At 42.6% G+C, this 121,259-nt stretch overlaps 2 protein-coding genes and 1 long non-coding RNA gene across 4 annotated transcripts; 2 read left to right on the plus strand and 1 right to left on the minus strand.

Moving 5' to 3' along the window:
• Window positions 1–49,746: 49,746 nt before the first annotated feature.
• LOC119251876 (uncharacterized) lies at window positions 49,747–100,322 on the minus strand. Of its 2 annotated transcripts, XR_008552846.1 has the most exons (7): window positions 100,252–100,322; window positions 96,820–96,900; window positions 88,901–88,987; window positions 67,495–67,554; window positions 59,549–59,982; window positions 51,687–52,011; window positions 49,747–51,296 (listed from the first exon to the last, which is right to left on the minus strand). It is a non-coding gene; the product is annotated as an uncharacterized LOC119251876 (long non-coding RNA). The 2 variants fall into 2 exon arrangements; XR_008552845.1 differs by lacking the exon at window positions 49,747–51,296 and having other exon boundaries at window positions 51,554–52,011.
• LOC119251856 (ATP synthase subunit ATP5MPL, mitochondrial) lies at window positions 62,682–62,898 on the plus strand. Its single transcript, XM_037519149.2, has one exon. It carries the CDS (start codon window positions 62,715–62,717, stop codon window positions 62,895–62,897), a length of 183 nt encoding a protein of 60 aa, XP_037375046.1. The 5' UTR covers window positions 62,682–62,714; the 3' UTR covers window position 62,898.
• Window positions 100,323–109,712: 9,390 nt separating the features above from the next.
• LOC119251820 (enoyl-CoA delta isomerase 2-like) lies at window positions 109,713–120,248 on the plus strand. The gene is made up of 6 exons (XM_037519112.1): window positions 109,713–109,778; window positions 111,906–112,068; window positions 114,883–114,981; window positions 115,215–115,400; window positions 116,739–116,808; window positions 120,142–120,248. The coding sequence occupies exons 1-6, from the start codon at window positions 109,723–109,725 to the stop codon at window positions 120,246–120,248; spliced, it is 681 nt and encodes a 226-aa protein (XP_037375009.1). The 5' UTR covers window positions 109,713–109,722.
• The last annotated feature ends 1,011 nt before the right edge of the window (window positions 120,249–121,259 follow it).

Consider the following 121,259-nt stretch of genomic DNA (forward strand, 5'->3'; position numbering starts at 1 on the left):
TCTTTGTAATAGGTGCTAGTAGTATGCTGGGTACATGTAATTTTTTTTTTTAAAGATTTATGTATTGGGCCTCCCCTGGTGGCGCAGGCAGTTGAGCGCAGTGCTGTGAAGCTGTCCGCAGTCTCTGCAGCGCCGGTTCGATCCCAGCCAGCCGGTGAGGGTCCCACATGGCACGATAGACCTCTCCTATCTTGCCTGCTGCTCCCTTCAGCAGTGTATTTCATCAGTCTGCCTGTTCTGTTCCCTCTCTGTCTCTGGTGAATCCTCTCACCCTTCTGCGCATCTGGCCTGTACCCCGGTTCTTGTATAAAATAAATAAATCTTTAAAAAAAACAAAGATTATGCATAGAAGACCTGGGGTGCAGGCCAGAGATGTGGAGGGTGAGAAGATCCACCAGAGACAGAGTGGGGAACAGAATAGGCAGACTGACTGAAACACACTGCCGAGGGGAGCAGCAGGCAAGAAAAGGGAGGTCTCCTTCACCATATGGTTTCTCCCAGCTGGCCGGGGATTGAACTCTTATTACAGAAGCTGCAGATTGCTTCATAGTGCGGTGTACAACTCCTTGCACCACCAGGGAGGCCTGGGTACATGTACTTTATATACAATAATTGCTCATTAGCAGTTAGGTTGTTTCCAGATCTTGGCTGTTGTAAATATGGGGTTGAACATCTCTCTTTGAATTTGTATTTATGTGTTCATTGGGTAAATAATCCATAACTGGAATAGCTGAATTATATGGAATTGTTTTAATTTTTTTTCATTTTAATGTATTTTTATCGAATTACCATTATTTTACATCTGCAATGGTTTTTTCCCACAATACATGATTTCTCCCCTTAGGTGTGGTCGCCATAACTGTCCCACCACCAAATTACCCATGATCCTCTACTGCTGTGCTCTCCCCTTTTCCCCTCCCCTACTGGATGCTTCAGATCTATGGTCATCTTTTAAGGGTTGTTTTTGAAGTTTGTCTGATCCTTTGGTTTCTATATATTCCACATATAAGGGAAACCATCTGGTATTGGTTTCTCCTTCTGGCTTATTTCACTGAGCATAATCCCTTCCAGTTCCATCCATGTTGCTATAAATGACATGAGTTTATCTTTTTTTTAAAGATTTATTTATTTATACAAGAACTGGGGTAGGTGCGGCAGACCTCTTCTGTCTCGCCCGCTGCTCCCCTCAGCAGTATATTTTGTTAGTCTGCCTATTCTGTTCTCCGCTCTGTCTCTGGTGAATCCTCTCACCCTCCTGCACATCTGGCCGGTACCCCAGTTCTATTTATTTATTTATTTATTCATACATACAAGAACTGCAGCGGGCGAGACAGGAGAAGTCTGCCGCGCCATGTGGGACCCTCGCCATCCGTCTGGGATCAAACTGGCACTGCAGAGACTGCAGACAGCTTCACACCACTGTGCTCAACCGCCTGGGCCACGAGGGCAGGCCCTATCTTTTTTTTTTTTTTTAAGATTTATTTATGCATACAAGAACTGGAGTATAAGCCAGAGGTGCGGGGGTAAGAGGATTCACGAGAGACAGAGTAGGGAGCAGAACAGGCAGATGTACTGAAATACTCTCCTGAGGGGAGCAGCAGGCAAAGCAGGAGAGGTCTGCTTCGCCATATGGGTTGCTCCCTGGCCGGCCGGCAATCAAACTTGTGCTGTAGTGGCTGTGGATAGCTTGATAGTGCTGTGTTTAACCCCTGCACCACCAGGGAGGCCCGAGTTTATCTTTTTAATCACTGAGTAGAATTCCACTGTGTATGTATGCCACATCTTCTTGATCCACTCATCTGTTCTGGGGCATTTAGGTTTTTTCCCATGTCTTGGCCATAATAATTAGTGCTAAACAAAGTGTGCATATTTCCTTTCAAATTACTGTTTTTGTGTTTTCTGTGTAGATAACTTATGAGTGGGGTAGCTACGTCATATGGCAGATCCATTTCTAGTCTTGTGAAAAACCTCTGCACTGCTTTCCATAGGGGATTCACCAGTCTTATTCCCACCAATAGTGTCAGAGCATTCCTTGTTCTCCATATCCTCACCAGCATTTGTTGTTTCTATTTGTTTTAAGATTTTATTTATTTATACAAGCACTGGGTACAGTCAGAAGTGCAGGAGGTTGAGAGAATTCAAAGAGCCAGAGCAGGGAGCAGAACAGGCAGAATGACGAAGTACACTGCTGAGGGGAGCAGCGGGTGGTAGGAGAGGTCTGAGCGCCATGTGGGACCCTCTCCTGGTGGCTGAGAATCGAACCAGCGCTGCAGAGACTGAGGGCAGTTTCGCAACCCAGCGCTCAACCACTGCACCACTGGGGAGGCCTGTTGTTTCTATTTTTTGAAAAAAATATTTATACAAGAACTGGGGTACAGGTCGGAGGCGCGGGAGGGTGAGAGGATTCACAAGAGACAGAGCACGTAGCAGAACAGGCAGATGACTGAAATACACCATTGAGGGGAGCAGCAGGCGTGACAGGAGAGGCCTGTCATGCCAAGTGGGTTTCTCCCTGGCTGGCCAGAAATTGAACCCACGTTGCATAGGCTGCGGATAGCTTCACAGCATGGCACTCAACCCACTGCACCACTGGGGAGGCCCTCTATGTGTGTGTGTGTGTGTGTGTGTGTGTGTGTGTGTGTGTGTGTGTGTGTGTGTGTTATGGACTATTCTTCCAGGTATGAGGTGGTATCTCACTGTGGTTTTGATTTGAATTTTCCTGATCAGTGATGGTGAACATTGTTTCCTGTGCCTGTTGGCCATCCTCATGTTGTCTTTGGAGAAGTGCCTATTTAGCTCTCTGCCCATTTTTTCCCTCTATTTGGTAGAGTTGTCTGAGCTCTTTGTTGATCTTCAATATGAGTCCATCATCATATGCATGATGTGTAAATATTTTCTCCCATTAGGGTGTCCCTTTGTTTTGGTTACTGTTTATTTTGCTGTACAGACTCTTTTTATTTTGATATAGTCCCATTTGCTTATATTTTACTTTGATTCTTTGCTGCTGGGGATGAATCTGCAAAGATGTTTCTGAAGTTTATGTCACGAGTGTTTTGCCTATGGTTTTTTTCTGTGTACTTTATGGTTTCAGGTCTTTAACACCCAATCTTTTATCCATTTTTGAGTTGATTTTCATGTATGGTGTGAGATAGTGATCTAATTTCATTCTTTTGCATGTTGCTGTCCAGTTTTCCCAACACCATTTATCGAAGAGTCTTTCCTTGCTCCAGTGTATATGCTTCATTCTGTTGTCATAGATTAATTGTCCATGTATGTATAGGTTTATTTCTGGGCTTTCACTTCTATTCCATTGGTCTGTGCGTCTTTGTTCTCATACCATGTTTAAATTTTTATGGCTTATAGTGTAGTATGGAGCCTGGACATGGGATACCACTGTTTTTTCCATTTTTAGTCAAGACAGCTTTGGCTATTTAGGTTTTTTTGTAGCTCCATATAAATTACACAAATATTTCTTTCAAGACTGCTGTTGGGATTGCTTGAATCTGTACATTGTCTTGGGTCGGATGGCCATATTGAAATTGTTGATTCTTTCTATCCAGGAGCAAGGAGTATCTTTCCATTTATTTGTATCTTGTCTATTTCTTTTAACAATGTTTTATAGTTTTTGATGCACAGGTCCTTCACCTCTTTTGTTAAATTTATTCCTAGGTATTTCATTCTTTTTGGCATATTGTAAATGGAATTATAGTCCTTATTTCTTCTGATACATTGCTTAAATATGGAAATGTCACTGGGTTTTGTGTATTCATTTTATATACTGCAATTTTATTCATTATTAAAGTTTTTTTATAGAATCTCTTGGTTTTTCTAAGTTGATGAACATGTGATCTGTGGATAGTGACAGTTTCACTTTTTCTTTTCCAGTTTGGATTCCTTTTATGTCTTTTTTCTTTACTAATAGCTTCACCTAGGAGTTCCAAAACTAAAATGTATTAACAGTGGTGATCATGGACTTCCCTGTCTTGTTCCTGATCTTAGTGGGGATGCTTTCAGCTCATCTCCATTCAGTGTGATGTTGGCTGTGGGTTTGTCATTTATGCCATTTATAATATTTAGATGGGTTCAACTTATTCCCTTTCATAGAGAGTTACCATAATTGGATGTTGTTTGTTTTCAAATGCTTTTTTTCATCTCTTAAGATCATGTCATTTTTGTCTTCCTTTTGTTATTTGGTAGATGGAATTGTTTGATTTGCTTATGTTGAGTCAGGCTTGTATCCCTGGGGGATGCAGTTTCTATACATCACCTGATATTTTTTGTTTGTTAATGGACATTTTGATGGGAAATAGTTGGTACTTTATTGGTTTGACTTATATTTCATCAATTGTTAGTGATTTTGAGCATCTTTCAAAAAAGATTTTTTTTATTTATGCATACCAGAACTGGGGTGTAGGTCAGAGGTGCATGGATTCACTAGGGACAGAGTAGGGAGCAGAACAGGCAGATCTACTGAAAAACACTGCTAAGGGGAGCAGTGGGTGAGACAGAGGTCTGTTGCACCATGTGGGTCAGCTCCCTGGCCAGGGATGGAATTCATGCTGCAGTGGCTGGTGATAGCTTGAGAGAGCTGATACTTTTAACCCCTGTGCCACCAGGGAGGCACCCAGATTTTGAGCATCTTTTTATGTTTATTGTCATTTTGTATACCTTCTTTGATTGTCTATTATTTTTTTTTTTTTGCTACGTACTTCATTTATTTCTTGAAGATCAAGCCTTATACATTGTATATCAGTTAAGCTATCTTCCCCATAGTGTTGCATATACCTCCTTATCTTTCACCGTTCATTTCCCCACCTTTCACTAACAAACTGGTCACCTTGGATTTGCTTCTGTTTGCAAAATTGTACCCTAAGCCTCTACTCTTCCCAATCAATTATGTGGAAATTTCTTTTTTTTAATTTTAATTTTTTTATTTTTATATTCCCCAAATAATTGCAACCCCTTTATTTTGACCCCAATCCCTCCCCCCCCCCCCCCTCCCTCCCCTCATAAAGTGTCTCTGGTTCATAGTTGTTTGTTGATTATGATTTTCACTTTCTTATAGATATTCATTCTCTTGGTCCCTTATTTAAGTTTTCTAGATTCCTGCTATGAGTGAGACCATCCAGTATTTTTCTTTTTCTTTCTGGCTTATTTCGCTGAGCATGATCCCTTCCAGCGCCATCTATGTTGCTGCAAATTGGATGTGTTTATCTTTTTTGAATGCTGAGTAATATTCCATGGTGTATATGTACCACATCTTCTTGATCCAGTCATCTATTTTTGGGCATTTGGGTTGATTCCAAAGCTTAGCTATTGTAAACAGTGCTGCTATAAACATAGGGGTGCAGGTGCTCTTTGGAATTGATGTTTCTGTGTCCTTTGGGTAAATACCTAGGAGTGGAATTGCTGGATCATATGGAAGCTCTATGTTTGGTAGGTCCAGAAATCTCCACACAGCTCTCCATAGTGGTTGGACCAGTTTGCACTCCCACCAACCGTGCGGGAGAGTTCCTTTTTCTCCACAACCTCGCCAACATTTGTTGTTGCTAGTTTTTTTAATATGTGCCATTCTCACTGGTGTGAGATGGTATCTCATGGTAGTTTTGATTTGCATTTCCCTGATTACAATTGATAGTGAACATTTTTTCATATGCCTGTTGGCCATTTGCATTTTCTCTTCAGAGAAGTTTCTTTTTAGCTCGTCTGCCCATTTTTTCACTGGATTATTTTCTTTGTTGTTGTTGAGTCTCATCAGCTCTTTGCAGATTTTTGTGATCAGTCCTTTATCATTAGTGTTGTGTGCAAAAATGTTCTCCCAGTTGGTGGGGTTTCTTTTAGTTTTTGTTATTGTCTCTTTTGCTGTGCAGAAGCTTTTCAATTTGATGTAGTCCCAGCTATTGATCTTTGCCTTCACTATCACTTGGGTGATGTGTCTGTAAAGATGTCTTTGATGTGCATATCCCATAGTGTTTCGCCTATATTTCCTTCTATGTATTTTATGGTTTCAGGTTTTATGTCTAGTTCTTTAATCCATTTTGAGTTGGTTTTTGTGTATGGTGTGAGGTACTAGTCAAGCTTCATTCTTTTGCATGTAGCAACCCAGTTTTCCCAGCACCATTTATTGAACAAACTTTCTTTGCTCCTATGCATATTCTTTGCTCCTCTGTCAAATATTAGTTGACCATAAATCTGTGGGTTTATTTCTGGATTTTCTATTTGATTCCATTGGTCTGTGTGTCTGTTCTTGTTCCAATACCATGCAGTTTTGATGATAATGGCTTTGTAGTATAGTTTGCAGTCTGGGCGTGTGATGCCTCCATTCCCTTCTTTTTTTTTTCAGGAGAGCTTTTGGCTATTTGGGTTTTTTTGTGGTTCCATATGAATTTCATCAGTAATTGTTCTATTTCTTTGAAGAATGACATTGAAATTTTGATTGGAGTAGCATTGAATCGGTATATTGCTTTTGGTAGGATGGCCATTTTAATAATGTTTATTCTTCCAATCCATGAGCAGGGGATGTCTTTCCATTTCTTTGTGTCTTCTTCTATTTCTTTTAACAGTGTTTTATAGTTTTCTTTGTATAGGTCCTTTACCTCTTTTGTTAGATTTATTCCCAAGTATTTGATTTTTTTGTTTCGATAGTAAAAGTGATTTTTTTTAATTTCTTTTTCTTCAAACTTGGTGTATAGGAAGGCTACTGATTTTTGCGTGTTGATTTTGTATCCTGCCACTTTGCTGAACTGATTGATGAGTTGAATTAGTTTTTCTATGGAGTTTTTGGGGTTCCCTATGTAGATTATCATATCATCTGCAAATAGTGATAGTTTGACTTCTTCTTTTCCTATTTGGATTCCTTGTATGTCTTTCTCTTGTCTTATTGCTCTGGCTAGACTTCCAGTATTATATTGAAAAGCAGTGGTGAGAGTGGACATCCTTGTCTTGTTCCAGATCTTAATGGAAATGCTTTCAGCTTTTCACCATTGAGAATGATAATGGCTGTTGGCTTGTCATATATGGCCTTTATGATGTTGAGGTATGTTCCTTGTATCTCAAGAATTTCAAGTGCTTTTATCATGAATGGGTGTTGCACTTTGTCGAAAGCTTTCTCAGCATCTATTTATATTATCATATGGTTTTTATATTTCTTTTTGTTGATGTGTTGGATAACGTTGATTGATTTTCAGATGTTAAACCATCCTTGTGTCCCTGGAATGAATCCTACTTGGTCGTGGTGAATTATCTTATGGATACACTGTTGGATTCTGATAGCTAAAATTTTATTGAGGATTTTTGCATCAGTGTTCATTAGGGAGATTGGCCTATAGTTTTCTTTTTTTTGTTGTCCTTGTTCGGTTTTGTTATTAGTGTAATGTTGGCTTCATAGAACGTGTTAGGTATTATACCTTCCTCAATTTTTTGGAAGAGTTTGTGAAGGATAGGCACCAATTCGTCTCTGAATGTTTGGTAGGATTCATTTGTAAATTCATCAGGTCCTGGGCTTTTGTTTTTGGGGAGGTTTTTGATTACCATTTCAATTTCGCTAGTTGTAATTGGTCTGTTTAGGTGTTCTATTTCTTCTTTATCTAGCTTTGGGTGATTGTCGAGTTGTAGGAATTTGTCCATCTCCTCTAGATTGTTGAACTTGTTTCCATATAACTGTTCATAGTAGTTATTAATTATTCTTTTGATTTCTGCTGTGTCCATTGTGATTTCTCCTCTTTCATTTATTATCCTGTTTATTTGTGCTTTCTCACTTTTTTCCCTTGTGAGCCTGGCTAGTGGTTTATCTATTTTATTTATTTTTTCAAAGAACCAGCTCTTGGTTTCATTGATCTTTTGGATTGTTTTTTTAGTTTCAATTTCATTTATTTCTGCTTTGGTTTTTATTATTTCTTTTCTTCTACTGGTTTTGGGTTTTTTTTGTTCTATTTCTAGATGTTTGAGCTTCAAGATTAGGTTGTTTCTTTGAGTTCTTAATCTTTCTTGTTTCTTGATATGAGCATCTATTGCTATATTTTCCTCTTATTACTGCTTTTGCTGCATCCCATACATTTAGGAAATTGGTGTCCTTCTTGTCATTCAATTCAAAGAATTTTTTAATTTCTTCTTTGATCTCCTCGTTAGTCCAGTGGTCTTCCAGAAGTGTGGTTTTCAATCTCCATGAGGTAGGAGAGTACCTTGCCTTCTTTTTATGGTTTATTTCTACTTTGATGCCTTCATGGTCAGAAAAGATGGTTGATATGATTTCAATCTTGGTGTATCTGTTGATGTTTGTCTTGTGCCCCAGTATGTGATCGATCCTGGAGAATGATCCTTGTGCGCTTGAGAAAAATGTGTACTCCGTTTTTTTGGGGTTTAGTGTTCTATAGATGTCTGTTAAGCCCAATTGCTCTAGGTCCTTATTTAGAGCTTTGGTTTCTTTACTTATTTTTTGTCTTGTTGATCTATCCATTGTTGATAGTGGTGTGTTGAAGTCTCCCACTACGTATGTGTTTTCTCTGATGTCTGTTTTCAGAGAGGACAACAGTTGTCTGATATATTTTGGTGCTCCTTCGTTTGGTGAGTATATGTTAATGAGTGTTATTTCTTCTTGAAGTATTGTCCCCTTGATCATAATGTAGTGACCATTGGGGTCTCTTTTTATCTTTTTGAGTTTGAAATCTGTTTTATCTGATATAAGTATAGCTGTTCCTGCTTTCTTTTTTGGTCCATTTGCTTGTAGGATTGTTTTCCATCCTTTAACTTTGAGCCTATTTTTATCTTTTGTAGCTAAATGTGTTTCCTGGAGACAGCAAAAGTTTGGGTTTTGTTTCTTAATCCAGGCTGCAACTCTGTGTCTTTTTATTGAAGAGTTTAGTCCATTTACATTTAGAGTTAATATTGATATGTTAGCATCTGTATTTGCCATTGTGTTTGTCTTTCCTTTGATTTTATTTATTTATTCTTTTAATAACTTTTTTTGGCCTTCTTTCATTGTTATTCGTCCCTCTGAGGTTCTGGCTTTAGGACTCCTTTAGTATTTTTTGGAGTGGGGGTTTAGTCGTAATGAAATTCCGGAGTTTCTGTTTGTCTGGGAAGGTCCATATTCTTTCTTCAAAGAGGAAGGAGAGCTTTGCGGGATAGAGAATTCTTGGTTGGCATCTGTTTTCTTGGAGTCTGTTGACTATGTCCCTCCACTCTCTCCTTGCCCGTAGTGTTTCTTCGGAGAAGTCTGATGTCAGCCTGATTGGCTTTCCTTTGAATGTTATCTGTTTCTTCCCTCTTGCCAGCTTCATTATTTTTTCCTTGTCCTGGATTCTTGGGAGCTTTACTATTATGTGTCTTGCTGTATTTTTCCTTTCGTCGTGGAAGTTTGGTGTTCTTCTTGCTTCTTGTATATCAATTTTCAGCTCCTTCTTCACATTTGGGAAGTTCTCTTCAATTATCTCTTTGAATATTTTCTCTGTTCCTACATCTCTCTCCTCTCCTTCTGGTATTCCTATAACTCTTATATTTCCTTTCCTCATGGAGTCAGATAGTTCCCGAAGTCTTTCTTCGTTCTTTTTCCTTCGTACTTCTCTTTCCTTTTCTGTTTTGGTTCTTTTTATTTCTGTGTCTTCAAGAGTACTTATTCGTTCTTCCATTTCATCTATTCTGCTTTCATTGCTTTTCCCAGAATTCTTTAGTTCTTCCATTAATCTTTGATCTCCTGCATTTCTTTTACTTCCCTCTTTAGGGACTCAATTTCATTCTTCTGACCATTGTTTTCCCTCTTTAGGGACTCAGTTGCATTCTTCTGATCGTTGATTATTTTTCCCTTATCATTGTTTTCCTTTATGACTTGTCAGTTTTTTAATCACGGCAATTTTAAATTCTCTTTCTGGAAGGCTCAGAAGTTCTTCCAAGTTACTGTCGTTGCAATCTGGGGGCTGGTTTTCTTTTTGTGGTGTGCTTTTTCCCTGGGGAGTTGCTAGGTTGCATGTGGTTCTTCTCCTCCCTACTGTCTGTTTTCTAATTTGCCGTATGCGTTGGGACACTGTGTAGTTGGGACTGGCCGGCATCTTGGGTGAGCTTCTCTGCTCTCCTCTGGTTCCTCCAGGAGTCATCTGTCAGTTTCAAGCAGTCTTTACTGGAGAAAGGTCCCTGTTCTAAAATGCCGATATGGGGACACACTCCCCTGTGCGCCTGGTCTGCCCCGGCGGTGGGTTCCTGCTCCCCCTCTGGGCTTGGACTGCAGGCCAGAGGCGGTTTGGCATGGGCGAACTTCCCCCGCTCACCTCTGGCTCCTGAGGAAGCCTTCTGCAGGTAGTCTTTACTGAAGAAATGTCCCTGTTCTAAGATGGTGATGTGGGACACACTCCCTGCGCGTCCGGTCTCAGGCACACTCTTCTGAGCGCCTGGTCTGCCCCGGCTGTGGGTGCTCGCTCCCCCTGTGGGCTCAGACTACTGGTCGGAAGGGTCCCGGCGTGGGCTAACTCCCCAGCTGGCCACTGGCTCCTCTAGGCGCCTCTGCTGGCTTCAAGTCGCTAGGTGGTGCCAGAGATCTCTCCTGGAGCCCTTGGGGAGCTGATTTTCCACCCCGTGGGACAGGGAGCAGAGCGGGGATGGTAGGGTACACCTCAACGACTTTGGGGTGCTGTGTCTGCCTTGTGCCCCACCGTCGTGGGGAACCCACGCCCCTAATTTCGTGCCCCGGGTGTCAGTTCCAAAGCCCTCAGTTCCAGGACTCAGGCTGTAGCCCAGTTCAGTGGTGCGGGAATGGCGCCTTTTGAATCCCGCTCCCGTGCCTGGGCGCCTGGTTCTTGCTCACTCAGTGAGGGCCTCCGCGCGTCTCCCCGCAAGCCTAGGTCGCAGGCGCAGGGACCTGGGCAGCTGCGATCTGGATCCGCATTTGCTTTTCAACTGCACTGCTTTTCCGCGCGCGATCCCGATTCCGATCCGCACTTGGTTTTCCAGCGCGCCGCTTTTCCGCGCAATCCTGATCCCGATCTGCGCCTGCTTTTCCAGCGCGCCGCTTTTCCGCGCAAGCTTACCGGGCGGCCTGGGGCTGTGTGCTGGTGCTGGCCTCCTCCTGGGGGGCGGGGTCTCTTTTTAATGGCTCACCTCCGCGGCGGATCCTGCAGGGTTCTCCACAGCTCCCGTTCAAGGGGTGTGGTGGCTGAAATAGTTCCTTTCCACTCACAGTCCCGCTTGCTGCGTCGTTTGTTCTTGTTGGTAGTTTTAGTTTGTTGTTTCCCTCCTCTCTGCAGGTCGGAGAGTGCCGGCTCTGTGGGCGGGGGAGGGGAGCAGGGTTCTGCGCTTTCCTCCCTTCTGGTCCTCTTTTATGGCCACTTTCTTCTTCGGGCAGTTTGCTGGCGTCACCCGTTTATCTTCCGTGTCCCAGTTCTCACTGGGACCTGCCGCTTTTCCTCCCTATTAACTTTTTTTAATGGGAGATCTTACTCGCAGCGTCTCCTCGCCGCCATGTTGCTCCGCCCCCAGCAGTATAAGTTCTGGTTGGTATGATTTTAATCTTGGTTTATCTGTTGATGTTTGTCTTGTGCCCCAGTATGTGATCGATCCTGGAGAATGATCCTTGTGCGCTTGAGAAAAATGTATACTCAGATTTTTTGGGGGTTAGTGTTCTATAGATGTCTGTTAAGCCCAAGCACTCTAGATCCTTATTTAGAGCTTTAGTGTCTTTACTTTTTTTTGTCTTGTTGATCTGTCCATTGTTGATAGTGGTGTGTTGAAGTCTCCCACTAGGTATGTGTTTTCTCTGATGTCTGCTTTCAGAAATGCCAATAGTTGTCTGATATATTTTGGTGCTCCTTCGTTTGGTGAATATATGTTAATGAGTGTTATTTCTTCTTGAAGTATTGTCCCCTTGATCATAATGTAATGACCACTGGGGTCTATTTTTATCTTTTTGAGTTTGAAATCTGTTTTATCTGATATGAGTATAGCTGTTCCTGCCTTCTTTTTTGGTCCACTTGCTTGTAGAATTGTTTTCCATCCTTTAACTTTGAGTCTATTTTTATCTTTTGCAGCTAAATGTGTTTCCTGGAGACAGCAAAAGTTTGGGTTTTGTTTCTTAATCCATAGAGGCATGTTTTTTTTTTTTTTTTCCAGCCTGCGACTCTGTGTCTTTTTATGGAAGAGTTTAGCCCATTTACATTTAGAGTTAGTATTGATATGTTAGCATCTGTATTTGCCATTGTGTTTGTCTTTCCTTTGATTTTATTTATTTATTCTTTTCATAACTTTTTTTTTGGCCTTCTTTTTTTGTTATTTGTCCCTCTGAGGTTCTGGCTTTAGGACTCCTTTAGTATTTTTTGGAGTGGGGGTTTAGTCGTAATGAAATTCCAGAGTTTCTGTTTGTCTGGGAAGGTCCTTATTCTTTTTTCATAGAGGAAGGAGAGCTTTGCGGGATAGAGTATTCTTGGTTGGCATCTGTTTCCTTGGAGTCTGTTGACTATGTCCCTCCACTCTCTCCTTGCCCGTAGTGTTTCTTCAGAGAAGTCTGATGTCAGTCTGATTGGTTTCCCTTTGAATGTTATCTGTTTCTTCCCTCTTGTCAGTTTCATTATTTTTCCTTGTCTTGGATTCTTGGGAGCTTTACTATTATGTGTCTTGTTGTATTTTCCTTTCGTCATGGAAGTTGGTGTTCTTCTTGCTTCTTGTATATCAATTTTCAGCTCCTTCTTCGCGTTTGGGAAGTTCTCTTCAATTATATCCTTGAATATTTTCTCTGTTCCTACATCTCTCTCCTCTCCTTCTGGTATTCCTATAACTCTTATATTTCCTTTCCTCATGGAGTCAGATAGTTCCCAAAGTCTTTCTTAGGTCTTTTTCCTTCTTACTTCTCCTTTCTTTTCTGTTTTAGTTCTTTTTATTTCTGTGTCTTCAAGAGTACTTATTCGTTCTTCCATTTCATCTATTCTGCTTTCATTGCTTTTCCCAGAGTTCTTTAGTGCCTCCATTAATTCTTTGATCTCCTGCATTTCTTTTACTTCCCTCTTTAGGGACTCAATTTCATTCTTCTGGTCATTAATTATTTTTCCCTTATCATTGTTTTCCTTTATGACTTCTGTCAGTTTTTTAATCACAGCAATTTTAAATTCTCTATCTGGAAGGCTCAGAAGTTCTTCCAAGTTACTGTCGTTGCAATCTGGTAGATGGTTTTCTTTTTGCGGTGTGCTTTTTTGCTGAGGAGTTGCTGGGTTGCAAGTGGTTTTTCTACTCCCTACTGCCTGTTTTCTAATTTGCCATCTTCCTTGTGACACTGTGTTGCTGGTACTGGCCGGCATCTTGGGCGACCTTCCCAGCTCACCTCTGGCTCCTCTGGGGGACTTCTGCTGGTTTCACACAGTCTCCACCAAAGAAAGGTCCCTGCTGCAAAATGCCGGTGCTGCGCTCCCCTGCACGCCCAGTCTGCCCCAGCGGTGGGTGCCGCTCCCCTCTGGGCTGGGACTGAAGGCTAGAAGGTGCCTGGCATGGGCAAGCCTCCCAGCTTACCTCTGGCTCCTCGGGGAGCCTTCTGCTTGTTTCACACAGTCTCCACCAAAGAAAGGTCCCTGCTGCAAAATGGCGATGCGGGAATGCGCTCCCCTGCACGCCCGGTCTGCCCCAGCGGTGGGTGCTGCTCCCCTGTGGGCTGGGACTGCAGGCTAGAAGGTGCCTGGCATGGGCAAGCCTCCCAGCTTACCTCTGGCTCCTCGGGGAGCCTTCTGTTTGTTTCATACAGTCTCCACCAAAGAAAGGTCCCTGCTGCAAAATGCAGGTGCCGGGGACGCGCTCCCTTGCACTCCTGGTCCAATGTCTATTATTTTTTAAAGATTTATTTTATTTATACATGCAAGAGCTGGGGTGTAGTCCAGAGGTGCAGGGGTTGAGAGGATTCACCAGAGACAGAATGGGGAGCAGAACAGGTGGATCTGCTGAAATACACTGTTAAGGGGAGCAGTGAGTGAGACAGGAGAGGTCTGCTGTGCCACGTGGGTCTGCTACCTGGCCTGGGATGGAACTTGTGCTGCAGTGGCTGCTGATGGCTTTGTAGTGCTGATACTTAATCCTTCTTGCCACCTGGGAGGGGCTGATTAATGTGTATTAAATCCTTTTCCCATAAATAGGTTGTGTTGCTTATTATTTAATGTTGTACTGTAGGAATTCTTCATATTAGTCTGGAAATTAAGTGCTTATGTATATATGCTTTGCAAAATTTTTCTCTTACACTATAAATTGTGCTTTCACTCTGTTAGATTATTTCTTTAAATGTGCACAAGTTTATTGTCTGATGTAGTCCCAGCAGTCTGTTTTTAGTACTATTGTATGCATTTTGGTATCATATCCTGTCCAGACCTGCCGGGAAAATCAGTGCGGCACCTGGGGGAGGAAGCAGGAGCTAGGTAGGACAGGGGAACGCAAGGAGTGGAGACAAAGCCAGGATCATTGCTAGTCTCATTTACTAAGGATAAGTACAGTGTTATATAGGTCCAGACGAGGGAGTCTCTCGTTATCTCGAAGAAGGAGAGACAGCCAATACAAACGAGCCACAACAAGCAAGCAGGGGGCAGGGTTCAATTGTCATAATGGGAAGCTTGATACTTAACTCGGGCTAGCATTCAGTATCTGCTTCAGGCAAGAACCTGGATGTTCAGGTCGGGGTCCCTACAATATCCAAAAATCATTGTCAAATAATGTATCATGAAGCTTGTTTAATATGGTTTCTTCTGGTAAATTTATTACACATTTTATGGTTAAGTCCTCAATCCATTTTGAGCTCACACTTATATATCATATTAGGTAAGGGTCCAAATTCATTTTTTTGAAAGATTTATTTATTTATGCATAAAAGAACAGGGGTATAGGCCAGAGGTGTGGAGGATTCGCCGGAGACAGTGGGGAACAGAACAGGCAGATCAACTGAAATACACTGCTGAGGGGAGCAGTGGCGACACAGGAGAGGTCTGCCGTGCCATGCGAGTAGCTCCCTGGCTGTGCTGGGGAACTTGTGCTGCAGTGGCTGCGGATTGCTTCATCGGCTGTGTTTTAGCCCGTTGCGCCACCAGGGAGGACCCGAAAGTATTTTTAAAAAAGATTTATTTATTTTTGCATACAAGAACTGGGGTGCAGGCCAGAGATCCCAGGGGTGAGAGGATTCACCAGAGACAGAGTGGGGAACAGAACAGGCAGACTAACTGAAACACATAGTTGAGGGGAGCAGCGGGCAAGACAGGAGAGGTCTGCTGCGCCATGTGGGTTGCTCCCGGGCTGGCTGGGGATCGAACTCGTGCTTCAGAGGCTGTGGATTGCTTCATAGTGCGGTGCTTAACCCCTTGTGCCACCATGGAGGACCCTGAAAGTGTTTTTTTTGTTTCTCCCATTTCGTCATTTACTCAATGAATCTTCAGTAGTTGTTATTCAGTCTCCATGTATTGGGGGATCTCCTTGCTTTTTTGAGGTTAATTTGTAGTTTGATACCTTTCTGGTCAGAGAAGGTTCTTGGTATGATTTCAGTCTTTATGTAGTTGTTAATATTTGTCTTGTGACCCAGTATGTGGTCTGTCCTGAGAAATGATCCCTGTGCACTTGAGAAGAATGTGTGTTCACTGTTTTGTGGGCACAGGGCCATATAAATATCTGGTAGACTCATGTGGTCTTGATTTTTGTATAAGGCAGTTGTATCCTTTATTTTCTGTCTCTTTGATCTGTTCATTGGTGAGAGTGGGTGTTAAAATCTACCAGTTATGTGTTTTTTCCAGTGTCTGCAGATCTGATAGTGATTGATGCATTTTGGTGGTCCTTCATTAGGTGAGTGTATGTTGTTAAGTGTATGTCTTCCTGGTGTACTGTCCCCTGATCACTATTGGCGTTCATCCCTGTCACTTGTCACCTTTTTTAGCTGTAAATCTATTTTATCTTATATACTGTAAGTATGGCACTTTTGGGGACCATTTGCTTGTAGAGATGTTTTGCAGTCCTTTACTTTCAGTCTGTTTATCTTGGTACTTAGGTGTGTTTCTTGGAGGCAGCAAATGGTTGGGTTTGTTTCCTAATCCGGCATGATACTGTCTCTTTTTTTTTTCTTTTTGTGTTTACCCCTTTGGTGTTTAGAGTGATCATTGATATGTGGAAGGCTGCTACTGCTATTTTGTTCATAGTTTGTAGTTCTGTTCTGTACCTTGTTCAGTTCTTTGTGTTTATTCCTCTCTTTGATTGGAATCCTAAAGCTCCTTTTATTATTTCTTGGGACGTTTTTTAAAAAAAAGATTTATTTATTTATACAAGAGCCAGGGTACAGGCCAGATTCACAGGAGGGTGAGAGGACTCACCAGAGACAGAGTGGGGAACAGAACAGGCAGACTGACGAAATACACTGCTGAGGGGAGCAGCAGGCGCGACAGGAGAGGTCTGCTCGCCATGTGGGTTGCTTCGAGGTCGGCCAGGATCAAACCAGTGCTGCAGAGGCCATGGACAGCTTCACAGCACAGTGCTCAACTGCCTGTGCCACCAGGGGAGGTCCTATTTCTTGGGAGGTTTAGTGGCTCCAAATTCCTGAGGATTTTGTTTGCCTGAGAAGGTCCTTATTTCTCCCTCGTGTAGGAAGGAGGGCTTTGCAGGATAAGGTATTCTTGACTAGCATTCTTTATTTTGGAGTATTTTTTTAAGATTTTTTATTTATTTATGCAAGCACAGAGTACAGACCAGAGGTGCAGGAGGGCAAGAGAATCCACCAGAGACAGATCAGGGAGCAGAAAAGGCAGAAAGACTGAAATACACTGCTGAGGGAACAGCAAGCAAGACAGGAGAGGGCTGCTGTGTCTTGTGGGAATTTCCCTGGCCGGCCAGGGATGGAACCGGTGCCACAAAGGCTGCGGACATCGTCACAGCACTGCGCCCAACCTGTTAGGCCACTGGGGAGGCCCTATTTTGGAGTATTTTGAATATGTCACTTCATTCTCTTCTTGTCTGTAATTTCTTCAGAGAAGTCCAGTGTTAGCCTAATTTGGTGTTCCTTTACGGGTTGTTTCTTCGGGCTCATAAGCTTCATTGTTTCTTTGTGTTGGACTCTTGGAAGGTTTTTTTTTTGTTCAAGGATTTTTAAGTATACAAGAACTAGGGTACAGGCCAGAGGTATGAGGGGTGAGAGGATTCACTAGAGACAGAGTGGGGAACACAACAGGCAGAAAGACTGAAATACACTGCTGAGGGGAGCAGCGGGTGAGATAGCAGCGGTCCACTGCACCATGTGGGTAGCTCCCTGGCTGGGGATTGAACTCGTGCTGCAGTGGCTGCACATAGCTTCATAGTGGTGCGTCTTAACCTCTTGTGCCACCAGGGAGGCCCTTGGAAGTTTTATTACTGTGTCATGCTGTAGATTTATTTTTTTTTTATGTTGTTTAGAATTCTTTTAGATTCCTATATTTCTACATTCATTTCTTCACTTTGAGAAGTTTTATTCAATTATTTCCTCAATTTTTCAGCTCCCTTTCACTCTTCTGGGATTCCTGTGATTTGTTTTCTTTCCTTATCCTATCAGAAAATTCTTTAATTCTTTCTTCATTCTCTTATCTTTATATCGCCCTTTCTTTTTCTATCTTGGTTTTCATATCTGCATTGTTGATTAATAATTTGTTCTTCCATTTTGTCTATTCTGTTTCCACAACTTTTTTTTTGTAATTTTTTTAAAGATTTATTTATGCATCCAAGACCTGGGGTACAGGCCAGAGGTGCGGGGGGGGTGAGAGGATTCACCAGAGACAGAGTGGGGAACAGAACAGGCAGATCTGCTGAAATACACTGTTGAGGGGAGCAGAGGGGAGACAGGAGAGGTCTGCTGTGCCAAGTAGCTGCCCATAGCTTCATAGTGCTGAGAGTTAACCCCTTGTGCCACCAGGGAGGCGGTTCTTCAGAAATTTTTTACCTCGTTCAGTGATCATTTGACATCCTGCAGTTCGCAATTTTCTTTTTCTTTTTTTTTTTTTAAATATCTGTTTATGTATACAAGAGCTGGGGTACAGGCCACAGATGTGGAGTGGTGGTGAGAGGACTCACCAGAGACAGAGTGGGGAACAGAACAGGCAGACTGACTGAAATACACTGCTGAAGGAAACAGCGGGTGAGACAGGAGAGGTCTGCTGCGCCATGTAGGTTGCTCCCTGGCTGGCTGGGGATTGAACTCGTGCTGCAGAGGCTGCGGATTTGCTTCATAGTGCATTGCTTAACCCCTTGACCCACCAGGGAGGCCCACAATTATTTTCTTAGTGAAAGTTTCAATCTTGATGTTTTGTTTGTTAAATTTGTTTCTGGTCGCTTCCTTTACCTTTTATGAGTTTGCTTATATCTCCCATCTGTTTTTCTGAGTTTCCTTTTTATCGTTCTAATTCTTTGATTTTCTTGATTATGGAAATTTTGATTTTATTTCTGATAGGAAGAAAAACTCTTCCATGGCCATGTTGTTGGGTTGTGGAAATTAGGTTTTTTTGTATAATGTTTCCCTGAGGACTTGGTCGACCATTTTTGTTTTTCTTTCTCCCTTTTACTTGCTTTAGGGTTTGCTCTGCTGTAGATGGGGCTTTTGTTGGGGGTGGGCCTTCCTCTGCCACTATTCTGGCTGTTTATCAGGGGATGAGGACAGTACTGGCCCTTGCCCAGAGCAGCTCCTGGTGTGTGGTGCGGTAGCTGGGCTGTAGGTGGCCCTCTGGCAGATTTCCCCCCGTGTGGGGCTGGGTGGTCCTGGACTTTCCTACAGGGTTTTCATTATTTTTCATTTTATTCCTTCGAGTGTCTTATCATGGGATGGCATTGAATAGTGCTGTGTCATTGTCAATACATGTGTATTCTGATATACACAATCATGTGTCTTCCAACATTCATGCTGATAATGTTGAGGTGCGCCATTATTGATTTCCATCTGTTGAAGCACCCTTGAAATTCAGTAATAATTTCCACTTGGTTATGCTCATTTCATTTTTAAAGTACATTTGAATTCAGTTTCCTATATTTCATCACAGACGTCAGTATTCATCATGGGTAGTAGTTTGTTTTCTTTGTAGTGTATTTGTTTGGCTTTGATATCCAGGTAATACTGGCATTAAAGTGTCTTTTTTCATTTTTAAAGATTTATTTATTTATACAAGCACTGGGTACAGTCAGAAGTGCGGGAGGGTGAGAGAATTCACCAGAGACAGAGCGGGGAACAGAACAGGCAGACCAACGAAATACACTGCTGAGGGGAGCTGCGGGCGTGGCAGGAGAGGTCTGTGGCGCCAAGTGGGACCCTTACCGGCGGCCAGGGATTGAACCAGTGCTGCAGAGGCTGTGGGCAGCTTAGCAGCCCAGCACTCAATTGCTGTGCCAACCAGGAGACCCTCAAAGTGTCTTTAAAATGTTTCTCTTCTTCATGCTTGAAAAGTATGTAAGGAAAATTGGTGAAAGTTTTGTTTAAATTATCCACTTCACATATGTGATCCAGGACCTTTTTGTTGGGAATTTTAATACTGTTTTGATCTACTTGTGAGGTGCAGATCTCTTGGGATTTTATTTTTAATCATTGAGTCTTGGGTTTATTACTATAGAATTTGTCCCTGGTTTGGGGGCCTCGCTGGTTGTGCAAGGGGTTAAGCGCAGCACTGCGAAGCTGTCCGCAACCTTTGCAGCACAAGTTCAATCCCGTACCAGCCAGGAGCTACCCATGTGGCGCAGCAGACCTCTCCTGACTCACCCGCTGCTCCCCTCAGCAGTGTACTTTAGTCTGTCTGCCTATTCTGTTCCCCACTCTGTATCTGGTGAATCCTCTCACCTCCAACACCTCTGGCCTGTACCGCCATTCTTGTATGCATAAATAAATCTTTAAAAAATAAAAAAAGAAATTTGTCCCTGGTTTTTGCCAGAGCGGGAAGCAGAACAGGTAGGAGGACTGAAGTACACTGCTGAGGGGAGCAGCGGGCGGCAGGAGAGGTCTGCGTGCCATGTGGGACCCTCTCGCCAGTGGCTGGGGATTGAACCAGTGCTGCAGAGGCTGCGGGCAGCTTCGCAACCCAGCACTCAACTGCTGCGCCACCTGGGAGGCCCTTGCAATGTTCTTAAGATATTTTCTGGAAAACATTTTGTTTTGTAATTTTGACCCTTGTGGTTCAAAAGCTTGTTTTTCAAATTCCATTTATGGTGAAATTTCCAGTTATCTATCTGCTCTTTGGTATTTAGTGTCATTTAGTTGTGATCTGGGAAGATATCTATTATTTTAGTCTTATCTAACTTGTTAAAGCTTATTTTATGGACTAATGAATTAGTAGGAGAATGTATTTGTTCAGTTAAGAATATTGTGCACTCTAGTGATGTTTGATGGGGGTCTGTATATGTTATAACTAAGTGATCCAAAATGTGTTCAGGTACTTATTGAATGTCTGTCTTTCTGATGCAGTTGAAATTGGGGTATTTATCGCTTTTACTGTTGTGTTTCTTGCTATTTCTTGCTCCAGTTCTGTTATTTATATATTTGGTATTCCTGAATTTAGTCCAGATATATTGAAATCATCATTGCTTTTTGGTGAATTCACTCATTTATTATGTAATATCCTCTTTGCTGTGATACTCATTGACTCTTACTGTAATTTTTTGTCAGTGTGGCTAACTCTATTCTTTTTTTTTTTAACTTAAATTGTATTTTTATATTCCCCATGCAATTACAACCCCCTTATTTTTACCCCAAGCCCTCCTTTCCCCGCCCCCCACCCCCAATAGTGTCTCTGGTTCATAGTTATTTGTTGATTTTGATATTTTTTTTCTTATAGTTATTCTTTTTCCTGGTCCCTTATTTTTCCTGGTCCCTTATTTTCTAGATTCCTGCTATGAGTGAGACTTTCCAGTATTTTTCTTTTTCTTTCTGGCTTATTTTTTTTTATTTTTTTATTTTTGGCAGTTTCCCTGGGTTTTATTTCTACATAACAGGTCTATGGTTTCCAAGAATGATGAGATAAGAAAATTATGTTGAACAGGAACCATTTTCTGCTCATCATAGTACAGTGATATGGGTACAAACTATTAGAACTATTGGTTTGACATAGAATGTACTTGTTCAAACATAAATCAATGGCAATGCAGTCATAATTACAACACATTTCTAATAATATAGTTTTAATGGTAGAACAAGCATGTAATCCAATGTTTCATACTATTGAGGTTCTTAAGCTTACAGAGACATTTTAAGTCCATAAACTCTAGAAATTTTCACTGATAATGCTTTAGTAATTATGCCTAATTTGACACCCTGTTCTCCACATTTTATAAAATTGTCCTCAGAGATCTTAGCATGGCAAAGTGACAAAATAGCAGCCATTAATCGAGATTGAGTCAGAATAAGTTACCTCTTTATTTTCTAAACTCAATAAACACCATATTTGATGCATCAGGATGGTGTGAAGATCCTAAGTAAAGATAGACTTGAAAGACAAGTAATATAATATTCTCAGAGTCATGTTGCATTCTCTTTCTTATTCTAAAAGTTTGTTGAAAAGGCACAAAAAGATAAAGTATGTAAAATGCTATAGAATTGCTAGGCTATAATAATATGTATAATTTTCTTCCTTTACCCCAGTAACTCCCATCACTTGAATATAACAAGAGCAAGTAAATGAGCAAATTACTTGGTAAAGGGCAAAGACAGTCATGAATAAGAATTTTTTTTTAAATCAGTGAATGATAGGAAGGGACTCTAAATCTTTCCTGGCAATATATTTATATTATTATTCTTTTTATTTAGAGATAACGCTCTGTCATCTTAGCTTATGTGGGTGAAGCACTAAATACCATATCCACTATAGTATATGATGTTTATATTTCATTCTTGGTTAAAAAAAAAGCAAAAACAAAAACAAATTTGGGGCAGAAAAGGGAGTCCATTTAAGAAACAAAAATTTCCGTGTAGTAAGTTAGATAGTAATGACTATTGAGAATGACAGTGTGTTGGGAACTTCTGGTTACAATTTTTTCTCTCTGATTTAAGCAGTTTTCTCTCTCTTCTTTTTCCTTCAGAGAATTAGAGCATGCTATGTTTTTTTTTTTGTTTTTGTTTTTTTTTAAGATTTATTTATTTATTTATACAAGCACTGGGTACAGTCAGAAGCGCGGGAGGGTGAGAGAATTCACCAGAGCCAGAGCAGGGAGCAGAGCAAGTAGAAGGACCGAAGTACATTGCTGAGGGGAGCAGCGGGCGGCAGGAGAGGTCTGCGCGCCATGTGGGACCCTCCTCTGGTGGCCGGGGAGCAGCCGGGGATCGAACCGGCGCTGCAGAGGCTGCAGGCAGCTTTGCAACCCAGCGCTCAACCGCTGCGCCACTGGGGAAGCCCTTGTTTTGTTTTTGTTTTTAAATAATACATTTTATTTTTATATCCCCCATACAGTTGCAACCCCCTTATTTTGACCCCAATCCCTCCCCTCCCGCCCTCTAATCCCCATAGAGTGTCTCTGGTTCATAGTTTTTTGTTGATTTTGATTTTCACTTTCTTATAGTTATTCATTTTCCTGGTTCCTTATTTAAGTTTTCTAGATTCCTGCTATGAGTGAGACCATCCGGTATTTTTCTTTTTCTTTCTGGCTTATTTCGCTGAGCATGATCCCTTCCAGCGCCATCCATGTTGCTGCAAATTGCATGTGTTTATCTTTTTTGAATGCTGAGTAATATTCCATGGTGTATATGTACCACATCTTCTTGATCCAGTCATCTATTTTTGGGCATTTGGGTTGTTTCCAAAGCTTAGCTATTGTAAATAGTGCTGCTATAAATATAGGGATGCAGGTGCTCTTTGGAATTGATGTTTCTGTGTCCTTTGGGTAAATACCTAGGAGTGGAATTGCTGGATCATATGGAAGCTCTATGTTTGGTAGGTCCAGAAATCTCCACACAGCTCTCCATAGTGGTTGGACCAGTTTGCACTCCCACCAACAGTGCAGGAGAGTTCCTTTTTCTCCATATCCTCGCCAACATTTGTTGTTGCTAGTTTTTTTAATATGTGCCATTCTCACTGGTGTGAGATGGTATCTCATGGTAGTTTTGATTTGCATTTCCCTGATTATAAGTGATGTTGAACATTTTTTCATATACCTGTTGGCCATTTGCATTTCTTCTTCAGAGAAGTTTCTTTTTAGCTCTTCTGCGCATTTTTGGGCTGGATTATTTTCTTTGTTGTTGTTGAGTCTCATCAGCTCTTTGTAGATTTTTGTGCTCAGTCCTTTATCATTAGTGTTGTGTGCAAAAATGTTCTCCCAGTTGGTGGGATTTCTCTTTGTTTTTGTTATTGTCTCTTTTGCTGTGCAGAAGCTCTTTAATTTGATGTAGTCCCAGCTGTTTATCTTTGCCTTCACTATCACTGCTTTGGGTGATGTGTCTGTAAAGATGTCTTTGATGTGCATATCATGTAGTGTTTCGTCTATATTTCCTTCTATGTATTTTATGGTTTCAGGTCTTATGTCTAGTTCTTTAATCCATTTTGAGTTGGTTTTTGTGCATGGTGTTAGGTAGTAAAGCTTCATTCCTTTGCATGTAGCGACCCAGTTTTCCCAGCACCATTTATTGAACAATCTTTCTTTGCTCCAATGCATAGTCTTTGCTCCTTTGTCAAAGATTAGTTGACCATAAATCTGTGGGTTTATTTCTGGATTTTCTATTCGATTCCATTGGTCTGTATGTCTGTTCTTGTTCCAATACCATGCAGTTTTGATGATTGTGGCTTTGTAGTATAGTTTGCAGTCTGGGAGTGTGATGCCTCCATTCCCTTCTCTTTTTTTCAGGAGAGCTTTGACTATTCGGGGTTTTTTGTGGTTCCATATGAATTTCATCAGTAATTGTTCTATTTCTTTGAAGAATGACATTGAAATTTTGATTGGAGTAGCATTGAATCGGTATATTGCTTTTGGTAGGATGGCCATTTTAATAATGTTTATTCTTCCAATCCATGAGCAGGGGATGTCTTTCCATTTCTTTGTGTCTTCTTCTATTTCTTTTAACAGTGTTTTATAGTTTTCTTTGTATAGGTCCTTTACCTCTTTTGTTAGATTTATTCCCAAGTATTTGATTTTTTTGTTTCGATAGTAAAAGTGATTTTTTTAATTTCTTTTTCTTCAAACTTGGTGTATAGGAAGGCTACTGATTTTTGCGTGTTGATTTTGTATCCTGCCACTTTACTGAACAGATTGATGAGTTGAATTAGTTTTTCTGAGGAGTTTTTGGGGTTTTCTATGTATATTATCATATCATCTGCAAATAGTGATAGTTTGACTTCTTCTTTTCCTATTTGGATTCCTTGTATGTCTTTCTCTTGTCTTACTGCTCTGGCTAGGACTTCCAGTATTATATGAAAAGCAGTGGTGAGAGTGGACATCCTTGTCTTGTCCCAGATCTTAAGGGAATGCTTTCAGCTTTTTGCCATTGAGAATGATACTGGCTGTTGGCTTGTCATAGATGGCCTTTATGATGTTGAGGTATGTTCCTTGTATCCCAAGAATTTCAAGGGCTTTTATCATGAATGGATGTTGCACTTTGTCGAAAGCTTTCTCAGCATCTATTGATATTATCATGTGGTTTTTATATTTCTTTTTGTTGATGTGTTGGATAACGTTGATTGATTTTCGGATGTTGAACCATCCTTGTGTCCCTGGAATGAATCCTACTTGGTCGTGGTGAATTATCTTATGGATACATTGTTGGATTCTGATAGCTAAAATTTTATTGAGGATTTTTGCATCAGTGTTCATTAGGGAGATTGGCCTGTAGTTTTCCTTTCTTGTGTGTCCTTGTTCAGTTTTGGTATTAGTGTAATGTTGGCTTCATAGAACGTGTTTGGTATTATCCCTTCCTTCTCAATTTTTTGGAAGAGTTTGTGAAGGATAGGCACTAATTCGTTTCTGAATGTTTGGTGGAATTCATTTGTAAATCCATCAGGTCCTGGGCTTTTGTTTTTGGGGAGGTTTTTGATTACCATTTCAATTTCGCTAGTTGTAATTGGTCTGTTTAGGTGTTCTATTTCTTCTTTATCTAGCTTTGGGTGGTTGTACAGTTGTAGGAATTTGTCATCTCCTCTAGATTGTTGAACTTGGTTTCCATATAACTGTTCATAGTAGTTACTGATTATTCTTTTGATTTCTCCTGTGGCCGTTGAGATTTCTCCTATTTCATTTATGATCCTGTTTATTTGTCCCTTTTTTTCCTTTGTGAGCCTGGCTAGGGGCTTGTCTATTTTATTTATTTTTTCGAAGAACCAGCTCTTGGTTTCATTGATCTTTTGGATTGTTTTTTTAGTTTTGATTTCATCTTTTTCTGCTTTGGTTTTTATTATTTTCTCCTACTGGTTTTGGGGATTTTTTGTTGTTCTTTTTCTAGATCTTTGAGCTTTGTGATTAGGTTGTTTCTTTGAGTTCTTTCTTGTTTCTTAATGTGAATCTCTATTGCTATATATTTTCCTTTTATTACTGCTTTTGCTGCATCCCATACATTTAGGAAATTGGTGTCCTCCTTGTCATTCAATTCAAAGAATTTAATTTCTTCTTTGATCTCCTCGTTAGTCCAGTGGTCTTCCAGAAGTGTGATTTTCAATATCCTTGAGGTAGGAGAGTTCCTTACCTTCTTTTTATGATTTATTTCTAGTTTGATGCCTTCATGGTCAGAAAAGATGGTTGGTATGATTTCAATCTTGGTGAATCTGTTAATGCTTGTCTTGGGTCCCAGTATGTGATCGATCCTGGAGAATGATCCATGTTCGCTTGAGAAAAATGTGTACTCAGATTTTTTGGGGTTTAGTGTTCTATAGATGTCTGTTAAGCCCAAGTGCTCTAGGTCCTTATTTAGCGCTTTAGTGTCTTATTTTTTGTCTCGTTGATCTATCCATTGTTGATAGTGGTGTGTTGAAGTCTCCCACTCGTATGTGTTTTCTCTGATGTCTGTTTTCAAAGATGATAATAGTTGTCTGATATATTTTGGTGCTCCTTCGTTTGGTGAATATATGTTAATGAGTGTTATTTCTCCTTGAAGTATTGTCCCCTTGATCATTATGTAGTGACCATTGGGGTCTATTTTTACCCTTTTGAGTTTGAAATCTGTTTTATGTGATATAAGTATAGCTGTTCCTGCTTGCTTTTTTGGTCCATTTGCTTGTAGGATTGTTTTCCATCCTTTAACTTTGAGTCTATTTTTATCTTTTGTAGCTAAATGTATTTCCTGGAGACAGCAAAGGGTTGGGTTTTGTTTCTTGATCCAGCCTGTGACTCTGTGTCTTTTTATTGAAGAGTTTAGTCCATTTACATTTAGAGTTAATATTGATATGTTAGCATCTGTATTTGCCATTGTGTTTGTCTTTCCTTTGATTTTATTTATTCTAATAACCTTTTTTTTTTTTTTTGGCCTTCTTTCATTGTTATTCGTCCCTCTGAGGTTCTGGCTTTAGGATTCCTTGTAGTATTTTTTGGAGTGGGGGTTTAGTCGTAATGAAATTCCAGAGTTTGTTTGTCTGGGAAGGTCCTTATTCTTTCTTCACAGAGGAAGAAGAGCTTTGCGGGATAGAGTATTCTTGGTTGGCATCTGTTTTCTTGGAGTCTGTTGACTATGTCCCTCCACTCTCTCCTTGCCTGTAGTGTTTCTTCGTAGAAGTCTGATGTCAGCCTGATTGGTTTTCCTTTGAATGTTATCTGTTTCTTCCCTTTTGTCAGCTTCATTATTTTTTCCTTGTCCTTGATTCTTGGGAGCTTTACTATTATGTGTCTTGCTATTTTTACTTTCATCATGGAAGTTTGGTGTTCTTGCTTCTTTTTTTTTTTTTTAGATTTATTTACTATTTATACAAGCACTGGGTACAGTCAGAAGTGCGGGAGGGTGAGAGAATTCACCAGAGCCAGAGCAGGGAACAGAACAGGCAGACTGATGAAAAGCACTGCTGAGGGGAGCAGTGGGTGGCAGGAGAGGTCTGCGCACCATGTGGGACCCTCGCCGGCGGCCAGGAATCAAACCGACGCTGCAGAGGCCGCAGGCAGCTTTGCAAGCCAGCGCTCAACCGCTGTGCCACTGGGGAGGCCCGTCTTCTTGCTTCTTGTATATCAATTTTCAGCTCCTTCTTCACATTTGGGAAGTTGTCTTCAATTATCTCCTTGAATATTTTCTCTGTTCCTACATCTCTCTCCTCTGCTTCTGGGCTTCCTATACTCTTATATATCCTTTCCTCATGGAGTCAGATACTTCCCGAAGTCTTTCTTTGGTCTTTTTCCTTCGTACTTCTTTCTTTTTCTGTTTTGGTTCTTTTTATTTCTGTGTCTTCCAGCATACTTATTCGTTCTTCCATTTCATCTATTCTGCTTTCATTGCTTTTCCCAGAGTTCTTTAGCGTCTCCATTAATTCTTTGATCTCCTGCATTTCTTTTATTTCCCTCTTCAGGGACTCAATTTCATTCTTCTGAGCATTGTTTTCCTTAATGACTTCTATCAGTTTTTCCATCATGGCAATTTTAAATTCTTTTTCTGGAAGGCTCAGAAGTTCTTCCAAGTCACTATAGTTGCAAGCTGGTGGGTGGTTTTTTTTTTTTTTTTTTTTTTTTTTTTGTGTGTCTTTTTTCTGAGGTGTTGCTACTTTGCTTGCAGTTTTTCTTTTCCCTGCTGGCTATCTTCTAATTTGCTCTATGCGTTGGGACACTGTGCCGATGGTACTGCCTGGCATCTTTTTGGTGTGTTCTTTAGGGAGTTTCAGAAACGGCTGGCCTGGGGCTGTGTGTAGGTCTCCGGGAGTCTTTGTTTTTCTCTAAATGGTGCCTGGAGCTGTTCGCTCACCTCCACGGCAAATCCTGCAGGGTTCTCCCCAGCTCCAGTTCATGGGGTGCGGTGGCCGAAATAGTTCCTTTCCACTCTCAGTCCCGCTTGATGCGTAGTTTGTTCTTGTTGGTTGTTTTAGGTTGTTTTATTTTTTTTGTGTTTTCGTCTTTTCTGTTGGTCGGAGAGTGCCGACTCTGTGGGTGGGGGAGGGTAGTAGGGTTCTGAGCTTTCCTCCCTTCTAGTCCTCTTTTATGGCAACTTTCTTCTTTGGGTAGTTTGCTGGAGTCGTCTGTTAATCTTCCGTGTCCCAGTTCTCACTGGGACTTGCCGCTTTTCCTCCCTATTAACTTTTTTTTTAATGGGAGATCTTACTCGCAGCGTTTCCTCGCCACCATGTTGATCCTCCTCCTTGCTCAGATACACATCCCAGCTGAGCCAGACACCATCAAACCTGCAGACAGATGCTGCTTCTCTTTCCACACCCGGTGCTGACTTAAGCCCTTAAAAGGCTGAGGACAGGTGGGCCTCACTCTCTTGCTTTTCCAGCTTTGTCTTGCACTTGAATCTCAGCTCAGACAGGGCTGCTGGTAGGAAGACCCTACCTCTATTCTTTATAATTCAGCTGGAAAAGCTTTTTCCATGATTTAACATACATTTCATGTGTACTGACTACAAATGTGAGTCTCTAGTAGATATGATTTTCTTGAAACTTGTCTTTTCTTTCATTTAATTTTGTCATTTGAAGTCCAATGTTTAATCTTGAATCATTTACTGTACTTGAAGCTATTTTATACCACAATTATTCCCTAGGATGGCTCACTGATTTTGTAGTGGCTCACTGATTTTGTAGTGACGTATTCTTTCATTTCCTTTTTTGGTATAGTTCATATATTTTTAATATTCAAAGCATTATGATGTATATATTATAACAGATAATGATATTTCAGATACCCATTTGTTTTTATCCATTTATTTTTTACTTTTTCATAGAAAATTAGGTAACAGATCTTAAAGTTATATGTTAATGATAATTATCTGATAGCAACCCAACTGAAATTTTACACAAAATTCTATTAAATCAGAATTGCCACCCGTGAAACCTGCTTTGTTATTAACACCACGAAGTATATATTTTAACAGTTTCCTATAATACAGATTATGATTTTTATACTTTTTGCTCAACTTGGTTGTCTATAAACACATTTATAAAGGCTAAATCATTAATTGTAATGCCAAAAAGGGAGCTCACTTTCTCTGGCCACACATTTTTAATTACTGTCATCTGCAGCACTTTATGTTTTTGCTTCACAGTATCTTCTAGATCCATTAGCCATAGCTGCAATAGCCTTAATTTTGTTCAACCTTACATTCCTGTTTCATATCACCCTTTGTTTCTTTAATTCAGCAAATACTGTTTTCACTTTGCCCTTAAAACCCCTCTTTAGGCATATTTCGCAGTTCTGCTGGATTGTGATATATCTGGAGGGGTTTTTGCTTCCAACATGTGTGATACGCTCTTCTTTTAGTTACTTATGGCTTGTAATAGGGAGTTCCATTTCTCGTCTTAGTAAATTGGCTTTTAACACCCCCCTACACGAAGTTAAGTATGACTCAGTGGTTTTGTACCAAGGATCCTTGTGTGTCTGTCATTTCCCAGACTACCATCTTTCCAACTTCAGATGGCAGGGAGCCAGGTGTATAAGGGGAGGCAGAAAGTGGGCAGTACAGCAGCAAAAGTTCCCCTCTGGTGAGCACGGCTCTGCTGTGGGTAACCCGAGTTGTGTGGTGGGGTGCAGCCCTCCCTTACGTCCACCCCTGGGCCCAAGTGCTTCCTCTTGACTCATGCAGCCTCAGCCTCTAGGCTGTGTTTAGCAGTGCATGTAGTGCTGGGTCTGGACCACAGTTAACTGCAGGCCACAAGCTGGAAATTATTCTCTTTGCTTTTCTGAAGGTGGAGCTTTGCCCTGGGCACTCCTTCCTGTTGGCCAGGTCCAGGTGCGTGAGCTCTGGTTAGTGGTTGTCTTGGTTTGCGCCTTGGGTGGAGGAAAGACAGTGTTTTGAATATCACAGCCTCAGGCTTCAAATTGTAGCCACCTCTATGAGAGATGCAGGGGATCCAGCCTGGCTCCCCCCAAGTTCAGGCTCTGTTCTCTTTGAGCAGCTTCAGGCCCAAGGCCATCATCATCACTCTGCACCTGTACTCCAGTAGTTCTCAGGTAGCACATACACCCTTCGTCCTGCAAACCTCCTCCACGCAGTCTTCCCAGTGCAGTATAGGGTCTCAAAGTCTCCCATGGTGCCCCTCAGTCAGGAATAGCAGAGGGGTTCCATACGGCAGCCACGCCACCACTGTGGTTACACTGGAGGGCCGGTTGCAAACTCAGTTCAGTTACACTTCTTCCCACCCCCTCTCACCACACCACCTCACCATTGCTTTGGGTGTATATGGAGGTGGTCCTTATCCTTCAAGGGCTGTTGACTGTGCTCTGCTGCACTTGAGTTATGAGTATGTGGAGGAGGAGACCCAGGACTCTTCTCACTGCTGCCACCTCGTGGGGCTCTGTCGTCTTGATTTTTCCACGTCTCATTTTAGAAACCTGACTCTGGTTATGTCCCTTGTACATTCCTATTAAGATCCAGGAAATTCTAGTCTTTAAGAATTATGGGCTATTCTATTGGAGCAGTGTGCTTCAGACTGTGGCTCATTACCCATAATGGGTCATTGAAACAACTTAATGTGTCTCAAAAAGCAGGTTTTTTTTTAAGCTTTATTTGTTTTTATATAAGAACTGGGGTACAGGCCAGAGGTGGGGGAGGGTGAGAGGATTCACCAGAGTGGGGAACAGAACAGCCAGACAGAAAGAAATATGCTGCTGAGGGGAGCAACGGGTGAGACAGCAGCGGACAGCAGCGGGAGAGGGTGTCCCATCAAAAAGCAGTTTCTTGGGCCTTCCGTGGTGGAGCAGCGGTTGAACGCTGGGCTGTGAGGCTGCCCGCAGCCTCTGCAGTGCTGGTTCGGTCCCCAGCCGCCGGCGATGGTCCCACAAAAAAAAAAAAAAAAAAAGAAAAAAGCAGTTTCTTTAGGCCCTCCCTGGTGGCTCAGGTGGTTGCATGCAGCACTGTGAAGCTGTCTGCAGCCTCTGCAGTGTGGGTTCCATCCCCGCCGGCCTCGGAGCAACCCACATGGCACAACAGATCTCTCCTGTCTTGCCCACTGTTCCCCTCAGCAGTGTATTTTCTCAATCTGCCTTTTCTGTTCCCGCTCTGTCTCTGGTGAATCCTTTCACCCTTCTGAGCATCTGGCCTGTACCCTGGTTCTTGAATAAATAAAATCTTAAAAAAAAAAAAGCAGGTTTTTTAAAACCAGCATTCTTGCCACCCCATCCCTTAGAACCCTTTAGCCCTTTCTCATCCCCCTTAACCTCAGAAACCTTTATTAATTTCCCCTTTTTTTTTTTTAAAGATTTACTTATTTTTATGCAAGAGCTGGGGTACAGGCCAGATGCGTGGGAGGGTGAGAGGAATCACCAGAGACAGAGCGTGGAGTAGAACCGGTAGACTGATGAAATACACTGCTGAGGGGAGCAGCGGGCGAGACAGGAGAGGTCTGCTGCACCATGTGGGATCCTCGCCAGCCAGCAGGATCGATTCGGTGCTGCAGAGGCTGCAGACAGCTTCACAGTGAGGCACTCAACCCGTTGTGCCACCAGAGAGGCCCCCATCCCCCACTTATTTTTAAAGGGTTTTGCTTTGTCGTGCTATCCACTATATTTTCCCTTGCTATTCTGACTTGCTTACTACATGTAATTCCCTCCATTCCTTTTATTTTACTGTGAATGGTGACATTTCCTCTTTCCTAGCAGCTGAATAGTATTCCTTATATTTCATCATCTTAACCCAGTCTCCTATCAGTGGGCACTTAGGTTGTTTCCAGCTGCTAACTTTTGTGGGTAGTGCTGCAATAAACATTGCCGTCCATGTAATTTTTGAGTTGATGGTTTCATGTTCTTTGAATAAATGCCCAAAGATGGGATTGCGGCATCATTTACCATTTTTGATCATTTTGTTTTTAAAGATAAATCCATACTGCTTTCCAAAATGGCAGCACTCGTTTACATGCCCACCAAAAGTGTGTTAGTCCTTTCCCCTGGTCCTCTCCAGCACTTGCATTAGGGGAGCTTTTCAGTAAGCGCCATTTTTAGGGGTGTATTTTTGACCTACTTTGACCTTTATCAAAGCTATGGTGAACCTTTTTCCAAACACCTATGGTTGTCCAGATATACTTTTGGGTGTGCTGTCTTCATGCATGTCCATTCATCAACTGAGGTTTTTTGGTTTTTGTTGCTCTATTGAGTGTGGTTTATATCTTGGATATTAATGCAATGTGACATGCAATGTGGGAGTAACATGCATATTTACTCCCATTCAGTAGGATGTCATTTTATCTACTTAAGCTTTTATTTTGCGGTTTAAAAACTTTAAATTGAGTTCACCGCATTACCTGTCTTTCTTTTTATTTCCCTTGCCATAGAGGTCAAGTCTCCCAAAATGCCCTTGTTGTGGATGCCGTTGAATGTATCACCAATATTCTCATTGATGTTTTATTGTTGCAGGCCTTATGTCTTAGTCTTTACTCCATTTTGACTTCTTTTTTGTGCATGGATATAAAGAGTGATTCAGTTTCATTCTTTTTACATATGCGCATATAGTTTTCCCATCACAAATTGTTAGAGATTTTCTCCTTTCTGTCTGGGAGATTCGTTGTTCCTGTATGAATCACTAGGTATTGATGTATGCACAAATACTTGTTATTGATGTCTGTGTGTATTTTTATTCCAATATGTTCAAATTACTGTTGCTTTATAATATAAGGTCAGGATTGCTTTAACTATTTTAGGCCTTTTATGATTTCATGTAAATTTTAATAGTTCTTTCTATTTCTGTAAAGTATTTTCTTGGTATTATAATAGGGATAATATTCAATCTGTATCTCACTTTTGGTAGAATTTTTTTTAAGATTTGTTTATCATAGAAGAACTGGGTGTAGGCGGGCGGTGTGGGAAGGGTGTGAGAGGATTCACCAGAGACAGAGTGGGGAGCAGAACAGGGAGATATACTGAATACACTACTGAAGGGAGCAGCAGTTGAGACAGGAGAGGTCTGCTGTGCCATGTGTGGGTCAGCTCCCTGGCCGGGCATGGAACTCAGGCCAAAGCGGTGATAGTGCTGAGACTTAACCCCTAGGCCACCAGGGAAGCCCCAGAATATTTACTTTGATCTTCCCGCCCGTGATCATGGAATATCTCTGTTTGTCTTGGTCTGTGTTCTTTATAGCATCTTGTAGATTGTATTATATAAATACCTCCTCACGTTAATTCCTAGGTATGATTGTTTTTGAGGCAAAGAAAATGAAATTATTTTATTTCTTTTCATTATTTGTACATAAAAATGAACAGATTTTTGCATGGGTTGATTTTATAATCTGCGCTTTGCTCAAGGTACTGCTTTATTTTAACTAGTTTTTTAGTGTAGCCTTGAGAGTTTTCTCTAAATAGTGTCATATTGTCTGCAAATAATCAGTTTTACTTTTCCAGCCTGGACTCCTTATATTTCCTGTTGTCTAACTGATCTAGTAAAACCTTCAATACTAAATAAAACAGAAGTGGTCAGATCCTTTTCTTATTTGTGAACTTAAAGGAAAATTTTTCAGTTTTTTATCCATTAAGGTTTTTTGGCTATAGTCTATAATATACTATATAATATTGAAATAGGTTCCTTCTAGTTCCATCTTGTTATTCAGCATCCATTTATGATAAAAACTCTTTGTTTGTTTGTTTGTTTGTTTGTTTTTATGGGACCCTCGCTAGTGCCCGGGGAACGAACCAGTGCTGCAGAGGCTGTGGGCAGCCTTGCAGCCCAGCGCTTAACCGCTGCGTCACCAGGGGAGGCCCATGATAAAAACTCTTATCAAATGCTTTTTCTGCATCTATTGATATATCATGTTTTTAATTTTTTTTTATGGTATGATGTATTGCATTGACTTATGCCATCCATTCATCCCTGGAATGAATCTCACTTGATCATGATGTATAATCCTTGTATTGTTGGGCTTAATTTTCTGGTATTTTTCTTGAAAATTTTTACATCAAAATTCATTGCAGATATTAGTCTATAGGTTGTTTTTCCTTGCGCCATATATATCAGGAATAAGTATTGTAGTAATCATGGCATAGTAAAAATCTATTAGGGAACATGCTGTTTTCTTGGATTTTAGAAATTAAATTGAATAAGTAGATGTAAGTTCTTTAAAGACGTAGTAATATTTGTATTGCCATTTAGCCTTGTTTTTGGAGAAATTTTTTATTACTGTTTGAGTTTTCATGATTGTGATCAGTTTAGTTTTCTGTTTCTTCCTAGTATTGGTAAATTGCATTTTCTAAAAATTCATTTCTTCACCATTATATTCAAGGATATTTGTGTATAGTTGTTCAAAATGTGATCTATGATCCTTTGCATTTCTATAGAATCTGGTGATTTATCCTTTCATATCTAATTATGTTAGTATTTTCTCTTAATTAACCTAGCGAGAGGTTTATCTTCTCAAAGATACCAGTTCATAGCTTCCTTGATCTTTGTTTTTTTCTTTATAATTTGTATTTTATCTATTCCTGCTGTTTTTATTATTTCCCTTCTGACTTTAGGTCTCATTTGTATTCTCTTTATGTTACTTGGGTATAATATTCAGTTGTTTACTTGAAATTTTTGTTAATTCTTAATGTGGGCTGGTGCTGCTACAATTATCTTCCCTCCTAAGATGATATTTGCTGCCTCCCATAGATTCTAGTGGCTTGTGTAGTTGTTTTCATTAGTCTTAAGTTGTTTTTTAACTTCTGCTTTAATTTTCTTTTGTATAATAGCTATTAAATATATTACTTAATATCCATACTTTCAAAGTTTTTTCCAATTTTTTATACTTATTTCCTGATTTATGGCATTGTTCAGAAAGAGAACTTGTTATTTCTGTCTTCATAATTTTATTGGTAATTGCATTCTGTCCCAACTGTGGTCTTTTCTTGAAAATGTTCCATGTGCACTTGAAAAATTGTGAATGCTGGAGATTTGCGGTGAAGTATTCTGAAGATATCTATGAAGACTATTTGGCCTAACACCCTGGTTATGGTCAGGTTTCCTTATTTTCTGTCTTGTTGATCTATACAGAGTTGAAAGTGGAATATCCTCTTTTTGTTGTGTTTTGGTTATTGTCTATAGAGCTTTCTGGTTCTAGAAATAATTGTCTTAGGCATCTTAGTGTCCCATTATTTGGCGGATATATATTTATAAGTATTATTTCTTTTTGTTGTTTTTGGTCCTTAATCATAATGTAATATCCATATTTTTCCCTTGTATGACGTGCTTTAGCTGACAGCATAGAGGTTGCTGGCTTTTTCTCATTGTCCTTGCTGCTGGTATTGTTTTCCTGCCTTTGACTCTAAAGTCCATACTTTGGTGATACGGTGAGTTACTTGCAAACAACAAAAGGTTGGACTTTCTTTTTTTTTTTTTTTTTTAAAGATTTTTATTTATTTATACAAGAACCGGGGCACAGGCCAGATGCGCAGGAGGGTGAGAGGATTCACCAGAGACAGAGCGGGGAACAGAACAGGCAGAGTGATGAAATACACTGCTGAGGGGAGCAGCCGGTGCAACGGAGAGGTCTGCCGCACCATGTGGGGCACTCACCGGCCAGCCGGATGGAACTGGTGCTGCAGAGGCTGTGGACAGCTTCACAGAGTAGTGCTCAGCTTCACAGCACAGCGCCATCAGGGGAGGCCCTGGAATTTCTTTTGAAATCCATTCAAATCTCAACATTTTAATTGGTGAATTTAAGCTGTTTACTCTTTTTTTTTTTTTAAAGAGGATATTTTATTTATTTTTAAAATAAATTTTATTTTTATATTCCCCATACAATTGCAACCCCCTTATTTTGACCCCAATCCCTCCCTTCCCTGCCCCCCACCCCCCATAGAGTGTCTCGTTCATAGTTTTTTGTTGATTTTGATTTTCACTTTCTTATAGTTATTCATTTTCCTGGCCCCTTTTTTAAGTTTTCTAGATTCCTGCTATGAGTGAGACCATCCGGTGTTTTTCTTTTTCTTTCTGGCTTATTTCGCTGAGCATGATCCCTTCCAGCGCTATCCGTGTTGCTGCAAATTGAATGTGTTTATCTTTTTTGAATGCTGAGTAATATTCCATGGTGTATATGTACCACATCTTCTTGATCCAGTCATCTATTTTTGGGCATTTGGGTTGTTTCCAAAGCTTAGCTATTGTAAATAGTGCTGCTATAAACATAGGGGTGCAGGTGTTCTTTGGAATAGATGTTTCTGTGTCCTTTGGGTAAATACCTAGGAGTGGAATTGCTGGAGCATATGGAAGTTCTATGTTTAGTAGGTCCAGAAATCCCCACACAGCTCTCCATAGTGGTTGGACCAGTTTGCACTCCCACCAACAGTGCAGGAGAGTTCCTTTTTCTCCACACCCTCGCCAACATTTGTTGTTGCTAGTTTTTTTAATATGTGCCATTCTCACTGGTGTAAGATGGTATCTCATGGTAGTTTTGATTTGCATTTCCCTGATTACAAGTGATGTTGAACATCTGCAAAGAGCTGATGAGACTCAACAACAACAAAGAAAATAATCCCGTCAAAAAATGGGCAGAAGAGCTAAAAAGAAACTTCTCTGAAGAGGAAATGCAAATGGGCAACTATTTTCATTTCTTAATTCCCTTTTGTCTTTGATATTCTATTTGTATTTCCTCCACCACTGTGCATTCATGCTCGCAGATTCTCTCCTTTCTTGTATTTTTCTTCTATTAAAATAACAAATTTTTATTTGCTGATGGTATTTTTAGATAAATCAGTTCCATGTGTAGCACTATCATATTTACTTGATGTTTATTTCTTTTTTAAAATTATCCATTGCTTTTCTAATTTGGCACAAACATTCTTATAATTATTACCTTAAATTCCTCTTCAGGCATGTTCTGCATTTCTCCCTAATGGAGACTTCTTTCAGGATTTTTGTTTTGGCTCCAGCTCTGCCTTCATTTCTTGTTTCTATGGCTTGTCATGTGTTGTGTCAGCAACACCAAACAGATGAAGAAAAGAAACGGGAGTCGTGGAGCAGGCTGTGTGATGCAGGATACTGCTCAGGAGCAAGATCCCAGGCTTTTTATTGGCAATGGGTGGGTCAAACTGACTAGTGGATTTAGGGCTTTAGGGAGGGTGAGTCCACTGATAAACTCACAACCCCCATGGCTCCTGTCTTAATAACAAGGTGTTCCACTGATCAGTCCCTGGGATTCAAAGTACATCAGTCAGGGCCTCCCTGGTGGCGCAGCGGTTGAGCGCTGGGTTGCGAAGCTGCCTGCAGCCTCTGCAGCGCCGGTTCGATCCCCGGCTGCTCCCCGGCCACCGGAGGAGGGTCCCGCATGGCGCGCAGACCTCTCCTGCCGCCTGCTGCTCCCCTCAGCAGTGTACTTCGGTCCTTCTGCCTGCTCTGCTCCCCGCTCTGGCTCTGGTGAATTCTCTCACCCTCCCGCGCTTCTGACTGTACCCAGTGCATGTATAAACAAAACAAACAAACAAACAAATAAATAAATAAAACATGCCTCTATAAAAAAAAAAAAAACAAAGTACATCAGTCAATGCCTGCCCCCGCCCTTCCTGGTCTTACCTGGTAATGTACACCTGTTACCCCAGGGCCTGCTCTTGTGTCATGCTCTTGTCTAACGTGAAAGAAGCCTTGTACACCCACAGTCATGGGGAGTTTCCTTTTGTTCTTTGCTACATTTGCTACCTTGACTGTATGCCCATGCTACCAGAACCTGGTATAACCCTAGTATTTTTCAACCCAGATCTTTAGGTGTCTGTTATTTCATACACCTACTGCGACTTTATGCTGCCCAGGCGAGTGAGGCAGTGGCTCTGGTCGTGGGTAGTGGTGGGAGCCAGGCTGGAAGAGACGTCGAGTGCCTCCGCGAGCGCAGTGGCTCAGGCTGCTGCGGTGCTGTGAGCCGGGGATCCCGTCCCCGGGCCCGCCTCTCAGCCGAAACAGCTTGGGCAGCCCAGTGCCAGCCTCGCGCTCTGGGAGCTCAGCGGGCCAGAGAAGCAGCCTTGGGCAGGGACTGTGGTTGGGACGGGATCACAAACGGGAAGTAGGTTCTGTATCAAAATCAGGACATTCTCGGGGGCACTGCCCCTGTTCAGATCCAAGGGCTTTAAATTCTAGTTCCTGACCGCGTTTCCTTCCTGTCTGGGTTTTCGTCCAGGGTGGGGTGAGACAGGCCTTTCATGGATCACAGTCTTGGGCTAGAAATAAGAGCCTTATGTGAGGCGCCTCGGTGGTCCCGTCTGCTCTCCCCCAGTCTTCGGCCGTCCTCTGCTGGCCTCGGGATCAAGCTTATCAGCCCCGCTCTGCACCCTTCTCTCCTAGTTCCCCAGTAGTGCACCCTACGCCCTGCATGCCAGCTCTGTGCACCCCTTTCTCCAGAAGTAGCCCCCATTTGATAGTCTCCCTGATGTGGCCGTGTGGGCTTGAGTTTATAGCAGCGGAGATGGGCACTTAACTCCTCCGCCCGCACGGGCTGTCCCACCCTGCTGTTGCTCTCAATACATTCAGTGGTGGTTTTTTCTCCCCTGCCCACCAGGACTTGGCTCTTAATATGTGAGTTATTCATCCTTTCATCTTCATGGTCGTCTTCTCCAGGTGCACTTGGGTTATGAGTATGTGGAGAGGGAGAGCCTGATCTCTTTGCTGCCTTGTTGATGGACTTCCATTGTGTGTGTGTGTGTATATATGTGTGTGTATGTATGTATGTATGTATGTTTAAGATTTACTTATGCATACAACTGGGGTACAGGCCAGAGGTGTAGGGGGGTGAGAGGACTCACCAGAAACAGAGTGGGGAACAGAAGAGACTGAAATACACTGCTGAGGGGAGCAGCAGGCAAGTCAGGAGAGGTCTGCTCTGCCATGTGGGTCACCTCCCTGGCCTGGGATCGAACACGTGCTGCAGTGGCTGGTGACAGCTTGACAGCACTGTCTTCAACCCCTGTGCCACCAGGGAGGCCCCTGGACTTCCATATTTTTAAAATTCTGTAGCTGACATGATTTATACCACAACCTTATGTACCAGAATTCCATATTATTTTTTATTTAGCTTTACTTGAGTTGTTATATTTACATATGTTTTGTGTTACTCCCTAGAGTCCTTTTGTCTAAACCAAAGGGAGTCCCTTTGTATTTCTTGAGAAAGCCCAGTGGTGATGTGCTCTAGGGCCTGTTTCTGTTCAAGTTTTCATACCGCCTTCATTTTTAGTGATCACCTTTGCTAGATACAGTATTTTTGTTTTATTGTTTTTACTTGCACTTTTAATATACTGGTTGCTCCTTTGTTCCCTCCAGCATTGTTCTTTTCCCACAGGATAATTTTTTTTAATATTTATTTTTATACAAGAACCAGATGTACATTAGGGTGAGAGGATTCACCAGAGACAGAGTGGGGAACAGAACAGGCAGATCGACTGAAATACACTGCTGAGGGGAGGAGTGGGCTAGTCAGGAGAGGTCTGCTGCGCCATGTGGGTAGCTTCCTGGCGGGCCGGGGATCAAACTCGTCCTGCAGAGGCTGCAGACAGCTTCATAGGTTGCGTCTTAACCCTTGTGCCACCAGGGAGCCCCCCCCCGGGTTATCTTTTTTTTGCACCTTTGTTTACCTCGTGATCTTTGGTTGTGATTGGAGAATTTTTTAAAAAGCTGGTCTGTTTTTCCAGTCTCTGTGGATTTGTTTTTTACAGAAAATCCCCAGAAATCCTGTCTACTGTGTGCTAACGATGTATGTGGTGTGTGTTTGTGTGTGTGTGTACACTGACCAGTTGGAAGGTTTTCACCTACTTCTTGATTTGAGATCATGATGGCTTCCTCCCCCCGATGTCCTCATGTAACACTGGTGCCAACCAAGCACTCACATTTTTGCTGCAGTCCCCAGAAATGCATCCATGATTCCCTGGCATTCATTTTACCACATTTTGTCACACAAGCCAGATACAAGTCCCTCAGGCAGCTGGACAGAAAGGCCAGAACTTGGGACACACCACCCAGTCTTATCTTTCTTTCCTTAGGAAAGAGTGTGGAGTTGGGGGTTTTCTCACAGTTGTGTGGTGAGATGCCAGGGAGGGTAAGGACCTGTGAGCAAAGGAAATCAAATTTCCTTCTGTCATCCACATGGATCTTCATTTTCTGCTTTCCTGAAGGGGCTGTGTTCCCCTACCCAGCGTCAGGCAATCTCTGAGGGAATTTCTCAGTAATGGCTACATTTTGTTTGCATGGGTGTGCAGTGCACTGCTGCTTCCTACTCTGCCAGCATGCGAGATCCTCTTTGATATTAATTTTGTATATTAGAGTCTTTTATTTATTTATTTAAAATACTTTATTTATACAAGAACCAGGGTAAAGGCCAGATGCACATGAGGATGACAGGATTCCCCAGAGACAGAGTGAGGAACAGAACAGGCAGACTGACTGAAAAACACTGCTGAGGGGAGCAGTGGGCAAGAAAGGAGAGGTCTGCCACACCATGTGGGATTCTCATCGGTCGAGATCAAATCCGCTCTGGAGAGGCTGCAGACAGCTTCACAGTGCGGTGCTCAACCACCTGCGCCACCAGGGAGGCCCTAGTCTTTTTTTTTTTTTTTAAGATTTATTTATACAGGAATTGTGATACAGGCCAGAGGTGTGGGGAGTGGGAGAGAAATCACCAGAGACAGAATGGGGAACAGAACAGGCAGATAGACTGAAACACACTGCTGAGGAGATGAGCGGGCTAGACAGGAGAGGTCTGCTGCGCCATGTGGATTTCTCCCTGGCCAGCTGGGAATCGAACTGGTCCTGCAGAGGGTGCGGAGAGCTTTAGCGTTGGGCTCAACCCACTACGCCACCGGGGAGGCCCTAGAGTCTTTTTTGGTAATATTTATTATGCATACAAGAACTGGGGTATAGGCCAGAGGTGTAGGAGGTGAGAGGATTCATGCAGACAGTGGGGAACAGAACAAGCATACTGAAAGAGACTGCCAAGGGGAGCAGCGGGTGAGACTGGAGAGGTCTGCTGCGCCATGTGGGTAGTTTCCTGGCCTGCTGGAGATGGAACTCATGCTGCAGAGGCTGGGGATAGCTCCATAGTGCTGTGCTTAACCCCTTGCGCCACTAGGGAGGCCCTGTATTAGATTATTAAAGTCTATTCATCTCAGTGGTAAATGGGGTAATTTGTTGCTTAATCACTTTCAACATCATCTTCCCAATATAGTCAGGTTGCATGGCGAGAGTTGGGTTATTGAAGATTCATTACTGAAAGTGCTCATGGGAAGAGAGCCAGCTGTCATTTAGCTACTTACACCTTATGAAAGACTGGAGATGGGGTGGGTTGTGTGGAAGGCAGAACAAATGCTACATTGGACATAAATAAACTGAGATAATTATCTATAGTAAAAGTTTCCTGTCATTGCAAGATTAAGGCTATAAATGACTTGCAAAACCCCACTTTAAGTCAGTTTTGTGCAACAGTGTTTCTGTAAGCAAGGACCTGTGATGTTTTTCATAAACATACTCATTGTATGAAAGGAATTTTAGGACACCTGGAAAGTAACCCGGCCCATGATGCAAATAACAGTTCAGACCAGCTCAAATACAGGTTTGCATTAAATTCTCAGTCAAGTGTTTCTGAAAATGAGTTGTTTTTTTCCTTTAAAATTGATTTAGTCATTCATACAAGAACTGGGGTACAGGCCAGATGCGTGGGAGGGTGAGAGGATTCACCAGAGACAGAGCAGGGAACAGAACAGGCAGACTGATGAAATACACTGCTGAGGGGAGCAGCAGGCGAAACAGGAAAGGTCTGCTTTGCCATGTGGGATTCTTACTGGCCGGCCAGGATCGAACCGGCACTGCAGAGGCTGTGGACAGCTTCACAGCGCTGCAATCAACTGCCTGTGCCACCAAGGAGGCCCTCTACTTAACTTTTAACTTTGCCGTTTTAATTATAATACATCATTGCTTGGATCACAATTTTGGGTTTTTCTTATTTGCAACTCTCTGGCTTTTTTTTTTTTTTTAAGATTTATTTATTTATTTATACAAGCACTGGGTACAGTAAGAAGCGCAGGAGGGTGAGAGAATTCACCAGAGTGGGGAACAGAACAGGCAGACTGACGAAATACACTGCTGAGTGGAGCAGTGGGCCAGACAAGAGAGGTCTGTTGAGCCATGTGGGACTCTCGCCGGTGGCTGGGGATCGAACCGGCGCTGCAGAGGCTGCAGGCAGCTTTGCAGCCCAGTGCTCAACTGCTGCGCCACCAGGGGAGGCCCTCTCTGGCTTTCTGTACCTGGTAGTCTGTTGCCTTCTCCAGAATAGGAACGTTTTTGGTCATTGTTTCCTCATGTATTTTCCTGACCCTCCTCTAGCTGCTGCTTCTGGAACCCTTCTCATGTAAGTATCTTCCTCTTGATGCCCCAGAGGTCCCTCAAGATGTTATTTCTTAATTTTTTAAAGATTTGTTTATTTATGCATACAAGAGCATAAATAAATAGTGAGGAACAGAACAGGCAGACTGACTGAAATACACTGCTGAGGGGAGCAGTGGGTGAGTCAGGAGAGGTCTGCTGCGCCATGTGGGTAGCTCCCTGGCTGGGGATCAAATTCATGCTGCAGGGGCTGTGGACAGCTTCATAGGTTGTCTCTTAACCCCTTGTGCCACCAGGGAGGCCCTGTTTCTTAGATTTTTTTCATTTTTCTATCCCAATAAAGTGATTTCAGTGTTCTATCTTTAAGTTCATTTACCCAGTCATCTGCTTCATGCAGCATCTGGACCCTTCTGTTTTACTTTTTTAATTCTATCATTGTTTTCTTCACCTCTGTTAAATTTTCTCTTCATCCATTGCTCCCCTGATTTTGTTGAGCATCATCATAACCATCACTGTGAGCTTCCTCAGGTAGTTGACTTATCTTCACTTCCTTTTCCTAGGTTTGTATGGTTCTCTCCTGGGACTTGTTATTCTGTCTCCCCATTTTGCCTTTTTCTCTTGTGTGTTAGTCACCTCTGGTGCCTTTCCCGGTCCTGTAGCATCCTCGCAGGTGCTGTCCTAGGGGCTCTAAGAACGCAGTTGCCATGGCAGCTTCCTAGGCAGTCCAGTGGTGTCTTCTGTGTTGGGCTGACCAGGCGAGTGGGCTGTCATCCAGCATTGCTGCCCATCAGGGGGCATGTGATGGCCTGTGGTCAGTGTGCTGGGAGAATGGACTGTGGGCCAGTGCTAGCCTTACTATGCTGCTGCTCTTTGGCAGGTGGCGATGCCACTGGCTGCCTGTGCTGCACACTCATGGCCATGGGGTGGTGGTAGCCCACGCTGGTGCAGGTGTGACAGTGAAGCTCCAGGTGCCACAGGATGTGTGGTGGTTGCAGGCCCCAGATGAGGTGTCAGGTGGTCATGTGGGGTGGTTCTAGGCACTGGGTAGTAGTGTGTGACCCCATTATAGGGGTGGGCTGTTCTTAGCCCCTCTCACAATCCTTAGTAGGATGGGGGTGTTTCTAAGATGGTGCTCAGGGGATCCTGAATTAGCAAGGATCATGAGGTTGGCACAGTGGTACCTGCCATTTTTCTGACTTATCCCAAATGCTTCCTGCCTCTCATTCAGATGGTAGAAGTGTGTGAAATGATGTCCTTCCCTTTTGATTTGGGTGCCATTCAGACTGGGGTTAGTGCACTGGGCAAGTAGGTCTGTTTGCAGACCCTGATTTTATTTTCTTTATGCATACAATACCTGGGGTATAGATCAAAGGTACAGGGGGTGAGAGGATCCACCAGAGACAGAGTGGGGAGCAGAACAGGAGGATCCACTGAAGGGAGCAGCAGGCAACACAGGAGTGGTTTATGTGGCCAGATGTGGGTTAGGCCCTTGGCTGGGGCTAGAACTCAGGCCTCAGTGGCTGGTGATAACTTGATAGCCCTGAGACTTTAACCCCTGCGCCACCAGGGAGGCCCTGTTTGCAGACCCTTTAAGAGTAAGTTCCATTCCCTGTAGTTTTTATCTTCTCTTGTGGGCTTTTCCCACCAGCGCAATCCTGGTCTAGGAGCCCACCTGTGCTGTGCAGAAGTGAGGAATTGTTTCCCCACCCAGGGTAACCCTCCCCTGCCCTCAGGGGAAAGTTCTGCACCTCCTAATTTTAACTAATCTCCACACTTTGAGTGAGTCATGTGCCTCAGCAAGACCTTATTTCTCTTCTCCTTTCCCCACAGGACTTTGATACTATTTTATCCTTTGTTGTGGGATATCTTTGTGTCTGGTTTTCAGGTCTCCTTCCCTGTGAATTACTCCATTTGTAACTGTACATTTGTTGTGTCCATGGGAGGAGGTAAGTTCAGGTTGAGTCTACACTGGTAACTTGAACCCAGTCCCCCAAACCTGTCTTGAAGACACATGACATGCTTCATGAATATCCAATATCTCACTAGATTTGGTGAGTTCTTAGTCATTACTTCTTTAAACATTCTTCCCCCTTTTCTCTCTTCTCTAAGGCTCCAATAAATTATAAATTGTTTGTTTTAATGGCATTTATGAATCAAAGCATTTCTCCACTCTTTAATTTTTATAACTTTGCTTTTACCTGCCTGGTTATTCTCGAGTCCCTGTCTTAAAAAAAAAAAAAAAAAGATTTATGCATACAAGAACTGGGGTACAGGCCAGGGGTGTGAGAACATTCACCAGAGACAGAATGGGGAACACAAAAGGTGGATTGACAAATATACTGCTGAGGGGAGCAGCAGGGGTTGGACAGGAGAGGTCTGCTGTGCCATGTGTAGCTCCCTGGCTGGGGATGGAACTTGTGCTCCAGAGGCTGCGGATTGCTTCATATTGCTGGGCTTAACTCCTTGCGCCACCAGGGAGGTCCTGAGCATTATATTTCAAACCAGGAAGGAAGGAACAATATGCTATTACTTCTTAGAAATAGTGCCTTGAAATATTTTATATCAGTTTTTTAGGTTTCTTACATAGTTTATTTTTGTACAGTAGTTGATTTCTCCTCTCATGTAGTCCCCATAAATGTCCCACCACCACATCTGTGAACCGTCACCATAGTCCTTTGTGCTATTTACCCATCTCCATCCCCGCCCCACTGTATGCCTCAGATCTATAGTTTACCTGCAAGTTTTGTCTTTTTTTTTTTTTTGACCCTTTCTTCAGATTCCCTGTTTTCCCCCTCTAAATGAAACCATGAGCTATTTTTCTTTATCTTCTGACTTACTTCACTGCGTATAATCCTTTCTGGCTCCATCCAGTTGTTGCAAATGGCATGAGTTTATCTTTTGATTGGTGAGTAGTATTCCATTGTGTATTTACAGCACATCTTGATCCACTCATCTGTTTTTGTACATTTAGGTTGATTCATTATCTTAGCTATTGTAAATAGTGCTGCACTAAACAAGCGTGCCGGTTTGCTTTCAAATTGATGTTTTTGTGTCCTCTGGGTAGATTCCTAGGATGGAATCACTGGGTCATATGGTAGCTCTGTTTTTAATAATTTGAGCAACCGCCACACAGTTTTCTGGGTTGCTAACTCAGATTTTTACTTCTGCTTGATCCGTTCTGATTTTCATGCTCTGTGTTGTTTTCCTTGAAATACTGACAATAACTTAATGTCATTGTGAATATCTTTGTTAATTTGTACATCATAATACATTCATATAATACTATTTCCATTATAGTACTAATTAGCACTTCTGTTGTATCAGTTTTTGGTTGTGTTTGGAAAAATTAAATTTTAGTGTCAGCAAGTTTGGTTATTATAATACAGTACTGTCATGTATATTACTATACTGTGCCTTTGATGTGTTATACTTTTTAAGTAGTAGGTTCAGGTTTTGTTTTTTTTTCTCTTTAATATAATATTTTAGATCATTGTTCATTTTTGTACAATGTTTGCTTTCTTCTCTCAGGTGTAGTCCCCTTAGAATTCCCACCACCAGGTCACATGTGACCATCACCATAGTCCCTTGTGCTCTTCCTGCCCTTGTTGGATCCCTCCCCTCCACCTCCCCTGCAGAATGTCTCTGATTTATAGTTGCCTTATAATTTTGTTTTTTCATTTTTTTCTAAAGATTTATTTACTTATACAAGCACTGGGTACAGTCAGAAGCGCTGGAGGGTGAGAGAATTCACCAGCACCAGAGTGGGGAACAGAATAGGCAGTCTAGCAAAATACACTGCTGAGGGAAGCAGCGGGCACAGCAGGAGAGGTCTGTTGCGCCATGTGGTCCCTCACCAGCTGCCAGGGTTCGAACCAGCGCTGCAGAGGCTGTGGGCAGCTTCACAGCCCAGCATTCAACCACTGTATCACCAGGGGAGGCCCTGTTTTTTCATTGTTAATACTTTCTTTTCCGTGATCCCTTATTTGGTTCCCCTATATTTCTCCTATATGTGAAACCATCCAATATTTTACTTTTTCCTTCTCACTTATTTCACTGAGCATCATCCCTTCCAGCTTTACCCATGTTGCTATAAATGGCACAATTTATCTTTTTTGATTGCTGAATAGTGTTCCATTCTGTATATATCCCACGTCTTCTTGATCCAGTCATCTATTTTTGGGCATTTGGGTTGTTTATAAATCTTACCTATTATAAATAGTGCTACAATAAACATAGGGGTGCAGGTATCCATTTGAATCAGTTTTTGCATGCTTTGGGTAGATCCCTAGGAGTGGAATTGCTGGGAAATATGGTAGCTCCATTTTTAGTAGACTGAGGAACCTCCATACAACTTTCCATAGTGGTTGTACCAGTTTGCACTGCCACCAGCAGTGTAGAAGAGTTTCTTTTATTCCACATCCTTGCCAATATTTGTTCTTAGTTTTCTAATATGTGGCTTTCTCACTGGTGTAAGGTAGCATATCATTGTAGTTTTGATTTGCATTTCCCTGATAATAAAAGATGTTGAGCATTTTTCATATGCCTGACTTACCTCACATAACCTCAAGTTTCTCCAATTTGTAGCAAATGTCACAATTTCCTTTCTCACAGCTGAATAATTTTCCATTGTATATATATAGTTCTCTACGTCTAGATCTTTTTTATTTATATATATATATATACACACACACACCTCTATCTGTATCTATATCTATAATCTATTTCATAATTTTCTTTTTCAAGATTGATTTATTTATACAAGCACTGGGTACAGTCAGAAGCATGGGAGGGTGAGAATTCACCAGAGCAGAGAGCAGAACAGGCAGATAGACAAAGTACACTGCTGAGGGGAGCAGCGGGCAGCAGGAGAGATCTGTGCGCCATGTGGGACACTCACCTGGCGTCTGGGGATTGAACCGGCACTGTCGAGGCTGTGGGCAGTTTCGCAACCCAGCGCTCAACCGCTGCGCCACCGGGGAGGCCCTATCTCATATTTTCTTCACCCATTCATCCATTTATGGGCATTTAAGTTGATTCCATATCTTGGTCATTATGTTTTTTTGGGGTAAAGATTTAAAATTTATTTTTGCATAGAGCCAGAGGTGTGGGGGCGAGGACTGTATTCTAGAGATGTGGGGATGTGAGAGGATTCACCAGAGACACAGTGGGGAACAGAACAGGCAGACTAAAATCCACTGCTGACGGGAGCAGTGGGGAGACAGGGAGAGATCTGCTGTGCCATGTGGGTAGCTCCCTGGCCGGGGATCAAACTCATGCTACAGTGGCTATGGATAGCTTCATAGTGCTGAGATTTAACCCCTTGCACCACCAGGGAGGCCCCCTCAAATCGGGTATTTTAATAACTACAACTTTATTCTTTCTCAGAATTGCTTTGACATCCAAGTCTTTTATGATTCCACAAAGAATTTGAGGATTTTTTATGCATAGAATGCTATTTAATGTTTAAAATGGCTTGTGTTGAATCAATAGATAGTATAAAAATGTTCTTGCAATGTAAAATTCTTACTATGTGTGAATATAGCATGTTTTCCCATTTATGTCTTCAATTTCTTTCATTAGTGTTTTAGGGTATTCAATGTAGAGATTTCCCCCCTCCTCGATTTAAATTAATCCTGACAATTTTACTATTGTTGTGATACTACTGAAAATAGGTTCATTTTCTTTATTTTTATTCCAGGTGTTTCTTACTAGTGTGTAGAAATGGAATTCATTTCTGTATGTTGGTTTTTGTGTGCTGCAACAGCTTTTCACTTGCATCTTTGGGATAATTACTGTACAAAAGCTTATCTGATACACTGACCGTGTTATGACCACTTTCTGATTTAGCAGGCTTTGTTTTGTCTTGCCTAGTTGATGTGGTGAGGACTCCTAGTGCAGTACTGATTAAGAGTAGTGAAGTTGGCATACTTTGTCTCGTTCCTAACCTTAGAGGATACGCTTTCACCTTTTCCCTTTCCTCTCAGAACTGCCTTTGTAGCGTCCCCTGACAGCGGGGTGTGCTGTTACCTGCGGGCTTGTTTATCTCCCTCATGGTGGAGAGGCATTCTTCCTTAATAGTAAATCTTTTGAGTGTTTTTTTAGAAAATATATATTTATGCATACAAGAACTGGGTTCAGGCCAGAGTTGCAGGGGGTGAAAGGATTCACCAGGGACAGAGTGGGGAACAGAACAGACAGATCGACTGAAATACACTGCTGAGGGGAGCAGCGAGCGAGACAGGAGAGGTCTGCTGTGCCATGTGGGTTGTTTCCTGGCTGGCTGGGGATCAAACTTGTGCTGCAGAGGCTGTGGACAGCTTCATTGGTGTGTCTTAACCCCTTGTGCCACCAGAGAGGCCCCTCATTTTGAGTGTTTTAATGAATGGTTATTTCATTTTGTCAGATGCTTTTTCTGCATCTATTGAGATGATCACGTGTTCTTGCAGGTGTTTGATTACTGATTGAGTATCTTTGATTGTTACTGGTCTGTTCAGTTTTTCTATTTTTTCCTGATTCAGACTTTGTAGGATGTGTGTAAGTTATCTAATTTGTTGCTATGTAATTATTCATAGTAGTCTTTTATAATAATGTTTTTCTATAGAATCACTTACAATGCCTGGTCTTGCATTTCTGATTTTACGTCTGTTTTCTCTATTTTCTCAGTCTAGTTAAGCTGTTAGTTTTGTTTATCACTGGAAAACATACAGATCCTAATTTTGTGAATCCTACTTTTGTCTCTCCTTGATATAATCCCAACTTTGATCTTTATTATTTTCTTCCTTCTGCCAACTTTGGAGGAATGCTGTCTAGATTCAAATATAGATTATCAATACCTAAAGGAATTAGTTTCTTTGCATTTGTACTTCTCATATATATGCACTGTTGTGAACTTTTATCTCAGAATTACTTTTATAGCATTCCTTAAGTGCTGGTATTTCTGCATTGTCATTTGACTTTTTAAAATTCCCATTCACCTGCTCGTTTATTTATTTTTTTAAGATTTATTTTTATTTATTTATACAAGCACCGGGTACAGTCAGAAGCGCGGGAGGGTGAGAGAATTCACCAGAGCCAGAGCGGGGAGCAGAGCAGGCAGAAGGACCGAAGTGCACTGCTGAGGGGAGCAGCGGGCGGCAGGAGAGGTCTGCGCGCCATGTGGGACCCTCCTCCGGTGGCCGGAGAGCAGCCGGGGATCAAACTGGCGCTGCAGAGGCTGCTGGCAGCTTCGCAACCCAGCGCTCAACCGCTGCGCCACCGGGGAGGCACTCATTTTTTTTTTTTTTTGATTATTTATACAAGAACCAGGGTACAGGCCAGATGCGCGGGAGGATGAGAGGATTCACAAGAGACAGAGCGGGGAACAGAACAGGCAGACTTATGAAATACACTGCTGAGGGGAGCAGCGGGTGAGACAGGAGAGGTCTGCCGTGCCACGTGGGATTCTCGCTGGCCGGGATAGAACCTGCGCTGCAGAGGCTGCAGACCACTTCACAATACGGGGCTCAACTGCCTGCACCACCAGGGAGGCCCTTATTTACTTTCCATTTATTTGTAGATTGTCCAACTTTCACCTTGCAGATTTCTAGTTTTATATCATGTTCAGAAAGATAGTTGGTATGATTTGAATCATCTTAAATTTGCTCACATTTGTTTTATATTTTATCTCATGATCTTTCTTGGATAATGCTTTTTGTGCATCTGAAGAACATATATTTTGCTGCTCTTTGGGCTGTTCTATATATGTCTAAGTCCATTTTTTATAGATGACCTACCCATTAAAGAAAGCATGATACTATTGTTAAATTGAATATATCTACTATTGTTAAATCATTGTCTGTTTCTTCCTTCAGATCTAAATTGCTTCATTTATATATGCTCTGATGTTAGATTCAATTAAGTATATGATTGCTGCATCTCATTAAGTGTTGATACCTTGTTCTATAATAATCTTCATCTCTTATTACAGTTTTTGGCTTGAAGCATATTTATTGTGCTAGGAGTATAGCTAACCCCTCATTCTTGGATTTCTTTTGTGTGAAATATAGTCTTCCTTCCTTGGCTATATAGTACGGTCTTTGGTTAAATCCACTCACTCTCTGTCTTCCATTGGTGAATTTATTCATTTAGAGAGATTATGTCAAGAATCAAATACTTCTATTTTGTGTGTTACCTTTCTCTTTTTTTGCCTTTGTTTGTGTTTACTTGGTGGTACAGGCTGTAGCAGGATGTTTTGGTGCCTTTAATGCCTTTGTTATATTTTACCTTTGTTGATGTGTTTTTCTGACACTGGAATTGTCATTCTGCATTTTCTTGTAGCTCTTAACTTCCTTACAACATGGAAATACCTGTTTTGATTGTTCTTGAATGTCTTGCCGACTGCAAGTCTTGTGAATCGTTACCGGGACTCATGACCGTGCTGTGGTGCTGTGTTGCTTTGATTTTTTACTTCTTGGAAGTTTTGTGCTGGACTCATCTCTCTTGAAATGACTCATTTCAATCTTTAAGTTGTTTTGGAAAAGAAATACCTGACAGCCTTCCTAGGAGTAGGAAGTTTGAGATTTTTTTTTTTTCAATAGACAAACAGGTTTCAACCTTAGTCACTATCTTGGCAGAATTCTTCCCCGGGACGCCTGCTCTTGATCTGGTAACCACCACCAGCCCAGTGCTGCAAGCCCCACTTTGTTGTACCTAGGGTGGTGCTGATGCCAGCATCTGTGTGTGACCTGCGGATGGGGGCAACTTTGTGTGGCTCACAAGCCAATCTCATGCTGCTGCCTTGGAGAGGCACAGGCACTGACACAGGGCGCCCACTGGTCAGCTGAAGGGGTCCGTAAATGAGGGGTCCCCGTCAGCTCAGGAGCAGGCATTATAGTCTGTGACGGAGCACGTAGAGTCTTGAAGAATTCCATCTGGCAGCCTCCTGTCTGCCCCTCCTGTCGTTCTGGACGGGGAGCGACAAATGAGATGCTTCTGCCACGTTGGGCAGAGCACGTCAGCCAGGATGCGGCCTCTCAGCTCTCACGCCTCCCTGTAGGAGAAATCATGATGTAGCGAGTCCATTGGCCCTGAGCTGTGAAACTTTGGGGGAGGAGTAATGTGGGTAAAAAACTATTCCTCTTCCCCCGCTCAGTGCATCCAGATGTGCCTGCACCAAGCTCTGCAGGCGCTTCTCTGCCTGGATTCCCACAACGGCTCCCTGTTCATGACTGAGTGGTAGTGGAGAGAAGTATCGGGGTGAGCCTGGAGGCGCAGGGATGAAAGAATTCACCAGAGACAGTGTGGAGAACAGAAAAAGGGGATTTATTGAAATATACTACTGAGGGGAGCAGCCGGCAAGATGGGAGGGGTCTGCGCACGAAGGAGGATTTGAGACTTTTATACTATTTTCAGAGAATTTCTAACTTGGGGTGCCAGTTACCTGCTTGGATGTCTGGTCTTGGGCACTGGCCTCTACATTTCTGGTCACGGTGGTCTGTCTGATGGCCTCGTCCCCAAGGCAACCAGTCCCTGCTGGGCAAGGAGCGGGGCTTGGTTTTAACTTTATTAATCAGACCCCACAAGTGTATACAGGTGCCCTCCAGGAGCTCCTGAACTGGAGCCAGGGATGGATGTCTCCAAACCCATCACCCTGCACAGGTGAGTTTGACATGTTTTGGGGCACATGGGTTCCGATGAGGCATTTCTCCATGTGGGTGGAAACATGAGATGAGGCCCACGTTGCTCAGCCGAGACACTCACAACCACTGTCAGTAAAGAGCACCAAGGTGAGTGGAGGAGTCAGCCAGAGCTGTCTTACGTTCTAGTTCTTTCATCTTAACCTCAACCGACAGACCATCTACTGTTGCCTATGCCAAGGAAAGGGGTGTGCGAAGTGAGAGGCGGATGGGGAGCAGAGACTGTGGCAGAGACAGACACCGAGAGAGCTGGGCCTACTGAGACGAGGGAGCCATGCACATGTGAAGGTACCGAGGGGCCCGGACACACTAAGAGACAGAGAGAGACTTGGAGAGAAAGAGAGACAGACAAACACAGGAAGAGGGAAAAGCAGTACGAGACAGAAGGATACAGAGAGACCGTGACCACACAGAAGAGAGCCTGAGAGATGTAACAGGGAGCAGCAGACAGAGATACTCACATCACAGCCCAGACAAGACATAGGGAGATGGAGACAGATACAGAGAAACCATAAGTCAGAAACAGCTGGACACAGGGACAGAGAGAGACAGATGCACAGCAAGAGGAGAAAGAGAGCGAAACCAACACAGGGCTACGAAGAGAAACAGACTGCAGGGGACAGATCCAGAAGGATCCATGGGGTAGGCAGAGGGAGAGAGCATGCATGTAGAGGACTGAGAGACACGGTGTGTGCATGTGCAGACCAAGGGTAGTGCAGCGAGATAGATATGCAGTCAAAGGGAAACATAGAAACAATACAAGACAGATGAGGCACCACAGAGACAGACAAATACACAGCGAGAGAGGGAAAGAGATACAGAGACATACACAGCAAGATAAGGAAGACAACGAGAGAGAAGAAACCAAGACAGATAAACCGAGACAATGATGAGACAGGTAGAGAGACACAGATAGTGAGAGACCACGACGGAGACAGCGGCAGAAAGAGGATAGGGCAGGGACACACAGGCACAGTGACGACACACACGGCAGACAAGGAAAGGGACAGAGATGAAGGGGGAAACAGAGGCTGAGACACAGTGACGTGGACAGATACTGAGTCAGACACGGAGAGGAAGACAGAACACCGAGACAGAGACAAATGGTACAGAGAGACTCTGCAAGAGAGGACTCAGAGGGACGGAGAACAGACAGAAGAAGGAAACAGTAGGGGCAGACAAAAGGATACAGCAAGGGGTGGGGGGGATGCAGAGACACAAACAGAGACAGGCAGAGACAGAACAAGTTGGAGAGACAGAAAGATTAATACACCCCAAGAGCAGCATGAGGAGACAGATACATAGACAAAGAACTAGAGATGTACAAAGAGAAAGACAGGAAAACAATATTCAGAGACAAGGAAAGAGACAGATTTACAGAGAGGAGGGGAGAGATGGGAAACTGAGACCCAAACGAGATGGACGAGACACAGACAGAGTCCAGTGGAGAGACACAGAAAGATAGAGACAAAGATAGGCAGATACAGAGAAACAGACAGACAGAGACAAACACTGAGAGACATACACAAGACGACAGAGGAACTCAGACAGGCAAAGATCAGAAACACAGTAAGAGAGGAGGCAGAGACAGAGGTAGAGATACAGAGAGAGACACCCAAAGACCAAAGGGGGGAGAAAAAAACAGAGATAAATAGGATGAGAGGCAGAGAGAAGGACACAGAAGACACAGCAAGGGAAACCAGGACTGACATATGCCGAGAGACAGACAGGGACACAGTGATGAGGGGCAGGATGGAGACACATAGGGAGACAGAGAAAAATAAATACACGGCAAGAGAGCGCCATAGAGACATGACAGAGAGCAGTACAGAAAGAGGAGAGATGTGTACAGACAGACAGAAAACAATATTCAGAGAGAGACACAATGCGAGTGGACAGAGATGAGAGATGGAAGACAACGACAAAGTGAGAGACAAACTCAAATAGAGACAGATGAGATAGACGCACACAGACAAATATACAGACAGGAGGAACAGATAGTCAAGGCAAAGAGACAGACAGATGAAAGATACATCACACAGACGGACAGAGAGGAACAGTACAGAGACACAGCAAGGGAGCATTAGAAGGACAGACAGATACAGTGAGACAGAGGAACTGGAAAAGACAGAAACACAGAAAAGGCAGACAGACATGGAGCCATGACAGAGACACAAATAGAAAAAGGAGTGTTAACACAGAGGCAGGCAGATACAGAGGAGACAGCGCCATAAAGAGATACACAGCAAGAGACAGCGACACGCACACACAGAGAAAGAAACCAAGACATATCACCAGAGACAGAGCAAGAGAGACAGGGACAGAGTGAGACAGAAACAGACCAATTGAGACAGATACTGAAAGAGACAGACGCATAGTACAGAATTCCTGCCACTAGAGAGACAGGTACAGAATAGACAGAGAGACACGGAGAAAGAAGTGGGAAGCAGAAAGCTACACCGCAAAAGACCCCCCCCCCCCCCGAGACAGATGGAAGACACAGAATAGAGATACAGAGGGACAGGTACAGAGACAGACAGTGAGAGACCAAGGGGGCTGCAGAAAGACACGCAGAGAAACACGAAGATAGAAGGACACAGAGAAAGTCAAAGAAATAAACAGTATTTAGAGACAGACCCAAGGAAACAGATTTAGAGATGAGGGAGACAGATGTATACAGAGATCTAGCGGCAGGAACAGTGAGACAAAAACAGATCAATTGACAGGGAGATACAAAAGACTGACAGGGACAGAAAGACAGAGACAGACTGATGCCTGGGGAATGAGGACGAGAGTGAGAAGAGACAGCAAGGCAGAGATACAGACGGACATAGACAGTGAGGCAGAGACGGGACAAAGATGAGCATCACAGATGGATGCGATGGCGATATGGGGACACAGAGGAGAGACAGACTATGACACACTGAGATGGAACTGGCAGAGAGATACAGAGAAGTATCACTACACAGCCAGAGAGATCCATAGGGACAGGCAGAAGACACACAGGGCCATCCCGAGGGAGACAAAGGAGGCACAGAAAGACACACACACTATGGCAAAACAGAGGCAGAGAGAAGACAGAGGATACTGAGACAGTCAATACCGTGCAAGATAGAAATACACAGAAGACACAGCAGACAGAGACAAGGAGAGAGATAGTAATAAAGAGATACAGGGAGATGAGGGAAGCAGACACATACACAGAGCAACAAGGAGAGACACAGAAACTGGCAGAGACTCGGGTACACAGAGGAAGGCAGAGATACAGACATGCAGAGACAGAGAAACCAACACCGGGACAGAGACAAATAGACACACAGCGAGAACAGGCAGATAGAGTTAAACACTGAGAGTCGGACAGTCCCAGAGATACACTGTAGAGAGAGAACAGGGAGGGAACAGGCAGAGGCAGAAAGACTGAAACAGAAAGATAAATACATGGCAAGAGAGAGCCATAGGACAGCCGGAGAGAGAGAACGCAGTACAGAAAGGCAGAGAGAGAAACAGCATTCAGGAGAGACCCAGACAGGCAGAGATGTGCAGAGGGAGCCAGAGCGAGAGAAGCAGAACCAGACAAACTGAGACGGAAGTACAAAGGAGAGACTCAGCTCACACAGACAGGGATGGGACAGAGACACAGCAAGGGAGGGTTAGAGGGACAGACAGTGAGACAGTGGTAGCAACACAGGGACGGAGATAGACACACAAACAGACAGACCGACGGGAACCTGTGGAGCCGGGACGCAGATGCGCAAAGACAGACAGTAGGGCCAGGCGGAGACAGAGTCATAATGAGACACAGCAAGAGAGGGAGAGGCAGACACACGCAGAAAAAGAAACCGAGAGAGGGATATAGAGCGGCAGACACGCAGAGTGACAGACACACAGAAAGAGACAGAGACATACAGAGAAAAAGGAGGCAGGTAAAGACAGGACGATAGTGAGAGACAGAGGCAGACAAAGGAGGCTAGTGGGAGAAAAACTTTGCAGAGAGACAGTGAGAGAGATAGACAAGGAAAGGGACAGAGATGGACATAACAGACAGAGACAGATCTCAGAGAAACAGATAAATAAATGGGTGCTCGGCAGTGACAGAGAGTGGAGGAAAGGAGACAGACATACACCGGAAGGGAAACCAAGAAACTTGGTGAGAGAAAGAGAAATACTGAGAGATGAAGAAGCAGCTCAGAGAGACAGGCCAGGGTGGCAGTTCTCCAGCTCTGTCTAGAGACTCTGACGGTGAGTGAAACTGACAGATGAACATACACAAGAAACAGGGACACAGAGTCAGAGATAGTGACAGAGCGGGAGACAAACACGGAGCTACAAAGAGTGACAGCCCAAGACACACACACAGATAGACCAAGAGCGAGACAGAGCAAGGTAAACAGGATGGGGTGCAGAGAGGGACAGAGACAGAGAAACCAAGACAGACAAATGGAGAGAGCGCCATATCATCACGAGATAGTGTAAAGAGCCTTGACAGATAGAACAGAGGGACGCAACACACAGACACAGAGATCAAGCTACACAGTCAGTGGGAGAAACACACAGATGAGACGGAGAATTACAAGACGAGACAGGCGCAGAGTAGAGACAGATTCAGACAGGAGGACAGATGCAGACAAAGACGGGAGACATAGCGACAGGGCGAGGCAGGGACAGAGAAACACACAGCGAGAGAGATCCGTAGGGACAGACAGCAGTCACACAAAAAGAGAAACAGAGTGGGGGTACCAGAGTCAGAGAGAAGATAGAGGATACAGAGACAGATTCAGCGAGTAGAGACGAGGGAAACAGACTGATAGAGATGTGGACAGAGACATGCGGAAAGAGTGAGAGACAGACGGAGGCAAATGGAGACACACAATGAGACAGGGAGAGAAGCGACTGCCAGAGACAAATGGTACAGAGACAGATGCACAGCGAGAGAGGACTCAGAGGGACAGAGAGACATAGGTAGACAGACAGACACAAAGGAAACAAGACAGAAATAGACAGGAGACAGAGCAGAGACAGACCCACAGAGAGAGAGAGCAGACACAGACATATACACAGCAAGAAAGGGAGAGACAGAGACCAAGAGAGACAGAAACTGATAGATCAACAGGGTGAGAGGAATAATAGAGACATTGTACAGTATGAGACTTGACAGAGAGAGAGAGAACGCAGTGCGAGTGAGACAGACATAGAGATGAGGGAGACACAGGCAGGCAGAGATGTGCACAGATATGGAGACAGGGACAGAGTGAGTGAGAGACAGAAACACAGACACAGAAAATACAGGACAGAGGTGGTCTGTATATTAGAAACACAGACGAGACAGATACATCACACAAACTGACAGAGACAAATGGTACATAGAGTCACACACAGCAAGGGAGATTTAGAGGGACAGACACAGAGATAGCCAGAGATACAGTAAGAGAGAGAGAGGTAGAAACAGAAAAACTGGAAAACACACAAACAGGCAGATACAGGGGAGAGAGACAGAGCCATAAAGAGATCCACATCGAGAGAGACAGAAACAGATAAACAGGGTGAGAGGCAGACAGTGAGAGAAACAGGGAGACAGAGACCGGCAGATAGACACATACACCCAGAGACAGTGAGAACAAGACAACTGGAGAGACACACAGCAAGAGAGGGACACAGGACGGCAGACATGCAACAGAGACGTGTATAGAGACTTGACAGCTACAGATAGAAGGGCATAGAGAAAGAGGCAGAAAGAGAGAGAAAGAAATACAACACATCAAGAGGGATACAGGAACAGGCACAGGAGAGAGAGAGTTACAGAGAGGTACAGAAAGGCAGAGACAAAGATAGTGTAGAGAGACTTGACAGGACAGACACACACAGACGACACAGAAGAACAATATTCAGAGACAGTGAAGGAGAGACACATACAGTGTGTATGAGACAAGGAAAGACAGATGTATAGAATGATGGAGACAGGTGGGGACAGAGAGAGACCGATCTACCGACAGACGAGACATGGACAGAGGCCGACAGCGACAGAGATAGAGAGGATCCTGAGATACACAGGAGACGAAGGCAGGCAGAGAAAGGGAGAGTTAACACAGAGACAGGTGGAGAGGCCCAGAGAATGAGAGACAACGGGAGAGACACTCAGGGGCAGAGGCAGCCAGACAGACCAAGTGACAAAGTCAGCCAAATCTAGAACAGACGTCAAGATAGAGACAAACACTGAGAGACACTGATGGAGAAACAGCACACAACAAGAGATGCACAGAGACAGGAGACACACAGAAAGGGACACATCAACAGAGAAAGATAGATACTTAGACAGGAGAGATGAGGGAGATAGATGAGAAAGAAACAAACACAGCAAGAGCAGAGGGAGAGGGAGCGGTACAGACACAGGACAGACAGATCCGCAGATGGAGAAAGACCGAAACAGACAAAGGGACACAGAGACACAAAACAAAAGGAGAGACAGAGACAGACAGGGACGCCTATGGAGAGACAGAAACAGAGATAGACCAAGAGGGATCCTGACACAGAAGCAGAGATTGAGACACAGAAAAATATAAAGACAGACACTGAAAGAGAAACAAACAGGATGAGAGGCAGAGATACAGAGATAAAAGAAACAGACAGAGACACGCAGCAAGAGGGAGACAGAGACAAAGGATATTTCTGTGTTTCTCATCTTTGTAGAACACAGCAATACAGAGACAGACAAGTTACAAAGATGAGAGACAGAGTAGAGACAGTGAGTTACAATGAGACAGAAAGAAATACAAGGCAGGAGAGATCCCTGGAGACAGACAGAAAAGTGGACAGAGAGAAGCAGGTAACTGAGACAAAACACAGGTAGAACGAAGACAGGAGGATACAGAGAATATTGTGCAAGAGAAAAGGGACAGTAAGAGATGCAGAGATGAGGAAAACAGACTGAGACAGACACAGAAGCTTAGAGATCGAGTGAGACAGAGACAGTTACTAATAGAGGGAGATGGTGAGAGACAAACACACAGATCGCTGCCCAGAGGATGAGAGAGACACAGACAAAGTGACAGACAGCCAGAGACTAAGAGACAGAAACTGACAGCTCAACAGGGCAAGAGGCTGACAGAGACAGGCAGAGATACAACCAGACAAAAGATAGTGTGATAGTCAGAAGGAGAGACAGAAGACAGAGACAGATCCTGAAGGTGACACACATACAAAGAGGAGAGAAAGAGACTGAGATACACAGTGAGATACAGAGGGACAGAGAGGTAGACGGAGAAGCCGGGACAGGGAGACCAAGATAGAGACACACACAGTGACAGAGACAGACAAAGCAGGTCGGGAGCTCTTACCTGTGGTCATTTAAATTTCTCAAACCCGAAAGAGTAAATTAGTGGTTTTTGCATGTTTAAAATGATCAGATTTTTCAAATTTGCCATCTACCTGAGTGTCTGTGTACTCTCCGTGCTTATCAGTGAGAGTATACTACATATGGTCACCTGAAACGTTCAGGAGATTGAGCACCCCTCAAGTATTCTGAACCAGAGTGGAGCTGTGTGGCCCACACCGCGAGCAAGGAATTCCTAGTAACACTCAAGTCAGTATTTGACAATTTTTTAAAACTTACCTGAGGTGATCAGAGGTGAGAACTCGCACTGGAACAGGAGTCTTGGGGGGAGGGAAGGGCTTGGCCGCAACAGCGCTGGCCCTTCCCAGCACCAGTCACTGGCACACACAATTCACCTGAGTTTACAGCTTCCTCCTGACACCACAGCTGGATGTATTTCAAAGTATGAAATGTTCCTGGGCCTCTCTGGTGGTGCAGGCGGTTGAGCGCCACACTGTGAAGCTGTCCGCGGCCTCTGCAGCGTGGGTTCGATCCTCACCAGCCGGCGGGAATCCCACATGGCGCAGCAGCAGACCTCTCCTCTCTTGCCCGCTGCTCCCCTCAGCAGTGTGTTTCATTCAGTCTGCCTGTTCTGTTCCCCGCTCTCTCTGGTGAATCCTCTCACCCTCCCAGGCATCTGGCCTGTACCCCGGTTCCTGTATCAATAAATAAATCTGAAAAAAAAAAAAATACTAACACAGCCAGTTGTAATTTTTTTTACCATGAAAGATAAACCAGAAGTAAAAGCAGATTATAAATGTTGCCAGGGACAACATTTATACCAGGTACATTTATATTACCAGCCCACTAGTTATATAGAAATGTAAGATTGCATCTTTGTAGATGGTCTATCTAGGCTATCACAAAGAAATTTAAAAAAATCACAACACAGCTCCACTTACTAAGCAAATTTGATGTGTAATAAAACAAAGCTCCCCACAAAAAGTCTTGGACAACAGGCACTCTGTGGATAATGCAAGCAAACATCTAAAGAAAATTACACCAGTTCTCCTGAAACATTTTCCTTTCTTCACATTTTGAAAAACCCTTTCTGTGAGGCAGAATTACCTGGATATCAAAGTCATTCAAATACACTACAAATAAAACTAGCAACTGCTACCCATGATCAATACTATGTAAAGTTCCTCAGTAAAATACAGGAAACTGAATTCAAAAGCACATGCTCAAAATACACACCACGACCACCTGGGAATCATTCGTGATTCAAGGATGTTCCAACAATAACTTTAGGCCTCCACATTAACATACAAAATGATCATATAAACTGATGCAGAAAAATAAATTTTGCAGAATTGGACAAAATTCAAGACCCTTAAATCAACATTCGAGGGAGGCACAGAAGGAAACCTCATCAGTGTAACTCAGGGCCTAGATAAAAGCCCACGGTCAGCATCACATTCAATAGTAAAACCTGACATCTTTCCCTCCATGATCAGAAAAAAAGGCTGTGATGTAACTCACCACAGCACTGGGGGGGTCCATGTAGAACCAGGCAAGCAAAAAAATTCAAATCATCCAAGTGAAAAAACAATAGTAAAATCTGTTCAGATGACATATGCGTAACTATCGAAGAATCCACACACAAAAAAATTAAAAACAATTTCTTAATAAAGTTTCAGGATTACATTATTCAACACATAAAAATCAGGGACCAATCCAAAAAATAAACTAGCATTACAATGACATTAAGCACCATATCAAAAATAAAATCCTTGGAAATGAACTTTGGGTTGGACTGAAGACATACTGGATGCTGGGAAGTCACTGAAGAAAGACGCCGTGAATGGAAGCATACGCCATGGCAGGCTGGGGAACACTTGGTATATTAAAGTTGACACCAACAAAGTGATCTGCAGATTTAGTATAACTGCTACCAAAACCCCAAAAACATTTATGGCAAAAATAGACACATTCTAAAATTCACATGGGATATTCAGGGGATAATGAATATCAGAGAAAGTTTATGGTCTCACACTCCCCAATATTAAAACACTTTAAACAGTAAACCCAAACAGAAACCTCATGTCAAATACACTAGACAGTGGTACTTACGCCTGATACAGAAAGGACAATCAATGGTATTTTTAAAAAATGGTGTTCAAGTGCAAGAGAAGGAATCTGAACCCTTACCTAACACCATATATACACATGAACTTAAAATGTATTAAAAACTTAAAATGGTGGGCCTCCCTGGTGGCGCAAGGGGTTAAGATGCAACCTATGAAGCTATCCCCAGCCAGGGAGCTACCCACATGGCACAGCAGACCTCTCCTGACTCACCTGCTGCTCCCCTAAGCAGTGTACTTCAGTTGATTTACCTGTTCTGTTCCCTGCTCTGTCTCTGGTGAAACCTCTCATCTCCCACTCCTGTGCCCCAGTTCTTATATACATACATAAATCTTAAAAAAAACACCACCTTAAAATGGGGGCCTCCCTGGTGGCACAGGGGTTAAAGTCTCAGTGCTATCAAGCTATCACCAGCCACTACAGCACGAGTTCCATCCCCGGCCAGGGAGCTACCCACAAGGCCCTCTGCTACCCACAGCAGGCCTCTCCTGTCTCCCCCACTGCTCCCCTCAGCAGAGCATTTCAGTCAGGCTGCCTCTCCTGTTCCCCACTCTGTCTCTGGTGAATCCTCTCACCCTCCACACCTCTGGCCTGTACCCCAGCTCTTGTATGCATAAATAAATCTTTTTAAAAAAAATAAAAATCTTTTAAAAAAAACTTAAAATGTGTAACTATAAATCTCAAAGAACAAAATATCAAAATAACTCATGAAGCCCAATTTGGCACCGATTTTTTCACTATGACATTCAAACACAGGCAACAATACTATAAACACACAACTGTGGTTACATCAAATACTGAACTTGTGCACATCAAATTTAGCAATGAAGAAAAAAATTGGAAAGCATATACTTTAAAGGAATTAATACCAAGACTATGTAAGGAAGGAAATAAGCATTACTAGAGCAGAAATATGAAACAGAAATCAAAGACAATGAGGAAAAAAAAAACCCAAAAGTTGATTCTTTGATTAAAAAGAAAAACAGACAAGCCTCTAACTAGAATCTCTAACCCAGAGAGGGAAAAACCAATAAGTAAAATCAAACAAAGAGAGGTTACAGAAGACAGCCGGGAAATAGAGAATCATAAGAGACTACTATGAACATCTTTATAGCAATAAATCAGAAAATCTAGAATAACAAACTCTTAAAACCATGCAACCTTCTAAGCCAAAATGGGAAGAAGTAGAAAACCTGAACAGAACAAACCAAAACAATAATCAGAAGTATCTCCAAAAACAAAAGCCCAGGGGTGACCTTCCCGAGTTGTTGGCGTGCCGGTCGGGCGGCCGTAGCCGGGGGTCGGGGTCGGCGCCGAGATGTTTCAGAGCCTCATTAAAAATGTTTGGACCCCCATGAAGCCCTACTATACCCAGGTCTACCAGGAGATCTGGGTAGGAATGGGGCTGATGAGCGTCATCATTTACAAGATCAGGAGTGCTGATAAAAGAAGTAAAGCTTTGAAAGGTCCGAGTCCCGCACCTGCCCACGGCCACCACTGACCGGCCCTCCGCAGCGCAGGCTGATGGAGCCGGCAGCGTGGGACGTCCCTGTGCCCTCGTCCAGCCCCGTCTCCTCCTTGATGTGAATAAATGTCCCTGTGAGACCGGCAAAAAAAAAAAAAACAAAAAAACAAAAGCCCAGGACCGGACAGTTGAGTAGTGAGTTCTACCAAACCTTCAAAGATAAACTAATACTTATCCTCTCAAATTACCTCAAAAAATTCAGGAAGAGGGAATTCTTCCAAATACATTTTATCAGGCCATTGTTACGCTAACATCAAAACCAGACAAGAACATCATAAAGAAAGAAAACTACAGACCAAAAATCCCTGCTGAACAGAGATGCAAAAACTCTCAACCAAGTCTTAGTAAACCAAACTCAACAATATTAGAATATTAGAGAATCACACACTTTGACAAATAAAATTTATTCCAGTGATGAGAGGGTGGTTCAACACTCATAGCAGGAATTTAGAAAACCTAAATAAGGGACCAGGAAAAAGACTAATTATAATAAAGTAAAAATCAAAATCAACAAGCAACTATAAACCAGAGACACACTGTGGGAGGAGGGGAAGAAGGGAGTAGGATCAAAACAAGGGTGGGGGGTGGGAACTGTACGGGGAATATAGCCAAGATGAAAATGCATACATTGTACAAAAATGAAAAATGATGTAAACAATATATAAAATAAATCTCCAAGCAATATGCAAATAGAGGCAGTCTACCTCAACATCATAAAGGACATGTACGACAAACTCAGAGCTAATAACATACTCAATGGGAAAAACCCTGAAAGCTTTTCCTGTGAGATCAGGTATAAGACAAGGATGTCCACCTTCCCCACTATTATTCAACACAGTATTCAAAGTCCTGCTTAGAGCAGCTAGGCAAGAGAAAGAGATGAAAGGAATCCAAATGGGAAAATAAGTTAAAAATACAAGGTACAGGCAACATAATATACATAAAAAATTTCATAAAAAACTATTAGAAAAAACAATCAGTTCAGGGAATAGCAGGCTACAATATACAAAAATACGATGTGTTCTCATGTAAACAGTGAACTAAAGGAAGGAAATCAGAAAACAATCCCATTTTCTGTCATTGGATCTTTCAGAACTAGAGGCTCTTCACCTCTACTTAAGCTGACAATGAAGAGAGTAAACATTAATGAAGAGAATCAGAACTGAAAGAAATTACCACGGATGTCATGGAAATAGAGAGGATCCTAACAGATTACCATGAACAAATACGTCACTAAAATTGGTAATTTTGATAAAATGGAAAAATTTCTAGAAAATGTAGTTTATCAAGACAAACGACAAAGAAAAAGAGTTGGACAAACTGATCACAATTATGGAAACTGAAGCACTAATAAAAAAATGCAAAAATCAACAAGTGGAACTTTTTAAAAGCTTTTGTACAACAAAATCAAAAAAATGAAAAAGCAACCTGAAAAATGGGAAAAAAATTTTACAAACCATATCAGATAAACAGCTAATATCCAAAATATATAAAGCTGAATTGTATAACTTAAGTATATGTAATATATACTATTACAAAAAATATATATTCTATATATTTTCATATTGGCAGATGAAATAGATATTTTTCCCCAAGAAGACATCTAATCAGCCAAGAATGAAAAAATGTTTACCACCACTAACCATTAGAAAATACAAATCAAAACCAGTAAGGTACGTAATATTTGTATAGATGTCGACATACAGACAGACATAAGTACATATGGATGTATGGAGAGAGCTACAGAGATAGATGGATACCTATACACAAAATGGAATATTATTCAGCCAGGATAAAGAAATCCTACCAGTAATAACAACATGGATGATCCTTGAGGATATTTTGCTAAGTGAGATAAGTTAGATCAAGACATACTGCAACATTTCTCATATATAGAATATAAACAAGCAAAACTCATAAAAATGAGTAGAATGTTGGTTACCAGAGATGAGATTACAGGGAAGGAGAAACATGAAGGGCAAAAACTTGCAACAACCAGTAAATAATTCCCAGAGAGACAATGCACAGTATAGTAAATATAGATAAAAATGTTGTATTAGGATTATCAAACATGCTAAGTGTCTTTAATTTTCACGACCACAGAAAAAAATGTGACAGAGGCCATCGTATTACATAGCAATCATATTACAATATACCATGTATCAAATTAACATGATGTACATTTTAAATTTATTTTATGCCCCAACATATTTCAAGAAAAACAATGAAAAATTCAACTGAGAGCATCAGTATCAGAGTGGATAAAGCACAGGAAAGATTCTGTGAGTTTGAGAGAAACTTGCAAATATCTGGACAGAGAGAACCAAGAATGAAAAATGGGAGGAAAAAACCCCAATGGCATGTCTTCAAAAGAAAGTCTTCCACTATTGGCGTCAAAAAAAGCTTCTGCCCCCTTTGCTGTCCTGCAACAAGTCATAGGTCAACAATTTACACTTTAGAGATCTTCAAGACACATGATACTGGGGACATGAGCTTGAGGCAGTGACTTAGGCGAAACCTGAACTCACCTCTTCCCGGGGAGAAACATGGAATGTACATGGAATAATTTACAAAGGGAGGAGGCCTGAAAGCCAGATAAATGGAGATCCTACAACACAGGCTGAAAGGACAGCACCGAGAAGCACAGACGAGGACCGGAGACCAGCTCCTCCCGAGGAAGGCGACTCACCCGGGGTGTGGAGAGTCAAGGCCAAATGGGATTCTGAAGGGGAGGGGTGACCTCAGGGGAGGGGGCGGCAGTGCCCCATCAGGAATCCCAGCTTTCACGTGTGCACAGCACAGAGAAGTCCAGTGTTGAGGGTTGAAGAGAAAAACACCCACGAGTATCTACAAATGATAGGGCATGGAGGAGTCACCCTGAAAGACTCCCCCCTTTTTGCCCCCCACCTCAAGCCAAACACACAAATCCATTCACCATGGGATTCAGTGCAGTAACTCTGGGCTGACAGGAGCCTAAATCATAGGTAATGAAATAGTTGCAGTACTGGAATAGCATCTGGAATGAGCCCAGGTCTGAAAACTGATGGGAGGCCTCCCTGGAGGCGCAAGGGATTACAAAGCAGCCTATGAAGCTATCCGCAGCCTCTGCAGCACGAGTTTCAATTCCCAGCCAGGGAGCTACTCACCTGTGCAGCAGACCTCTCCTGATTCTCCCGCTGCTGCCCTCAGTAGATCCGTCAGTTCTGCTCCCCACTCTCTCTCTCTGTTGAATCCTCTCACCACCCCCCACCTCTGGCCTGTACCCCAGTTCTTGTATGCATAGTAAATCTTTTTTTAAAAGATTAAAAAAAAAACTGATGGGCACCGTCTTGGCAACTTCATGAAACCTTGCTAATTCCAGCAGCCAGTGGCTCCATGCTGGAACCCCTTCCCCCCTAAAGACATTCCTCTGTGTAGGAAATATAACTATGCATCACTGCCCAGCACCAAGAACGGCTGCACATCACCTAGTGCCCAGAATCTCCCTGCCATCACCACACGCATCATCACACAGCACCTGCAACAGCTACACACGCTGCCAGCATCTGTAACCACTGAGGATCAGCACATGAACATGTGACACTCTTGTAAACACACAAACATGGAATTCTGTAGGGTGTAAAGCTGCGTCACGAGTCACTATTTCCACACAATTTTAAAAAACAGTAGTGTAAGAATCATACATCTATGTAAAAGGTTACACAATGTAAAATACATGTCATTCATAATGGCAATAATATAAAGCTAGTGCAGAGAGATGCTGTAAGAGTCTGTGTGTGAAACAGAAGTTGTATTGTTTGATTAAACAGATTGTGTCCTAGGTAAAGAGTTGTTATGTAATCCCCATGGTAACCAAGAAAACAAAAAAAAATTTGATGACAAGAGTGTTTATAATTATTACAGTGCTGTCCATCTGAGACATTTATAACCAATGTTACCTCTTATATTTTTAAATATTAAAAAATAAATGTATGCACTTCACCAAAACAATAAAATGGAAAAAAAAAGACTAAGCATGTCACCACAAAAATCAGTGAGACCCCCAGGGACACAGCAGAGAGGAAATGTGGCACAAAAGAGTCACAAGTGCAGACCCTAATTTAAAATGGTAATTGTAGGCACTCCCTACTTGGTGGGATGAAAGCAACCAAATTCTCACTAACCTGTATCTACAAGAGACTCAGACCCACAGGAATACACAGAATGTATGTAAAAGTGTGAAAGATTCCAGGCAAATGATGGCCACGGAAGAGCAGCATTCACCACAGTAGCATCACGGGAGGATGCCTGACTCAGAGAATCTCAACCAAGCCAGACGTGGCATAATGACAGCAAATTCACTGGGAAGAAATGTCCATGCCTGTGCACCTAAAGTTGGGGTTCACGAGTATAGAAAGCTCTTCCAAATATATTGACAGAATTGTAGCAAGAAACGCAAAGGAACACCACAGTAAGAGGCTGAGGCCCCAACCAGCTGCAAAAACAAGTTCAATAAAGAGTGGGACATTTTAGATTCCTTAGGTGTCACAGATCTAGCGACAACCCGGGCAAACTTCAAAATACACCACCTCACCTTCTCCATCGGTCATAAAGTTTTCTCCAGTACAGTAACCTGTGTGTCCACGAAACAAGCCTTAAAATAGAAAAGACAAATCATGTCAGTATTTTTTGTGGTCACAGTAAAATGAAACTAGAAATCAAAAGCCAGCAGCAAACTGAAGTTTCATAAATAAGGGGAATTTGACCACCACTTTGCAATCAGCAGGACTTAATAATTCAAAGTGATATGAGAAAATATCTCAAGACAATTCCAAATGCAATACCCCTTACAGGACAAGTATACTAAAAGTGAAGTATACTAAAAGTGACATTTGAGGAAATAAGGATTTACATGCAAAACTAAGAGGGCTCTCAATTGAAAAACACAACCTTACAGCACAAGGAATTAGAAAAGGAGAGTGACCTCACCGCAAAATGAGCAGGGATGGTGAGATCTAAAGATAAAACTGCAATACACATAATAGTATTGTAAACTGTAGGAAAATATCAATGAAAGGAAGCTTGTATTTTAAAGAGATTTAAAAAGATAGCTACATTAATAAAAGATAATATTCCGGTGATAGCAGAAGTAAAGCAGATATAAAGTGACATAAATAGAACTATGAGGCAAAGGTGAACAATTTTATGCCAACAAATTGGATAACTATTAACATGTATAAATTTCTATAAACATTTTAAAAATCACACAGGTCTATCTATACCTAGTATTTTATTTTATATAATTCTTACATAATTTTTCATTTTTGCACAATGTTGTATTGTGCAAAATATATGTTGGTTATATTCCCCACACAATTGCACCCCCTCGTTTTGACCTTAATCCTTCCTCTCTCCGCCACCCCCCTCCCCCGTAGTGTGTCTCTGGTCCATAGTTGCTTGTTGATTTTGATTTTTACTTTCTTATAATTAGTCTTTTTCCTGGTCCCTTATTTAAGTTTTCTAGATTCCTGCTATGAGTGAGACCATCCGGTATTTTTCTTTTTCTTTCTGGCTTATTTCACTGAGCATGATCCCCTCTAGCTCCATCCATGTTGCCGCAAATTGCATGAGTTTATCTTTTTTGATTGCAAAACCATAAAATATATAGAAGGAAATATAGGTGAAACACTACATGACATGCACCTCAAAGACATCTTTACAGACACATCGCCCAAAGCAGTGATAGTGAAGGCAAAGATAAACAGCTGGGACTACATCAAATTAAAGAACTTCTGCACAGCAAAAGAGACAATAACCAAAACAAAGAGACACCCCACGGATTGGGGGAAATTTTTGCACACAACACTAATGATAAAGGACTGATCACAAAAACCTAGTATTTTTAAAGAGTAATCCATCCCCACCTAATAAAAGTCCACATGTATTCAGTGGATAATTCAAGCAAGCAACTTTTAATGAAAAATTATACCAGCTTTCCTCAGACACTTTCAAAATGTGAAGAGAAGAAAAATTCTTCTAGGAGGGCAGGATTAATTGGATATAAAAGCCATGCAAATACACTACGAATAAAGAAAACTAGAAACTTCTACCCATGATGCATATTGATGCCAAAGTCCTCAATAAAAGATCAGAAACTGTTTTCAAAAGCACATTAAGGAAATACACATCATGATCAACTGGGATTAATTCCTGGAATTAAAGGCAATTTAAACAGATGGAAATCAGTAAATGTGGGTGCCACATTAACAGAATGAGGTGGAAATTACACGATCATATCAACTAATGCAGAAAGAGTTTAACAATATTCAACACTGTTTCTAAACAACACTGTTTCTATAAAAACACTCACCTAAGCAGGAACAAAAGGAAATTACTTCAGTGTATTAAAGGCCACCATCACATTCAATAGTGGAGGATTAAAGACATTTCCTCTATAATGAGGTAAAAGGCAGTGACACCACTTAATCATGGTCATTCAACAGACCTGGATGTCCACGCAGAGCAAATTGGCAGGGAAAAGATTATTTAAATGCATTTCTCTGCTCAGAGACAGCACTGTTACAGGGCAGGGAGAGGGGCACCCCAGAACCCTCAAGCACCCGAAGTTACCCATCCCCACGTGGGTAAATGTCCACCCAGAACAAGGCCAGAAAGCTGCCACCAGTCTAAAGCTCCTCTGGCGGGACCCCATAGAAAAGGATCAAAGAAACAACCAGACAAGTCTGGGAGGAAAACAGCAAACTCAAAATCAAGATAAAAGCTGCCACTGTTATCCTCCCCATGGGTCTCTCACCCATGTCTGTTTCACCCAGTCCAGGACCAGGAAGCAAGTGCAGCTTCTCCACATGTCTCTATGCTCCACGTGTCTCTCTGCTCCACGTGTCTCTCTGCTCCAAGTGCCTCCTCCAGGTCTCCTTCTGGCTCCCCATCCCTACTTCCTCCCTTCCCCAGTCTCCTCCAGCTTCCTCTCCTCCCTGCTCAGCTCCACCCTCCTCAAGGTGGGGCAGGGAACCTGGAACCTCCCCTATTCCTGGGCACCACCCTGTTACATCATGACATATATTAAAAACCATGAAGAATTATTTTCTTTGTTGTTGAGTCTCATCAGCTCTTTGTAGATTTTTGTGATCAGTCCTTTATCATTAGTGTTGTGTGCAAAAATGTTCTCCCAGTTGGTGGGGTTTCTCTTTGTTTTGGTTATTGTCTCTTTTGCTGTGCAGAAGCTCTTTAATTTGATGTAGTCCCAGCTGTTTATCTTTGCCTTCACTATCACTGCTTTGGGTGATGTGTCTGTAAAGATGTCTTTGAGGTGCATGTCATGTAGTGTTTTGCCTTCATTTCCTTCTATATATTTTATGGTTTCAGGTCTTATGTCTAGTTCTTTAATCCATTTTGAGTTGGTTTTTGTGCATGGTGTGAGGCAGTAGTCAGGTTTCATTCTTTTGCATGAGGCGACCCAGTTTTCCCAGCACCATTTATTGAACAAACTTTCTTTGCTCCAGTGCATATTCTTTGCTCCTTTGTCAAAGATTAGTTGACCATAAATCTGTGGGTTTATTTCTGGATTTTCTATTCAGTTCCATTGGTCCGTGTGTCTGTTCTTGTTCCAATACCATGCAGTTTTGATGATTATGGCTTTGTAGTATAGTTTGAAATCTGGGAGTGTGATGCCTCCATTCCCTTCTTTTTTTTTTTTTTTTCAGGAAGGTTTTGGCGGCGCCATATGAATTTCATCAATATTTTTTCTATTTCTTTGAAGAATGACATTGAAATTTTAATTGGAATAGCATTGAATCTGTATATTGCTTTTGGTAGGATGGCCATTTTGGTAATGTTAATTCTTCCGATCCATGAGCAGGGGATGTCTTTCCATTTCTTTGTGTCTACTTCTATTTCTTTTGACAGTGTTTTATAGTTTTCTTTGTAGAGGTCCTTTACTTCTTTTGTTAGGTTTATTCACAAGTATTTGATTTAAAAATGGGCAGAAGAGCTAAAAAGAAATTTCTCCAAAGAGGAAATACAAATGGCCAACAGGCATATGAAAAAATGTTCAACATCACTTGCAATCAGGGAAATGCAAATCAAAACCACAATGAGATACCACCTCACACCAGTGAGGATGGCACATATTAAAAAAAACTAGCAACAAGAAATGTTGGCGAGGTTGTGGAGAAAAAGGAACTCTCCTGCACTGCTGGTGGGAGTGCAAACTGGTCCAACCACTATGGAAAGCTGTGTGGAGCTTCCTCAACCTATTAAAGATAGAACTTCCATATGATCCAGCAATTCCACTCCTAGGTATTTACCCAAAGGACACAGAAACAATTCCAAAGAGCACTTGCACCCCTATGTTTATAGCAGTACTATTTACAATAGCTATGCTTTGGAAACAACCCAAATGCCCAAAAATAGATGACTGGATCAAGATGATGTGGTATACATACACAATGGAATATTATTCAGCATTCAAAAAAGATAAACACATGCCACACATCTGGCCTGTACCCCAGTTCTTGTATAAATAAATAAATCTTTAAAAAATATATATAATTAAGGATATAAGTTAAGGATATAAAGTTATTTAAAGATACTATGTATCACTTTTGAAAAATAAAGCATTCCAGAGCCTGGCTTCAGAAAAATGTGACTCTACTGAAACCACTGGAATGTACATTAAACATGATTCAATGTAAAATTTATGACATGTGTAATTTTGCCATATTAAAACTTTTTAAAATATGTAACAGTTAATTTTTCTAAATTACAAAATTATTTACATTCAAAAAAGTGTTTCATCAAGAAAAATCAGAAGAAAATTAAAGTTTACCTACAAAGGAACTTGAAAAAGAAAAGTAAAAATTTCAGAAGGAAAAAAATAAAGCATATATCAAAAAAACAGAGATCACAGAGACAACTCAGATGATTACTGAAACCAAAGGCTGCTTCTTGAAAAAGCTAAACAAAATGAACAAATATTGAGCCAGACAAAAAGATTTTTCTAACACAGGCAGGTAGGGACAGCCATCCTCATACCAGATAAAACAGATTTTGAGCTAAAAAAGGTAATGGGACTGGAGGGGATACTAAGTGATGATCAATGGGACAAACATCAGGAAGACAAAATACTCAACAGCGTACAATCACCAAAATACTATCACTCTGAAAACACACATGTGGCCGGGGCGTTACCCCACTCTCACCAATGGACACATCAACTAGACAGAAAATGAATAGGAAACAACTGCCTTAAAGAATTAGACCGCACAAAAAGAAAAATACCGGATGGTCTCACTCATAGCAGGAATCTAGAAAACTTAAAATAAGGGACCAGGAAAATGAATAACTATAAGAAAGTGAAAATCAAAATCAACAAAAAACTATGAACCAGAGACACTTTTTGGGGGGTGGGGGGTGGAGGGGAGGGATTGGGTCAAAATGGGGGGTTGCAATTGTATGGGGAATATAAAAATAAAATTTATTATAAAAAAAATTAGACCACATGAGTGTAATAGGGCACTGCATGCCACCAAAAGCTGAACACAAATTTTTCTCAAGTACACCTGGGACATTCTCCAGGATTGGCCACACGCAGTGTCACAGACAAACATCAACAAATTCCTGACAATTTAATCATACCGAGCATCATCTATGACCATAAAGGTATCAAACTAGAAATTAACTACAAAAAGAAAGAAGGAAAACCTCTTAATGTCTACATGGAGACTGAACAAGATACTGTGGGAAGATGACTGGGTTAACAAGAAAATCAAAGAAATCAAAAAATACCTCAAGACAAATGGCAGGGAGGACACAACCTTCCAGAACTTATGGGACACAGCAAAAGTAGTATTAAGAGGAAAATATAGGGCCTCCCTGGTGTCACAAAGGATTAAGCAACACACTATGAAGCAATTCGCAGCCTCTGCAGACAAGTTCGATCCCCGGCCAGGGAGAAACCCACATGGCGCAGCAGCCCTCTCCTGACTCGCCCACTGCTCCCTCAGCAGTGTATTTCAGTCTGCCTGTTCTGTTTCCTACTGTCTCTGGTGAGTCCTCTCACCCCCACACACCTCTGGCCTGTACCCCAGTTCTTGTATGCATAAATAAATAAATCTTTAAAAAAAAAAGAGGAAAACATATAGCAACACAGATTCACATCAGAAACAAGAAAGTGCTCAATAAATAACTTTAGTTCTCATCTCCAAGAACTAAAAAAGGAACAAAACCAAAAGCCAGTAGAAAGGAAATAATACAAATAAGAGATGAAATGGGCATCAAAAAGACAATCCAGAAGATTAATGAAACCAAAGCTCGTTCTTCAAAAAAACAGACAAACCTCTAGCTAGGTTCACTAAGAAAATGAGGGAGAAAACTCAAATAGTATCAGAAACTAAAGAGTAGAAGTTACAACAGACAGTACAGAAACTAAGAGGATAATAAGAGACTACAATGAACATTTAAATGTTGGTAAGTTCAATAACCTAGATGAAATGGACAGACTCCTAGAATCATACAATCATCGGAGACTGAATAGAGGAAAAATAGAAAATCTGAATAAACCAATCACAAGCAGGGGAAATCAAAACTCTCTCAAAAACCAAAAGTCCAAGATCAGACTTCACAAGTGAATTCTGCCACACCAGAGTTCAGGACCTAATGGCTTCACAAGTAAGTTATACCACACTTCCCTTTTGCTGTGTGTCCCATTATGTTCTGGAAGTTGTGCCCTCAGTGTCATTTGTCTCAAGGAATTTTCTCCTTTTTTTCCCCTTAAGGTTTATTTATTTATGCATATAAGAGCTGGGGGACAGGCCAGAGATGCGGGGGGCAAGAGGACTCACCACAGACAGAGCGGGGAACAGAATAGGCAGATTGACTGAAATACACTGCTGAGGGGAGCAGTGGGTGAGTCAGGAGAGGTCTGCTGTGCCATGTGGGTCACCTCCCTGGGCGGGGATAGAACTCGTGCTGCAGTGGCTGTGGAGAGCTTCATAGTACTGTGTCTTAACCCCTTGTGTCACCGGGGAGGCCTCTGTCTCAAGGAATTTTCTGATGTCTTCTTTGACTTCCTCATTAACTAAGTCTTTCAGTTGATGAACTAATACCCCATCCTGCTTTAACTTTTCCCAAAAATTTGAGAAAAGGGGAATACTTCCAAACACATCTTATGAGACCAAAATTTCTCTAATACCAAATCTAACACAAATAAAACTATAGATCAGTTTCCCTAATGAACACAGATGCTGAAGAGATAAAAACCACACAATCATATCAATAGATGCCAAGAAAGCATTTGATAGGATTCAACATCCATTTATGGTGGGGATAAATGGAACACAGCTTAATATAAGTCACATGACAAATCCACCATCATTATCATTGGGGGAAAACTGAAAGCTTTTCCACTGAGATCTGGTACAAGATAGGATGTCCCTACCACCATTACTGTTCAACTTAGTATTGAAGTCCTAGCTAGTGCCATCAGGCAAGAGAAGGATATAAAATAAATCCAAAATGGGGGGGGGGAGGGAGTAAACCAATCATGATTTGCAGATGACATATCATACATGGAGAATCCTAGTGACTCCACTTAAAAACTAATTGAAACAATCAGTTTAGCCAAGTGGCAAGTTATAAATTCAACACACAAAAATCAGTTAGCTTCTTATATATAAACAGGACTAGAAGAGAAGGAAATTAGGAAAGTGATCCCATTTACAATCACACCCCCAAAAAATTAAATATCTAGGAATAAACCTAACCAAGGGGATGAAGGACCTATACAAAGAAAACCATGACATTATTAAAAAGAAATAGAATACACAAAGAAATGGAAAGATACACCATGCTCATGGATTGAAAGAATCAACATTATCACGTTGCCATCCTACCCAAAGCAATATCAATTCAATACTCTTGTGATCAAACTTACAATGGTATTCTTCAAAGAAATAGAACAAGCATTACTGATTTATATGGAACCATAAAAGACTTCCACTAGCCAAAGGAATCCTGACAAGAATAATGGCAGCAACAGTCTTCTAGAATTCAAACTATACTAAAAAGCAATAGTAATTAAAACAGCCTGGTATGGCAACAAAAACAGATACACAGACCAATGGAATAGAATTGAGAGCCCAGAAATAAATCAACATCAATATGGACAGTTAATCTTTGTTAAAAGGACCCAGAATATACAATGGAAAGCCTCTTCAATAAGTGGTGTTAGGAAAGTTGGATTGCCACATGCAAAAGAATGAAACTAGAGTACTCACACCATACACAAAAATCAACTCAAGATGGATTAAACACCTGGACATAGACTGGAAATCATAAAATACATAGAAGAAAGCATTTCACAACACAAGCTTCAGTGTTGTAAGGAAAACAAAAGAAAATATAAACACTTGGGACTTCTACAAACTGAAAAGTTTCTGCACAGTGAAAAAAACACCATAACTAAAATGAAAAGACATCCTGCTGAATGGGAGAGAATATTTGCACAGCATACATCTGACAAGGGACTAATAACAAAGATCTACAAAGAACTCATACAACTCAACAAAAAGAAAACAAATAACCAAGTAAGAAATTGGGCAGACGAGCTAAATAGGCACATATCCAAAGAAGACATACAGATGGTCAACAGGCATATGAAAAAAAATGTACATCATTGCCTATCATTAGAGAATTGCAAACCAAATCCACAATGAGCCAACACCTTGCTCCTTTATGAATGGCCCATATCAAAATGAACATAACAACAAGTGTTGGTGAGGATGTAGAGAAAAATGAACCCTCTTATACTGCTGATGGGAATGAAGACTGACCCAGCCCCTATGGAAAACAGTGTGGAGAAGGCACAAAAGATTAAAAATTGATCTGCCATATGACCCAGCAATTCCACTCCTAGGTATCAACCCAAAAAATACAAAAGCACTAACTGAAGGGACAATTTTACTCCATGATCATTGCAGCACTATTTATAATAGTCTAACTATGGAAACAACCTAACTGTCCAAAAATGGATGAGTGGGTCAAGAAGATGTGGTATACATATACAATGGAATACTACTCAGCAATCAAAAAAAAAGACAAACTCATGCCACTTGTGGCAATGTGGATGGAGCCAGAAGGGATTGTGCTAAGTGAAATAATCTCAAACAAGAAAGACACAAATTGTCTTTCTTGTGAATCCTCTCAGCCCACCCCCACACCCCTGGCCTACACCTCAGTTCTTGTACACATAAATAAATCTTTTAAAAAAATGTGGGGCGCCTCTCTGGTGGCGCAAGGTGTTAAGACACAACCAATGAAAATGTCCGCAGCTACTGCAGCACAAGTTTGATCCCTAGCCAGGGAGCAAACCACATGGTGCAGCAGACCTCTCCTGACTTACCCGCTGCCCCCCTCAGCAGTGTATTTCAGTCAGCCTGCCTGTTCTGTTTCCCACTCTGTCTGTGGTGAATCCTCTCAACTCTCCACACCTCTGGCCTGTACCCCAGTTCTTGTATGCATAAATACATAAATCTTTAAAAAAATGTGAAAGACTCTAATAGAAAAGTGTAATGAACCAATATAGTAAAATGGCAGGAAACTAAATATACACAAATATATTGCAGTTCTATATGTAATTAAAGAACTAGCAGAAAGAAATCAGAAAAACCACCCCATATACAATCAAATAAAAAAAGACTGGATACTTTAGAGTAAATTTAAAGAAGATAAAAGACGTACACTGAAAACTGTAAGACACTGAAGGAAATCAAAGACACACACAAACACAGATATGCATGCCATGCTCATGGATTGGAAAAATTAGCATAGCTAAAATAGATACCATTATCTCTAGCAATATAAAGATTCAGTGCAACTCCCATCATATTTCCAGTGGCATTCATCAAAGAAAAAGAACCCCAAAAATCAGAAAATTATTTGGAACTACAAAACACCACAAATAGTAAAAACAATCCTGAGACTATAGAACAAAAATAGAGGTATCATGCTCCCAACTTCAAGATATACTACAAAATGACAGTAATTAAAACAGCATGCTATTGGAATAAAAACAGACATACATATCAATGGAAGAGAAAACCAAGAAATAAGCCCAGACATTTGAGAAAGGTCCAAGAACATACAATGAAGCAAGGAAAGTCTCTTCAATAAATGGTGTTGGAAAATTAGAGGACCACATTCAAAAGAATGAAACTAGGCCACTATCTCACACCATATCCATAAGGAAGTAAATACCTACATGTAAAACTTGAAAACATGAATACATGGAAGAAAACACGGGTTAGTCAACCCTCCACACTGACCCTAGAGAGGTATTTGGGGACTTGATGCCAACATCAAGGGAAATAACAGCCAAAGTAACAAATGGGACTACATTAATCTAAAACCCCTCTGCACAGTGAAAGAAGCAGTTATCAAGGCAAAAAGGCAACTTGCAGAACCAAAAAAGATACATACAAATCAAACATTTGACAAGGGGCTAATGTCCAAAATATATATGGAACTAGTGAAAGTCTACAAAAGAAAATGATTTAAAAAATTGGCAGGGAATCTAAATAGACACATCTCCCAAGAGGAAACACAGACGGTCAGCAGGCGCGTGGAAAGATTTTCATCATCTCATCATCTCCTACAATTAGGGAAATGCAAATCTAAATGAAAGTATGGTGACATCTCATAACTACAAGAAGGGCACTTATCAGTAAGATAAGAAACAACTCAGACAGGCTGTGGGGAGAAAGGAACCCTGGTGCACTGCTGACAGGCCTATCAGTGGGTGCCCTCATTATGGAACACAGTGTGGAGATGCCTCAAAATTGCTTAAATCTGCTCTCCCGCCCTCCTGTGACCAAGCAGGAATTCTTCTCCCAAACCTTCCTTTCCCCTTTGCAAAACAGCAGTAGCAGCAGCTCTCTGCCTATCTGGTCTCTGCAGGTTCTCTCTCTTTTTCCTTTCTCCTTTTCTTAATAAGCCTGTCCTTTAAAGTATTTTTAATTGTTTTTTACAATACCATATAATTCAGTTATTCCACTACTGGGTATTTGCCAAAAGGAGGCAAAACGCTAAATTCAAAGAGATAGATGCATATTCATGTTTTTTGCATCATTATTTACATTTCTCAAGAGCTGAAAATTACCTAGGTGCCCATTAACACATCACTGGATAAAATGTGTTACATATACAACAGTATTAAATAAAATCCTAGTATTTCCAGTAACATGGATGAACTTAGAGGGGATTAACTTAAAGAAATGAATCAGAGAAATACAAACAATGTATACTTTCACTCATGTTATCTAGAAAAACAAAGCAAGAAAATAAACAAAACAAACTTTTAGACTATTAAGTCCAAATTAGTGGTTACCAGGATAGGGCAAATAGAGATAAAAGGGGTCAGTTTTATATTGAATGATGGAATTAGACTTTTAGTGGTGATCTCTCTCTTTAGTAGTATATGAAAGACGCTGACTTATAATGATGCATCCAGAAACATATACCATGTTGAAATAATGTTCTCTCAATAAATTTTTAGAAAATAGTAAGAATTATTCCATAAAAACCTGTATCCCTTACACACAAAAAACACATTCATCAATAAATAAAAGTGAAATTAAGGTTATTTTTATTATGACTCAGTGGGCAGGATAAAACAACCATTCAAGACAAATTCTGCAAGACCAAAGTGAATAGAATGATGTATTCAAAATATTCAAAGGTAACACGTGCCAGCCAATAATAGTAAATCCTGAAAAACCCTCTTTCAGAAATGAGGGAGTAATAAAGGCCTTCCCAGACAGACAAAAACTGAAGGAGGTTGTAACACTAGATCTCCATAACAAAAAATGTTGAAAGGAGCATGCTCTCACTTGTGCGCTCTCATTTTTTATATATATATGTGTATATATATATATGTGTGTCTATATATACACATACATATATGTGTGTATATGTATCCTTCTCTTTATATATATTTATATACATATGATTACATATCTTTTATTATATAATATATCATATTATTAATTATGTAGTGTATATTATATATATATAAAGAGAAGGAAAATTGCAAAAGTCCCCATGAAATATAAATTGATGAAACTCACCATCAAATTACCACCATCCAAAAGGTGCCGAGTAGGTGGTTAGTTTAGAAAACAATGCCTAACATTCTGTTGTAGCCAGGAGACCAATCTGAACTCCAAGGATAAACATAGGCTCAAAGTAAATGACTGGAAAACAACTCTACAAGCAAACTTGACCCAAAAAAAGGCAAAGATGTCCATACTCACATCAGACTTATCATCAGATAAATAAAATTCCAGCCCCCCCCCACCAAAATAAAAAGGTAACAAGAGACAGAAGTGGGCACTGTGTAATGATTAAGGAATCCATACATCAGGAATACTTAACACTCATCAATATGTAGGCACCAAATGAAGGAACACCAAAATATATAAAACAAATTTAAAAACAAATTAACTCAATAACAAATCCAATATTAACAAATCAAATAAAGGGCTTTGGCTGTAACATATTAGTAGGAAGGTACTTCAACACCTCATACAAAAAATAACCATATAAAAAATCATACAAAAAACAACCACACAAAAAATCAACCAAGAAAAAGTAGCCGTTAAGGAGAAATTAGCCCAGATGGGCTTAATGGGCATTTACAGGGCACTGCACCCTCCAAAAAAGCCCGAGTCCACTGCTCCTCGGGTCCACGCGGACTATTCCCCGCCGGAGTCTGCACAGAACACAAGTCAATAAATTCATGAAAACTGGAAGTCTGGCCTTACACCCTCAGGAACAAGAAAAATAAATGAAACCCCAAGGACAGCAAAAAGGAAGGCAAGAATAATTTAGAGCAGAAATAAACAATACGAAAATGAAAAAAAATCGATGAAAACAAAAGTTGGATTTTCTAAAGTAAAAAGGGAAGAACCTCCAGCTACAAGCTTTACCAAAAGGGAGAAAACACTAATAAATAAAATGAGAAACAAAGTCACAAAAAGGACGGCTGAGAAACACGGAGGCTGCCAGCGCCCACCGCGCACATCTTCACGCCAGGAAACGGGAACACGGAGAAGAACATGCGGGGGGGGGTGGGGCGGGGGCGGGGGGCCGCGTCGTCTCGCGCTGCCCGGCGGGTCGGCTGCGCGGCGGCTCCTCCGCGCCCGGGAACCGCCCTCCTGCCAGCTGCGGCAGTTGCTCCTCAGAGCCCTTTCACGGATGGCGTACTTCCTGCGTCATGGGCTGGGCCAATCAGGTACGAGCTGCGAGCTGATTGGTGCTAAATGGCTCTATCAGCCGCAAGATTGAAAAATGGTCCAATCAGACTGTGGGGGGGGGCACTCTGCCTGAGGATATAAACCAGGGTCAGAGGCGCCGAGAAGAGACGCGCCGGCCCCCGACCAAAGACACGGTTCAGCCGCCAAAGAAGAAGACAGACGGGGAGACTCCGTTCCTGGCCTCGAAGAAAGAGGAAAAGCAGCATCCAGCAGCCGCCCTCTGAGGAGGGAAGAGCAGCCGAAGGACTCGGTCACACACTGGGCCTCGGTCCTGTCTCGGGCTGGCCTGACAGGAGCCCAGAGGCCCGGCGCCGGGTGTGTCAAAGAGCTGCTTGTGGCTGGTGTCACCCCACGGCGCACAAAGCTGTGAACACGGGGGTCTCTGACTCCACCTCTGCGGGACAGTAGTGGCCATCACCACCGGCCAGCGCTGTCCAGCCCTCCTGGTGACCGGTGGCGGCCATCACTGATGGCACCTGGGTGAGGCAGCCGCCACCTGTGGGTGCAGTGAGCTCTTGTGTCCCCTGTTTGTAAAATAAACCCCATGTGCTTGTTCCTGGAGCCTGAGGGCTCTTGGAATCGCGCGCACAGGTGAGAACCCAGACGGTGACCTGTCCTCTCATCGGGCGCTGGCCTTTGCTAGGCTGTAGCCCCTAGGCCCCTGCTGTGTGGGTGTTGTCTTGCTATGGCCGTTGCTTTTGGTTTTTGGCCTTTTGGCAGCCCTCTGGTCCCAGGGCCCGGGCAGGCGGGTGGCCTTTCCATCCAGCCTCCTGCCTTGTTGCCTCTGGCCGCCCCTGTTCAGAAATGGTCAAATCTGTAGACTCGTGAAGCCTTCTGAGACTGAAACAGGGAGAAATAGAAAACCTGAACAGGCCAATTACAAGCAAGGAAATTGACCAAGTAATCAAGTTTCTCAAAAAACAAATTGCTAGGACCAAACAGTTCACTAGTGAGTGCCACCAAACCTTCAAAGACAAGCTAACACCTATCCTTCCTAAACTACGCCAAAAAATTAAGGAAGAGGGAATTCATCCAAATACATTTTATGAGGTCAATATTACCATGATACAAAAAACAGGCAAAGACATCACTGAAAAAAGAATATTACACAGCAAAATTTGTGATTAACAAAGATGCCAAATTTCTCAACAAAAGCATAGTAAACTTGCCAGAGCCCAGATCCGGGGAGCAGGGTTGAGGAGAGGGATCTGAAAGAACCATCAGAAACAAAGAACTGACAGACACAAAACAGAGTTTAAGAGAAGTGGGACCCAGGGGACGCGAGGCTTCTCAGCCCATGGGCAAGTGTCCCGAGTGCCCGCAGCAGCTCATATTTATTGAGACGGAACGCCGTGGTTTATTTTTTATTTCTTAGTATCCAGCGTTATTCTGGCACAAATTCTCTGCCAAGGTTATTCATTACCAGGTTAGTCTGTTCTCTAATCCAGTTTGTTTCTCAGGCATGGTTCCACCCACACAACACAACATCCTGACCTGCACACGGGCAGGGCTTCCTACCCGCAGTCATCGTCTGTCAGCCAGGCCTAGTCCTCCAGCCATAACCCTGGCAGTTTCCTTGTCTCAGCACTTAATGCCAGAGGGGTCTGCAACTAAACTGTACTCAACATTAAAGAATCATAAAAGTACATTAAAGAATCATACAACTTGACCAAGTCGAATTTATTCTAGGGATGTGATGATGATTCAATATGTGTAAATTAATCAATGCAATTCACGTCAACAATAGAAAAAGGGAAAATCACGATCACATCAATAGATGCAGAGGTAACATTTGGCAAGAATCAGCATCCATTTATTATTAAAAACTCAAAAATGGGAATAGAAGGAACAGGTCTCAACATAATAAGGGATATTTATGAGAAATCCTGAGCTGACATTATACTCAGTGGTAAACTGAGATTTTCCTTCAGATCAAGTACAAGAAAAAAGTGTCCATCTTCACCACCACTATTCAACATAGTACTAGAAGTCCTAATGAGGGCAACTAGGCAAGAGAATGTTATGAAAGGAATACAAATTGGAAGTGAACTGAAACTACTATTTACAGATGACATTATGACATACATTTAAATCCCCAAAGATTAATGAAAAGTTATTAGAAACAACACATCAGCACAGTGATGTGGGTGCCTACAATCAATCAGCAAAAACCTGTTGTGTCCCTATATGTAAACAATGAACGAGAAGAGTGAGAAATAGGAAAACCAACCCATTTTCTTTTTTTTTTTTAAGTTTTATTTATGCTGGGGTACAGGCCAGAGGTGTGGAGGGTGAGAGGAGTCACCAGAGACAGAGTGGGGATTAGAATAGGCAGACTGACTGAAATACACTGCTGAGTGGAGCAGGGGGCAAGTCAGGAGAGGTCTGCTGTGCCATGTGGACAGCTCCCTGGCCGGGGATCAAACTCGTGCTGCAGGGGCTGAGGACAGCTTCACAGCCTGCATCTTAACCCTTAAGGCCACCAGGGAGGCCCAAAAACCACCCCATTTCCAACCATTGGTTATTCCAGAAGATAAGCAAAATAGACAACCCTCTATGCTAACAATTAAGAGAAAATATGAGCAGAATCAGAAATGATAGAGAGGAAACCATCACAGATGTCACAGAAATAGAAAGAATCATGAGATTATCATGGAAAATTATATGACAAGGTAATCTTCAAGAAAGGGGCAGATTTCTAAAAATGGAGCTTAACAGGAATAACCAGAAAGAAATAGAAGAGTTGAATAAATTGATCACAATTATGGAAATTGAACTGACCATCAAAAGTCTCAAAAACAAGAGGCCTGGTCCAGAGAGCTAACAAATTCTACCAGATCTTTAAAGAAGAACACAGACCATTTCACTCAAATTATTTCTAAAAAAGTCTAAAAATTCAAGAAGAGGCAGTACTCCCTAATATATTTTATAATGCCAATATTACCTAAATGCCAAAACCAGATAAAGACAGCACCAAAAACTGCAGATCAATATCCCGGATGAACATTGATGCAAAAATCTTCAAAATATTGGCAAATCAAACTGAGCAATATATCACAAATATTATATATCATGACCAAGTACATTATCCCAGGGTTGCAAGGACAGTTTAATGTACATAAATCAGTTAGTGTAATATATCAAGATAAAAATAATAATCAATGCAGAGAAAGTGCTTGATAAGATGCAGCATCCATTTATGATAAAAAGTGTAAACAAGATGGCAATAAAAATTGTAAACAAGATGGGAATGAAAGGAACCCATTTCAACATGATAACATCACATTACAAATCAACAGCAATATAATACTTAATAATGAAAAACAGTCTCTTTTAGATGATGAACAAGAAGAAGATGCCCACTGTCACCATTTATGTTTAAATTTCATATTAGAAGGCTTAGCTAGTACAACTAATCAACAGGAGATAAAAGCAATCCATATCAGAAAACAAGTGAAATTATCATGATTCACAAATATGATATAGACTCCACCAAAAAGCTATTAGAAACAATAAAATGAATAAAGCAAAGTGGCAGGTTACAAAAATCAACAAAGAAAAATCTATTGTATGTTTATATATAAACCATGAACAATTAAAAAAAAGAAATGAACAAATGCTTCACAAAGAATCCGCTATCTCAGATTTAACCTAAACAATGAGGTGAAGAACCTACACAAGAAATACTACAAGACATTATAAACGGTTTAGATCATGACACAAGGAGATGCAAAGACAGTCCATGCTCATGGATAGGAGAATCAATATAATTAAAATTACTATTCTTCCTAAAGAAATAAATTTAATGCAATCTCATGCAATGCAAAACACCAATTACACACAAGGAAATTTAACAAAAAATACTGAAATTTATATGAAACCATAGAAGGCCTCAACAGCAAAAGCAATCCAGAGAAAAAAGAAAAGTGGAGGTATGACATTTTTTGATGTTAAACTATACTATAAAGTGATGTTAATTAAAACAATATCATATTACCATGAAAAAATACACCTACATCAATGAGAACAGAATCCAAACCCCAGGACATCCCCGGTGGTGTAGGGGTTAAGTCTCAGCGCTATCACTGGTATAGCCTGAGATAGATCCCCAGCCAGGGAGCTACACACATGGTGCAGCAGACCTCTTCTGTCTCCCCCGCTGCTCCCCTCAGCAGTGTATTTCAGTAGATCTGCCTGTTCTGCTCCCTCTCACCCACCACACCTCTGGCCTACACCCCAGTTCTTCTGTGCATAAATAAATAAATCTTAAAAATATCAAAAGCCCAGAAATAAATCCATATACATAGCACCACTTAATTTGTGATAAAACAGGTATGACCATACAATTGTGCTGGTAAAACTGGAAGGCCATATGTAGAAGATCTGAAGTTAGATAACGAAGTCCATGCACAAAAATAAATTTAAAAATGGGTTGAAGAACTTAGATATAAGAACTGTAACAATAAAACATGTTGAAGAAAAAATTGATGATACATTCAATGACAAAGATGTTTTTGAAGACTTGACTCCTATGACTAGGGAAATAAAAGCAAAAATTAAAAAATGACATTACCTTAAGAGAATTTTTAAAGATTCAACTAAAAAGCTGTTGAAAGTAATCACAAATTAAAATTGCAGGACACAAAGTTGACACACAAAAATCAGTTGCATTTCCATATACTATTAAGGGAACCTCTGAAACTTATAAACTATCCCACTTTCAAAAGCATCAGATCAAAATAGTAAAGCAGCATTAAGTTTAACACAGGAGGGTAAGGTCTCAACACTGAACACTCTAGGACACTGATGAGAAAAATGGAAGTAGACACAAACCAAAGGAAAGACATCTTTGTATTCCTGGGTCAGAAGAATGACTGGTAAAAATTCTAACTACTTAAATCATCTATAGATTCCACCAAAGGTTTACAAAAAAAAATCCAATAGAAGCATCTGCAGAAATCGAAAAAATATTTCTAAAATGCATATATGACAAAACACCCAAATACTCAAAGCAGTTCTAAGAACAACAGAGCTGGAGGCATCACGCTTCCTGATTGCAACCTCCATTACAAATCCATAATCATGAAAACAGCATGGTGCTGGGATAAAACAGACACCTGGACCCATGAAACAAAAAGCCCTAAATTAAACTCCCACATGCATGGCTGACTCTTATTTGATAAAGGAACCAAGAACAACTATTTGGCAAGGGTTGTACCTTCAAGTCATGTTGGGAAACCTGGATAAATAAATGCAGGAAAGTGACACTGAATTTTAATCTTACACTAGTCACAAAAATTAACTCAGAATGGATCAAATACTTCAACAGAAAGCCTGACCATAAAACTCCTAAAAGAAAAGAGAAGTTCCTCACTTTGTCTTGAAAAAGATTTTTCAGAAATGAAACAACATTCTTAGTACCAACAAATAAACCAAAAGTGGAACTACATCATAATTTAAAGCTTTGGCACAAAAAAATAATAAATAAAAAAAAATCTAAAAAATGGGAGAATTTTTTTTTTTTACAAACTATATGTCAGGTAAGGGGTTAATATCTAACGTATAAATATTGTTGAAGTATATAACCTATATATATATAATATATACTAACCAAAATATATACATATATATTCTTTATATATTTCATATCGGCACATGAAATAGACATTTCCCTAAAAAGACACCTGAACCACCAACAGGTAATCAAATGATGTTCACTGTCACTAATCAACAGGAAAACGCAAATAAAAAACCACAATAAGATAGCATCTCATGGGCTTCCCTGGTGGCGCGGGCGGTTCATCACGGCGCTGCGAAGCTATCCACAGCCTCTGCAGTGCCAGTTCGATCCCCGCCAGCCGGCAAGGGTCCCACATGGCGTGGCAGGCCTCTCCTGTCTCACCCACTGCTCCCCTCAGCAGTGTAATTCGGTCAGTCTGCCTATTCCGTTTCCCGCTCTGTCTCTGGTGAAACCTCGCACCCTCCCGCACATCTGGTCTGTACCCCATTTCTTGTATAAAATAAATAAATCTTTAAAAAAAAAAAGATAGCCTCTCATACTTGTTAGAATGGTGAAAGTCAAGAAGGCATAACTATTAAATGCTGCTGAGAATTGAGAAAAAAGGGATGCAGCATGAACATCCAATATGGCAAATGGTATAAACTTTTCAGATTTAAAATAGTTTTTATGGGGCCTCCCTGGTGGCGCAAGGGGTTAAGCACCACACTATGAAGCAATCCGCAGCCTTTGTAGCACGAGTTCGATGCCTGGCTGGCCAGAGAGAAAGCATGGCAAAGCAGACCTCTCCTGTCTCGCCCACTGCTCCCTCAGCAGTATATTTAAATTAGTCTGCCTGTTTTATTCCCCACTCTCTCTGGTGAATCTTCTCACCCCCTGCATCTCTGGCTTGTACCCCAGCTCTTTATGCATAAATAAGTAAATCTTTAAAAATATATACTAAAATAAAATAGTTCCTATGATCTAGCTAAGCTATTCTGTTTATTTATACAAATAAAACAAAAATACTCAAAAAGATGTGTTACACCCAAGTTATTACAGCATTGTTCACAATAGCCCAAATATGGAATCAATCTAATGCCCATCAGTGGATGATGTGTGATATTTCTATAGCTAATGACATATAGGTATATATCAGGCTATAAGATACATAGATAGTGCTAGAGGGATATGTAGTCACACATTACACACTGGAGCATTGTTCAGCCAGGAAAAAGAAGTCCTACCACTAGTAACGACATGAATGAACCTTGAGGATTTGCTATATAAGTCAGAGAGACAAGAGATACTGTATTGAATCTCTTACAGTATAATACAAAAGAGCAAAACTCTTAAAAATCCAGGGTAGAATGGTGGTTACCAGAGACTGGGGAACATAAACCTGGCAATTGTATGGGGAATATAACAATAAAATTTATAAAAAAAAAAAAATGAGTAAATGAATGAATGAATTAACCAGTTTAAAAAAAAAAAAAAAAAAAAAGATACGATATAGTGGATATAAACAACAACATTCCCTTATAAATCTTGCTAAGAAGGGTCCCCCTAGTGGCCCAAGGTGTTAATCTCAGCTCTATAAAGCTATCTATCGGCAGCCACTGCAGTGCAAGTTCAATCCCCAGCCGAGGTGACCAACATGGTGCAGCAGACCTCTCCTGTCTCACCTGCTGCTCCCTCAGCAGTGTATTTCAGTGGATCCACCTGTTCTGTTCCCCACTCTGTCTCTGGTGAATCCTCAGACTCCCCCCCCCCCACCTCTGGACTACACCCCAGCTCTTGTACACATAAATAAAAATAAGTCTTTAAAAAAAAATCTTGCTAAGAAACTTGATTCTAATTTTCCCAACCATAAGCAAAAATAATTCTGTGACATACTGGAGATGCAAACTATTGTTATTAAGGCAGTCATATTACAATATATAAATATATCAAATCAACATGCTGTACACTTCAAATTCACAATTACATGTCCCAACATATTTAATTTGCAAGATATGCAAATGAAAAAATGTTCATCAACATTTATCAGGGAAATGCAAATCAAAACCACACTGAGATACCAAATCACACCGTTGAGAATGGCTAATATCAAAATGACAAAAAAGACGTGCTGGCAAGGGGGTGGAGAAAAAAGAACCCTCATGGGAATGCAGACTGCTCCAGCCCTATGGAAGCAGTGTGGTGGATTCTCAAAAGATTAAAAATGGATCTGCCATATGATCCAGCAATTCTACTCCTAGGCATTTGCCAAAAAATACAAACACAGCACTTGGAAAGGAAACTGGCACCCCAAGTTCACAGCAGCACTATTTATAATAGCCAAGATAGGAAAACAACGTAAGTGCCCAAAAACAAGTTGAATGGGTAAGATGGTGTGGTCTGTAGACAACGGAGTATTACTGAGCAGTAAAAAATGATAAACTAATGTGATTTGCAGCAACACAATGGCGTTGGAAGGGATGGTGCTAAATGAAATATGCCAGAAGGAGAAAGAAATACTGGATGGTGTCGCTAATATGGGGATTGTAGAGAACCAAAACTAACCCTTGAAAGATGACTACAGAATGGAAGCACCCAGAAGGAAGGGAGGTGGGAGAGGTTAAGATTAAAGAGGAAAGGAAGCACAATGGACCGTGGTAGGGGACTGGGGGTGATTTGGTGGCAGGTGCACCACGGTGGTGATACCTGATGGGGAGGATCCTAGTGTTACCTTAATTAAAAGAAATTAATAAAAATAAATGAAAACAATGGCATCCTATTAGTCCATAACAATATATATCCATTATACAAAATTTTAAATATTACCAAAGTACTTTAGAATGTCAAATTCTACATGACCATTCAGTCTTCACCCAAGAAACCAATGCGACCAGTTTAGCACTGAGTTCTCTGTACAGAATTGTACAGGGTAAAAAATAATTTTTAAACATAGATACCAGAAAATTTTCCACACTACAAGATGGTCAAGTATCAGGCTGGTAAAAACATAGTCTTTAGTTGCTAACTTCATTTTGCTAAGAAACTGAATGAGTAAATTGTAAAGTTTTTTAAAACTTGTCAGTTGACACTATATATAGCAAAGTTTCTCTAATGAAAGAAAAACTGATTATTTTTTATCACTAACCTTTAAAATAATAAAGCACAGGACTTACCTGGTAGTGCAGGGGTTAAAATCTCAATGCTATCAAGCTATCACCAGCCACTGCTGCATACCCCAACTCTGGTATGCATAAATAAATCTTTAAAAAAAATGAAAAGTATAAGATGTAAAAACTTTCTCAGATAAATACATCCCTAGCAATGCATTAATAAATTAAAAACACTCGCTAAAGCAGAAATAGAAGGAAATTACTTCAGTGTATTAAAGGCCACCATCACATTCAATAGTGGAGGATTAAAAAACATTTCCTCAATAATAACAAAAAACACAGTGATCCCATGTAACCAGTCATTCACCATAAAACTGGATGTCCACGCAGAACAATTAAGCAAGGAAAAGATCGTTTTAAATGATCCAAGTAAGAACAGAAATAGTCATCTCTATTCAGAGACGACATGACATGTAAAAATCACAAAAATTTCACTTAAAAAATGAGAACTCAATTATCAATTTGTAGTATATGTACACATCAAAATGAGATGTTTCCATATGCCAGAGTATGCTTTAAAATATAAAATAAATGATATAATAACATTTACAGTCACATTACAAAAATAAAATATCTAGAATTAATGTTGAATGTGAAAATCATAAATACTATGAAATAATGCTTGAGGAACATAAAGAAGCCACAAATACAAACACACCCTAAGGTTTTTCACTGGAATTCATACTATTTTAAGGCAATTGACACCACCCAAAGTGATCTATACATTTCCTATCAAAATTCCAAGGACATTTTGGGAAAAATAGAAAAACATTCTGAAATTCATATGGAATGGCAAAGGACAGTGACTATCTAGAAAAATCTTGAAAAGGTAGAACAAGTTTGTGGATCATGCTTCCTGATTTTAAAGGCTTTCCAAAGCTGTAATTATCAAATATTGCAGAATGGACAGCAACAGAGAATGGGGACAAAATCAAGAACCCAGACAGAGATTCTCATGTCAAATAGCATTGACAAAGGTGACTCTACTACAAATGTGAAACAGACTCTTAACATTAGTGCTTGTTTGGAAAACCTAATGCCCACATGTAAAAGATGTGGACCTTTACCTAAAACCATATGCAAATAGGCACTCAAAATGGATTGAACAATGGCTAAACATAATATGTGCAACAATAAATTTCCTAAAATAAAACACAGTAATAAAGCTTCATGAAATCTGATTGTAAATGCTTTCTTGCCTCTCCGGCAGCTGCCCAAGATGCAGAAAGGAAGACCAAGGGATACAAGTGGCTCTGGCCCCACCACCGGGACACCCAGCCCAAAGGCACTTCACCCACTTTGAGGTCCTGCGACATCGACTCCAGTGGCAAAGGCTCCTTTTTAAGGTACTGAAAGTACCTTCCTCCATTACCCTGTTCACCTGGACTTTGCATGGCTGGCAGCACTCAACTGCTTAATTTGGCCCACAAGTACAGATGAGAGGCCAAACAAGACAAGCAGAGGCTTGGCTGCACTGAGCAGAAAGTGGTGGCAATGGGGATGTCCACACCACCAAGAGCAGGAGTGAATACAGTCACCTCCTTGGTGGGACAGGAAGGCTCTGCTCACAGTGACTACACATGACCTGGGTCCCATCATGCTGATTTTCTTCCTGCCTGCCTGGGTTGGAAGATGGGGCCCCCTCTGCCTTATCATGGGGAAGGCTGGGTTGGGACATGTGGTCCTCAAGTGGACTTGTACCATTACCCTTCACACAGGTTAACTCAGAAGACAAAGGAGCCAAGCTGGTGGGAGCTAGCAGGCCAGTGACAATGACAGACATGATGAGATCTGCCATCACTTGGGGGGCAACAAGCTGGGTGCAAAATCTGTGCCTCCCACTGTTAGCCGGAGAACGTGCAGGTGAACTTACCACTCAACTGGACTAAGTGTACACTGATGCATCTTCTGTACATAAAAACTCTCCTTATAAAAAATGATTTATTGGACATGACAACAAAAGCACAGGCAACAACACTGAAAACAGACAAGAGGGACTACAGAAAATGTTACACTTGTACATGTTAAATGAAGTAATCAACGAAGTGGAAAGTAATACACAGAATGTAGAAGATGTGTACAAAGCATATATCTCATAAGCAGTTAATAACAAAAGAAAGACCTTCTACAAAACATCAATAACCAAATAACACAATATATGAGCAAAATGGTTGAAGAGACATTTAACCACAGTAGACAAATGAATACCAAGCTCATGAAAGATGCCTAAAATTAATAATCATTAGTGAAATATAAATCAAAACAACAAAGAGGTATCAACTAACATCTATCAGGATGGCAAAAATTCAATAAGTGTTATCAAGGATGACTGGAGAAACTGACAGCCTATGCACTGCTGGAAGAAATATACAGTGATTGAACTACCGTGGAGAACAGTATGGAGACTTCTGAAAAAATTAAAATGGAATTATAATTCCGTCATCCCTGTTGTGGGAATATGCCCAAATCACCAAATATACCAAATTAATAAAAAGCTGGAAGAGATATTTTCACACCCATATTATTTGCAACATTATTCACACAGGGCAGTAATCATTCACAAAATCCAAATGTCCATGAACAGGTAACAAATAGCAGCATGTTCATAAAAGGGAATATTATCCAGCTTTGAAAAACAGCTATATCTTATCACATGATGCAACATGGATAAACTGTGAGATCATTACGGTAAGTGAAGAACATGAGTCACAAAAACACAAATATTTTATGATTCCACTGATGCGAGTAATCTCAGGTAGTCAATCTCAGAGAAATTAGAATGGTCCCATCCAGGGCTTAGGGTAGAGGCAAATAGGAGCTGATTGTATAACAGGCGCTAAGTAACAGTTTTGATGAAGACAAATCCTAGAGTTTGTTCAAACAACAATGTAAATATACTAACACAACTGAACTATGCATTTAAAAAGTTTAATGTAGATTAATGCCAAGAATATGGTTATAATTTTTTAAATATAAAGTAAAACATATAGAATTCACAACTTTTCAAAATAAACTTCGTTAAAGTGTGTCTCCAAGAAAAACCACAAATAAAAACATATAAGCTTTCCTCTAAAGGAACTAGGAAAAAAAGTCAAGTCAATAGAATTAAAAAAAATAAAAACGAGAGCACATAAATGAAATGAGATCAAAAACATTTTTTTTAAACCTAGCAACAACAAATGTTGGCGAGGTTGTGGAGAAAAAGTAACTCTCCTGCATTGCTGGTGGGAGTGCAAACTGGTCCAACCACTATGGAGAGCTGTGTGGAGATATCTTGACCTACTAAACATAGAGCTTCCATATGATCCAGCAATTCCACTCCTAAGTATTTACCCAAAGGACATAGAAACATTAATTCCAAAGGGCACCTGCACCCCTATGTTTATAGCAGCACTATTTACAATAGCTAAGCTTTGGAAACAACCCAAATGCCCAAAAATAGATGACTGGATCAAGAAGATGTGGTACATATACACCATGGAATATTACTCAGCAATCAAAAAAGACACACACATGCACTTTGTAGCAACATGGATGAAGCTAGAAGGGATCATGCTCAGCGAAATAAGTCAGAAAGAAAAAGAAAAATACCGGATGGTCTCACGCATAGCAGGAATTTAGAAAGCCTAAATAAGGGACCAGGAAAAAGACTAATTAATACAAAGTAAAAATCAAAATCAACAAGCAACTATAAACCAGAGACACACCACAGGGGGCGCGGGGGGGGTGGGGGGGAAGGGTAGAGGAAGGACTAGGGTCAAAATAAGGGGGGTGTGCAATTGTATGGGAAATATAACCAAAATGATAATGCACACATTGTGCAAAAATCAAAAATGATGTAAGAATTATATAAAATAAAATATTAAAATTTTTTAAAGATTTATTTATTTATTTATACAAGCACTATATAAATAAATACAGTCAGAAGCGCGGGAGGCTGAGAGAATTCACCAGAGACAGAGAGGGGAACAGAACAGGCAGACTGATGAAATACACTGCTGAGGGGAGCAGTGGGCGAGGCAAGAGAGGGCTGTCGCGCCATGTGGGACCCTCGCCGGTGGCGGGGGATCAAACCGGTGCTGCAGAGGCTGAGAGCAGCCCTGCAGCCCAGCGCTCAACCGCTGTGCCACCAAGGGAGGCCCTTAAAAATTTTTTTTAAAGATTTATTTATTTATGCATACAAGAGTTGGGGTACAGGCCAGAGATGCGGGGGCAGGTTGAAAGGATTTACCAGAGTCAGAGTGGGGAACAGAACAGGCAGATTGACCAAAGTATACTGCTAAGGGGAGCAGCGGGCGAGTCAGGAGAGGTCTGCTGTGCCATGTGAGTTGCTCCCTGGCTGGCTGGGGATCAAACTCTTGCTGCGGATTGCTTCATAGTGCAGTACTTAACCCCTTGTGGCCCCAGGGAGGACCAGAATTTTATGGGGAATCCTCAACGATGTAAAAGATATAAAAAAAATAAGTTACATGGGCCTCCCCAGTGGCGCAGCGGGTTGAGCACAGCGCTATGAAGCTGTCCGCAGCCTCTGCAGTGCAGGTTCAATTCTGGCTGGCCAGGGAGATTCCCACATGGCGCGACAGACCTTTCCTGTCTCACCTGCTGCTCCCCTCAGCAGTGCTTTCTGTCTGCCTATTCACCTCCCCACTCTGTCTCTGGTGAATCCTCTCACCCTCCCGCCCCTCTGGCCTGTACTCCAGCTATTGTTTTTTTTTTTCTTTCTTTCTTTTAAAGATTTATTTATGCAAGCACTGGGTACAGTCAGAAGCGCGGGAGGGTGAGAGAATTCACCAGAGCCAGAGTGGGAAGCAAAACAGGCAGACTGATGAAATACACTGCTGAGGGGAGCAGTGGGCAGCAGGAGAGGTCTGTGCGCCATGTGGGACCCTCGCCAGTGGTCGGGGATCGAACTGCCACTGCAGAGGCTGTGGGCAGCTTCACAGCCCAGCACTCAACCGCTGCGCCACCAGGGGAGGCCCTGTACTCCAGCTATTGTATATAAATAAAAAATACATCTTAAAAAAAATTAGTTACATTTAAAAAGACAATTCAGGGCTTCCCTGGTGGCTCAAGGGGTTAAGACACATCCTATGAAGGTATCCACAGCCATTTAGCATGAGTTCAATCCCCGGCAAGGGAGCTAGCTACCCACATGACACAGCAGACCTCTCCTGTCTCCCTGCTGCTCCCTCAGCAGTGTATTTCAGTCAATCTGCCTGTTCTGCTCCCCACTCTGTCTCTGGTGAATCCTCTCAGCCCCTGCACCTCTGACCTGTACCCCAGTTCTTGTATGCATAAATACATAAATCTTTAAAAAAAATTTTAAAAGACAATTCAAAAGATTAAAGAAACTAAGTCCTGTTTCTTTGAAAAGACAAACCCTTAGCCAGACTAAAAAAGACAAATAAAATCAAAATAAAGAGATGTTTCTAGATACTACAGAAACACAAAGAATCTCAGAGAGTATTAACACCAATACTAGGAAAAAACTAGTCAATCTAGAAAAAATTATCAAATTCTTAGAAACATACATTATATGATAGAATCAGGAAGAAACTAAATCTAAAAAGACTCTTATGAGTAAGGAATCTTTTTTTAATTACTTTTTTAAAATTTTTTTTCAAAGATTTATTTTTTTTTATGCAATAGCTGAGGTACAGGCCAGAGATGCGGGAGGATGAGAGGATTCACCAGAGACAGAGTGGGGAGCAGAACAGGCAGATGGACCGTAAGCACTGCTGAGGGGAGTAGAGGGCGCAACAGGAGGGGTCTGCTAAGTCATGTGGGAATCTCCCTGGCCGGCTGGCCGAGAATCGAACCCACACTGCAGAGGCTGCAAACAGCTTCACAGCACTGAATTCAACTGCCTGCGCCACCAGGGAGGCCCGCAAGTAAGGAATCTTGAGCAGTGAAAAAGGGGAAAAAAAAGGCCAACACCAGATGACTTTGGTAGTAAATTCTCCAAATGTTCAAAGAAAAATATCTAACATTCTCAAACTCTTCCACCTGAAGGAGGTGATCCTATACCACTACATCATATACAGTGTTGTAAACCAATGTTAATTAAAAAATAAATAAGTTAATAACAAATTGAAAAGGAGACAAACTTCCACATTTTTTTTTTTTAAAGATGTATTTATTTATTTATTTATACAAGCATTGGGTACAGTCGGAAGTGCGGGAGGGTGAGAGAATTCACCAGAGCCAGAGCGGGGAGCAGAGCAGGCAGAGGGACTGAAGTACACTGCTGAGGGGAGCAGCGGACGGCAGGAGAGGTCTGTGCACCATGCGGGACCCTCCTCCGGTGGCCGGGCAGCAGCTGAGGATCGAACCAGCGCTGCAGAGGCTGCGGGCAGCTTCGCAACCCAGCGCTCAACCGCTGCGCCACCGGGGAGGCCCCCAAACTTCCACATTTTTGAAGCAACAATTATTTCAATACCAGACAAGGAAAATCACAAACAACACTACAGACCAATATAGAATACAAATATTCTCAAGAAATTACAAGCAAAATGAATTTTTTTAAAGATTTATTTTATTTATACAAGAGCCGGGGTACAGGCCAGATGCATGGGAGGGTGAGAGGATTCATCAGAGCGGGGAACAGAACAGGCAGACCGACGAAATACACTGCTAAGGGAAACAGTGGGCGAGACAGAAGAGGTCTGCTGTGCCATGTGGGATCCTTGCCAGCAGGCCGGGATCGAACTGGCACTGCAGAGGCTGCAGACAGCTTCATAGTGCGGTGCTCAACCGCCTGCGCCACCAGGGGAGGCCCAGTAGCTGAGACTTTGTTATAGGATGAACGAAGTTCTAAGTTCCCTATGGTCTTCATTTAAAAAGAAACAAGGGCCTCCCTGGTGGCCAGCGGGTTGAGTGCCATGCTGTGAAGCTGTCCACAGCCTCTGCAGTGCGGGTTCGATCACACCGGCCGGCAAGAATCCCACATGTCGCAGCAGGCCTCTCCTGTTGTGCCTGCTGCTCCCCTCAGCAGTGTATTTCTGTCGTCTGCCTGTTCTGCTCCCCACTCTGTCTCTGGTGAATCCTCTCACCCTCCAGCGCCACTGGCCTGTACCCCAGCTCTTGTATAAAAATAAATCTTTAAAAAATAATAATAAAAATTAAAAAATAAAAAAAACAACTATGAGGTAAATAGATACACTAAACTACTTCACCCCTGAGGAATTAACAACTACAAACTACACAACTGAGGCACACAGAGTTGAAAGTTGTGATAGTTCATACAAATGAAAAGATGTTGAAGTGAAACAGAATTACATTTTCTCATCAGGGAGATGCTTTGGCCTGTACTAAAATTACTGAGTCTGACTTTGTATGGTCATGTCTGAAACGTCCACAGGCATACAAATAATAAAGTGTAATTTGTCCCCACTGTTTCCGGATCTCTGCACCAAATCCCCAAGTCTCCACAGCTCCCGATTTTCCACTTCTGATAGGAGGCAAATCCAGAACTTTGTGGGTGCTCTGGGGTGGGGTGAAGCACATCTGAGGAGGTGTGAACCTATTCTCCAGAATCATACACGGTGATGTCAAGCAGTGTGACAATAAGTAAATACATAAATACACCTATAATGGCTCAACAGAATTTCTCAGAAATGTGCACAAGTATCACCAAGTCTCCGAAAGCAAGAGCAGCAAGATTACCCAGAGCCTCACGGCCCAGGCACTCGGGGTCAAGGCCATGGCAGCTCACGGGGCACAGGAGACCCTCAGAGGGTGGAAGAGCGTGAGGAGTGTCAGAGAGGAGACGCCCCAGGACCCAGGGGCGCACTCAGGAGAAGCACTGAGCCTCTCCAGCAACAGTGCCCGGGAAGCAGGGTTTCCAAGCTACATTTAAGGTCTGGCCTCCACCTTACCTTTAGCTCGTCACCTGTATCCTCCTTTCCTCCATCCCCACCTACCTGGGAACAAGAACACAGTCTCCTTTCTCTTCACACCAGGGCTGCTGCTTTTCCTCCAAAAGTCTGGCCAGATCCGAGCCACTTTAACAGAAGGGAGAGACAACATTTGCAGGAGATTCTCAAGTTCCCTAAGTATAGATCACATTGGTACCATGTATCCTAGATATAATTTTCACTATTTTAAATGTATTTAAAATATATTGATGCACGAACCCCATAATTAATCTCTAAGATCAAAAATATTCTTTTTCTTTTATGGGGCCATTTTCTCAAACATCAGAAGGGAACAGAGGAAACTGTAGAAGATTCTAGAAAAGTATTTCCCCGAATACAGTTTTTGATAACCAAACCTTTACTGCAAAAGGCAACATTTAAAAATTCCAGAAACTTAGTTCCATTTCCAAGGACAAGTGAATCAAAAGAAAAGGATGAAAATTGGATTTTATTTTTTTTTTATTTTTTTTTAATAGAGGCATGTTTTATTTATTTGTTTATTTGTTTGTTTGTTTTGTTTATACATGCACTGGGTACAGTCAGAAGCGCGGGAGGGTGAGAGAATTCACCAGAGCCAGAGCGGGGAGCAGAGCAGGCAGAAGGACCAAAGTACACTGCTGAGGGGAGCAGCGGGCGGCAGGAGAGGTCTGCGCGCCATGTGGGACCCTCCTCTGGTGGCCGGGGAGCAGCCGGGGATTGAACCAGCGCTGCAGAGGCCGCTGGCAGCTTTGCAACCCAGCGCTCAACCGCTGCGCCACCGGGGAGGCCCGAAAATTGGATTTTAAAGTGTGGGAGACAAATCTGTTTTCCCACAGAATTTCTAGAAGTATCACTACTGTAGAGTGAAGGAGGCTGGTCACCTAGAGGAAGGGGGAAGTTAAGGTAATGATGAAACATCACAAAAAAGAATTTTTTTTTCTCCACCAATAAGCCCCCACTTTCCCCTTTAAGCAGGGGTCTGATATGCTCTTGTACAAGGCAGAAGCCCCCAGGAGACATTCTACACAGGACACAAAACTTCAAGGGTGGATTATGCATTCTGGAGGGAGGTTGTTCTCAGCCAATGTGACCATGTGCCTCAGTTTCCTAACATAACAAAGCTTGTGCAATTCCCACTGAGCCTGGTCCAGGCATTCCCACCCCTTCTTGGGACAACTCTGACCAAAGATATAAAAAGAGTTAAAACACTATTTCTGATTTAGGAAAGAGACATGAATTATCCATTAAAATATTATTTTGCCGGCCTCCCCTGATGGCGCAGGCAGTTGAATGCTGCACTGGGAAGCTGTCCCCAGGCTCTACAGCGCTGGTTCGACCCCGGCCGGCTAGCGAGGGTCCCACATGGCGTGGCAGACCTCTCCTGTCACACCCGCTGCTCCCCTCTGCAGTGTAATTCATCAGTCTCCCTGTTTTGTTCCCTGCTCTGTCTCTAATGAATCCTCTCACCCTCCCGTGCATCTGGCCTGTACCCCTGTTCTTGTATAAAATAAATAAATCTTTTAAAAAATATATTTTGCATAGTAATATTCTATAATGTATTCTTTAACTCCTAGAAGAGACAATGATGGGTCTCCCTAGTGGTGCAGGGTTTAAAGACATTGCTATTAAGCAGCCAGCCACTGTAGCATGAGTTTGATCCATTGGCCAGGGAGCTACCCACACGGTGCGGCAGACCTCTCCTGTTGTGCCTGCTGCTCCCCTCAGCAGTGTATATCAGTCAATCTGCCTGTCCTGTTCCCCACTCTGTCTCTGGTGAATCCTCTCACCCCCCACACCTCTGGCCTGTACCCCAGTTCTAGTATGCATAAATGAATAAATCTTAAAAAAAAAACAGTACCCACACCCACATGAAGAGTGGTAAGAGAAGAAAACGGTCATAAGTGAAATCAAGGTTATGCCAAAGTGTGTGGTACAAAGCAATTCATGCAGACAAAACAGTATAAAGAGAGCTGAGGTTTTTACTTCTCTAAATGTTTAATTACAGGTGTTAAGCTCTATTTTACATCATGCATTCATATTTTTTCTTTTTCTGAATATGCACAGTGAAATGACTGTAGTGTAACAAAAACACTGGGCAACGGACTCATTTATTAAATCCTCCCCTGTGGAAGCAGTGAACAAAAGTGAGATCCTTCACTTCCCCAAGCAAAAGTCAAACTATGAGGAACAAGACGAGGGGGAGCAGGTGGACTAAAAGTGCTGACTAAGCACATCTCAGTAAACTACACCCCCCCCCCCTAGGGAATGGTAGCTAGAAAATGACTTAATTCAAAACAGGAGGGTCTTTAAGAGAGCAGGTGGATGGAGTTAACGCCCGTTAATGAAGTTGGCATCAGCTGTGTTGAGAATGGACGGCAGGTGCCAGACCTGCAGAGGCCGCCTTATCCCCCTGTAGTGTTGGAGCCAAAAGTCAGTGTAAACTTAATTAAAACAATCATAAAAACAGGCCAGTATACTGCAAATGTCAGTCCAATAGTCCAGGCTCTGTACGGTCTGATGGTGCATTTCAACAGTAAGTCTCTCGTTAGCAGGACGGAAAGCAGGTTCTAAGCCCCTTCAAAGTGTTGGGGTGCCACCCCATGGCGCCCTCAGCGGAGCTGAAGGCGCCGCCATCTGGAACCTGAGCTGCATTTTCCTTCTCCCTCCAGTCTGAGCATCGCCCCAGCCCCCCCGCAGCACCCGCCCTGTAGACTCGTGGCCAGGGGACCTCTGAATCAGCCCAGGAACCCCTGGCTGCAGCCGCAGAACCACAGAACCCACTGTGGGGAAAGATTCCAAAGCAGGACAGTGACCGCCCCGCAGGGTGAGTGACTTTCAGGCTTTTCTGCCCTCCCGCCATCAGGACTGATTGGCGGCACCTGGAGCGGGGCGTGGGCACGCGCAGGTGGGTGCCCTTGTGCTGAGACTGGGCTGTGGGGGCGGCGTCAGGGGACGCCGGCAGAAGCAGAACCACGAGAGACGCAGAGAAGGCCGGAGAGCGCAGACAGAGTGAAGACTAGCTGGGGCCTGCCAGCCTCCCGGCCCCCAGCACCCCTGCCTGCCGGTTACCCGCTAAATCCCAATAAAAGCCTGAAAGGCCACCGCGGGCTCCAGACTCCTCTTACCCCGCCTGGTCGGGTCACAGAGATCCCGCCCCGTGTCCTCCTGCCACTACAGCCCCCAAGAGCAGCGCCTCCGGGGACCCCGAGACACAAGCCAAAGCTGGCGCCTCTGCTTCCAGAAGTTTCCGGAGGCAAAGCGCAGCACTGGCCCCGCGCCCCAGGTCACCCGGGCAGCTGCCGGCGCCCCTCCCCCCCCCGCGGGCTCCTCCCAGTCAGACGCGCCGGGGCAGCCACGTCCACGCGCGAGGCGCGCCCCTCAGGCTCCGGCACCGCCCGGCTCCCACCCGCGCGCGGCCGACCGTGGGGCGCTGGGCAGTCCGGCACCGGCGTCTCTTACCTGGGGACCCGCCGCTCAGCCTCCTTCCCCGCGGCCAGGCGCCTCCGCGAGTCACCCACACCCTCGCCACAGGCGGGATCGGCGCGCGCGCCCTTTACGTCCCGCCCCACGCGCACGCCCCGCCCCAGGCCCCGCCCCCACACGCACGCCCCGCCCCGGGCCCCGCCCCCACGCGCACGCCCCGCCCCTGCCCCGCCCAGGCCCCGCCTCCACGCTCACGCCCCGCCCCAGAAGGCAACTGTGCCTTCTTTAAGACAAAGAATAATAAATGTCACAACCTCTGCAAGAAGGCAAACAAACCCTTGGCCACTCTTGAAAATCATGTGATGAGTGTTATCTTCCTACCTTAATGCATGTGCTCATGCACTCACGGTTTGCTTGATATGTATAAATAAAGGCCTGCTGAGACCCTCAGCAGGACGATACCTGCACCCTGATCGAGTGTCCGCGTCTCCTCATTCCCCCTCCCCTGCATTTTCTACAATTACACCGACGCCTGTCCCATCCTTCAGGAACCCCTGACACCCAGGCTGCTGCAGCTGGCTCGCAGCAGTATGGGTCAGATGAGTTAACAACACCAAGTCATTAGAACTGCACTAGTCACACAGGAACAACCTGACTGGGAATAGCAGACACCATAGAATGTAGCTGCTATTGTCCCTCCAGCAACATATCAATTCATACAGGCGGGCATTTAGAGGACCTACATTTGCTTTGTGTATCCCCTGGGAAGGAAAAGAATGAGCTCCTAGAACAGCTGTTGAATGGCTACAACATAATGAGCAATACATTAGTTACAGAAAACTCCAAGGTGAGGAAGACAAGATACTTGAGATATTCAAGGTCACAGACCTTCCAATCAGGAAACACATATGTACAATGCACAACTAAAGTGAGAGGAGGGTCTTCCCTGGTGGCACAGTGGTTGAATGCTGGGTTGGGAAGCTGCCCGCAGGCTCTGCAGTGCCGGTTTGATCCCCCGCTGCCGGGAGAGGGTCCCACATGGCGTGTAGAGCTCTCCTGCTGCCTGCTGCTCCCCTCAGCAGTGTACTTCATCGGACTGCCTGTTCTGTTCCCTGCTCTGGCTCTGGTGAATTCTCTCACCCACCCACTCCCACCCCCACCCCCCGCACTTCTGACTGTACCCAGTGCTTGTATAAATAAATAAATAAATCTTTCCCAAAAAAATCTACTTTAAAAATAAAATAAAGTGAGGGGAAATGAATCTATAGTTTCAGAAGTGCAGAACAGAGAACCAAGTGCTGAGAGTGTGATGGTGGGATCCTTGAAGGAGGAACAGTTTATTCACTAGAGCAGGAAAGAGGAAATTCTCAGGTAAGGGCAAGAGTACGTACGTGCAAAGTTCAAAATGGTCATGGTATATATACTCCAGCGAAAGAGCTTGGCCCAGTGTGAATAAATGCCTTGCAATGCTGCAGGAGGCCTTGATGCCCCAGCCAGATAAGACACTGGCAAGCAGCGAAGCCCAAAGGGCCTCACACCGTGGGGCCGAAGCCAAAGGGCCTCACACCGTGGGGCTGAAGATTCCTTGTGCCTCACACCGTGAGGTTGAAGATGTAACATTCCTTCACTTTCTGTTCTTGGTCATAAATAAGAAAAAATTTCCCAAAAAGTACATTAGGCACTATATTATATGCATCAGTATATTGCAAATAAACGGCATGGAAAATTAGAAACTAATTATTAAACAATTTGGCCTACTTGACAATGGAAGACAACTTATTGAATATGCCTGACAAGCATTACAATACAATAATCATAGCAGGTCCTTCTATTTTGTTTTCTCTTGAAGTTTCTTGGGAAAGTTTTTAATATGAAGCTATTTGAGTTAAGGAATTTCTAGGTAGAAAAAGTTCTGATAGCTGAACTGCAGCTGGTCTCCGGCTGAAGGTCATGTGAATAGAATAGTCCTTTGATGCTTAGGCTTTAGCTGATAGGGATGCACTGGCGTTTATTCACTGTTTTAAATAATTGTCTGAATGAAAAAATAAGTAGCTTTAATGTTAGGTTTGGTTTATTATCTGTTAACCTTGAAAGCTGCCGTCTAGCTGAGACCTGTAGGGGCCAGTAGTCTATGGGAAACATAATATACTAATTGTTTATGCTTTACACATGATAATGTATTCTCTTATTATTATTACTAATAATGAATAAATAAAGACCTGCTGAGTCTCTCGGCAGAAGATACTAACACCTCACCAAGTGTCGGTGTCTCCTCATTCCCTTCCCCTCAGTCCTTAAGTTTTCAGTTCTTTCGTTTTCGCCTAGGCCGTCTCATCCTTTCAGGAACCCCTGACAAGACGTTTTGTCGGAGGCTGGTCCCCGGCATTGCAAAGAGGGAGAAGAGCTCGCAGCCAAACTGTTGTAACACCAAGTATGTAAATATATATATATATATATATATACACACTACATATATATATATGTACACTCATACATATAACATTATAATGTAACTCAACCTTTGGTATGTTGAGCTTTTCTCCATGGGGATACAGAAATGAATTGACGGCTTTGAACATTGAAGAGATGGACTGTATTTTCACAATAAAAACTATTGGCAAAATACATAGCACAGCACTATGAAGAAGGGATGGAAGGGAGAAGACCACAGGCAGAGACACCAGTTGAAGGTAATGACTGTAGTGGGTTAAAGGGATGAAGCCCGGAGCCAGATTGCCTTGCGGCTGCCTGTGTGACCCTGAGCAAACGACATAACTGGTCTCTGAGTTTCCTCATGGAAGCAGGGAGAGAAAATAAAGACCGAGCCAAGACTATGAGAATAGGGATTTATAGACACTTCAATGGAGCGAGGCCTTTGGGGTCCAGGATGATTTAGTGGAAATGTCTGCACCAGCACTAACCACTCTCTGCACTAACCAGAAGTTAGTGGGGTTCTGCAAACATGTGCTGAATGGGATTAAAGTTTTATGACCTGTATTAACTGAGATTTTATCCATGAGAAAACTCAGAGACTAGTTAAATAATTTGTCCAGAATCACAACCAGCTGCAAGTCAGTCTGGTTCCAGGATTCACCCCTTTAAGCCATACAGTAAACCTCAGGAAAGAGTACCAAATAGTAGCGAACTCAGTCTAAAGGCAGTGAATTACTCAACATAAATATATGCAACATAATCAAACCCTTGAAATGAAAGTGGAAGGGAAAAGTAAGGGAAACATTAAGTACTGGTTAACAGAAAATATCACAGAATTATTTTTCAGAGGAAGAATGAAACCATGAAATCAGACTTTTCGCAAAGCATGGTTCATAGAATCTCAATCCCCAAACACATACCATGAAAAAAAAAAGTTCTCAGGCCTCACACTTTCGGAAAATGTTGCACACCATAGTGACCCTTCAATATTTCCCATAAACACTAGCATAAAACAACTCTGAAGTTTAAAAAAGTAACATTAATAAGGACTAGAGTTTCTAAAACTTTGCATCACAGAACATTATTCAATTTCCATGAGACCCAGTGTTACTGAAAACTCACTGGGGAGCACTATACTCTGCTAAACGGCCTCCAGGTAAAAAAACACATGCTTTCAGTGGAACCACAGGAAGTATTATTTGCTATAGAAATGCAAAAACTCAAACTCATGTGAAGTTTATGAAGAATACAGTTGAGTAATTATGAAAATCATCCTAAGGCTACTGTACTTATCAGTGACTGATATTTTCATGCTAACGAATATATAAAAAAACCTTTTAAGGGCCTCCCTGGTGGCACAGGGGGTTGAGCAGGACACTGTGAGGCAGTCCACAGCCTCTGCAGTGCAAGTTTGATCCCTGGCCCGCCAGGGAGCAACCCACATGGCGTAGCAGACCTCTCCTGTCTCACCCACTGCTCCCCTCAGCAGTGTATTTCAGTCAGTCTGCCTGTTTTGTTTCCCACTATGTCTCTGGTGAACCCTCTAATCCCCCCCACACCTATGGCCTGTACCCCAGTTCTTGTATGCATAAATAAATCTTTAAAAAAAATGGACAAGCACTTATTTGTCTCACAACGTGCCTGAAACTTGGGGCCACCACACTTGGAAGATGCACAGTTGTGTAAGAAGGTTCATTGCCTAAGAGAGCCTGGGCAAAGGGACAAGTTGGGGCTCAAGTCCAGTCAGGAGGTTTGCCAAGTCGTTAAAATCCAAGCCATGTGCTCAGCGGGCAGCAGAAGCCCAGCTGGGTTACCCTTTCAAGTCCAAATAAAAACGGGCCATGCCTTACTGTGGACCTTGCTCCTCATTTGGAGGGTGAGGGGAGAAAAAAGGATTACTCAACTCTCCTTGTCGTAAGGCCTGCAAAATAAGGAGGTGGGCTCTCTTTTCAGAACAAACGTTGATTCTTTTAATTGAAGAGAGAAAGCAACTGCAGGATAACAGAGGTCAGAGACTAGTTCAAAGGGTCTTTAGGGTCCTTTTGTTCCCAATTAAATGAGAATGCAGCTGCAGTTCACGCTGTTTCCACACTCTGCCTGCAGGGGGTGCCCTTTAGCAGTCTGCCTGGAGCCCTCCATGATTTCCTGATGAAGGGCCTCACTCTCCTGGCGCATTCTCCAAAACAGGGTGAGACTCACAGCATTTTGACTTGCTCTGGGGCAGAAGTTATGGGCCTGTGGTGATAGTTATAACTCTCTTAACTGGTACAATGAAAGGCAATGGCTTTCTAGCTTTATTTTTCTAGTATGAAATGGAAAACTAGCTCACATAATTTATAAACCAACAAAATTTTTCCCAGAACATTTGCAGAAATAACCTCTTCTGGCATATTATTACATGTATCTTATCTTCGGGGAGAGAGATTCACAAATATTCAAAAGAATTGAAAGCTGGGTACACCTATGTTCATAACAGCATTATTCACAATAGCCAAAGGGTGGCAGCAACCCAAGTGTCCATCAGCACATGAATGGATAAAACAGTAAGGTAACACACAACAGAACATAGTTCAGTCTTAACAAGGAAGGAAATTCTGACATCCTACAATATGGATTAACCTGAGGACTTTAGGCTGAGAGAAAGACCCAGGTACATGATGCACATCTTTGGCTCTGTGAACCCCATGAGAGTTACCAGCAGAAACGATGCCACAGTTCAGAACCTGAGCTTCAGAGCAGACACACTCTGTGTAAGCCATTTAGACTCCCTCAGCCCCTCCCAGGGTATCTTCTTGGGAGTCGTGCACAAATTCCTAATTATTAATGTACATAGTGAGGGGTCCCATGAGGAGGGGAGCCTCTTCAAAGAAGGGGAGCTCCGTGGAGCTCAGGAGGGGAGAACACAACCAGTCAGACTTCCCAGACAGACAGAGCATGGGCAGTGGAGAATCAGAGGACCTGAGCACCCCGCTGCCATCTGAAAGGGAAGGTGCCAGTGTGGGATGGCTGGAGGCGAAGAGGGCAGGCAGGCAAGGGCCAAACCCCCAGGGCCTTACAGGTCAGGCTAAAAAGTCTGGATTTATTGAGAAGGCAGATACGACCCACAACAAGGATTTCAGGCACTGGGGAAGGTAAGGGGAGAACTACTACAAGTGTAGTATCAGGTTTACAACTTGGGGAGGTCAGTCAGGAAGCAGGCAGAGAATGGGCCGCAGAGGTGCGGATGAATCAGCAAAACGGGTCCGTGGCTCTAACAATAATCTACGAACAGTTGCGCCTCCACTTATGACTGGGCTCCACACAGTCAACCCATCTTACTTGAAAATACCCTCGGTCAAAAATGCCTTTAGTGAACCTAATCTACCAAACAGCAGAGCCTAGCCCAGCCTTCCTTAAATGTGCACACACTAGCCTACAGCTGGGCAATGATCCTGAGTTTTATCTCAAGAGTAAATTGTCTTTTTCTTCTTACCACAAGCAGGAGACACAGAGAGGCCTTTTGCAGGCACCATGGAGTGTGAAATTGTTACAGGGCAGGGAGAGGGGCAGCCCAGAGCCCCCAAACCTGCCTGCTCTAAATAGGTTCTACCATCCGCCACATCAACACAAAACATGAGACTTTAATGGGAAGGAACTTTAATACAACTAGGAAACAATACAGGAAAGGCAAAGAATTTAGTTTCTAAATCAAGCACCCAAAGTTACCCGTCCCCTCGGGGGTAAAAGTCCAAATGGGATTGGCCCAGAGCAAGGCCCCAAAGCCTGCCACAAGTCTAAAGCATCTTCCCATGGGGAACCATAGAAAAGGATCAGAAACAACCAGACAAGTCTGGAGGGAAAAGAACAAAATCAAAAGCAAGACAAAAACCACCATTGTCACCTCCCCACAGGTCTCTCACCCACATCTGTGTCACCCAGTCCACGACCAAAAGGCAAGTGCAGTTTCTTCATGTGTCTCTCAGCTCCATGTGCCTCCTCCAGGTCTCCTTCTGGCTCTCCATCCAGCTTCCTTCCTTCTTTAGTCTCCTCTGCAGCTTCTTCAATTCCCACTCAGCTCCACCCTCCTTTGGGTGGGCAGGAAAACTGGAACCTCCCCCTTTTCTGGGGACCACCCTGTTATAAAATCACAAAACACATTATCCAAAACCTGCTGGCACCACAGTATTCGTAGAGTATCCTTGGTGATCACGTGATTGACCCAGGGTTGCACTGCCCAGCATCATAAGAGTTGTACCACATGTCACTATTTTGAAAAAATCAAAATTCAAAATTGATAGGATCATTTCTATTGGATGTACATTGCTTTAATACCATCATAAAGTTGAAAAATAGTAAGATGAACCATCATAAATTGGGAACTGTCTGTAGTGATCATGAAAGAAACAGTAACACAGATCTTGATGAGGGCCTGAGTTCAGACAGGTAGGGGGAAGAGGGGTTGGAGGTGGCAGGATGTAGAGATATTTAGAAGACAGAAGACTTGGCAACCTATAGAAATGAATCAGAGTCCAGGATGCTCCCAGGTGCCCAGTTAGCATTGCCAATAGACAAAGGTGCTAGAATAGTTCCTTATGACCTTATATGAGACTTTTTAATTGTTGTAATTACAGTACTTGATGGTTTAAATCTCAGAAATAAAAATAATCACTGTGACTATCAAGAGAGCCACAAATGGTAGATTCTACTCTGTGATCTTAACAAATAAGCATTTAGCCCTCATTGAGCAGCAGGGAAACACTCCTGGCAACTTGTGACAACTCAGGAGGTCTGGGATTCTCTGCGGAGCCACATGAACAATCCTAGACAGAGCCTTCCCCTACATTCAGTACTCAAGAAGAGATCTAACCCGATTGGATATCGCCTTCCAAAACCCTCATGAGCACCAAGGGAACCTGATTATACAACATAGTGGAGATTAGGTGAGATGTTGACTGGTTTCCTGGCTTCTCCCTCTTATCTAGAAGCCTCACACTCTGAGGCTCCAGCGGGAGTACAGGACTGCACAGAGAACTGGAGAAGCAGACACAGGAGTTCTATCTTTGGTGGCTCTCCCACACCCCACACAGAACGCAGACCCCTTTGTGGGCCCAGTGCTCTCACACGCAGGCAGGGCATCTCACCGCTCACATCATTCCTGAGAACTAGTGTCCTCACCCACAAGGCCATGCCAGCCATGATTAAATGGGGTGGCCTGGACTCCTGCCAACGCTTTAGTAGGCCAAAGGTGGAGCCAGGAAGAACTGTTTTCTCAAGGACCTCCCCTCCCTCCAATGTGAGTTTACAATGGGCCCTGGGAAAATGACAGCTGGTGGAAATACAAGTGATTTATTCAGCAGTAAAAACTGTGCCCCAGAGGCACAGGCTATTGCTTTGTAGGATATCAGCCAGTTTTATATCTAAACTTGTACTCTAACCCAGCACTGTTTTTCTATGACTACATAAACCAGTCGTGCAAATTTGTTTTTACCAGAGATTCTGCTAGTTCCCTAGTTAATGGCTGATATAAATCCTTGACACATGCTCCTTTTTTATTTCTCAATATAGACTGATAGCTAATGTCCCACACCCCCAGTTTTCACTTGTGTTATAGTTCACTTGCATTTCTGTGATATATTGTCTCACAATCCACATTGCTGTCCAGCAGGGGACTTTTAAAAAACATTGATATTTCTGGGATATTTCCTGGCTCTGCATTTTCTGACAAGCACATTTCATGGCCTCCTGGGTCCTCCTCTGGGCCTGGCAGAGGGTCAGGGTCTTGACTCAGGTCAGCTTACCAACCACCCCGGGGTAATATGTGAGGAAGGTTTTACAATACCCACTGCCTGTCCTCTCTGGCCTTCAGTCTTGCCCCCACCCACACTATGACCCAGACTGACTGACCCAGCACCAGCAGCAATGGGCGACCAGGACGAAGACTCAGTCAATGGGACTGAGACGCTGGGCGCTGAGTTGAACCAAGACTGACCACTTGCCCATCTGTGGTCTTTGCACAAGTCACCTCACGAGTCTTTCTGGACCTCAGTTTCCGCATTAACAAAATGGGGCTGACCGTCTTCCCTACAGGGTTGCTCAAAGAACCACAGCCGGGAACATCACAGGGAGCCCCAAGTGTCCACCTCAGTAAACACCCCACGGTCCCAGGCTTCTTGGACACGCACCTTGACACCGGTTTAGTGATAGTTTCGGTTCTGGTTCTCCTGGAACGGGCGAGGGGAGAGCCCAAAGGCTCCACCAAGACATAAGAATTCAAAAATATCCACAGATGGGCCTCCCTGATGGCACAAGGGGTTAAATACCGCACTATGGGGCAATCTAAGACCTCGGCAGCATGAGTTCGATCCCTGGCCGGCGTCGGAGCAACCCACGTGGCGAGCAGACCTCTCCTGTCTCCCCACTGCTCCCCTCAGCAGTGTGTTTCAGTAGATCTGCCTGTTCTGCTCCCCACTCTGTCTCTGGTGAATCCCCTCACCCTCCCGCGCATCTGGCCTGTACCCCGGTTCTTGTATAAATAAAAAATACATCTTTAAAAAAAAAATATATATATATATATATGTATCTCCACAGATGGCGACTGACGGGGAAAGATGGGCTGCAAACACCTGAGGCACCTGCGGCAGATGTTGACCACACCCTCCACAGCTGGGCCCTCTCGCCTGGAATGCCCGGGCTGGGCCTCCGGAGCTGGAGGTTGGGTCTCGGGAGCACCGCGGGCGGGACCCCGCTCAGGGCGCCCGGAGCCCGGCAGCCCCCGGGTGCGAGGAATTCCGGCGTCCGAGACGCGCCGCCGCCTTCCCGCCGCTCGGGAGGCGCCCGCAGCGCCGCGGGGCCCAGTCAGCGTCGCAGCTGCCAGACACGGGTGCGCCCTGCGGCCGCCAGAGGCCACGCGCCCCGCCCGCCGCGCCGCGCCCCTTGTCCTCTCTGACCTATGGTCCCCAGGCCACGGCCCGGGCCCGCCCCGTTCCGTTTCGGCCTATGGCGTCCCCGCTCCCCCCCGCCTCTCGCCCCCTCCGCGGCCGACCCCACCCTCCGGGGCACGTAGGGCCCGAGGCCCCGCCCACGCGCCGAGACGCTATGGCTGGCGCGGCGGGGCGGCTGGCGCGGCGCTGGAGTTGGGGCGCGTTGCGCAGGTGAGCGCGGGCCCGGGGTCCAAGGTCGCCCGCGGGGCGCCGCCGTCCCGGGCCGTCTTCCCCGCCATGTCGTCCCGGCCGGCCGCGGACTCTCCTCTCAGGGGCCCCGCGGGGGGCGGCGCCCGGTGTCCTTCGCTGAGGGGCGCCCTCCTCGGCCCGGCCTCCCGCGGCCGCCCCCGCGGCGCGCGCGGCGTTCGCGAAACGGAGCCCGAGCGTTCGGCCCTTTGGCGCCGGGTGGGTTCGCTTGTGCGCTTCTTGGGGAAGGCATCAGTTATGGAGTGTTAGATGAAGGGGTCCAAAGTCTGAAGCCCCAAAACGAGACTGTGCGCTGGGAACGAGCAGCCCCGGGACGTGGTGGCGACTTTCCGGGTGTTGTGTGTCTAGCGGTCGTGCTGTGTCATATAAAAAACTAAGTTTTTTTATATGTTTGCACCAGGTTTTGTGGGACCCGGCACTTTAAGGCATTAACGTTTTTCCTTTTGTTTTCTGCTTGGGACTGGCCAAGGGCGAAATTCACGTAAGAGGCAGATTTTCCACTGGATAATTTAATCGAAAAGTTTTTGAAAGACTGAAAATTGTCGAATTACACACTGGTCATTTCAAGATTTGCTGTAGCGTTCATCATGCTCTGAAATTTGCCTGAGTGCAGTAGCGGTGATATATTTATTAGATTTAGGCTTTATTTCTAACTATTTCAATCTCGGATGCCTTTAAACGTTATGATTCAGGGTCGTCGTCGTGAACACTCATTTTTTCCTTGTGGCTTCAGTTGAACTTTCCCTGCCCCCTCTGCTTACTGTGTGTGCTTAAAAACTTAGCTGGACCTTGTTTCTGCTCTGTTGCTGCCTGGCTGGTTTAACATCCTGTGGGAGCAGGGGCTATTCTGCTCAGCCCAACTTCAAGGCGTCCACAGCAGGTACATTTCCCGGTCCTGCCCTCCCCCCCCCAGCCCCCCCCCCCCCGCTCCCGGCCCCCATTGGTCCCAATCCCAAGAAAGAAGGGGTTCTCTGTCTGTAAGCCCTGCAACTGCTCACCTGTCCTTTTGAGCACTTCCTGTATCTTCACCCCTTCTCCCACCTGTGTGGAATGTTGGGGCACACGTTTTGCTGAGTAGAGAGCATAGAATTGACTGTTAAGAATTTATACTTGGATCAATTTGCAGCAACATGGATGGCACTGGAAGGGATCATGCTCAGCGAAATAAGCCAAAAAGAAAAAGAAAAATACCGGATGGTCTCACTCATAGCAGGAATCTAGAAAACTTAAATAAGGGACCAGGAAAATGAATATAAGAAAGTGAAAATCAAAATCAACAAAAAACTATGAACCAGAGACACTTTTTGGGGGGTGGGGGGCGGGAGGGGAAGGATTGGGGTCAGAATGGGGCGTTTGCAATTGTATGGGGGAATATAAAAATAAAATTTAATATTTAAAAAAAAAAAAAAAAAAAAAAAAATTTATACTTGGGGTTAAGCAACACACTAGGAAGCAATGTGCAGCCTCTGCAGCATGAGTTCCATCCCCGGCAGGCCAGGGAACTACCCACATGGCACAGCAGACTTCTCCTGTCTTACCTGCTGCTCCCCTCACCAGTGTTTTCTGTCGATCTGGCTGTTCTGCTCCCCACTCTGTCTCTGGTGAATCCTCTCACCCCCCGCATCTCTGGCCTGTATCCCAGCTCTTGTATGCATAATAAATAAATCTTAAAAAAAAAAAAACTTAAAAAAAAAAGAATTTATACTTTGTTAATAGGTGAATGCTAAGGCTGTTCTGGACCTTGAGGCACAATTGACTTAAATTCTTTCTGTGCATTTCACTCCCTTAGTCTCTATCTCATGCATATTTCTAACTGTGCTTTTCAAGCAGATAGAAGAATTTTGCTTCTGGCAAAATTTGCACCTGCTTTTATCTGTATTTGAGTTGCTCCAAATACCATGTTGGATTGTCATTGGAAAATTGCTCCAGTTGTCCTCTGCTGTTTTCTGGGAATCATCTTGGCAACCTCAAACCATTTGCAGCCAGCTTGGGGGGAGCAACAGGGCAAGTTTAGAGAAGATATTTAGAGAGGAACACAGCATTTGGTTGTGCAAGGACGGAACAGTGACAAACCAGTCTGCCTGTTTGCAGTCCTGTGCAGGTCACCTGTTCCCAGGCATTCCCGCTGCACATGAGTGGAACAGCAATGAGAGCCAGTCAGGTGGACTTTGAAAATGCAATGAATCAGGTGAAGCTTTTAAAGAAAGATCCAGGAAATGAAGTGAAGCTAAAACTCTATGCACTCTATAAGCAGGTAAGTGTCTGAGGCCTAATAGAATTTAAAGACCTTTTGAGCAGATGGCTTCTCAAATAGTTATGCTGGGTGCTTAAAATCCGACTTGAATATTTTTAGGTTTGTGTTGCTGCCTTTCCTCTGAAGTGTCTCCAGGAGCATTTCGGTACATTAGACTTTGAAATACACTTGTCTCCCCTTTCTCAAAAGCGCCTTCTGCCACGTCTTCAGGAGCTGTGTGACACAGCTGTGTATTTATCATGTCAGTGCTACTTCACTATGTGTGTTATTGTGGGCTTTGTGTGTTACTTGGTATGACAGGTAGGAATAGTCTGTTCATGCCCAGAAATGTTTCTGTATAAATGAAAGGTAATTATCTTTTTGCTTTATACCATTTTGGCTTATGAAAGTTTTCAGAGGAACACCACTTTTGGATAAAAGGGGAAACCTGTACTGCTAAGACAAAAAAGTAATCCCCCAGGATCACTCCAGAGTAAAAGATTTAAAAGATATCCCAACCAAATATGTAGAACTTGCTGAGTGCTGATTAGAATAAATGGAGACTTTTTCAGACAATTGGGGAAATTTGGACATGGAATATTGGATGATCCCAAGGAGGAGTTAGTGCTGACAGTGTCATGTTTTCATAAGAAAATGTTGATTTTTCTTAGCAACAATGCGTACTAAATATGCTGAGGCAAACTAGAATGGTGTTTGGGAATCACTAAGATAATTGAACAAAAAAAGAAGAGGATGGGTGAAGCAACAATGGCCAAAAAAAAAAAAGTTGTTAATCATGGCTGATGAGTACGGAAAATCCTTTATATTAGTCTGCTTTTGCTATGTCTGAAAATTTTTTGTAACAAAAATTTTAAAACTTAAATTTTAAACTTCCAACGTCCATAAATTTCCCTTGTGAGGTCAGTTCTTCTGGGCTCCTGTGTGCTTTCTCTCTATTCCTGTGATTGGTATGAGTCTCTTACTTTCGTGTGGGTGTGGAGAGAGTTAAGAATTTAACTTTGCCCATAAAAAAGGCCTGACCTTTGCTCTGATCTCTAGGCCCGTGAACTACCAAGCGCCATAGAAGTGTTATTGTTTACCCAAGTAGTCCGGTGGTGTGATTTAGAGTGGGACTGGCCCAGCAGAGTCATTCGGTGACCTGGGGTGGGGCCTCTCGCTTCCACAATCAGTCATACCTGCAGGATGGAGCCCCTGATGAACACCGCGGCTTGAGTGAGCTCCCCTGGTGGACCCATCCTGTGTGTGTGTTCAGTCAGTTCTGAGGATATGGGTTGTCCTGACTGATGGAGGGGATAGTAGGGGGTACTTCCCCAGACTCCCCAGCATGTGTCTCCTCCTCACTGATGTTAAGTTGTATCCTTTTCCCAATAAACCTTAACTACTATGAGTGTAATAGTGCCCAGGGTGCCCTGCAAGTCATTCTAGCAGATTATTGAACCTGAGGATGGGCTCAGGAGTCCCTACCTTTGCACCTGGCATCAGAAGTAGGGGAAATCTTGGGCCTCCCCTGATGGCGCAAGCAGTTAAGCACCGCACTGTGAAGCTGTCCGCAGCCTCTGCAGCGCAGGTTCAATCCCCGGCCAGCCAGGGAGAAACCCACATGGTGCAGCAGACCTTTCCTGCCTCGCCCACTGATCCCCTCAGCAGTGTGTTTCATCATTCTGCCTGTTCTGTTCCCTGCTCTGTCTCTGGTGAATCCTCTCACCCTCCCGCATATCTGGCCTGTACCCTGGTACTTGTATAAAAAAAAAATCTTAAAAAAAATTTTTTTGAATAGGGTTATTAAAAGTGGAGGGTTTTTTTTTAATTTTTTTTAATTTTTTTTTTTTAAGATTTATTTATCTATGCATACAAGAGCTAGGGCACAGGTCAAAGGTGTGTGGGGGGAGGTGAGAGGATTCACCAGAGACAGAGTGGGAAACAGAACAGGCAGATTGACCAAAATACACCGCTGAGGGGAGGAGGGGTGAGTCAGGAGAGGTCTGCTGTGCCATATGGGTTGCTCCCCGGCTGGCCAGTAATCGAACTCATGCTGCAGTGGCTGCGGATTGCTTCATAGATTGCATCTTAACCCTTGCGCCACCAGGGAGGCTCTAAGTGGAGTTTTAAATTGCCATTTCTGAAAAGCAGCCGAGTAGGATATTTTATTCATCTCAAAACACTCAGTCTACCCGAAACAAACAAAATTTAGGTGCTTTTTGCTTTCTGCTTGCATGTTCTTCAGTTATATTTTTGAAGGGCCAGTGGCTCTGACCCTCCCTACGACTGCTTCCCAGCAACAGTTTTGTTACTCCATTACTGAAAATTCCCCACTGAATGAGTGGGCTGTTTTAAACCTTTGACTGGGCTTTCAGCATTTATTGTGAGTTTCCAAATGTTTCTTGAATATTTCAGTTGTGTATTAAATATGTGATCACCCATAGAAAACTTCTGAACTAAGTACTTCTGAAAGTACTTGTTACCTTGCTCCTATTTGACTTGCTGTTCTCCTAAAATGAGTCAGGTGCTTCTCCTTGTCAAGCCATATAAATGGAGAGCTCCGGGATTTTGACTTTCCCCAAAACACTTCTCTTGCTTCATTTTCACATTCAGGCAGTAAAAAATATAGGGACTGATAGCACATTTTGTCTCCAGGCTTTTTTCCAGTTGTTTGTGCATGTTTTGGCAGTAACCTCAGAGAGGAAAGTTCACATCAATTTTTGTACCTTGTCCAAGTATTTGGTGAAGGGCAGACATGGTCATCTAGTTGTGCATTTATTTATGGTTCCTTTTTGCATGAGTATCTGACCACAGCCGCCCCTCTCCTTTCCACAGGCCATGGAAGGCCCTTGTAATGCGCCCAAGCCTGGTGTGTTCGACTTTGTCAATAAGGCCAAATGGGATGCATGGAATGGCCTTGGCAGCCTGCCCAAGGTAAGTCTACTTGTTACCTTGCTCCTATTTGACTTGCTGTTCTCCTAAAATGAGTTAGGTGCTTCTCCTTGTCAAGCCGTTATAGACGGAGAGGTCCGGGATCTTGACATACCTCTATTGAACCAGAACGGCCATTCTTTCTTCATTGCAAGATGCTATGTATCAGCCTCGTAAGTTTCTCAAATACCTATTTGCTGACCATGGGCTGAAACTAGTTGTCATCTTCTCTTTAGGAAACTGCCAGGCAGAACTATGTGGATTTGGTGTCCAGTTTGAGCTCATCTGAGTCCTCTAGCCAGGTAAAACCTGGCGCGGAGAGTAAGCAAGGGGCATATGAATTCCTGGTGGTAACCTCTGAGGACGGCATCACGAAGATAATGTTGAACCGGCCGGCCAAGAAGAACGCTATCAGCACCAAGGTGACTCTTCTTGTACGGGGAGTTTGTCTTCTTTCCTTGTCCTCCTCTGTCCCTCTCAAAAACTGGCGTTTTAGCATTATTCCTGTTTTTGTGCTATCTCTGATTTGATCTGTGCGGGAAGATAAGTAATTGCAGCTCCTTCTTACAACAGATTTGGGCTTTCATTGTTTAGAAGATGTGAGCCAGAGGGGCTGTGGCTTTCCTGATGAGGGAAGCACAAATAAATGAATGTAAATGAGGCATACGTAAGAACACATTTAGATAGAGGTGTATTCCCAGCCTCCCACCTCCGAGCATGCCTGGGCCCTGGTCCCCAAAGTATCTTCACATGGCTTATACTTGAGAATGACTGTTCTCCTTGCATGGAGCTTTATTTTGTATAAGTAGAAGTAGAAAGAAGTGCATCTTAAAGAGATTAGAGATTAAGCAGAGCAGAGCTGTTTCACAAGGACAACTGTAGACTTTGGCTCTGTCATTGAACGAGAACAATAATAAAAAATAACCACTTCAGCTCTTACCCCCTGCAAAAAAATTATAGGGAATTAACTGGATGCTTGGTGCTGAACTGGGAGCAAAATTTGAGAGAAACCCTCTTCCATTGGGTCTGTTATTTACATTATAGCAGAAAGTGCATCTAACTTACAATAGCCTTAAGGCAGTTGGACACGTGCCACTTAATAAATAAAGCAGTTGATGCTCAAAATTTTATTTTCATTTTCCCACATTGAAATCTCAGTAAGGTAGAAATCGCACCAGTTTTACATGCACAGGAGTTATAGTGGCCACACAACCAAGATTTTCAGAGATGTTGCTGATTTAAAATACTGCCCTTGGATACCGTCACCGTGTCCTGGAAATTCCCGCCTTTTAGCTCAGGTCATGAATACCTCCCAGCCTGCCTGGGCACCTAGGCTCTCTCTTAAGGTCCAAACTGAACCATTGTTTCATGGGACACTGTCACTGATCACCTCTCATTCACTTTCCTTGGATAAGTCTCAGCGCCTCCTCTGAGCTTCCTGCTACTTTGTACTTGCCACTTATTTTAGAGCTTCCCCTCTATGAATGCCAAGAGCTCAGTGCCTCTTTGGTTTACTCTTGGGTAAAAGTGGGTATGTCCCCCATCAGAACACGTAGTAGGGACACAGCACACTCCAACTAATTGAAAAAGAATGAAAATCTGCTCGGGTGGCATAGCAACCCTTCTGGTGGTGTCAACACAAACAGCCCAGATGTTTGGCACTTAGCAGAGAATGGCCTCCCAGGCTGTCACGCAGTGGGTCTGCCAGGTGGTGGTGGCCACATTCAGAGCCTGTCCTGTTCCTCTCTTCCTCCCCGTAGATGTATCAGGAAATTATGCTTGCACTTCAGGCCGCTGGCAAGGATGACTCAGCCTTAACCGTGTTAACAGGTAAGACATTTTCTTGGACCATTTAATGAAATATCTGTCTTGGGGGGCTCCCTGCTTGATAGGAAGTTGAGTAAAAAGCTCTAAATCTTTGCCAGGACTGAAGTACTCTTTATTCTTAAATATGTAGCAAATATGATAGACACAGGATTGACACCTTTATCATGTAAAAAGCAGATACAAATTGGTGAGAAAATACTAAATCAGTGGTACATATCTGAAAGGTATTTAATATTATATGATGTTGCTTAAAAAAACAAGTATAGGACTTCCCTTGTGGTGCAAGGGGTTAAGACACAGCACTACGAAGCTATCCACAGCCACTTCAGCACTGAGTTGGATTCCCAGCCAGGGAGCTACCCACATGGTGCAGCAGACCTCTCCTGTTTCCCCCGCTGCTCCCCTCAGCAGTGTATTTCAGTAGATCTGCCTGTTCTACTCCCTACTCTTGTCTCTGGTGAATCCTTTCACCCCTGACACCTCTGGCCTGTACCCCAGTTCTTGTATGCATAAATAAATAAATCTTTTTAAAAAATGGAGAACTAGGTGCCTAGGTGCAGAGGGTGATGTGATCACGCAGATCTGAAGAGCAGTCAAGCTGTCCCCCTAAATAAAATACAGTACTGTAAACCCAAAAAAAGTTTCTAAGATCTGTTAGATACAGTGGTGAATAAAAATGAATTGACAATTTACATGAGAAAGTCCAAGTAGAAGACAATTTAAAAAAAAATGCATTTCATTAATAATCACAGATACATTGATGAGATTCTATTAGAATGATGAGATTCTATTTTGTCCTCTAAACTTGCAAAGTTTTTAATTATAACCAGTTTTGACAAGGTTAACGTAGAAGTGTCTCATATCTTGCTGATAGCAGTATAAACAGCTATAAGAAGTATAACTAGGGCCTCCCTGGTGGCGCAAGGGGTTAAGCACAGCACTATGAAGTTATCGGGAAGCCTCTGCAGCACAAGTTCGATCCCCAGCCAGCCAGGGAGCAAGCCATATCGCACAGAAGACACTTCTGACTTGCCCACTGCTCTCCTCAGCAGTGATTTTCAGCCAGTCTGCCTATTCTGCTCTCCACTTATCTCTGGTGAATCCTCTCACCTCCCCGCACCTATGGCCTGTACCCCAGTTCTTGTATGCATAAATAAATAAATCTTTAAAAATAAAGAAGTGTAACTAGGTAAGGAATAGGGCATTTTGCAGTATATAAAATGTTCATATCTTTTGGTACAGGAATCCTACTTCTGGGAATTTTTTTAGGAAGATTATCTAAGAACAGGGGAGTTGTTAGGCAGGTTTTTGCAGCATTACATATAGTTGTGAAGACATTCTAACATTGCCATGATAGAATAATAAAACAAATCATAGACTATCCACTTTATTATATAGTGCACAAGTATTAAAAATTGTAATTGTAAAAACCAACAATATTGAAAATGTTAATATATATTTTTTAACTCTAAAAATTTTATTAGTATTATGGTTATAACTGGAAAATATTGTGGATAGCTATGGACCTAGGTTGATGAGAACATGAAAAATGAAAGTCATTGGATTTGGAAGGGATGCCGTGTGTGGTGGTTAAGGCTAAGGCTTAGGACTCAGATCAACTTGAGTTAAAATCCTGACTTCATTTCTTATTAACCGTGAGCAACCTCTGCTTCCCATATGGACAAGACAGTGCTTACTAATCCCATTGAATGGTTGGGAGGACGACATGATGTAGTGCAGGTGAGAGGCAAGGCGGGTACTTGATGGATGTCAGCTTTTACTCTTGGCATTTCCCAATTTTCTCCTTGTAATCAGTTTCTAGTTTCATACCATCGTGGTCAAAAAAGATACTTGCTATGACTTCAGTCTTCTTTAATTTATTAAGACTTGTTTTGTGACCTAAGGTATGACCCATCCTGGAGAATGTGCTATGCATACTTGAGAAGATTGTATATTCTATTGCTTTCAGATGGAATGTTCTGGATATAGAACATTAAGTCTACCTGGTCTAATGTATTGCTTAAGGCCAATGTTTTCATATTGATTTGCTGTCTAGATGTTCTACCCATTGACCACGATGGTATATTCAAGTCCCTCACTGTTATTTCTCCTTTTAGGTCTATTAATGCATACTTTATATACTTAGACGCTCCTATGTTGAATGAATATTTACAAATGTTTGTCTCTTGTGGATTGACCCCTTTACCATCCAGTACCCTACTTTGTCTCTTATTACAGACTTTGTTTTAAAGTCTATTTTTTCTGAAATAACTAGAGCTATCCCAGTTTGGGTTTTTGGTTTTTTTTTTTTGTGGGGGGCGGGGGCTTTCATTTACATGGAATATCTTTTTTCAATCCTTCACTTTCACTCTTTACATCTGAAGCAAATATGTTATAGGCAGCATAAAGGAGGATCTTGGTTTTTATCCACTGAGTCTCTCTCTCTGTCTTTTGATTGGATAATTTAGTCCATTCACATTCAGAGTAATTATCTATAGTGTGTACTTATGGCCATTTTATTACTTGTTTTCTGGCTGTTTTTTAAACTCCATACTAACTTTATAAATGATTAATCCACTTTACTGTATTTTTACAGTGAGATTTATTCTTTCTTGTTGCTAATTAGCACCTTTTCTATTCAGTTTAAAGAAGTCCCTTTATCATTTCTTCTTAGGCTGGTTTAGCGATGATGAACTTCTTTAACTTTTGCTTCTCTGGAAAAGTCTATCCTTCAATTCCAAAGCTTACTTTCTCACAACAACCCTTTGAGGTATTTACAATGATCAAAACCCATTAAACTAAGTTTAAAAACTGGCCAGCTTATTGTATGTAAATAAATACTTTAAAGCAACACACCTTCAGTGGCTCTTACAATGAAACTAACAGCTCAACAAAATCCCACCATCTGTCCTGCCCGTGCTCAGTCTACAGCTTGTCCCGCTGACTTTTTCTGCTTGGATGCAGTGACACTTCTTTCAGCCCATCACAGACACCAGCACCTGTGTGCATGCTCTTCCCTCTGCGAGAACCTTCTTCCCAGCCCTCTTTTTCTAGCTCACCTTACCTGCCCTGCAGATCTCATTTCAGTTGTACCCTCCTTGGGAAGAAGCTCTGATTAAAACCCCTTTCATTCTCATATTATCACAGACCTGTCTTGGATCATTGTTGCATTTATTTGTGTGTTTTTAGATCAATGTCAAGCACATTTGTCAGCCTGTAAATGAGGGCAGGAACTATACATTTTTCCAGTGCTTGCCATAGAGCCTGGCACATAGCAAATATTCAGTAATCATAGAGTGAATACACATTCACCTGTTCCATTGATATTATTTACAGGAAATGGTGATTATTACAGTAGTGGAAATGATCTGAGTAATTTCACCGACATTCCCCCTGGTGGAGTAGAACAGAAAGCTAAAGATAGTGTCATTTTACTGAGGTAAGTGGGACATTGTTCTGATACCAGAGGGCTCTTCCCTAGTCATCAAAGTGGTGTTGAGTTGAGCAAAAGTGAAATAAAAAGGTCTATGGGGCCTCCCTGGTGGCTCAAGGGGTTAAGTCTCAGCACTTTGAAGCTATCCGTAGTACAAGTTCTATCCCCAGCCAGGGAGGTGACCCACCCATGGAGCAGCAGACCTCTCCTGTCTCCCCACTGCTCCCCTCAGCAGTGTATTTCAGTGGATCTGCCTGTTCTGATCCCCACTCTGTCTCTGGTGAATCCTCTCACCCCCGCAACTCTAGCCTGTACCCCAGCTCTTCTGTGCATAAATAAAAAATAAATCTTTTAAATAAATAAAATACTTCTATGGCAGTGTAATAGGGGTGAATTTGGACAGTGTTTTTCTCCAAACTGTATCAGTAGGTGGACACTCACTGTATTACTTTAATTTCTTTTACCTGCTCCTCTGCGTGAGATGTAAATGGAAGGCTAAGAGGAGACTGTAGGGTAAGAAAATCCTCTCCTGTTGAGGCGGAGGAGGTCAGCAAAGTCTCCTCCAGCAGAGGAATGCTTGGCTTCCTCAGTGGCTGGTGACAGGAGACTTGAAGCTATCTCATAAACATGGAGACTGAAGGTCCCACTTCTTTTCGTTTATCTGCTGGGTCTCTAATTCCCACTGAGCTGTGACACGCAGCATCTTAATCCCTCAGTGTCACTGGACTGTTCAGAACAGAGCCAGATCTGAACAGAGTCAAACTACAGGACTCCCTGTGGCTCCTCCCAAGTGCCATAGAGAGCTGACTCTCATCTGTTATGGGATTACCTTTGGAAATAGAAATGAATCATTAACACTTATATTTAAGGGGGCAGGTGGAGCAGCCAGAGGGTGGGAGGGTGTGCAGACACCCTAGCCAAGACCAGAGTGCATTATTTCTACTTGCCTGCTCAGCCATGTGTGCTTTTTTATTTCCATTCTGCAGGGACTTTGTAAGCTGCTTTATAGATTTTCCTAAGC

This window comes from Talpa occidentalis, unplaced genomic scaffold (assembly GCF_014898055.3).
Source record: "Talpa occidentalis isolate TD23 unplaced genomic scaffold, MPIMG_talOcc4v2.1 talOcc4.2, whole genome shotgun sequence".
NCBI lineage: Eukaryota > Metazoa > Chordata > Mammalia > Eulipotyphla > Talpidae > Talpa > Talpa occidentalis.

Bases quoted from the DNA above. Each gene is read 5' to 3' on its own strand.
- LOC119251820 (XM_037519112.1), top strand. From the start codon at position 109,723: ATGGCTGGCGCGGCGGGGCGGCTGGCGCGGCGCTGGAGTTGGGGCGCG. The intron at 112,069-114,882 runs GTAAGTGTCTGA...TCCTTTCCACAG, and splicing joins TCTATGCACTCTATAAGCAG to GCCATGGAAGGCCCTTGTAA. The intron at 114,982-115,214 runs GTAAGTCTACTT...TCTTCTCTTTAG, and splicing joins GCCTTGGCAGCCTGCCCAAG to GAAACTGCCAGGCAGAACTA.
- LOC119251856 (XM_037519149.2), top strand. From the start codon at position 62,715: ATGTTTCAGAGCCTCATTAAAAATGTTTGGACCCCCATGAAGCCCTAC.